General features: G+C 40.6%; 1 protein-coding gene across 1 annotated transcript; it reads right to left on the bottom strand.

Annotated features, from left to right (window-relative positions):
* Positions 1-37,439: 37,439 nt before the first annotated feature.
* Positions 37,440-106,534, bottom strand: atp7b (ATPase copper transporting beta). The gene is made up of 20 exons (XM_063052916.1): positions 106,510-106,534; positions 101,893-102,120; positions 98,556-98,716; positions 91,824-91,985; positions 87,771-87,847; positions 87,510-87,681; positions 82,663-82,896; positions 81,197-81,288; positions 70,095-70,222; positions 64,999-65,153; positions 64,045-64,179; positions 61,671-61,869; positions 60,126-60,304; positions 54,663-54,840; positions 54,329-54,475; positions 52,657-52,799; positions 48,356-48,559; positions 48,075-48,192; positions 39,269-39,371; positions 37,440-37,863 (listed from the first exon to the last, which is right to left on the bottom strand). Exons 1-20 carry the CDS (start codon positions 106,532-106,534, stop codon positions 37,821-37,823), a joined length of 2,883 nt encoding a protein of 960 aa, XP_062908986.1. The 3' UTR covers positions 37,440-37,820.
* Between the last annotated feature and the right edge of the window lie 19,108 nt (positions 106,535-125,642).

Here is a 125,642-nt window from a genome sequence, read left to right as displayed (position 1 = left end):
CTGTACTTCTTCCCCGATGATCGTAATGACCTGGAGTTGAGAGAGTGGGAAATTCAGGATGACAGGGTGGTGTGGAAGTGGAGAGGGAGAACGGCAGACGTGCTACATAACCATTTTTTGACCGAGCTCCAAGGGCGTGACTGTGAGTACTACTGGGGGTTGAACTTGTTGGATAGAGTTATGGAGTTATAGATCACTGGAACTCAGAAGCAGGCCCATTGGCCCATCTAGTCTATGCTGATCTGATGGGCTGAGTCATTGTGTACGGTTCTGGCCGCCCCATTATAGAAAGGATGTTGAGTCTTTGGTGAGGGTGCAGGAGAGGCTTACTAGAATGCTGCCTTGATTGGAGGCCATATGCTATAATGAGAGGTTGGACAAACTTGGGTTGTTTTCTCTGGAGCGCAGAGACTGAGGGGAGATCTGATAGAAATTTATAAGACTGTGAGAAGCATTGATAGAGTAGACAGACAATATCTTTTTTTCCAAGGGTTGGGGTGACTAATACCAGAAGGCATGCATTTAAGGTGAGAGGGGTAATTTCAAAGGAGATGGAGAGGCAGACAACACTGGTGCCCGGAATGCACTGCCTGGGTTGGGGGTAGAGGCAGAAACATTTTTAAAAGACGTTTAGATTGGCACATGAATGTGAGAAAAGTGGAGGGATATGGACATTGTGTAGGCAGAAGAGATTAGTTAGCCATTTTATTACAAATTTAATTGGTCTGGCATAACATTGTGTGCTGAAGGTCCTATTCCTACGCTGTACTGTTCTATATTCTATGAGCCATTATTCTGCCTAGTCCTGTTGACCTCCACTTGGACCATAGTTCTTCACACTCCTACCGTCCATGTACAATACCTATCCAAACTCCTCTTAAGTGTTGAAATCAAACCTGAATATGCCACTTCCGATGGCAACTCGTACCACATTTTCACCATCCTTTGAGTGAAGGAGCTCCTCCTCATGTTCCCCTTAAATATTTCACCTTTCACCCTTAACTCATGACCTCTAGTTCTAGTCTCACCCAACCTCAGTGAAAAAGCCTGCTTGCATTTGCCCTAACTGTGAGGAGGCCCTCTGCTGGGTAGGTGGGTCTCGAGTGACCATGGGTATTGCATCCCTGCTGTCTATGTGATATGCAAGCGATGGCAGAATGATATGGAGAGCAAGCTGTTGCCTGTGCAGTATGCTCCCCTTTTCCATGCAGCTGATGAACCCAAAGGAACAGCAAACACCGATAAAGTTCGGCACCAGCAGCATCGCAGGAGTTGCCAGTCAGAGCTGTCTGCTCAGGCACTTGAGCTCCAGATTTTTCCTCAGAACTGACTCCCGAAGCCTTCCCCATGAGTGGATATAGCCGCAAGACTGCAGAAGTTTGAGATCAGAGTTTTCCGTGGCTGACGAACCCACCTGCCCAAAGTAATTGATTTTAAGGTGCCAATAACATGCCTTTGCCCCTTCTCCTTTCAGTAGAAATGCCTCTGCTAGGCTTAGTAGCTAAGCCAACATGGCCAGGAGCTGAACTTGCTTGTCAGAGGCTATTTGAGAAGCACACCATTGGGAGCGTTTAATAGGTAGTGGGAGCTTATCCCCATTTCCTTCTGGGCTATAACAACCTTAATGAACCACCCAGTCCATACTACTCATTATTTTATACAGCTCAATCAAATCTTCCCTTATTTTCCTTTGCTGCATCATTTCCATCAACTACATCAGTGGATGTAGTTTGAAGTAGCATGATCTCTCATTACTTTCCATTGTTCATTTGATAGGGCACAAGCTACAAACACTTCCACAGTCTTGTAGAAGAAACTTTGTTCTGCAAGCTTTGTTAATACAGATGAATGTAGGGTCTCGACCCGAAACATTGACTATCCTTTTGCCTCCACAGCAGCTGCCTGACATGCTGAGTTCCTCCAGCAGTTTGCTTTCTTTCGATTTCAATAAAGTAATTAACTAACAAACATGAAGGTCTTCTATGAAATTCACAGTTTATAATTTTAGATGAATTAGCATTTGAAGTTATTGATAACATGTAGCATGTCATGGGTTAGAAACAGAAGACATTAACAGCTGATAAAAGAAGAATAGAACTAACAGTCCAGGTTGACAGCCCTTCAGGAAACCCGTGTCATCTCCAAGGGAAGTTGAGCAGTGAGGGAGTCAGCTACTGTATTAGTGGGTACTCCGGGCGAATCTGTGTGGAGGGTGCTTGAACAGGGGAGAGAGATGTTTTGGTGAGGATGGACAAGCTTTTTCAGTTTAGAAAAAAATATTTCAAGTAATCTGCCCTTATTCCCAATTCCATGGAGTTTTACAATTCCCAACTACACTATTTACTCCCACCCAGTACCTTCAGGGCCCCGTGTTAGACAATGCTCCAAGCAGTCCCACTGTGCTAACCACACTGCAATCCCAATCCGTAATACTACTATGTTGAACCCTGACTAAAGGTCATACTTCCTTTACCCTGTACTACAAAATATATGACTATATCTATAAGATGCTGCAGATGCTAAAAATCCTGAGTAACACACATAAAATGCTGGAGGAATTCAGCAAGTCAGGCAGCATCTATGGAGAAGAATAAAGTGATTTTTGTTTTGCACCAAAATCCAGTCCTAATGAAGGGTCTCGGCCCAAAACATTGACTCTTTATTCCTCTCCTTAGGTGCTGTCTGACCTGCTGAGATTCTCCAAGATATGTGACCAAGCTGTGTCCTCCAATGGTCAGAGACCTGACTGAGGAAAGGCCTTTGTGTGCCAAAGTATGCGGGCTGATACCATTGTGTATGGTAGTTTACACCCTGTGTATAACAGAATACTTCAGGGAGGACCAATGCATCCAAGGTACTTTGACTCACTGTGCCTGGAGCAATTACTAGATTTACACCACTTAGTTTTCCCCTAAAGTGTCCACATAAAACACTTTGACTGTTGTTTTAACGCAGACAAATGCAATGATGAAATGCACAAGATCTCATTAGCAGTGAGATGAATCTGTTTTGTGGTAGTTGTTGGGAGAGAAATATTACACACGACAATAGTAAACTTCCTGTTATGCTCCAAGCAACGTACACAAAATGCTGCAAGTCAGGCAGCATCCGTGGAAGTGAATAAACAGTCAACGTTTTGGGCCGAGACCCTTAGTCAGGACTGGAAAGGAAGGGAGAAGAAGCCAGAATAAGAAGGGGTGGGGGAGAAGGGAAGGAGTACGTTAGAAGCCAGGTGAGTGGGGGAGGGGGGATGAAGTGAGAAGCCGGAAGGTGATAGATGGAAAAGGTAAAGGGCTGAAGAAGGAGGGAAAAAGTTAGAGGACAGTCAGAGTGGGGAATTGAAGAAGAGAGGAAGGGGAAGATTTATCCTGGGCCAAAATATTGATGCAATTACAAAGGAGGAGGAACAACAGCGGCTATATTTCATTGGGAGTTTGAGGAGATTTGGTATGTGGAACTTAATCAAGATTCTGGATTGTTTATTGTCATTCATCAGTACCCGAGTGTAAAGGAGAACAAAATGATTGTTACTCCGGATCTGATGCAGGATAAAAAAACATAATAAAACAAACACAATAAATATAAATACGTAAATTTAGCTTATATACATAGACTGTTGGTATGTACATAAAATGACATACAATATCTGTAACACACACAAGAAATGCTGGTGAACGCAGCAGGCCAGGCAGCATCTATAGGAAGAGGTACAGTCGACGTTTCAGGCCAAGACTCAATCCTGATGAAGGGTCTTGGCCTGAAACGTCGACTGTACCTCTTCCTATAGATGCTGCCTGGACTGCTGCGTTCCACCAGCGTTTTGTGTGTGCTGCTTGAATTTCCAGCATCTGCAGATTTCCGCGTGTATACAATAAGCTGACAGGAATGATAAAGCAGTGGTGGTGGGATTGTGGTTATTAGGTGCAGTTATTGATCAGCCTGATGGCTTGGAGGAAGTAACAGTTTCTGAGTCTGACGGTCCTGGCATGGACACTGCGTAACTTCTTCCCTGGTGGGAGTATAAATAATAATCCCAAATAGAATTTTCAGAACTTAGAATTTATTTAAATCTTACATCCATCCGACGACGTGAGGGAGTAAAAACCTTTGCGTTATGATTCCGTTGCAATGTACAGGCATATGTATTTAAAAATCTAATGGCCTGCAGAAAGAAGCTGTCCCATAGTTTGTTGGTCCTGGCTTTAGTGCTGCAATACCGTTTGCCAGACGGAAGCAGCTGAAACAGTTTATGGTTGGGGTGACTGCTGTCCTTGATGATCTTCCAGGCCTTCTTTACACACCTGCTGCTGTAAGTGTCCTCAATGGAGGGCAGTCCGTACCACTCTCTGCAGTGCCCAGCGATCAAGGTTGGTGCAGTTCCCGTACCAGGCGATAATACAGCCAGTTAGTATGCTCTCACTGGTACCCCTGTAGAAGGTCTTGAGGATTTGGGGGTTCATGCTGAACCTCTTCAGTCGCCTGAGGGTGAAGAGATAGTGTTGCGCCTTTTTTGCCACAAAGCCAGTGTGTACAGTCTAGGTGGGCTCATCAGTGAGGCATATACCAAGGAACTTGAAACTACTTACCCTCTCAACTGCAGACATAATAATAAAGAACACAATAATGAAAACACAACAAATATAAACACTGTACATAAAATAGCTTATGTGCATAGATTGATATTATTTACATATCCACAAGGTGATGCTAGGTACAGGGGCATCTGACAGAGTAGAGGCGACTGGGTAGGCTCGTTGGTGGACATGTCCATCAGCCTTACTGCTTGGGAAAAGTAACTATTGTTGAGTCTGGTAGTCCTGCTGAGAATGCTGGGTAGCCTCCTCCCTGATGAGAGTGCGACAAACAGTCCATAAGCAGGGTGGGTGGGATCTTTCATGGTATTGCTGGCCTTTATCGGACACTCTTCTGTATATATGTCCAGACATCCCACCTCTCCCGGAAGTTCTGGGAGTCTCCCGCATATTAATAGTGGCTCCCTGATGCCCACAAATTATATACAATATCACGGAAATCAATTTTTTTGAGAGCGAGCGAGAGAGCGTCCACGAGAGAGAGCGCGCGCGAGAGAGGGCAAGCAAGCGAGCAAGAGAGCGAGCAAGAGAGAAAGCAAGCGACCACGAGAGAGAGAGAGAGAGCGCCCCATGGCAGAATGTTCCAAAAAGGCAGGAACCGGGTATTGATAGCCATGATCTCAGAATGGCGGTGCAGGCTCGAAGGACCGAATGGTCTACTTCTGCACCTATTGTCTATTGTCTATTGAATATACAGAAATCATAGCTGCCATGCCATTTCCTCTAGGAATGATGGGATGCATGCCAAGTTCTCTCCCTATGGTCCTTATTATTGTTTGCCCTCTACTTACTGCCCATCACCATATGATAACTCACCACACAACTGCAAAGTATGGGTTTATTACACTGGTAGAAGCCATACTATTGATTTCTGCTACAAAATCTACAAACAAGCACTCATAAGTAATAGGACATCCAGCTCTGCTTATTCAAAGTAGCTAAGCAACAGAAAATGAGGATGAGGGACGCTGTTTATGGAACAGCAAGGATCTTTTAATTAATGGCTCTTTATCAATCTGTTTCAGGGTTTGTGCCCTGTTTCTCAGTGAGTGAAAAACACACTTGGTAGGTTGCAGCTTTAGCAACTGAATTTTTTTAGTAAATTTGAAAAACATTAAAGTGAATTTCCTCCTGAAAAATCTGAACCATTTTCCTCATGACTATAAATTGAACCAGAGGCGCTCACTAGCACAATTTAACAAAGTTTTAAAGTAGATTTATTACTACAGTATATGTCACCATATACTACCTTGAAATTCATTTTCTTACAGATACTCACAGTAAAACAAAGAAATACAATGGAATCAATGAAAAACTACATGTAGAAATTGTGATAATTTCAAGGCCAAATGCCTTGTCCTTACCATGGGAATGATACATTAGAATCCCATTTCTAAAAGATGAGTGTGGCTATAAACTATTGCACACTTTATAGACGGATGTAAATCCTTTTTTTTCAATCTTTTTGTTAGGTTTCAAAATTAAACATACAATAATAGTAATGATACATAGAGGTTGGGATTACAATAATAACAGTTAACATGTATAAGCACAAATTCCAAGTAGCAAATATAGTTTAGCCTCCCAATCTCATAGTAATTGACCATGAAAAAGATATTAATAAAGAGAGAAAAAGAAAACCCCCTAAACTAAAAAGAAACTAAACTAAAAAAAACAAACAAAGCTTGGGCTGTCATATTACCTTGGCTAAAATTACTTGTCGTTAACTCCGCTCCTCTATAAATGAAAAAAAATTACTACAAAGGATTCAGAAAGGGTCAACTTACATTATATGAAAATATTGAATAAATGGCCTCCAAGTTTCTTCAAATTTAACCGAAGGATACATAGTACCACTCCTAATTTCTTCCAAGTTTAGGCATGCTATCTACGTTCATTATTCCCGATTTTGTAGAAACATGATCTAAAACATTATTACATTCTGAAATATTATAACTGAATATCAGTCAATTGCTTTGAGGTCCTAAGTTGCTTGGTTATTAATCAGATAAAAGGCCTCTGCCTGAAGCAAGTATGTAGAGGTTTGTAAACAAGTGGGCTGCTTGCAACTTTAGATCCTTGGAGATTGGTAGAAGAAGTTCTCCTTTCTAGGATCTAATAATGTCAAATGATGTTACAATGATTATGCAATACACACAAAATGCTGGAGGAACTCAGCAGGCCAGGCAATATCTATGGAAAAGAGTAAACAGCTGATGTTTTGGGCCAAGACCCTTCATCAGGACTGGAAAGAAAGAGGAGGTCAGAATAAGAAGGTGGGGGGGGGGTGTGGAGAGGAGGAAGAAGTACAATGGTTATGTTCTGTCTAAATGATTTCTGCAGTGTGAATACAATCTGAACTGTATGTGGGTGTTTAGTGAATAAAGTTGGTCAGGGCATCAGGGAGAACTTCTCTATCTTCTGAAATATTGCCTCAAGTGAGAACAGGTTGAGACTCAGTTTATTATTTCATTTGAGAGATGAAAATATATTCTTAAATATCAATAACGCTTGAATGTAGATGAATTTCGGTAAATATTTCTCTTTTCCTGCCATGTTTTTTTTAATAAGTTGTTTATGGATACTGTATTTATCTTGTCCATATTTTCAAAGGGGATTATTTTCTGAAGTGACAGGCTCAGTGTAGTTTGAAATCTATCTTACAGTAGTTTACACTGTTTGTCACGGTCCCGACCGTTAGTTACTCATATTCTCCTAATTCCCTTTTCCCCGTGTTCTCCCGGGCTCCTTGATTGCGGCACCTGATTCTCATCTAAACCTGCAGCATAAAACCCCGGCTTTGCATCCACTCATCGCCAGATCATTGTTTCAGCCAGTGTGGTCATTCACGTTCCCGGCTGCTTAGGATTGTGTATTCTAAGTTTTGTTTCAGTACTGAGGTTTGCCTGTGTAACTCTGTCTCTCCATGTCAAGACAAGTATTACCTGCCGCCTGCCTTTTCGCTCACCCTCCAATTTGCCGTTCAGCTCCAGCAATGCTCCGTGTCAAGATAAGTACTGCCTGTCGCCTGCCTTTTCTGTCATCCTCCTGTTTGCTGTTCAGCTCCAGCCTCACTCACGCCCTCGTCTGCATCCCAACTCTATCTCCATGCCAGTGTCCTGTGTTTGGGTTCATCTGTTCTCCGCAACACTGGTACTGCAGAGGGTTTCAATTTTTTTATAACATAATCAGTCAATTAGCGGTAGAGATGTTTAAAGGTAAGAACAGAGTAGATTATTGGCAATCACAGGATATGAAAATTGCTTGGACAATATTGTCAGATGAAACCTTCTAGGATTACATTATTAGAGATCTGTGTTTATCTCAGCATTTTATTGTGGTGTGAATATAGTCCTCTTATTATTACATGTGAATGTTCATCTGGAGAATCCAATATTAATTATATTCTGGCACTTTACGAAGGCCCATACCAGATTTCCATTTTGTCAGGAAGTATAATTATTCTGTAAAGAGACTGCAGCATTTCCTCCTGTACTGACTGAGCACTGGCTCTGTGAGGAATTCAGACAGCAAACTGGAAATTAGGCTTCGCTGAATATTCAAGATTCACAACAGGATATCTTTGCAATAGGTTTCCCATCCCCCAGCAGCTGGTTTGGTGCATCAGTTCCATTGTTGGTGGGAAAGTAGGCAAGAAGGAAATGGTAGGTAAGGGAGGAGAAACGGGAGCATGACATGGGAGTTGATTTAGGAAGATGGGAAAATTGATGAATCATGGGAATTGGATTGAGCTGAACATTTACAAGGCTAGTGCTTGGGATGACTTTTCCAGGCCACCCAGAGGCAAGCCTGTTCAGGCTGGAGAAACCATGTTGCTTCTTCTGTACCATAAGGTCCTGCTGTGAGGGCAACTACCTCATGGATCCTGCTCTTCTCTCCTCTGTTTATGTGTTGGCATTCTGGATCTCTGGGAAATAGGCAGCAGAAAACAAACCGGAGAACATGAAAACATACATGCTCTTTAAAAGCAAATGTCCTGCCTCCTGAGAGCAAGCTGATCCTTGCTGTCCCAACCCATGGCCGTAAGAACTGGAAATCAGTTAATTGGAGTACAGTTTGAAACTTCAACTATAATTTTTTCCACAGTGCATTGTGGGATTTAAAGTTACCCCTGTTGTTGTTTATAAATTCCAATTTAATTCCTATTGTGCTTCTTTCGCATTAGTTCAACAAAGTTTTTCATAACAAGACCCTGTTGAAAAAGAAACTTTAGGAGACTGCAATTACATAAGTTCATTTTTCCAATGAATGACTATAAAATGTTAGTTAAATCTAGTGTGTGTCAGAAGTACACTACGTGGTATACCGAGTCCTTGAAAGTACTTCCATTACTTTCTCTTAAAAAAGAAAAAAACAACACATACAATAATCTGCCTACATACATAAATTCATACTTTCAGTTAATGATTGCACATGCAAAGTTGCATAATTAGCTAATAATTGACAGAAATATGTATACATGGTTATATTGTGTTAATCACAATTTCCACTTTGATTATTCCTTAAGGTTTTATGTCATTGTGCCTCCTCTTTCACATCGTTTTATCTCCTGACTACTATTCTGCTTCCTGTGATTTCAGAGTGTTCCTCTTTCCTGCTCCCCTTAAAATCGACGCCCATGATGTACTCATTCTGAGTCACCTGAAGAACTCTCAGTCTATCTCAGACTCTTCAATCTATCTTGCCACATTTCAGTTAAGCTGCATCAGGCTGACATTAGTAAATCTCCAGACTGCAGATGCAGGAATCTAGAGCAAATGGATAAAGTTGGAGGAATTCAGTAGGTCAGGGAACATTTATGGAAAGAAATTTCTTGGGTTGCGATCCTTCATCTCTAGTCCAGATTATGGTTGTCATTCCAAAATGTCAGCTTTCCATAAGTACTGTCTGACTTGCCAAATTCCTCTATCTTTTTGTTAGTAAGTTCATACCTATTATGTTTGTCTGAAAAGATCTCTCACATTGCATTGCAGTCCTCTCTTAATAGATCCAAATGGTTCTGTACTTGATTCAGCCCATTCAGCAATAGTGTAAGAAACAGAAGTATTGCAGACAAAGAGTTCTTCCCCAGTGTTAATATTGTATGGCCCAAGCTCAATTCAAAGTAACTCACTACACCGTTCTGTACAGAACCTTTTGCCTTTCACCTTTCACCTCATTTGTAGATTCTTGTAATGGCACAATCATTGTCCAAAATTTCACTGAACAGGCTCACCCATCTGCCCAAAGTGCGATGGTGTTCTTTTAATTGCTTGCTACTAACTTTGGCAAATAGTGCAATTTACCATGATAAACAATCAAACAATTGAAAAAAGAAAATCATTATCTGCTGCCTCCTATCACCTCGCCAATTTCAAGTCCAATTTGCCAATTAGTCCTGGATCCACGTGCTCTTACCTTGTAGACCAGTCTTCCATGCATAGGCGGCCTTAGCTATGTTTCACCTGTTTCAACTGAAACAGGCCCTGCCCTCCCAGGGGCCCCCGACTGACATGTAAAAATTTAATGCACGGCTCTCAGACGCCACAATATTCTCCTGCTATTGCCAGCCGAACCACCAGTGGGTGCTCGCTGACTGACATCTGAGAAAATACATTAAAATATTTACTTCACTTGTAAACATTGATCCCAGCAAAGAAGGCTACTTTTCAATGAGAGGAAAATGAAACGCTCCTATCCTAGTGGCACTGAAAAACGGAAAATATTAGACAACAAAACAAAATGTCTAAATAGTCTCCCAAAAGATACATCTTTCTTTGGTCCAGCATCTGTAAAAGGCCCGCCGACTGCAGTTGCTGCTGCACCATCGTCACAGCACGGGGCTGCAGTGCCAAGTGACAGTGTAAGCGGTACAGGAGATGTTGATAATCAGAGCAATGAAAATGAGAAGAACAATTCTACTCAAACGGATGGTGATAATGATGACCAGACTTTGTTTGATGAACAAGCACCACAGCATGATGACAGTCCTACAACCGAGACAGGTGAGGGAGATGCCGCCACCAGCACACCAGACAGAGAGAAAGCCCCACTAACATTCACAGAGACCGATCCGGCACGTTGGCCAACGCATATTACCAGTGACCAACGGATCGACATTGTTAGGAGAGGTCCCGTTCAGTTAGAGGACATTAACTTTCCACAGAGCCAATCACGCTGTCGTTTTACCAAGGACAGATATCTTATGAAGATGAAAAATGGAGTAACCATTCGTAGGTCATGGTTAGTGTACTCAGAATCATCTGATTCAATCTTCTGTTTCTGTTGTACCCTATTTGGCAAGTGAAATCACAGCCTCACTTGTGGAGGTTTCAGAGTGTGGGAGCGACTCACTCTCACACTCCAGGATCATGAGAAGTCAAATGCGCACCATGCCAACATGGATAGCTGGCGTGGGCTGGAAACGCACTTAAGAACGCACAGTGCCATTGACAGCACGTACCAAGAAATAAAAATGCTGGAAAAAAAACACTGGAATGATGTCATGAAGAGGTTCATTGCCATAGTCTGTCACCTTGCAGAACGAAACCTCGCTTTCCGTGGCCACAATTCCACCCTACCTGAACCAAATAATGGGTAACTTTCTAGGTCTGATGGAGCTGCTTGCCAAGTTCGACCCAGTGATGAGCACACATGTCAGACGAGCAGAGAAAAAAAAGAGATTGCTGACCACTACATGGGGAAAACCATACAAAATGAGTTAATCACACTTTTTGGGGACAAGACACTAGAAGTGATAACAGACAGAGTAAAACAATCACGTTACTACTCGGTGATAATGGACTGCACCACTGACGCTGCACACACAGAGCAGCTCTCTGTGACACTGCGCATTGTCACGGGCCATGTAAATGTCGGAGCTACTGTTAGTGAGCATTTTGTCGGTTTCCTACACAACATTTTGTCGGTTTTCTGACACAACAGGTGCAGGCCTAACTGACGTTTCCTTAATGCATATGGAGAAGTTATGATTAGATATCTCAAAATGCAGGGGGCAGGCATATGATAACGGGAGCAATTTGGGGGGGGGGGAATAGCGGGCTGCAGAAGAGGGTGCTAGATATTAACAAAAAAGCACTGTTCATGCCATGCGCCAGCCACAGCCTAAACCTAGTCATTGTCGATGCTGCGAAATCAACAGTGGAGTCTGTGAGCTTCTTTGGGGTGCTGCAACGTCTATACACACCATTCAGTTCATTGACACAGAGATAGGAGCTTTTCAAGGAGAACGTGCCACAGATGACCCTCAAGGCCATATCCAACACGCAATGGGAGTGCCACGTGGAAAGTGTGAAAGTCCTGCGCTACCAGCTTCCCGATGTTGGCAATGCGCTCCTGTCACTGATTGAACATGCCCCACAGAAAGGTGACAGTGAAACCACATCTGCAGCCAGAGGTTTAGAACAGGAGATCACGTCATGGAAATTCCTGCTGACTGTTATCATCTGGTACAACGTTTTACATGAGGTGAATCGTGTCAGCAATCTGTTCCATAGCCCACAAGTGGGAATCGATGTGCTACAGCGCGAGGTGGAATATGTTCTGAAATTTCTCAAGGAATACAGAGAGAACGGCCTTTCATCCGCCCAAACAGATGCCAGAGACATAGCTGAAGAGATAGGGATGCCAATGGTCTTTCCTACTGCACGAATCAGAAAACCAAAACGCCAGTTCCAGTGCGAGTCCCAAAGTGCAGATCCTTCCCTGACAGTGGCACCCAAGGAACGGTACAATAGAGAAGTTTTCCTTCCACTAGTGGACTCTACCATCACAGGCATTAGTGAGCACTTCAAGCTGATGGAGTCATTTTACAGTCTGTTTGGCTTCATTTATGGAAGAGAGGAAATGAAAAAAGCCACCCAAAGTCGCACACTGAAAGACAGCTGCGTAAACGTGGAGAGGACACTTGGTGATGTGGATGCCGAGGACCTTTTGCGCGAGGTGTCGGCTGCTGTCAGTGCCGTGCCTGCAAAAGAAACCGCTGGCCTGCAGACTCTGAGCTACATTTACAGCAACAATCTGGTTGAACTGTATCCTAACCTCACCATTGCTCTAAGACTCATCCTGACAGTACCTGTGATGGTAGCAAGTGGAGAGAGAAGTTTTTCGAGGCTAAAGCTCATCAAAACACATCTGAGGACAACCATGCTCCAGGAGCGTCTGTCAGCTCTTGCTCAGGTATCAACTGAGCATGAAATAACAAGATCACTGGACGAAGATGAGCTTATTATAGCATTCTCAGCACGCAAGCACAGGGGGCGGTGAAGTTCTAGGGGTCAGTCTTTTAACACATTTTTAGCAGAAATAAAGTTTATAATTAAAATAATAAAATAACCCACGTCTTTCACTCAAAATGTGTATAGGCGATTAGGCGGCGTTTCCACAAATCATAATTTCTCTCTCTCACTCTCCTGTTCACTCTCCAGGCCTTACGTGAGCTGTCCATGGTGCTGAAAGAGCACGAGACACAGTTTGTTGTAAACTTCCAGTAGTTAGCTTTCAGACACTGTTCATTGAATAAATAAAGTGTGAATTTTCATTAAATATGACATTGCTTTTGTTACTAATTTAATTAGAGGGAAATTGTTTAAGCTGTTCTTATGTCAGCTGATACCTAACACATAATGCCATTCAATGCATTAGTTGCTGAAAAGGGTGAGGCTTCTCACTCTAAAGCAAAAAATGTCATTCGTTCAGTTTTTAATTAAGAGAATTGTTTGGATTATGTTGAGCTGTCTGTCCATTATGCTGAAAGTGCATATAATGCATCAACGTTTAAGTCCGAAATTATACCATTATTGATGCAAACCAACATGAATATTCGCTTTTTTTAAAACATAGAACATAAAAAATAGAATAGTACAGCACAGTACAGGCCCTTCAGCCCACAATGTTGTGACGACCCTCAAACCCTGCCTCCCATATAACCCCCCACCTTAAATTCCTCCACATACTTGTCTAGTAGTTTCTTAAATTTCACTGGTGTATCTGCCTCCACCACTGACTCAGGCAGTGCATTCCACACACCAACCACTCTCTGAGTGAAAAACCTTCCTCTAATACCCCCCTTGAACTTCCCACCCCTTACCTTAAAGCCATGTCCCCTTGTATTGAGCAGTGGTGCCCTGGGGAAGAGGCGCTAGCTATCCACTCTATCTATTCCTCTTAATATCTTGTATACCTCTATCATGTCTCCTCTCATCCTCCTTCTCTCCAAAGAGTAAAGCCCTAGCTCCCTTAATCTCTGATTATAATGCATACTCTCTAAACCAGGCAGCATCCTGGTAAATCTCCTCTGTACCCTTTCCAATGCTTCCACACCCTTCCTATAGTGAGGCGACCAGAACTGGACACAGTACTCCAAGTGTGGCCTAACCAGAGTTTTATACAGCTGCATCATTACATTGCAACTCTTAAACTCTATCCCTTGACTTACGAAAGCTAACACCCCATAAGCTTTCTTAAGTACCCTATCCAACTGTGAGGCAACTTTCAGGGATCTGTGGACATGTAACCCCAGATCCCTCTGCTCCTCCGCACTACCAAATATCCTGCCATTTACTTTGTACTCTGCCTTGGAGTTTGTCCTTCCAAAGTGTACCACCTCACACTTCTCCGGGTTGAACTTCATCTGCCACTTCTCAGCCCACTTCTGCATCCTATTAATGTCTCGCTGCAATCTTTGACAATCCTCTACACTATCTACAACACCACCAACCTTTGTGTCATCTGCAAACTTGCCAACTCACCCTTCTACCCCCACATCCAGGTCGTTAATAAAAATCATGAAAAGTAGAGGTCCCAGAACAGATCCTTGTGGGACACCACTAGTCAGAAACCTTCAATCTGAATGTACTCCCTCCACCACGACCCTCTGCCTTCTGCAGGCAAGCCAATTCTGAATCCACCTGGCTAAACTTCCCTGGCCATGCCTTCTGATTTTCTGAATAAGCCTACCGTGTGGAACCTTGTCAAATGCCTTACTAAAATCCATGTAGATCACATCCACTGCACTACCCTCATCTATATGCCTGATCACCTCCTCAAAGAACTCTATCAGGCTTGTTAGACACGATCTGCCCTTCACAAAGCCATGCTGACTGTCCCTGATCAGACCATGATTCTCTAAATGCCCATAGATCCTATCTCTAAGAATCTTTTCCAACAGCTTTCCCACCACAGACGTAAGGCTCACTGGTCTATAATTACCCGGACTATCCCTACTACCTTTTTTGAACAAGGGGACAACATTCTCCTCCCTCCAATCCTCCAGTACCATTCCCGTGGACAACGAGGGCATAAAGATCCTAGCCAGAGGCTCAGCAATCTCCTCCGTTGCCTCATGGAGCAGCCTGGGGAATGTTCCGTCAGGCCCTGGGGACTTATCCGTCCTAATGTATTTTAACAACTCCAACACCTCCTCTCCCTTAATATCAACATGCTCCAGAACATCAACATCACTCATATTGTCCTCACCATCATCAAGTTCCCTCTCATTGGTGAATACCGAAGAGAAGTATTCATTGAGGACCTCGCTGACTTCCACAGCCTCCAGGCACATCTTCCCACCTTTATCTCTAATCGGTCCTACCTTCACTCCTGTCATCCTTTCGTTCTTCACATAATTGAAGAATGCCTTGGGGTTTTCCTTTACCCTACTCGCCAAGGCCTTCTCATGCCCCCTTCTTGCTCATCTCAGCCCCTTCTTAAGCTCCTTTCTTGCTTCCCTATATTCCTCAATAGACCCATCTGATCCTTGCTTCCTAAACCTCATGTATGCTGCCTTCTTCCCCCGACTAGATTTTCCACCTCACTTGTCACCCTACCATTCTTTATCTTCCTCACCAGGACAAATTTATCCCTAATATCCTGCAAGAGATCTCTAAACATCGACCACATGTCCATAGTACATTTCCCTGCAAAAACATCATCCCAATTCACACCTGCAAGTTCTAGCCTTATAGCCTCATAATTTGCCCTTCCCCAATTAAAAATGTTCCTGTCCTCTCTGATTCTCTCCTTTTCCATGATAATGCTAAAGGCCAGGGAGCAGTGTTCACTGTCCCCCAGATTCTCACCCACTGAGAGATCTGTGACCTGACCCGGTTCATTACCTAGTACTAGATCTAGTATGGCATACCCCCTAGACGGCCTGTCCACATACTGTGACAGGAATCCGTCCTGGACACACTTAACAAACTCTTTTTTTTTGGGAAGCGGGGGTAGCGCCCCACATTAACACTTGAAACTGGCCCCCAGATGCTTAAGGCCGCCTATGCTTCCATGTGGGACAAGAAACCATCAAGTCATAGGAGGCCTTACAAATGTACGTGCAGCCAACTCTCTTCAACACACTTACCTTTTCAAAATTCATCCAATCACCTTCCTCTTTTTGTGTATGGCTATGATCATCAGTCTTGTTCTTCCCATGGATTTCAACTATATTATTTGCCCCCAGAAACATCTTCTGTCATTTCATATACAACGCGAATGTCTGTCATTACTTGTATCTCCTAAGCCTATCGACCTATCTGGCACATCCACAGATTGTCATTATCATTTCACTACCTAGAAAACCCCATTCTCTATTAACTTTGTGCTGAATTGCTGACTCCCTTGAGCAGCAATATCCCAACCTTAGCATCGGGAGTATTGCTGTAGGCTCTTTGATTCAATCCAGCTGCAAAATATCTAGCTTGAAGGCAGTTAACTAAAATCACTACCTGGTACAATGACATATCAGAGATTATGACACATGGCACATTCAGTTTTTAAAGTATACTTATAATTAGATGCACAATAAATAACTAATGTAATGTGACATAAGGAGTGCCCCTAGAGTTGGATTAGAGCCACAAGGTAAGGATACAGCTATACTAAACCCCAGGTAAGACAACACTTGGAATACTGTATTCATTTCTGGACCAAGAGCTCTCCCTCACAGAAGACGTGACGGGATATTTCTGTCAGAATAAGAACCTTGAAAACACTGCAAGGGAGATTATGGAGATGGGAGAAGAAGCATTGAGGGAGTAGAAGGATTAGAAGTAGTTTGCAACTTCCATAAGCTAGGAGGTAATTTGTTCTCAGAATGTGGGCAAAACCATCCAGGCTGCATTTATTGGTCATGTCTAGATGCCCTTAAAATGAGATCTGAAGCCTGCTGAGCTCTGTCATGGTTATTTTTTTTTATTAACGGATCATTCAAAAAGCCCTTGTAGGACAACTGAACTCTTTGGGTCTGAGGAAGCAGGAATAGTAGGTTACTTTCAGAGAAGTATAAGAGCAAACTAGTTGGCTCATCTTATAGTTTTCATAACAACTATACTGGTAGTTGTGCATAAGTTAAGCACAATTTTCAACTTTTAGCTAGATAACTGGAGGCCAATTCATAAGTTAAGCTTGGGCTCTGTACCTCCATCTGCAATTGGATCCTCAACTTCCTAACCAGAAGACCACAACCTGTGTGGATTGGTGATAACATATCCTCCTCGCTGACGATCAACAGTGAACAATATGGAAGCTTTAGAGAGGATGCCGAGGAGATTGACCAGGCTGCTGACTAGATTTGAGAGCGTGTCTTATGAGGATAGGCTGAGTGAGCTAGGGCTTTTCCCTTTGGAGCGAAGGAGGGTGAGAGGTGATTTGATAGAGGCATACAAGATGACAAGAGGCATAGATCAAGTGGACAGCCAGAGAGATTTTTCCAAGACAGAACTGGCTAATACAAGAGGGTATTTTTAAGGTGATCAGAGGAAATTATAGGGAGAATGTCAAAGGTAGATTTTTCACAAAAAGAATGGTAAGTATATGGAACACATTGCCAGGGATGTTGGTGGAGGAAGATACATTAGGGATATTTAAGAGACTATTAGATAAGGGAGATGGATGGAAGAAAAATGGAGGGCAATGTGAGAGGGAGGAATTAGGTTGATCGTGGAGTAGGTTAAAGGTTTGCACATCACTGTGGGCTGAAGGACCTGTAGTGTGCTGAAATGTTCCACATTCATTTATAAGTTCAGAATCAGAATCAGGTTTATTATCACCGGCATGTGATATGAAATTTGTTAACTTATGTTACGTACCCCGTAACTGGGTTGCCAAACCAGCAGAAATGGATCACTCAGTTGGAGTCTGGAGTACTAGAACTAAGAAAGTTTTATTAAAGAAACAAGCAACACAGTAATCGAAAGGATAATAAATGCAACAGTTCAGCGATGATAAACACACATGTGCACAGAATTAAGATAACAACATCAATCAAGCTCTATCGTTGTCTAGGGGTAAATGACCAAATTTCAAAATGACTCAAAGTTCAGTCCAGTTCAGTTCGCAGTAATCGTTGCCATGGCGATGGACAACGTGGGGGAAGAGAGAGAGATGGAACAGGAACAACTGATCATTCAGAACACTGCTTCACTCACAGACCGGCGAGATTGCTCACAAGCAACTTTTGGGCGGGTCCTTGGTGATGTCACCTGAGGTCACCGACTGTGACCCCTCCTCCAGATGCGGTCGATCCTCTGCAGTGAACCCGGCACCCAGGCAAGGGCGGACACACACCGGGTTCCCGCTGATCGTACCTTTCCACCCTGGTCGTTGTCTGGTACTTCTCACCCACTCGTGAGAGGCGCACCGCTTCCAGGGTCTCGTTACCTCGGGTGGCGTGTGTGTCGCCTTAGCGAACTGGTCCCTTTTTATCCCCCTGCTGGGGTATCGCCTGTCCATCACTTCAAACAGTTCAAGGTTCAAAGGGGAAGCCGCTCCCGACAGCTCTCTCTCTCCCACGTCCCTTCATTACACATCTCCAGACGCTGCTCCATTGTTCCTTATCTCTCCTTCCCCTGAGGGGAGGTGGCAGACCAACTGCTGATGCCACTGATGCTAGCCCGGGCCAGCAAACATCTTAATTTTATGTGTATTCTCGTCACACTTAGCAGCAGCAGTTCAATGCAATACATAATCTAGAAGAGAAAAAATAAAATAAAATTTAAAAAAATAAACAAACAAGTAAATCAATTACAGCATACATATATTGAATAGATTTAAAAAGTGCAAAATAAAGAAATACTGTATATTTAAAAAAGTGAGGCAGTGTCCAAGGATTCAATGTCCATTTAGGAATCGGATGGCAGAGGGGAAGAAGCTGTTCCTGAATCACTGAGTGTGTGCCTTCAGGCTTCTGTATCTCCTACCTGATGGTAACGTGAGAAAAGGGCATGTCTTGGGTGCTGGAGGTCCTTAATAATGGACGCTGCCTTTCTGAGACACCGCTCCCTGAAGATGTCCTGGGTACTTTGTAGGCTAGTACCCAAGATGGAGCTGACTAGATTTACAACCCTCTGCAGCTTCTTTCGATCCTGTGCAGTAGACACCCCATACCAGACAGTGATGCAGCCTGTCAGAATGCTCTCCATGGTACATCTATAGAAGTTTTTGAGTGTATTTGTTGACATGCCAAATCTCTTCAAACTCCTAATAAAGTATAGCTGCTGTCTTGCCTTCTTTATGACTACATCAATATGTTGGGACCAGGTTAGATCCTCAGAGATTTTGACACCCAGGAACTTGAAGCTGCTCACTCTCTCCACTTCTGATCCCTCTTTGAGGATTGGTATGTTTTCCTTCGTCTTACCCTTCCTGAAGTCCACAATCAGCTCTTTCGTCTTACTGACATTGAGTGCCAGGTTGTTGCTGCGGCACCACTCCACCTGTTGGCATATCTCACTCCTGTACGCCCTCTCGTCACCACCTGAGATTCTACCAACAATGGTTATATCGTCAGCAGATTTATAGGTGGTATTTGAGCTATGCCTAGCCACACAGTCGTGTGTCTAGAGAGAGCAGAGCAGTGGGCTAAGCACACACCCCTGAGGTGCGCTAGTGTTGATCGTCAGCGAGGAGGATATGTTATCACCAATCCGCACAGGTTGTGGTCTTCTGGTTAGGAAGTTGAGGATCCAATTGCAGAGGGAGGTACAAAGGCCCAGGTTACTCCAGTTATCTAGCTAAAAGTTGAAAATCTTGCTTAACTTATGCACAACCACCAGTATAGTTGTTATGAAAACTGTTTAATTATTATATGAGTCAACTAGTTTGCTATTATACTTTTCTGAAAGTAACCTACTATTCCTGCTTCCTCAGACCCAAAGTGACTCCTAGCCTAAACAATTCAGTTGTCTTACAAGGGCTTTTTGAATGATCCATTAATAAAAAAAAACCATGACAGAGTTCAGCAGGCTCCAGATCTTCTTTTAAGGGCAACTAGACATGACCAATAAATGCAGCCTGGATGGTTTTGCCCACATTCTGAGAGCAAATTACCTCCTAGCTTATAGAAGTTGCAAACTATTTCTAATCCTTCTACTTCCTCAATGCTTCTTCTCCCATCTCCATAATCTCCCTTGCAGTGTTTTCAAGATTCTTATTCTGGCAGAAATATCCCGTTGTGTTTTCTGTGAGGGAGAGCTCTTGGTAAATGCACTCCCAACACACATGCATTTACACACACACAGACATTGCCTTGCCATTCTGTTGTCATTGCACTTAACGCATGCACTTCAATGCTGCCTCGGTATATTCTTGTAATGAGTCCTAAACCGAACTGATGCATTCGGTTTGGCTTAATGGTGCCTTTCCTGTCATACACAACAGAATATTCCATTTCTTTGGTAGTGGGGATGTGTATATGTTGTTTGTATACTGTACTGAAGGTTAATACTTCTGTTTATTTTGTAGTGATTGGAACTACATTGTGGGGTATGTCCTATTCTAATTGATATGTAGTTGTAAGTTAACTTCATTGGTAATTAAAGATGGTCTGTCCTAGTGCCAAACAAGTAGGAGCTCAACATCCTCAGTGAGGGAGAGAGATTGGGGCTGGCAGGAGTTGACACTGAATAAAAACAGTATAGACCTATTGTTGTGTTTTCAGGTAGATATCTTTTTATAAATATTAGCAGTTTTCTTTTAGTCAATTTTGCCAATGTTTGTCAGTTTGATTTTTGACACACCTATTAAACACCCTGGCACTAAAGTACTAAGCGACTCCAGCCATTTTTCCATTTGGTCATATCCCATGTATTTAACATCTTCTTCAGCAATTTCATCCAGGTTTGCAAGTTCATAATGTTTGAAACTCACTTACTCCTTGTCTCTGCTGTATATATCTGCTGGTTCAGTGCAGTGCTACTCTCTCAGGATCATTTCTCTAGATCCGTCGATCTTTAAGGCCCTTCCCTCATTATCCAAATACTGTACCATTAGCCTTTCCTAATCAACCAATAATTCCACTTCAAGCTCCACTCTGTTACTGATAGCACTCTTTAGAATTCAAAGCTTTTGAACAATGCATGGCTGTATTTCACAATAGGACCGCTTAGCTTCCTTGTTCATACACCCACACACAGATACACATTTACATCGGCAGACTGTAGCCTCTCCTGATATGTTAGAAAAGAAAATTATAGCTTCCAACTGTCATTAGCTGATATTGAAGCATTTACCTCATAAAGAGAAGTAATCAAGAGGAAATCATTGTGACAATGAGTCTACTTGAACTGGAAAAGTAATTTAATCAAATGATCCTGGCTGCCTTACTTAAAGAACAGAACAATACTCATGACATTCTATGAGAACACTTCACATGTCCAGGTATTGTGACTTTAATTAGAACTGATAGTGGTGTAAATAACCAAAGTTACTTAGCTTTAGCTTTTAGTATTTTCAGAATAAGGTGCAGTAATAGTGACACCAAAAATATTCTACTAATCACATTTCATGCACATTTGAAATATTGATTAAAACACTAATTTGCAATATAATCATTGCAAAATGGTGCATTAGAAGAGTGTCTGAAATCATGGAAAAGGTACAACTTACTTATTTCTCAGAAAGTATGTAAAGTGATGGATAAATTAATGGATTTCTTCATCTCTGAGATAGTCATCCATCCTGCTTCTTCTATTGTCATTCCTGGCCATCTCTTCATAGCCCGATTGTCGTACTTTCTACCCTTCTTCAGTTCACAAGCTCTTTCCCATTTTCTTTCCAATAACAACTTTTCCATGAAATATAATTCTGGCTTCCTAATTTCCCTCGTCTTTTGAGTACACATGGCTCGCAACAGCCTTTCTTCCTATCATGCTTGATCAAGCCATTTCTCCTCCTCATCTGCTGGTCAGTATTCTTCACACCCATGGGTTGAATTTCCTCTGGGCTTCTCCTGCTTTGCTGCTGGAACTTTGATGCCAACTCTGTTTACAAGCAGAAGTATTACCCGTGTTGATGTAACAGCTGTGGAACATAAATAGGTCTGTAGAGATCCCCAGTACAAATCATCTTTCATATCTCATAGTGTCATAAAGTTATAGCACAGAAATAGGCCCCTCAGCTCAACTCATGCTGACCGAGTTAGTTACCTGTCCCAGCTTCTCCCATTTGCCTGCATTTGGTCCATATCTCTCTAAACTTTTTTTTTATGCATGCACCTGTCCAAACAAAATTGTACCCACATTGACCAGTTCCTCTTGCAGCTCATTCCACAAACCCAGCACCCTCTATGTGAAAATGTCACCCTCAAGTGGCCTTTAAATCTTTCCCCTCTCACTTTACATCCATGCCCTCACATTTTAGACTCTCCTACCCTGGGGAGAGACTGTGAATATTCACATCATCTATTCCTGTTGTGATTTTAATGACCTCTGTAAGTCACCCCTCTGCCTCCCGTTCTCTGGAGACCTGTCGCTGTCTGTAAGGAGCTTGTACGTTCTCCCCATGACTCTGTGAGCTTCCTCCCACAGTGCAAAGGTGTACCAGTTGGTAGGTTAATTGGTCATGGTTAATTGTCCTACGATTAGGCTAGGTTAAGTCAGGGGTTGCTGGGTGGCACGGCTCAGGAAGCTGGATGGGTGGATTCCGTGCTGCATCTCAATAAATAAATAAATAAAGTCCCAGCTTGTCCAGTCACTCTAACAACTGAGGCCCTCAAGCCCCAGTAACATCCTTGTTAATCTTTTCTGCACCTATATGAGATTCGACCCACTAAAGTGGTATCGTCTACAAACTTGTAGATGGAGTTGAATCAGAATGAGGCACGAGTGTTTGGGGTGTAGAAGTGGATGTAGCCTTGTGGAGCATGGTAGAGGTGTTGCTGCCTATCCTTGCTGATTGAAGTCTGTTGAAATGGAAATCAAGGATCCAAAGCAAAGGGAGGTGCCGAGTCCCAGGTCTTGCAGTTTGAAGATGAGTTTGCTTGGAATTATAGTTTTGAAGATGGAGCAGTAGACAATAAACAAAAGTCTAATATAGGTGTCTTTACTGTCCAGATGCTCCAGGGATATTTGTTGAGCTAGGGAGATGGACTTGGTCTAGTGGTAAATAATTTCCGTGGGTCACCATTGTATGGGAGGCTGGAGATGCTATGTGCCATGATAAAACAGTTCATGATAATGAACAACAGTGGACCCAGTACCGATCCCTGCATTACACTGCTAGTCACCCACTGCCTCATTAACCTAACCTTGCTCATAATCAATCCTCATGGCCGCTTCTTCAGAAAACTCAGTCAACTTTGTGAGACCTGCACACAACCATGCTGAGTATTTCTAATCAGTTTGTCTTAACAGTACCCTCAATAACAAAATGTTACCACTCACAAAATTTCATTAAAATGGATGCACATTAGTTTTTCCTGTGTGTTATAGAGTCGCTATCCTATTTGCTTTAAATGTTCTGTTATTGATTCCTTTCAACACTTCCGTGCACTGCTAGAAGAGAATGCTACTGTAACGAGAATGGCTTTATCTTGGTTCATAACAATAAAATTAAAATTGGCTTTTTATCACATTGCATTATCAATACTGTCTGTGGAATCACAAGTGAATCCCTTATGATGCAAAAAAAGAAAACATGGTGAGAAATAATGATATGACATACACAACCTCAGTGTTTAAATAATATTTTAAACCGAAAACATAGAACAGTAGAACACAAAAACAAGCCCTTCAAATCACAAAGTCTATGCTGAATATGATGCCAAATTAAACTAATTGCTTCTGCCTGTACATTATGCATATCCCTCCATTCTTTGCATATTCAAGTGTTAATCTAAAAGCCACTTAAACACCCCTATTGTATTTGTTTCCACCATCAACTCTGGTAGCGTGATCCAGACACCTATCACACCCCACACGTCTTCTTTAAACATTCCTTCTCTCACCTTAAAGATATGCCCCCTGGTACTTGAATTTCTACACTCTGAAAAAGATTCAGACTGTCTACCCTTCCTCTGTCTTTCTTCAATTTATAAAGGTTTATCGTGTCTCTCCTCAGCCTCTGACATGTCAGAGAAAACAGTCCATGTTTATCCAGTTTCTAATCAAGGCTAATATCCTCTAATATATGCAGCATTCTGGTAAATCTCTTCTCACACTATTCAAACTGACCCCATCCTTTTTGTAATGGGGTGACCAGAACTGCAGACAATACTCAAAGTGTGGCTTAGCCAAAGTTTACTCTCTTACTGAATCTTAAAGTTCAAAACAAGTATATCATCGAAGTATATATATCACCATATACTACTTGGAGATTCGTTTTAGACCATAAGGCATAGGAGCAGAAATAGGACATCTGGCCCATCAAGCCTGCTCTGCCATTTTATCTTGGCTGATTTATTATCCCTCTCAACCCCATTCTCCTTTGACGCCCTGACTTATCAAGAATTTATCAACCTCTGCTTTAAATATACTCAATGACTTGTCCTCCACAACCATCCGTGGCAGTGAATTCCACAGATTCACAACCTTAGGCTAAAGAAATTCCTCCTCATCTCTGTTCTAAATGGATGTCACTCTGAGGCTGTATTACCTAGTCTGAGACTCACACACTACAGCAAACATCCTCTCCACATCCACGCTATCTAGGCCTTCCAGTATTCGATAGGTTTCAATTAGATCTGACCCTCACCTCCATTCTCCTAAACTCTAGCAAGTACAGGCCCAGATCCATCAAACGTTCCTCATATGTTAAACCTTTCATTCCCAGAATCATTCTCATGAACCTCCTCTGGAACCTCTCCAACGCCAGCACATTTTTTCTCAGATAATGGGCTCAAAACTGCTCACAAAATTCCAAATGCAGACTGGCCAATGTCTTATATAGACTTGGCATTCCGTTGTTGCTCTTATATTCTAATCCTTTCAAAATGAATGCTAAGATTGCATTTGCCTTCTTTACCACCAACACAACCCGTAAGTTAACTTTAGGAAATCCTGCACAAGGACTCCCAAGACCCTTTGCACCAACAATTTTTGAATTTTCTCTCTGCTTATAAGAGCTTTTTATTTATTCTACCAAAGTGCATGGCCATACACTTCCCAACACTGTATTCCATCTGCCATTTCTGCCCATTCTCCTAATCTAAGTCCTTCTATAGCTTCTCTACTTCCTCAAAACTACCTGCCCTCCACCTATTGTATCATCTGCAAGATTGCAACAAAGCCATTAATTCCATCATCCAAGTCATTGACATATAACATAAAAAGAAGCGGTCCCAACACAAACCCTTGTGGAACACCATTAGTCACTGGCAGCCAACCAGAAAAGGCTCCCTTTATTCCCATTCTTTGCCTCCTGCCAATCAGCCACTGCTTTATCCATACTTCTATCTTTTCTGTAATACCATGGTCTCTTAACTTGTTAAGCAGCCTCATGTGTGGCATCTTGTCAAGGGCCTTCTGAAAATCCAAGTTTACATCAACCAATTCTCCTTTGTCTATCCTGCTTGTTATATCTTCAAAGGATTCCAACAGATTTTTCAGGCAAGGTTTCCCCTTAAGGAAACTATAGACAATAGACAATAGGTGCAGGAGTAGGCCATTCGGCCCTTCGAGCCAGCACCGCCATTCACTGTGATCATGGCTGATCGTCCACAATCAGTATCCAGTTCCTGCCTTATTCCCACAACCTTTGATTCCGCTATCTTTAAGAGCTCTATCCATCTCTTTCTTGAAAGCATCCAGAGACTTGGCCTCCACAGCCTTCTGGGGCAAAGCATTCCATAGATCCACCACTCTCTGGGTGAAAAAGTTTTTCCTCAACTCCATTCTAAATGGCCTACCCCTAATTCTTAAACTGTGGCCTCTGGCTCTGGACTCACCCATCAGCAGGAACATGCTTCCTGCCTCCAGCATGTCCAATCCCTTAATAATCTTATATGTTTCAATAAGATCCCCTCTCAGCCTTCTAAATTCCTTCTATTTTGACTTTATCACATCCCACCAAAATCTCACCCTTAATAATGGACTTCAACATCCCAACCAATGAGGTCAGGCTAACTAGTCTATAATTTCCTTTCTTCTGCCTCCCACCCTTCTTAAAGAGTGGAGTGACATTTGCAATTTTGCAGTCTTCCAGAGCCACTCCCAAATCTAGTGATTCTTGAAGTATCACTACTAATGCCCGCACAATCTCTTCAGTTGCCTCTTTCCAAACCTTGGTCCATTCCTGGTGAAAGGTCTACCTTCAGACCTTTCAGCTTCCCAAGCGCTAGTAGTAGCAATTGAACTCACTTCTGCCTCCTGACATCCTCAAATTTCTGGCATTCTGCTCATATCATCCACAGTAAAGACTGACACAAAATACTTATGAAGTTCGTCTACCATTTCTTTGTTCCCCATTACTACCTCTCCAGCATCATTTTCCAGTGGTCCAATGTCCACCCTTGCCTTTCTTTTACTTTGATATATTGGCAAAAACTTTTGGTATCCTCTTCTATGCTATTGCCTAGCTTACCTTCATATTTCATTTTTTCTCGCCTTATGTCTTTTTTAGTTGCCCGCTGTGTTCTCACATAGTTCAGTGAATGCCCAAAAGAACAATGGTAATAGGAGAATTGACCATTAGGGGACAAACAGGAATTTCTGTGGCCATGAAAGAGATGCCAGGATGGTGTGTTAGGGTCCAGGTTGTCTCAGAGCAGCTGTAGAAGATTCTCAAGAGGGAGGGTAAGCAGACAAAGGTTATGGTATATACTGGCACCAATAACATAGGTAGAAAGGGGGAAGAGGTCTTGCACAGTGAGTATAGGGAGTTAGGGAAGTGGCTGAAGAACAGGACCTCCAAAGTAATCTCTGGGTTATTCCCAGTACCACATGCTAGTCAGGACAGGAATAGAATGATAGAACAAATGAATGAGTGGCTGAGGATTGGTGCAGGTGGCAAGGTTTCAGATTTCTGGATCATTGGGATCTCTTCTGGGGAAGATATAACCTAGACGAAAAGGACGTGAGGAACATTAGGCAGCTTTGGGGCTATACTCACTGGAATTTAGAAGAATGCGTTGGGATCTCATTGAAACCTACCGAATGTTGAAAGGACTAGATAGGTTGGATGTGGAGAGGATGTTTCCTATGGTGGAGGTGTCTAAAACTGGAGGGCACAGCCTCAAAATTGAGGGGTGACCCTTTAGAACAGAGGTAAGGAGGAATTTTTTCAGTCAGAGAGTGGTGAATCTGAGGAATGCTCTGCCACCGACTGTGGTGGAGGCCAAGTCCATGCGTATATTTAAGGCAGAAATTGATCATTTCCTGATTGGTCCGGGCATCAAATGATATGGCGAGAAGGCAAGTGAAGAGGGTTGCTCAAGAATTCCAGCACCTGCAGAATCTTTTGTGAGTTGAAGTGGATCATACACACCTTGAGGTTGCTTCTCATTATTGAAGATCGTGATTGATCATACACCTTTGGTTCACTTTCCTGTTCGATCCCCTTACTTTGTGCTGTGATTCAAAATCACCAACCAGAAATGTTGAACCTGTTCCATTCCAATCCTACCCTCTGACCAAAAGATACCCCATGTCTTTATTTCTTGACTCTCTTCTCTGAGGAAACAGCTTGTTAAGATTTGTGCAATTAATCTCATATATTTTAACGAAAACATCTTAATAGAGATATAATTGGCTCTGGCAGTTCAATAAAAAACAAAGGAACCAAAATTAATTCATGCATGAAAGAAAACGTAGATTCCATTACAGTTGTCCATTCTATTCTCCTATTGTAGGTATTTGCCCTGAAACATCTAATACAGAAATGCACTGTAACTCCCATACCATTTTTCCTTTCCCTGATCTGCTTTGTATAACCCAGTAGGCCAGACTGTGCAGCATTACATGGACATCAGTAACAAATTACATGAAGAAGCGTAAATGCTTTTCACTGCCACATTATTCACTGTCTCAGAGCAATTCCGCCCTCTGCTACTGAGACTATCATGTCTCTCAGTTATGAAGGAGTGCTTTAGACCCAAGATATTAATTATTTCTCTCTCCAGTGATGCTGCCTGTGCTGCTGAGTTTTCTAGCATTTTCTGTTCTTATTTTAAAGTTTTAACACCTGTATTTTTTTTGTTTCGGAGTTTACAAATATGCTAAGTATAAATATTTATACTTTATTCTTTATTGTTGCCAAAACAATTGATACTAGAATGTACAATCATCACAGCAGTATTTGATTCTGTGCTTCCCACTCCCTGGATTACAAATATTAAATATTAAAAATAGTAAAAATTAGTAAATATTAAAAATTAAAATTATAAATCATAAATAGAAAATAGAAAAATGGAAAGTAAGGTAGTGCAAAAAAACCAAGAGGCAGGTCCGGATATTTGGAGGGTACGGCCCAGATCCCGGTCAGGATCCGTTCAGCAGTCTTATCACAGTTGGAAAGAAGCTGTTCCCAAATCTGGCCGTACGAGTCTTCAAGCTCCTGAGCCTTCTCCCGGAGGGAAGAGGGATGAAAAGTGTGTTGGCTGGAGAAAAAGAATGATTAATAATACAATTGACCAGCAAGTTTCATATTGCCTTTGGCTATTTCACAGTGGTTGTCTTTACTTGTGTTGCTTTGCTTACAATATGTTTGTGGATTTCATGGTTTTCTATATGCCAGGGATCATCACCAACTGTAATTTCAACTTTGATGTGATTTCAACTCAAGTTTTTGGGAGCTCTTCTGCTAAACTAATAAAAGATAAACAAGAAACTTGCTGCCAATGTGTATGGTACATTCTAAGCATGCTACTGTTTAGACACAGGAAATACCTTATGCAAGATGTTGTACCTATGTGTACAAGAGATTCAGCAGGTGCTGGAAATCTTGAGCAACACACACAAAGCGTCCTGCTGAAGGGCCTCAGGCAGAAACATCAACTGTTTATTCCCTTCCATAGTTGCTGCCTGACTTGCTGAGTTCCTCCAGTATGTTGTGTGTGTTGTTGTACATATGTATTCCTTGGTCAATGCCAATTATAATAATATAATAAAATATAGCTCTCCACAAGATAATCCTTTTTTTACTCCACTCTTTCACTGACTACTCTTTTACATAGAATATAGAACATTACAGCACAGTACCTTTTACCATACTCTAAGATCAATCTAACCCTTACTGCCTACATAGCTGTCCAGTTTTCTATCATGCATGTGTCTATCCAAGAGTTTCTTAAATGTCCCTAATGCATCTGCTGCTTCTATGCACCCAGTACTCTCTGCTTTTTCCACTGAGGTTGGGTGAGACTAAAACTAGAGGCCATGGGTTAAGGCTGAAAGGTGAAATGTTTAAAGAGAACATGAGGGGTTAATTCTTGACTCAGAGGGTGGTGAGAAGTGGACCAGCCTGCCAGTGGAAGTGGTGGTGAAGGTTTGATTTCAACATTTAAGAGAAATTTGGGTAAGTGCATGAATGAAAGTAGAATGGAGGGTTATGGTCTGGTGCAAGTTGATTGGACAGGGCAGATTAATGGCTTGGCATGGACTGGTTGGGCCAAAAGGCCTGTTTCTGTGCTATATTTAGAGTTCCATGACTCTACACATTGAGGGAACCAACGTAAACCACAGGAATCCTGAGAAAAGTAAGTACCTTTTTCACTAAAAATAATAATGTCACACTTAAAATGTTGCTTTGAGTTATTAAAGGAGGGATTCTCTATACCCTAGAGTCTAGGGGTACACCCCTTTGAATGATTAATTAACCATCTCGGTTGTTATAATGATCAAACATCTAACAAATCATTCACTGACTTCTTAATGACAATATGTGTGGTGTAATAAACTTGCCAGTCTCTGAGGGTTTGGCAAATAGATGACACCAGCTTTAAAGGCTTCACTCCACCACCCAACCCCACCCTACCACCTCCACTCTGACTACTGTTTTGACCCTCAGCTTTTGTATGAGAAATTGAGTAGATAATGATTTATACATTGCATGTTAATTCAGTGAACATGAACAGTCCCATTTAGAACATGAACGTAGAAATAGCCCAGGAAATTATAGACCAGTGAGACTTACTTCAGTGGTTGGTAAGTTGTTGAAGAAGATCCTGAGAGGCAGGATTTATGCATATTTGGAGAGGCATAATATGATTAGGAATAGTCAGCACGGCTTTGTCAAAGGCAGGTCGTGCCTTACGAGTCTGATTGAAATTTTTGAGGATGTGACTAAACACATTGATGAAGGTAGAGCAGTAGATGTAGTGTATATGGATTTCAGCAAGGCGTTTGATAAGGTACCCCATGCAAGGTTTATTGAGAAAATAAGGACGCATGGGATCCAAAGGGACATCACTTTGTGGATCCAGAACTGGCTTGCCCACAGAAGGCAGAGTGGTTGTAGATGGGTCATATTCTGCATGGAGGTTGGTGACCAATGGTGTGGCTCACGGATCTGTTCTGGGATCCCCACTCTTCATGATTTTTATAAATGACCTGGATGAGGAAGTGGAGGGATGAGTTAGTAAATTTGCTTATTACATAAAGGTTGGGGGTGTTGTAGATAGTGTGGAGGGCTGTCAGAGGTTACAATGGGACATTGATAGGATGCAAGACTGGGCTGAGAAGTGGCAGATTGAGTTCAACCCAGATAAGTATGAGGTAGTTCATTTTGGTAGGTCAAATATAGCATTAATGGTAGAACCTTTGGCAGTGTAGAGGATCAGATGGATCTTGGGGTCAGAGTCCATAGGACACTAAGCTGCTGCACAGGTTGACTCTGTGGCTAAGAAGGCATACAATGCATTGGACTTCATCAATCGTGGGATTGGGTTTAAGAGCCGAGAGATAATGTTGCAGCTACATAGGACCCTGGTAAGACTCCACTTGGACTTCACTATAGGAAGGACGCAGAAACCATAGAAAGGGTGCAGAGGAGATTTACAATGATGATTGGGGAGCATGCCTTATGAGAATAGGTTGAGTGAACTTGGCCTTTTCTCCTTGGAGCGACAGAGGATGAGAGGTGACCTGATAGAGGTGTACAAGATGATGAGAGACATTGATCATGTGGATAGTCAGAGGCTTTTTCCCAGGGCTGAAATGGCTAGCACGAGAGGGCACAGTTTTAAGGTGCTTGGAAGTAGGTACAGAGGAGATGTCAGGGGTAAGTTTTTTATGCAGAGAGTGATGAGAGCGTGGAATGGGCTGCTGGTGACTGGTGGAGGTGGAAACGATAGGGTCTTTTAAGAGACTCTTGGATAGGTACATGGAGCTTAAAAAAATAGAGGGCTATGGGCAACCCTAGGTAATTTCTAAGGTAAAGACATGTTTGGCACAGCTTTGTGGGCCAAAGGGCCTGTATTGTGCTGTAGGTTTTCTATGTTTCTAGAATGTCGGTTTCAGTAAATAAATATTCCCTTTCGATATCAAGCAGTAGTAAATCAAAGCAACTTGACTTGCTGCGTTGTCTAGAAGACATTTTGCCACTCATCTGAGAGGCTTCTTTAGTTCTGATCCATGGTGGGTAGTTTTCTGGCTTATAAACTCTGTGCATTGTTTAAAGGTATAGCAGTTATGTGGGTTGTTAAGATTCATGGAGGTAATAAGATGGTCATTAGTCTCTGCAACCCACCATGGATTAGAACTGGAAAAGCCTCTCAGATGAGTAGTGAAATGTCTTCTAGACAAGTCCAGTTGCCTTGATTTACTATTGCTTGATATACAATGACCTGGATGACTGAGAACCTTCGTAGACATATCTTCCCTCTGGATATTTTATAATTCAATCTTTGTTTGGATATTTGACTATCCTTCACAGTTTCATATTTCTTGCATCATCTGAATACAAGTCTGTTCATTAACATTGTTTTACAAATGTTATCTTTCCACTTTAAGTTAAAGTCAATTTCCAACTAAAGCAGTGCAGTTGTACAGATATAATCCTGAGAGGACCGGGATTGCTAATAGGTCAAGGCACCTATCTACTCAAAGTCACAAAGACTCTCTGTTCTCAGTTGTGTGAAGTTTTTGGAGGTCAATAAGAGGCTAATGACTCTGATAATCTGACCATCTAACTAGAAAAGATGATAATTGTCTGCAGCTAGTAAAAAGTAGAAGGTTAAGCTTGAAATTAATTAACAGAATAACTAATTAAACTAATTTATCTGAATATGTCTTTAAGCTTTATAAACTTCATTAATTCCTGTTAGATACTGTTTACAAAGTTCAGGTATGCTGGATGCCCATGACCATAATACTTTGCCCATCAGTGTGCTGCGAAGTATGTACAATTATGAATGCAGGACAATCGAAGATATCATTTTTATTATATAACGCAGATCAATACTCTCATCTGTAGTGAGGTTCCTGCTTTGTGGGCTTCCTGTCAGCATTAATTTGGAACTTCATCCATTGAGAAGATCATAACTGAATAGTGTTCAGGAATTTTCTATACATTAATAAAACAATAGGAATATGCTGTTTTGGTATCATCATCATGTATCAGCATTTTATTGTTTGGTTCCAGAATATCTGCAAATCTTTATCATATGAGGGATTGGAGCAGGAGGCAGGGATTCAGATTTCTGGATCACTGGGACCTCTTTTGGGGCAGGTGGAACCTGTACAAAAAGGACAGGTTGCACTTGAATCCCAGAGGGACCAATATTTGGGCAGGAGGTTTGCAAAGGCTGTTGGGGGGAGTTTAAACTAGAATTACTGTGGGGTGGGAACCGAACTGAAGTGATGGAGGAAGGGGCGGTTGGCTCACAAATAGAGAAATCTTGGGGACAGTGCGAGAGGGAGGATAGGCAGGTGATAGAGAAGGGACTCGCTCAGACTGAATGGTTTGAAATGTGTCTATTTTAATGCAAGGTGTATTATAAACAAAGCAGATGAGCTTAGAGCGTAGATCTGCCCTTGGAGCTATGATGTGGCCATTACAGAGACTTGGAGGTGCAGGGGCAGGAATGGCTACTTCAAGTGGCAGGCTTTAAATGTTTCAGAAAGGAGAGGGAGAAAGGCAAAAGAGGTGGGGGCTTGGCACTGTTGATCAGAGATAGTGTCATGGCTGCGGAAAAGGCGGAAGTCATAGAGGGGTTGTCTGCGGAGTCTCTGTGGGTGGAAGTTAGGAAAAGGAAGGGGACAATAACTCTACTGGGTGTTTTTTTATAGACCACCCAATAGTAACAGGGACATCGAGGAGCAGATAGGGAGACAGATTATGGAGAGGAATAATAATAAGAGTTGTTGTGTTGGGAGATTTTAATTTCCCAAATATTGATTGGCATCTACCTCGAGTGAGGGGTTCAGATGGGGTGGAGTTTGTTAGGTGTGTTCAGGAAGGTTTCTTGACACAATATGTAGATAAGCCTACACGAGGAGAGGCTGTACTTGATCTGGTATTGGGAAATGAACCTGGTCAGGTGTCAGGTCTCTCAGTGGGAGAGCATTTTGGAGATAGTGATCACAATTCTATCTCCTTTACCATAGCATTGGAGAGGGATAGGAACAGACAAGTTAGGGAAACATTTAATTGGAAATATGAGGCTATCTGGCAGGAACTTGGAAGCATAAATTGGAACCAGATGTTCTCAGGGAAATGTACGGAAGAAATGTGGCAAATGTTCAGGGGATACTTGCATGGGGTTCTGCTTAGGTACGTTCCAATGAGACAGGGAAAGGATGGTAGGGTACAGGAATCATGGTGTACAAAGGCTGTTGTAAATCTAGTCAAGAAGAAAAGAAGAGCTTGCGAAAGGTTCAAAAACTAGGTAGTGATGGAGATCTAGAAGATTATATCGCTAGCAGGAAGGAGCTTAAGAATAAAATTAGAAGAGCCAGAAGGGGCCATGAGAAAGCCCTGGTGGACAGGATTAAGGAAAACCCCAAGGCATTCTACAAGTACGTGAAGAGCAAGAGGATAAGATGTGAGAAAATACGACCAATCAAGTGTGACAGTGGAAAAGTGTGTATGGAACCGGAGGAGATAGCAGAGGTAATAAATGAATACTTTGCTTCAGTATTCACTCAGGAAAAGGATCTTGGCGATTGTAGGGATGACTTGCAGTGGACTGAAAAGCTTGAGCATGTAGATATTGAGGAAGAGGATGTGCTGGAGCTTTTGGAAAGCATCAAGTTGGATACATCACCGGAACCAGACGGAATGTACCCCAGGCTACTGTGGGAAGCAAGGGAGGAGATTGTTAAGCTTCTGGTGATGGTCTTTGCATCATCAAAGAGGATGAGGGAGGTTCTGGAGGATTGAAGGGTTGCGAATGTTGTTCCCTTATTCAAGAAAGGGAGTAGGGATAGCCCAGGAAATTATAGACCAGTGAATCTTACTTCAGTGGTTAGTAAGTTGATGGAGAAGATCCTGAGAGACAGGATTTATGAACATTTGGGGAGGCATAATATGATTAGGAATAGGCAGCATGGCTTTGTCGAAGGCAGGTCATGCCTTATGAGGCTGATTGAATTTTTTGAGGATGTGGCTAAACATATTGATGAAGGTAGAGCCATAGATGTAGTGTATATGGATTTCAGCAAGGCATTTGATATGGTACCCCATGCAAGGCTTATTGAGAAAGTAAGGAAGCATGGGATCCAAGGGGATATTCCTTTGTGGATTCAGAACGGGCTTGTCCACAGAAAGCAAAGGGTATGTTGTAAACGGATTATATTCTGCATGGAGGTCAGTAACCAGTGGTGTTCTGGGACCCCTACTCTTCATGATTTTTATAAATGACCTGGATGAGTAAGTGGAGGGATGGGTTAGTAAATTTGCTGATGACACAAAGGTTGGGGGTGCTGTGGATAGTGTGGAGGGCTGTCAAGAGGTTACAGCAGGATATTGATAGGATGCAAGACTGGGCTGAGAAGTGGCAGATGGAGTTCAACCCAGATAAGTGTGAGGTGGTTCATTTTGGTAGGCCAAATATGATGGCAGAATATAGCATTAATGATAAGGCCCTTGGCAGTGTGGAGGATCAGACGGATCTTGGGATCTGAGTCCATAGGACACTCAAAGCTGCTGCACAGGTTGACTCTGTGGTTAAGAAGGCATATGGTGCATTGGCCTTCATCAATTGTGGGACTGAGTTTAGGAGCTGAGAGGTAATGTTGCAGCTATTTAGGATCCTGGCCAGACACCACTTGGAGTACTGTGCTCAATTCTGGTCACCTCACTAAGGGAAGGACATGAAACCATTGAAAGGGTGCAGAGGAGATTCCAAAGAAGAATTCTAGAGTGAGGATGAGGCAACCATGGTTGCCGAGGGAAGTCAAAAACAGCATCAATGTAAAAGAATGGGAATACAATATAACAAATGGAAGTTGGCAGCTAGTTGGATTGGGAAGCTTTTAAAAACCCACAGAAGGCAACTAAAAGAGCAGTAAGGAGAGAAAAAATGACATATGAAGGTAAGCTAGCTAATAACATAAAAGAGACTTTTCAGATATATAAAAGAGGGTCAAGAGTGGACATCGGACTGCTGGAAAATGATGCTGGAGATGTAGTAACGGGGAACAAAGAAACAGCAGAGGAACTGAATAAGTATTTTGCATCATTATTCACTGTAGAAAACACCAGTTACATGCCAGAAACTTAAGAGGATCAGGGTGGCAGAATTGAGTGTAGTCACTATTACCATGGAGAAGGTGTTTTGGAAGCTGAAAGGTTTGAAGGTATATATGCAAGTCACCTGGACCAGGTGGACTACATCCCAGGGTTCTGAAGGAGGTAGCTGAGGAGACTGTGGAGGCATTATGTAATTATATTTCAAGAATCACTAGGTTCTGGAATGGGTTTCAGAGGACAATCATAAACGTCACTCCACTCTTTAGGGAGAGGCAAAACACAGTGAATTATAGGCCAGTTAGCCAGACTTCAGTGGTTGGGAAGATGTTAGAGTCTATTATTACGGATGAGGTTTTGGAGTAGGATGAAGTCTGCATGCTTTCTCTTAAGGGGAAATCTTGTCTGATAGATCTGTTGAATTCTTTGAGGAAATAATGGGCTGGATAGACAAAAGAGAGTCAAAGGAACTAGCTGAAAGGCAGAAGGCAAAGAGTGACAATAAAATGGGCCATTCCTGGTTGGCTGCCATTGGGGCAGTTTTGGGTCCACTACTTTTCATGTTGTATGTTAATGATCTGGATGATGGAAGTCATGTTTTAGTGGCAAGTTTGAGGATGATATAAAGATAGGTGGAGGAGCAGGTAGTGTTCAGAGAGCAGGGAGTCTGCAGAAGGACTCAGGCATATTAGGAGATGGGCAAAGAAGTGGCAGATGGAACATAGGGAAGGCAAGTGTATGATCCTGTACTTTGCAAGAAAGAATAAAGGTGTAGGCTATTTTCAAAATGGGAAGCAAATTCAGAAATTGGAGTTGCAAACATTAACTTCCAGGTTCAGCTGGTAGTAAGGAAGGCAAATATAATGTTAACATTAATTTAAAGGAGACTAAAACATGAAAGCAAGGATGTAACACTGAGGCTTTATAAGGTATTGGTCAGACCACATTTGGAGTTTTGTAAGCAGTTTCGTGCCACATATCTAATAAAGGATGTGCTGGCATTGGAGAGGGTTCAGCAAGGTTCATGAGAATAATCCTGGGAATGAAAGGGTTAATGCATGAGGAGCGTTTGATGACTCTGGACCTGTACTTGCTGGAGTTTAGCATTGCTAGATCATATTAAAAACTATCAAATATTGAAAGGCCTGGTCTTGGTCAAATTCAAGGTATCCAGAAACCAGGATTTGCCTGGCAGGCCTGACACAAAATGCCTGTGGACCAAATTACAGATACAGTTTGATAACACTTGCATGTATGCAAGCACACACTTCTTCCTCAGTCAGGTTTCCCCAATTTATTTCCTTGCCTGATTTGGTCTAACATACCAATTAGTTAAAGAGCAGAAACTTTTTTCTTCATTATTCAAGAGGTTGCTGCAGATCTGAACATGGTGCAGGTACTCTCCACATTATGACTGAGTTCGTTCCTGAGAACTGCTCATAACTTGAATTGTTCTTAAGTTGGAGTAAATTAAAAGTATGTGGGACAGGATGAACATTTGAACAGGACACAACAGCACAGAACCAGCGGTCTAGCAGTCTCATCAAGTGAGCAAGTGAGTCTGCTTAGTGTTCTCAGTTTGGCCAATAATTGTTGCAGTTTGGGGTAATGGCATGCAGAAATGCCCTGTTTCCACATGACACAAAATGCCAGCAACCCTGCAAATCTATCCCATCTATCCCGCTGGTCTACTAAGTCCTTGTATGTATAAAGTGAAATGTTTGCAACCTGAGAAGAACTTGTATATTTTGAGAGTTGGCTACAATAATATCTTGGTTGTATTCTTAAATATAGAAAAGACGATGGAAACACTAATAACATCTGATTAGTTAAAAAGTGAAGTAGAAAGTACCCTTATAAATATCAACGATTTCTATAGTTAACGTATACAGAAAATCACTCTATTCAGAAATGAATTGAATCAATTTGAAATCTGAGTAAAATATTAAAATAAGCTTTATTGCAGTTTCATGCAATACAGACTTCCAAGGAGTAAAGTATTTAGCATTAATTAAGACTAGAATAGCCTTCACAAACTTAAACTTCAAAAAACTACTGTTTCAGAAAGGTGTGTACATTTATGAAAAAAAAATACTTCATTTATAAAAGTTTATTCTTCATAAGTTCACACTGTACAAATATATTTTCGCAATTCAGTCTTCATCAATCCTTAGACACAAGCTCTTCATTTTATCCTCCAGCCAGCAGAGGCCATTCATCACATTCATCCTGAAGACTTATTCTCTGATTTGATAATTTTTCACTTTAGTGAATTAAGAGAATAATATATTTTAATTGGGCGCAGATATTGAACTTTGGAGGAACTTTCATTCCTTTCAACAAATTTAAATGGATGTAGTTAGTGTTGCCTTATGCTTGATTATCAAGTTTTTCTATGTTTGGCTTCCTGTAGCTGTAATTGAAAATAACAAGATTGTAATTACATTTAAGATTATGGATGGAAAAATATTCTATTTTAATCACCAAATAGGTGCAATTATTTTAAAGTAAGAAAATTAATTAAACACTGACACTAATTTTAAATAAATAATACCTAATCAATTGTCCAACTCAATATTGATGGGTACAGCACACATTATGCCTGCATTCATCATTTATCCTATTTCAAATTCCGTGGAATGAGTTTAAGAACTGGAAATGAAGAGCAGGTGCAAGAAGGAAGGATATACTTCCTTTTTTTCAACAATGCAGGAAACTAATGAGTAAAATACAAAAGTCCAATAGAATTATGGATTTTAATGCATAGTTAGAATGTGTAACTTCTGTTCTTAGAATAGAGGTGGATACAATAGGTTCTTTTAAGAGACTCTTAGATAGGTGCATGGAGCTTTGAAAAACAGAAGGATATGGGTTAGGGAAATTCTAGGCAATTTCTAGAGTAGGTTATATGGTTGGCACAACATTGTAGGCCGAAGGACCTGTAATTTGCTGTAGATTTTTATGTTCTATGCTTTATTTCCATCCCTTAACATAAAATATTTAATTACTTCCACCAAACCTAATACCTTCCGAGAGAATTTTATGTAAAGCCTTTAACTGTCCATATTCACTTCATCACACTTAAATGGCAGATTTTACTTTCTATAAACATTTCCCTTGCATGGAAAGTCAATTATTACATCCTATAAGACAATTTAGCATTTCAGTATGATCATTAATGTCGTTCTACCACTTGGTTAGACAAAGATGAGCATGACATTGCCAACACAACAGATGAATGTTCATATTAATTGGTGCTTATTGAAAACTTCAGAAATGGATCAGATCAAGGAAGGTATTAAGCGATCAGTTTCCCTGCCAGTTGATATGTAGTTCAGGGAAGGTCCATTTTGTCACTAATATTCTGGCTAGTTGTATATTCAGGGACATATCCCTCTAACTGTAACAAAAGAAATATATGTTGGGTATCTGGCATTTGTGCTCAAAATTTTTCGGACCAGCCACCAGTAGTGAATATTCAAAAGGATTCTGCTATTTGGGATATGCTACCATTGTAAAAATGTAATTCTGTGTGCTACCAGTCTACATTCAAAATCAGCAACTGACACTGTTGTTCATGGTTTATTGCGATTTTTGTGTTTAAAAACTTTAATCAGAAGAACTAGATTCTCTCCTGAAGATCTGTGGAAATGAATAATGATCTTTACAATTCCTAATTACAGCTTCCATATGGCTCAGTTTAGTCAATTACAATTGTTACCTTTCAAAGTGTTTCAAAATACTTAAGTATTTCAAAATCATAAATCAGTGAATTTAAGGAGACTCATTATGAGGAAAAGTTAAGTACAGTTACTTACAGTTTTAACAATAATGAAGAAATGACCACAGAAACAGAGGAAGCAGCCATTGCAGCAGAACCCATCCATGGCTGTAAAACTAGGCCCAAAGGCAAAAACACACCTGGAAAATACATAGAAGACAGTAATCTCTCTACCTCTCTCTCTGTATGTTACACACACACACACACACAAACCATCTGCCATCATTGCATTCAGTTAGAGAGAATGCACACAAGCAGACTGGTATGAAGAATGCTGTGAGGAAATGGAACCAGTGACTGAAGTCAAAAGAAGAGCCTTACTTGCCTACAAGGATGATCTCAACCTCAGAATCTGAGATGCTCTTAAAGCTGCAAAGAAGGTCCCAGAAAACTGCTCACCACTGCACCAACAACTGCCTGAACTTTTTGCAGCAGACACAAGAGTTGTACGAAGGCATCAACAAGGCCACAGGCCCCTTTGTCAGCACGACTGCCTGTCTGAAGTCCATGACTGGAGAATTCATATCTGATCAAGCCAAGCAGCTTCAACGTTGGGTTGAGCACTAAGTAGAGTTGTACTAGTAATGCATTCTTCTGGACTGAGATCGCAGGTGTTGTTCCCAGGATTTAACTTCAAATTTTCTGCATAATCACTCAAAGAGTTGAACTGCATGTGTATGTAACGAGAGCTGTTTAACTCATCTTCTTTTACCTTAGGTCGCAAACTTATCAATCACCCCTGCTGTGGACAACTTTCTGGAAGTCCAAGACACCGACTTCTACAAAGAAGGGATCCGTATGCTGCATGACCACTGGACTAAGTGTGGAAGTGCAGGAGGGGACTATGTTGAAAAATAAATGTGCTAGGTTTTCTAAAATTGACTCCTTCTACCTTAGGCCACAAACTTATCAATCACCCCTCATACGTATCTACACATACACACTTAGACACAGATTTATGCATATACATATGTGCACACATATATACATACATGCACAGATAAAAATACAAATGCATGCACATACATATTTACACACATGTACATACCATGCATACAAATACACATATGTACCCATGTGCATACATTAATACACATACACACATATATGTACATATACATGCACATTGACAGACTTATGCATATACATATGTACAGACATATATACAACACATTCACACAAAGGCATACATATATACACATATACATGCACATTGACAGACTTATGCATATACATATGTACAGACATATATACAACACATTGACACAAAGGCATACATATCCACTCAGACACATACTGTGTCTGAGTGGATATGTATGCCTTTGTGTCAATGTGTTGTATATATGTACATATGTATATGCATGTCTGTCAATGTGCATGTATATGTATATATATGTATGTCTTTGTGTCAATGTGTTGTATATATGTCTGTACATATGTATATGCATGTCTGTCAATGTGCATGTATATATATGTGTGTATGTGTATTAATGTATGCACATGGGTACATATGTGTATTTGTATGCATGGTATGTACGTGTGTAAAGATGTATGTGCATGCATACACATGCAAATATACATATGTGCATACATTTACTTATATATGCAGAACACATACATACACATATTCACACACATAATTTACACATACGTATACACACAAAATGCATTTACATATACACACACTCGCATATACAAATTTAAATACACATGCACACAAATATTTACATACAGAAATGGGAGGAGCTAAAAAGGGCACCAGAGTTTTTTGTGGACTTGGGCAACTTTTTCCAGTTCATCCGCAAACAGTTTAATTTCTTCTCTTTTCGTGTCTTTTTCAAGGCAGCTGGGGTCCTGTCAGAGTCCATGATCCACAGTTGGACTGGGTGCGTCCCTGTGGATAACCCGATTCCTCACTGATGTCGCCGACTAAAGCAACGTGGGAGATTAAAACATCAAGATAGCAGGCAGGCAACGTACACTGCTGTCAACAGAAGGCCCCTGCACTTGTGATTTCTCCCTCTCTCTCTTTTGACAGTGAGTGAGAGTCTGTTGGCCCTCCAGTTGGGGAAGTCGGACAAGTGATGTGGCAGATTGTAACATCAGAACAGTGTGCTAAAACGAGGAAATCTGCAGATGCTGGAATTTCAAGTAACACACATAAAGGTTGCTGGTGAATGCAGCAGGCCAGGCAGCATTTCTAGGAAGAGGTACAGTCGATGTTTCGAGCTGAGACCCTTCGTCAGGACTCGTGTTGTGACTCGAAGGGTCTCGGCCCGAAACATCGACTGTATCTCTTCCTAGAGATGCTGCCTGGCCTGCATAGAACAGTGTGCTGTTGGTCTCCCCTCTCCTCACTGCAGGAGCAATATTTCACTCTCCCTCACTACTGAAAGAGAGAACCTGTCTAAGTTGCCTACGTGTTGGGATGGACAGTATTTTTTGACTGACTCTAGATCATAACCTCTTTGCTATTGCTGCATGGTGAGTTGATGCTTTTGCTGGAGCAGGTGGGGTGAGGGTGAGGGTGAGGGTTGATGCTTTTGCTGCTGCTTGTGTGTGGGAGGGGGAGTGGGGCTTTGAGGTTCTAACGTTTTTCTGCCATTCATTGAGTATTCTTCTGTTTTCTGGATGTCTGTGAAGAGTTAGATTTTCAGGTTGTACAATGTACACATTCTCTGATATTAAATAGAACCATTAAACATACATATACATATTTACATACACACACACAATGTACCCATACACACACGTATACAAACATATACGTATGTACATATATACAGTCACATACATATACATGCACACACATATATGCATATGCAGACACATATACATATGCATATATGGACATACGCATACATATACACAGACACTCATGCAATACATAAACATATTTACACACACTTACACTCATACACAAATGCATACATATCATTATCACCATCATCAGGTGCCATGACCAGTTTGAGCTTTGACTGCCATGGCCCACACACTCCTGTTTCGGGTCAAGTGGATCAATTCATTGGTATTCATTTCAAGTTCTCTGGCTGCTGTCTTCATCATCATTTGTCTTTGTCTTTCTCTTGCTTTCTTCCCTTCAATCTTTCTCATAATTACCGTGCATGCTAACTCCTCTTTCCTAATCACATGTCCAATGAAGTTACATTGCCTTTTCATGATCTCATACATTATTTCTCTTTTTGTGTTTGCTCTGTTCATGACATCTTTGTTAGATATTTGTTTCGTCCATGATATTCTTTGCATCCTCCTCAAAAACCACATCTCTGCTGCTACAATTTGTTTCCTCATGTTACTAGATATTGTCCAACATCCTGAGCCATATAACATAACTGGATAAATGTAATATTTCAGTACTCTGAGGCGGGTTGTCATGCCTAGTTTAGTATTGGTCAGTATACTCTTCACTCTCGTAAAGGTGTCTTTTGCCATCCCTATTCTTCTTTTGATGTCCACGTCGCACCCGCCATCTGATGTCACCCAGCTTCCTAAGTAGCAGAAGTTCTGTATTTGTTTTATGTCTTCCCCGTTTATTCTCAGCCTGCAGATAGGATTCTCCTTCTTTTTGGATATCACCATACATTGTCTGTTTGCAAGTGATAGATAAACCCATTTTTGCACTTTCTTCAACAATTATATCATATATATATATACACACACACACACACAGTGGTATGCAAAAGTTTGGGCATCCTTGGTCAAAATTTCTGTTACTGTGAATAGCTAAGCGAGTAAAAGATGAACTGATTTCCAAAAGGCATAAAGTTAAGGATGACGCATTTCTTTAATATTTCAAGCAAGAAAACTTTTTTTATTTCCATCTTTTACAGTTTCAAAATAACAAAAAAGGAAAAGCACCCAAAACAAAAGTTTGGGCACCCTGCATGGCAGTACTTAGTAACCCCCCCTTTGGCAAGTATTACAGCTTGTAAACGCTTTTTGTAGCCAGCTAAAAGTCTTTCAATTCTTGTTTGGGGGATTTTTGCCCATTCTTCCTTGCAAAAGGCTTCTTGTTCTGTGAGATTCTTGGGCTGTCTTGCATGCACTGCTCTTTTGAGGTCTATCCACAGATTTTTGGTGATGTTTAGGTCAGGGGACTGTGAGGCCCATGGCAAAACCTTCAACTTGCACCTCTTGAGGTTGTCCATTGTGGATTTTGAGATGTGTTTAGGTTCATTATCCTATAGTAGAAGCCATCCTCTTTTCATCTTTGGCTTTTTTACAGATGGTGTGATGTTTGCTTCCAGAATTTGCTGGTATTTAATTGAATACATTCTTCCCTCTACCAGTAAATGTTCCCTGTGCCACTGGCTGCAACACAAGGCCAAAGCATGATCGATCCACTGCCCCCCCCCCCCGGTGCTTAACAGTTGGAGAGGGGTTCTTTTCATGAAATTCTGCACTCTTTTTTCTCCAAACATACCTTTGCTCATTGCGGCCAAAAAGTTCTATTCAGAAAGTTCAAAGGAACATCTAAACAAGCCTGATGCATTTTGGAAACAAGTCCTGTGGACTGATGAAGTTAAAATACAACTTTTTTCAACAGTGGCTTTCTGTTTGCCACTCTCCTATAAAGCTGAGACTAGTGAAACACCTGGGCAACAGTTATTGTATGTGCAGTCTCTTCCATCTCAGCCACTGAAGCTTGTAACTCCTCCAGAGTTGTCATAGGTCTCTTGGTGGCCTCCCTCACTAGTCCCCTTCTTGCACAGTCACTTAGTTTTTGAGGACGGCCTGCTCTAGGCAGATTTACAGCTGTGCCATATTTTTTCCATTTCTTGATAATTGACCTAACTGTACTCCAAGGAATATTCAGTGACGTTAAAATGTTCTTATGTCCATCTCCTGACTTGTTCTTTTCAATAACCTTTTCACAGAGTTGCTTGGAGTGTAATTTTGTCTTTGTTGTGTAGTTTTTTGCCAGGATACTGACTCAACAGCAGTTGGACCTTCCAGATACAGCTGTATTTTCACTACAATCAATGGACACACCTTGACTCCATACAGGTCTCCAAAAACAGATCTCGATTTAACTAATTATGTGACTTCTAAAACCAATTGGCTGCACCAGTTATTGTTTGGTGTGTCATATTAGAGAGGGGGAGTGTGAATACTTACGAAATCAGTTACTTTGTGTTTTATATTTGTAATTAATTTAGATCACTTTACAGAGATCTGTTTTCACTTTGACATAAAAGAGTCTTATTCTGTTGATGTTTGTCAAAAAGCCAAACTGAATCCTCTGTGATTCAATGCTGTAAAACAAAATAAATGGAAAAGTTCCAGACGGGGTGAATACTTTTTATAGGCACTGTATATGCCAAAATGGGACTGTAACTTAGAGCCTTGCACTCTGCTGCAGGTTTCTCCATGATATCATGCTGAATAAAAAGTATCACCACCTGAAGTCATCCCTAAAAACAAACACACATATACATACATATATAGGCACATACACAGATATTTATGCACATATATACATACACATATTTACACAGACATACACACACACCCATACTTACATACTCACAAAATCAAAAAAAAACAGGATAAGATATTAATATCCCTTGTGCCAATGGGTCGTGAGCACTTGCTCGAGTCTGCCTTGATATTGACAGTGGCGCAGGATTGGCATGCAAGGGTTTTCAAGTGGGCACCCTCCCTCCTTGATGTTTCATCGATTAGCCCATTACAACTCTGGAGGGCTTGACGATGACTTCTGGCATCCCAGAATCACCACCCCCATTGTGTCTTCCCACTCTCTTGATGCAATCTTGGAACCTAAGGGAGGTCTTTTTGCTTGATCAAAAGCCAGTGAGTGCTTCTTTCTGTCACCTTTGATGTGGCTCTGATAGTTTGCAGTAGAGTCTAACCATGGATCCCTAGCTTCTTCAGCATTTTGATGGTGGATGTGGCTATAACTCCACTAGAACCCACTTCCACTGGGCAAATTTAGTTTTCCAGCCCTGTCACTGAGCTTCAGAGGCTTAATCTGCATAGTGTACCGTCTTGTGCTCATATGCTTCAGCCACTAAATCTCCCCATGGGGCTGTGAGTTCCACGATGTAGATGATCTGTAATGAGTTGGACTAGAGAACCAAGTCTGGTCTAAGGTTGGTGGCAGCAATTTCCAGTGGAAAGGTGACTTGTTGATTGACATCCACCCGTATTTTCCAGTCACAGGCCATGTTCATCTGTCCTGTTTCTGCTTAGGAGAGAGACTAGTTGGTCTTTCCTCTCCCTCCCAGATGAATGCTGCTGGTGTCAGAGATTTAGTCATCCTAGGGAGCAAGGAGATGATTGCTATCCTCTTGGTCTTGATTGCCGCTGCCACACGCTTCAAGACCTCACTGTGATGCCTTGTGTGAGGCTGGTTTGTAGCTTGCCAGGATATGCTCGAAGGTTGCCGGAATCAGGCAGAGGGCACAAGTTAGGTCCACACCAAACCACTGGTGGAGGTTTTTTTTTGTGAGGGAAGCACATCACATGTAGCTCTGATGAGAAAGCTAAGTCTGTTTGCTTTCACCTCTCACGTGTCCTTCCAGCTAACTTTCCTCCTCTCAATGCTTTTCTACCACATATGTTGGCCCTGCTTAGCCAGGAAAACAGCTTTGCACTTCTGTCTGACTCTTCTCACGTCGACGCTTTGGAATTATGACCTTGTGACTGGTGGGCCCACTTGCTTCCAGACCTACCTGGGACTCCTTTACCATAGAGACTGATGTTACTGATACACCTTTGGACACTGAGCCACTTCTTATCATCAACGTGATGGTTTGCTTGAGCTTCTTCATGGTTGTCAGTGAGACCTCATAGACAGTGAGTCACGCAAGGTAGGAATCCAAACTGCAAGCACCAGAGCTTTAGTTTTCCAGGCATCAAGGTCTTGTCCATGTTATCCAAGCCAATGGTGATGTGTTGTTTCAGTTGTTGCAACTGCTCTTTGTCTGTGAGGCTGGCGTTGTACCATCTACCCAGGCTCTTGACAGGCTGTTCAGACACTGTTGGATTTGGGTCATCACCGATGAAGAACCTTGTTTGAGACTATGGAGATGCTTTGTGACTAGTCTCACACACATGCACACACACACGTATTTTTTATATATGTACATACATACACACACACGCACATATGCAAGGGTGTTTATTAGGTGCATCAAAAAGCAGTGTTACATATATTTTAAGGCATCCATTAGTCTTGCGAGACTATGGATCTGCGCCTGGAAAGTCTTCACTCTCCAGGGCACAGGCCTGGGCAAGGTTGTATGGAAGACTGGCAGTTGCCAATACTGCAAATCTCCCCTCTCCACGACACCAATGTTGTCCAAGGGAAGGGCATTAGGACCCATACAGCTTGGCACCAGTGTCGTCGCAGAGCAATGTGTGATTAAGTGCCTTACTCAAGGACGCAACACGTTACCTCAGCTGGGGCTCGAACTCACGACCTTCAGGTCGCTAGTCCAATGCCTTAACCACAAATTAACCGATGTATTTAACTTAAGTCTACACATGAATTAGAACATGATGCACTCCACAATGTAGTTACAATCATGTTACAAAATAAACAGAAGTATAAAAACAAGATATACACATCCCCATTACTAAAGAAAAGGTATATTCCACCATGTGTGATGGGAAAGGCACCATAAAGCCAACCCCACTGCATCAGCTCAATTTAGGATCCATTATGAAAATATACCGAGGAAGTGTGTGCACAATGCAGCAACAACAGAATGGTGTGGTGTGGTGCGGCAGGGGGAGGGGAGAGAGAGAGACAGAGAGAGAGACTTTTATTTTGTAAATAAGTGAAATCTTCCACTTGTGCAATACCTTCAAGATGATTTCAACAATTTCTTGCCCCAATAATTTTATAACATGCAGATGCTTGGTTACCCATTGAAACTACCTTTAGAAATTAGCCTTACTCAAAATGGAATATTAAAACAATTGCTATGCATCTTACAAATGTTGGTATTCCTGCACCTACTACCCTCAACCTAATGGGCTATCAACTACAAGGTAGGGAATGAGTATTAGTTAACAATCTGTTTTCTGCTGAAAAAGCTGTGAGTAATTGCTGAAAGTTTCACTTACAGGCTAAATTTTACAGTACTTGTACGAATCTACATGATATAAAAGTAACTTTATCATAGAAATGGACAAATAGCATTCAGTGGAAAAATACAATTAAGTACAATATGCCAATATTTGCATTTTTGCAACAATTACATTTGCTGCTGTGATCACATTAAAGAATGTGGGTGTAAATAGAAATGATTTGGCATTCCATCTATCTCTACAGCATAGACTGTGCTATAATATTGTTGTATGGCAGTTCCAGTTATAGTAGCATGCCAACATATGTCTGATAAAGATGTAAAAGATTTAAAAATAATTGTCTTTTATATGAAGATCACTAGAAACTGCCAAATAGTAGGTAAATTGTATAGTCATGTAATCTAATGCAGTACTGCATTTCACTGCTGATTGGCCATTGCAGAGACTGCACTCCCCCACTCCTCTCTACATCTCCAATTCTCTATCAAAATTTATCTGGGGACCAAGATGGCATCCAAGTTGTACAGATTTGTAACGGTTTGTGCTATTCTGGTGCAATGAAATGTTTCATTGGTATCCAAAACTTTCTAGTATTGTAGAAAATCACAACATATGTTTTTAATGTATTGCTCATTTCTCACCAGCCCCCAACATTAGTTCTTTCCCCATTAATACTTTGAAAGTGGTTTAAAATATTCCATTAATTAACTTTAAGGGGAGAATGGTTTAAATAAAACATAAAAATAGAAAAAGCATCCACTTACCAGCGGCAATAGGGATTCCAACCAGATTAAAAATTAATGCAAAAATAAAATTTATTCGAATGCGGAAAACAGTTTCTTTTGATAATTTGATGCTAGCCACAACATCTAAGAGATTGTTCTGCAATTAAAAATCAGAATGCATATCATCACAGGATTTATATTAAGCAAGCAGAAGACACATTCAAATATTGAATTTCAATTCACTATTTACCTTCGGGCCGTTATTTGATAATATAGACCATAAAGAATACACAAACATTACTTAGATAACATTTGCTCACTCTCATCAGCACAACATCCGCTGCTTCAATAGCTACATCTGTGCCAGATCCAATGGCAATTCCCACATCAGCTTTTGCCAGGACGGGAGAATCATTTATACCATCACCAACCATTGCGACCGTTTTACCCTGATCCTGGATCTCTTGAACTTTAGCTACTTTTTGTGAGGGAAGCACTTCTGCAAACACTTTCTTGATGCCAACCTTAAAAATAGAAAACACTTCTAAAAATAGAGATATTTTTCTTTTTTTTATTAATAGAAAAACTTCATTTATAACAATTAAATTATCCTTTAATTGAGTGAAGTAAATAGGACCATCATTCATCCACTTTTCATAGATATACAGTACTGTGCAAAAGTCTTAGCAACACTAAATATTTTTATAAGGCTTCAGTATAGCCTCCACAGAGCCCAGATCTCAACATCATCAAGCAAGCAAGAAAGCAAGCTAAAGTCTGTAAAAGAACTGTGCCAAATACTACAAGACGCTCAGAACAACCAACCTGTTGATTTGCTTATGAGACTGCAGGACAGTAAAAGAACTGATGCAGTTTTAAACGCAAAGGATGGTCACACAAAATATTGATTTGATCTAGCTCTTTTTACTGTTTACTGTGCTTTATAGTAATTTTTTGATACAGCTTACTGTGCTTTATAGGAGCATTTTAATTCATTATTTTTGAAAGTATTATCACTTTACAGATTTTTTACATGTGCCTAAGACTTCTACACAGTACTGTACTGTACGTCTGATTACCTAGAACAAATATTTGTTTGAAAGTAGGACTTCAAATGTGAACACTGTATATTCATCTCCTTGAAGGAGGTAATCATTTTACACAAACATTAAAAACAAGAGGATAAATAGGGGCAAGGTAGGATCACCCAAGGACAAAGAAGAGAATTTATGCCTAGCGCCAGAGGAAGTAGGATAGTTACTTTCTTTCTTTTCCAATTTTTTTTATTGATTTCTATATAAAAGAATACAGAGCCAAAAGAATACATATTATAAAACAAAAGAAAAAATATAATAATACCAAATACAGTATATTGAAGCACATTAATGAACTCCTTACTCTATATTCATATAGATTAGATTAATTCGTGTATTAGAATATAAACAATTTTATTAAAAATAAAGATCTACACCCACTACCAAAGTTGAAGCTGTTAGGGGAAAAAAACTTATCAGATAATAAAATATACTATTAACCAACTTCTGTACTTTAACAAGAAGTCAAAGATTATGAAAATAATTTAAAAACGGCCCCCACAGATTTTGAAAATCTTGGTTAGATTCAGAAATTGAACAACAAATCTTTTCTAAATTTAGGAATGCCATAACATCCCGTAACCACTGAGCATGATTAGGCAGAACAGCATACTTCCACTTAAACGAAAGCACCCTCCTAACCTTAAGAGAGATAAAAGCCAGAATGTGCAGATCAGATGTCTTTAAAATGATATCTTTCCTTCCAACAATATCAAATAGGGCAGTCAAAGGATTAGGCTTAAAATTTACTTTAAAGAGTACAGAAAAAGTTTGGAATACTTCCTTCCAATATTTTCCAAGACTTGGGCACATCCAAAACATATCAATAAATGAAGCTTCTCCATTGTTACACCTATCACAGTAGGGAGATATATCCATATAAAAATGAGATAACTTATCCTTGGTCATATAAGCCCTATGAACCACTTTAAATTGTAGGAGGCAATGACGAGCACATAACGATGAAGTATTAACCAATTTAAAAATCTCATTCCAAGTTTCTTCAGAAATTAAGGTCTGTAAATCTTGTTCCCAAAGATTTTTAATTTTGTTTAAAGAGTCATCTCTCATTCCCAACAACATATCATAAATATTGGATATTGAACCATTATAGAATGATTTCATATTAAGAATTTCATCTAATACGTTCTTATCAGGACTATTAGGAAATGTATATAATCGAGATCGCAGAAAATCTCTAATTTGTGAGTACCGAAAAAAATGGGTTTTTGGTAAACTATATTTAGTTGACAATTGTTTGAAGAAAGAAAGACTTCCTCCCACAAGCAGATCCCGGAAACATGTAATGCCCAATCTTTCCCATTGTTTAAAAACTACATCAGTCATAGAAGGCTTAAAGGATAGTTACTAAACAAGTACTTTGCGTTGGTATTCACCAAAAAGGACATGAAGAATTGTGAGATCAGGAAGGGGAATGCTGATATTCTAGGATATGTTGATATCAAGGAGAAGAACACTAAGATATGTAAGTCTTCAGGGCCTTTATAGTATCTAACCCAGGTTATTGAAAGAGGCAAGAGAAGAAATTGCTGGGACCTCAGCAGAGATCTTTGTATCCTCTTTAACCACAGGCGAGGTAAATTCTTTTATTGTCACTTGTACTGGGGTACAGTGAAAAATGTGTTATGTTCCACTCATACATATCAGTTCATTAAAACAGTGTATTGAGGTAGAACAAGGCATAATGATAATAGAGTGCAGAACAAAGTATTACAGAGATAGTAACACAGAAAATTCTAGAGGATGCAGCAGAGCTGTGTAGGTAGACAATAAGGCACAAGATAACAAGATAATTTGTGAGGTCAAGAGTCCATCTGATTGCACTAGGGAACTACTCAAGTCTTATAACAGCTAAGTAAAAGCTGTCCTTGAGCCTGGTGGGGGTACATGCTTTCAGATTCTTGAATCTTCTATCTGATGGGAAGGGGGAGGATAATGTCTGGGATGGCTGGGTCTTTGATTATGTTGGCTTTTTACTGAGCCAATGAGAAACGTGCACAGAGACAAAGGAGGAGAGCTGGTTCCCATTATGTACTGAGCTATGTCCACCACTTTTTTGCAGTTTCTTGCAGTTACAGGCAAGGCTGGATAAGATGCTTTCTATGATGCTTCGATAAAAGATGGTGAATTTCAAAGGGGACATGCCAAAGTTCTATAGTCTCCTGAAGAAAAAAAAAGAGGCACTGGTGAGCTTTCTTAGCTGTTCTGTTATCATGTGTACAAGCCAGGCTATTGCTGATGTTCACTCCTAGGAACTTGGACTCAGCACCACTGATGTGCACTGCCACTTTCTGAAGTCAATGATTAGGTCATTTATTTTGCTGACTTGAGGGAAAAGATGTTGTCATAACACCATGTCATTAGGCTTCTTGTCTTCCTCCTGTACTTTGACTTGCTATCTGAGATGCGGCCTACTCTGATGGTATCATCTGCAAAGGAGCTAGAGCAGAATCTGGCTTGAGCACATAGGGAGCAGAATAGGATACAAAAAATAAGCACAGACATCATGGGCCAAGGGGCCTGTTCCCGTGCTGCACTTTTATGTTCATAAGGAATTTTAAAGTTTATGTAGTCTTCTCAGCTGGAATTTAGTAAGAAGACAGGTAAGGAGATTAGTTTTAAAAAATATTAGGAAATGCATGGTGCAACTCGACTGGAAATCTACTTTTACTGTGGCAATAATGGCCTACATACGAGGTACACTATTGTCCAAATGGAAGAAGCCAGAATAGGAAGGTGGTGAGAAGGGAAGGAGTACAAGCTGGAAGGTGATAGGTGAAGCTAAATTGAGGGGGAAGTGGGTAATTGGAGGAGGGGTAGTGAAGTAAGAAGCTAGGAGATGATGTGGGGAAAAGGTAAAGGGCCAAAGATTGGAGAGGAGAGTGGACCATGGGAGAAAGGGGAGGAGGAGCGGGTCACATCTCTACCAGATAATATGTGAGTCTTGTCAAGACAGATACCCAGAGGAAGTATCTGCTTGTGGAGCTATTTAGAAATAAAGGATATACTATCAGAATAAGGAGTTACCCATTACAATTAAGATGAGGAATTTCTTCTCACAGATGGTTCTGAAGTTTTAGAGTTCTCCACTCAAGTCTGCTGTGAAGGCTAAATCACTAAATATATTCAAAGTTGAGACAGACAGATCATTCATCTGTAATACAGTGATGGCTTATGAGGAAAGGGCAGGAAAGTAAAGATATGATCTTATTAAATGGCAGAATAAGTTACACACTTTTATTTTTTGTTTTTTTTTGAATGGAGGTGCCATCCAGGCAGTTAGGTGTTTTGCAATATCAAGAGTAAACATTAATTGAACAATGAACAGTCCTGAGGCAGATTCCTTCACAGTTGTTGCTTGACACACAGAGTTTCTCCAGCAGATTATTTGTTGCTGCAGATTCCAATATCCACTGTGTACCATTAGTTTAAAATAGAAGGAAAAACAATTTCAAATGCAGTGATGTACATGGAGAGTAAATAGATGTTTTTAACACTGTATCTACCTGGCGAGCAACTGCAGTTGCTACTTTGAGGTTATCACCCGTTAGAAGTACCACATCCACTCCCATATTTTCTAAGATGCTCACAGCCACTGCAGCTTCAGGTTTGATTGTATCTGCAATTACTATTATCCCACATAGCATGCCTTTCCAGAGAAAAACATATTTTATAGATGATCAGAAAATGCAATAAATTTTCAGAAATAAAATGTCAGTTCTATTTGTACCTCCTCAAAGTAATTCAAACTTAGTATATTGTTCAATATTAATCATCATAGTTGCTTAAATATTTACTTGCCATTAAGTTTAAACTAGCCTTTATCTTTTTTTTATTTATCGCATACACTCAGTTGCTACTTCATTAGGTATACCTGCTATTAATGCAAATATCTAATCAGTCATTCAAGTGGCAGCAACTCAACATACAAAAGTATGCAAACATGATCAAGAGATTCAGTTGTTGTACAGACCAGACATCAGAATGGGGAAGAAATGTGATCTAAATTACTTTAACCTTGGACTGATTGTTGATGCAAGTACCGGGGTTTGAGTATCTTTGAAACTGTGCATCTCCTGGAACTTTCACACATAACAATCTCTAGAGTTTACAGAGAATGTTGTGAAAACCAAAAACATACAATGAGCAGCAGTTCTGTGGGTGAAAAGAGGGCTGATAAGAGGACTGAGAGGGAGGTCAGGGAGAACGGCCAGACTGGAAAAAACTGAAAAGAAAGCAATGTAAATCAACCATCTGTTACAACAGCAGTGTGCAGAAGAGCATCTCTGAATGCACAACATGTCGAACCTTAAATTGGATGTGCCACAGCAGCAAACGACCATGAACAGTTGCCATTTTATTAGATACCTTCAGCTAATTCACAAAATATTAACAATCAATAATATAATATCATTTTAAAACTATAACTTTATGAAGATTCATAAAGCATCCAGGAAGATTCCAAAAATCCAGTTTTAATTTGTAATTTTCCCAACTTTTTCTCTTGCTTTCACATGGCTATTCCTAGACTCATTTATTTTTCACATTCTTTTGAGATTTTCTTTGCAGAGCTTTGCCAGGTGTATTCGCTCATTAACATTTCTGTACTAAAGTACTGGACTTTTACACTGAGCTGTACGTAAAGGTACTTCCTTGTCCCCATGGTTGCCCCACTTTAGCTGTTGTGTTCTCTTAGAAATAGAATAACTGGCTGACTGAGCTTAAACCTATTACCTTTGTAGGTTCCTAGCCTCAATATCCTATTTAAAAAGTCAGACCTCGAGGAAATGATGAGGTGCCTGTGCCCTATCCCATCTCAGTTACATCATATGTGCGGATTGAAAACATTTTAGGGTTGGATTTGAGGCTATTTAATTCAACCATTGACATCCCATTCTTTTGGGGTGTACAAGTTGACTCAAAGTTTAGTTTGGCATTGGTACCTACAGTTAACAGTTACTGACAATATTAGTTACTTGTATATCTGTTGATCTGTTTATAATATGCACAATTTTTCTATTTTTCACAATTCATCAAAAATGTAAAAATGTTAAACTAAATGAAATCATGCAGGTGCCAATTGTTTTGGATAATGATCTGTATTCTCAATGTGACACAACCTAAGTGGGAAATTATATTTTAGCAGTTCCTTCTCTGGGCTAATTGTATTAGCTTTACCATTAATAGTAACCATCACTGCAGTCTCTCCTTTAACTTCATGGTCAACCATAGCCTTGTCAAAATCATTTTCAACATGTAAACCATTGCGTGTCATCCACTCTCGATTTCCAATCAACACAGAGTAGATCTGAGAAGTCTCTGCACCTGCAAATGAGATAAAGTTCTTTGAATTAACTTACTTGCCGCACTTACACTTGTTCCCCACATTTTTTACAATGCTTTTGATACACTTGGTGCATTTTTTGCCCATTTGTGGATTGTTCAAATACTTACCGTAGTCACAAATCTGCCTTCATTCAAATAAATACAAATTTAGAAGTAAAATATTTACCTTTATTTATTTGTGAGAACACTGCAGCATATGAATTATTACTCTGTTTCTGCTTTCTGTTAGAACTCGGTTCACTTTTCATTAACATGGTTTCAATGTTGGTAACTTTGCAGCTGATGCCACAGCCTGCCACAGACTGAAAATCCATACAGTACCCAAGCACATCTGTGCCAAGTTCCTGAAAAAGTAAGAAAAACTTCATGTCAATGTAATTATTAATACAGGTCGACCATCACTAATCCAGTACCGTTGGGACCTGAGGTGTGCCAGATTAGTGAAAATGTCGAATTACAGAAAGATCACATTAAGCATAATCAGTGTCGGATTATCGAAGGAACCAGATTACAGGTAGTCGGATTAGTGAAGGTCCACCTGTATAATGCCAAACTTCCTTGAAATGCAATACAAATAATATTTTTATTGCATTTTTAAGTTAACAAATATCTCAAAAATCCCAACACCTATATAAAGAACAAAGAGGCGCTAATAATTCACAACTAATTCAGAAAAGATGACTGCAAATGAAATTTTTTTTTAAAACAGTAGAAGCTAGAAATCTGGAATTAAAATACAAAACGTTGGAAACAGTCGGATTCTTACGGCTTTGATCCAAGGCTCTTTCAGAAGTCAAGAAAGGCATAAAACTTGTTGCTTCATGATCATTTTATTAAGCACCAATAGAACAGAGAACTGGAAACACAGAACTGCAAAAGTTTAGTAGCTAAGAACAGTCTAAAAAGAACAAAGAAAGATGGCGAGCCTATGTGTTCAGCTCTTTTTATACTACGGATAGAAACATTCCATTCAAATTTGTAGGTAAGAGTTAACCAATCAGATAATCCCTTTTTCCAGTTCCTCTCCATGCTTTGTTTGGCCCATCTAGTGTCACCCTTGCTATTTCTTTAGCATCTGTTTTCTCGAGGCCAAGTTGCTAGCTCGATGCTCTAGCCAGCATGGATGGAAAGCGTGTAAGGAGCCAGCCGTATTTAATCCCAAGACTCTTGGTTCTGAAGTGCAGTGCCAAAACCACTACACTACCGACATACACATAAAAAAATACAAGCAGCTAATTAATTATTAAACTGCACAGAAAATAACAATTATATAGTCTAATTCAATGAACACTTAGTACATCAGGCAGCATCTGTGAAACAAAGCACAATGTTTCAGATCTAGGACCCATCATCATCAGGGAAGTTGGAAAAACTTGTGTTGTTTTCTCCAGGGGACACTGAGGGGAGACAGTAAAACTTTACAAGATTATGAGAGGCATAGAAAGACAGCTGGTATCTTTTTTGGGGGTTTAAATAACTAATACTTGAGGGCATGCGTTCGAGGTGAGACGTGTGAAATAAGTTTTACGCATACAAGTGGATGTGTGGGACAAGTTTTTTTTACAGAGTGCTGGAGGCAAATACAAGACTCTTAAGAGACTCTTAGTTATAAGTTTGCAGATGATACCACTTCAGTGGCTGTATCTCAAAAAATGATGAATCATAGTACAGCAAGGAGCGAGAGCGCTTAGTAATTTTGTGTCATGACAACAACTTTTCCCTCAATGCCAAACAAAAATTCTGGTCATTGACTTCTAGAAATGGGCAGTGCACATGCTCCCATCTTCATCAACAGTGCTGAGATCGAGAGGGTTAAGAACTTCAACTGCCTGGGAGTGAACATCACCAATAGCCTGTTCACGTAGATGCCACAGTCAAGAAAGCTCACCAATGCTTCTTCTTCCTCACAAGGTTAAAGAAATTTGGCATGTCCCTTACAAATTTCTATCAATGCACTACAGAAAGCATCCTATCTGAATGCATGACAGTTTAATATGACAATGGTTCAACCTGTTACCTCAAGAAACTGCAGAGAGATGTGGACACAACTCAGCACATCACAGAAAACAGCCTCTCCTACTTGGTCTATATTTCTTGCCGTCTCAGTAGCACAGCCAGCATAATCAAAAGCTCCACCCATGCTGGACATTCTTTGTTCTCTCCTCTCCCATCAGGCAGAAAGCACCAAAGTCTGAAACACATACCAACAGGCTCAAGGACAGCTTCTACCCTGCTGTTACAAGTCTACTGAACAGTCCCCTAATAGGTTAAGAAGGTATCTTGACATCACAATCTACCTCATTATGATCTTGCATCTTATTGTCTATCTCCACTGCACTTTCTCTGCAGTTGTTGCACTTCATTCTGCATTCTGTTATTGTTTTAGTTCAATGCATTGTGTAATGATTTGATCTGTATGAACATTCAGGCAACAAACTTTTCATTGTACCTTGGTATATGTGACAATAATAAACCAATTCCAATCATAAATGTGCAGAGAATGGAGGGATATGGGCATCATGTAGGCAGAAGGGCTCAGTTTAGTTAGATGTTTTATTTTAGTTTAATTAGTTTTGCACAACACCATGGGCAGAAAGATATGTTCCTCTATTGTTCTGTGATCTGTCAGAGGTGATCAAAGGAATAAATGAAGAGACAAATTTTCTGAAATCACAATAAAGGAAATGAAGAATAAAAATATACTTGAATAGCTCAAATTTTAACATGGTGAAATAAAAAAAGTAAAAATGGATCTTTAGATACCAAATAAGAATGGTATTTGGAGTTTAATACATATGGGCATGTTTAAACACTTAGAAATGTTATTGAATTTGAACAACCTATTATTTCAGCTTCATCTGAAACATTCTATGCAACTCAGTGTAACCCAGTATAAAATTAGAATTGATTAAAAGGCAGAGACAATTTATTAGAATCAGATCTGGAATGTGCTAGCACAGTCCTGAAAATTGAAGACACAACAGATTTTATAAAGCCAAAATCTGGAGCAACAATTGCTGGATGAACTCATCAGATGGAGCAGGATCTGTGGAGGACAAAGAAACTGTTACTGTTTGGATCGAGACTCTACATCAGGACTGAGAGTGGAAAGGGAAGATAATGAGCACAGGGAAGAGACAGAGAGCAGTGAGGCCAAGGCCAGTGGGTGATTGGTGGATGGAGGAGGGACGAAGGATAACAGGTCTGATGCAGTGTCTCACCCAACAGAATCTTCTCAACACACTGAGCTCCACTGGCAGATTATTGCTTGAAAATATGAAGTTGCACTACATGAAAAATAAAGATGGAGAGATCAGGAACTGAGATTGGTAGGTGATGGGGTGGGAACTAAAGAAAGCAATTGCTTGTTGAAGACAATTATCCTCACCTCAACAAGAATAAAATATTCCAACATAAACAGAGCTCTCATTAATTAACCTGCACAATATTCAAAATAGCATTGGACCAATAAATAATCAGCTGCAGCAATTCAGTGACTCAAGCAGCATCTGTGGAGGAAAGGAAATGTTGCTCTGTAACAGGAGTGTTGACATTTTGGGTCAAAACCCAGCAGATTGTCTGTTGCTCCAGATTCTAGTATCTGTAGTCTCTGGTGCATTCATAACATTATTCCAACAGGCTCTCAGTGATTCCTATAGCTAAAATTAAACCCACCATATAATCGCTAAATAAAACATCTGATTTTAGTGAGAAATTTACAGTGGCTTGAAAAGTATTCACTCCCCACAACTACTTTCATATTTTACTGTCTCAGTTTCTAAATTTAAAATATATTGAAGTAGGATTTTGAGCTAATTCTACGAAACATTGTGCATCATGTCAAATCAAAAGAAAAATTCCAAAACACTATCAGCTTTTACTAAAAATTAAAAACCAAAATTGTGACGCTATAAAAATTATTCATCCATTTTGCTAACTTTCCTCAGGTGCAGAAAATTGTATTACCTTACCAACTTACTTACCCAATTTGTTGATGTAGAAAATTGGAGGATCACTTGCTTTTATTGAATTCATAAGAATAAATACCAACCACCCCCCCAAAGGTCAACAATATGGTAGATTTTCAAAAGACCAAACCAAAATGTGACAAAAGAGCATTCAAGACAAGTCATCATTATGCATCATGTCATATGAAGGGGGCAATCATGGTCTCATGAACATGATTACTTTTGGCAAATTTTTCTACATAAGTGATTTGCCTTTGACTGGGCAGTGTTTTTACAAGACGGGTGGCCCCATCGGTCATTAATACTCTTCAGAGATTGTCTGTCTAGCGTCAGTGGTCTCATAACCAGACTTGTAATATGTGATAGCTGTTCATACAACCTTCCACCACTCGCTCTCATGGATTCATGTGACCCTGATTGGTGGACTAAACAAGTGTGACACTTTGCCCAAGGATGACCTGCAGGCTAGCACCTTACACCTCTTTTGATAGAGATGTATCTCCACCTCGCCACCGCCCCTGTCAAGTCAGGGAAATTATCATTGAGAAGCACAAATCCGAAGAAAATACAAGACCATCTAAAAGGTACTGAATATACCACAGAGCTCAGTGCAGTCCAGCATGAAAAAGTGGAAAACATATGAAACCGCAGCCATGCTGCTAGGTCAGGCTACCCCTCTAAACTCAGTCGCCAGAGAAGAATGGCTCTTGTATGAGAGAGTACTGTGATGCCAACAGTCACTTTGAGTGAGCTGCAGAAGTCAATAGCTGCAAGTGGAGGTGAAGTTCATGGCTCTGCAACCTCTAAAGCCTTGCACAACAAGGGTATTTATGGAAGAGTGGCAAGGAAGAAGCCCTAGTTAAAAAAAAACCAAACATACGTATCCTTGCCCATAAGAACTTTGCAAATAGTCACTCAGAAGATACTGAACAGATGTGGAAGTAGGCCTTGTGGTCAGATGAGACAAAAGTGGAACTCCTTGGCCTCAACACTAAGCTGTATGTGTGTGATGCAAATCTAATATTGCACATCAGCTACGAAACATCAGCCCTGAAAGCTTAAACTGGGGAGCAAGTTCATCTTACAGCAGGATAATGATCCAAAGTACACTGCCAGAGCAACCATGGAGTGGCTTCAAATGAAGAAAATTAACATCTTTGATTTACCCAGTCAGAGTCCTGACATTAACCCGATCAAACATCTCTGGCAAGACCTCAAGACTGCCGTCCACATGCACTCTTCAACTAACCTGGCAAAGGTTGAGCAAATTTGCAAAGAGAAATGAGCAAATCTTGCTCCATCAATTGTACAAAGCTAATAGCCACTTATCCAAAAAGACTACTGGCTGTAATAGCTGTGAGAACTTCAATTAAGTGCTAAGCAATGGAGGATGAATATATTTGAACTGCTGACATTTCAGTCTTTAAATTTCAGTCTTTAAATTTAAGTTTTTCATCCTTTACAATTTTTCCTGTTTTTGGGCTCTACTGTGAAAAAAGGAGCATGTGATTCACAGATAAAAATTCTCTTAAATTGCTCAAAATCACTGGATGTAATACTCATTTATGTGAGCAAAAGATTGGGGGCTGAGTACTTTTACCAGACACTGTAGATTCAGCTAAGAAACTGAGAGAAGCCGTGAAAAAATATCTGAGACTTACTTCTTTACAATATTTGGTAATGGCACTTCCAAGAGGATGTTCACTACCAGATTCTGCGGAGCCAACAACTGCAAGAAGTTTCTTCAGTGGCAGTTCAGCTACATCTCTCAGTACAAGAACCCTAATTACTTTAGGAGTACCATGTGTAATTGTACCAGTCTTGTCAAACATCACCACGTCTATCTAGAGACAAAAGCTCTTTTCAGTACAGTAGAATAATCAAAGTTGTCAAATGCAAGCTATTTTTTCTAATAGAAATTAAAGACCTTTAAGGAAGAGTTATAATTATAGGATTTCACATAATGAGATACAAGGAATTGTACATGGGAATAAGGAAATAGCAGAGAAAATGAACAAGTATTTTGTTTCTTGCTTCATGTAAGATGACACAGAAGAGCTCCCAGAAAGAGTGTAGAATAGAACTAGAGTGAATGAAGAACTCAAATAAATTAATCTTAATGTGGAGAGTATGTTTCCTATGATGGGAAATCTAAGACCAGAGGACACAGCCTCAGAATAGAGGAACATCCTTTTAGGTGGGAGATGAGAAGGAATTCCTTTAGCTCGAGAGTGGTGAATCTGTGGAATTCATCGCTACAGGCAGCTCTGGAGACCAGGTCATTGGGTATATTTAAGGCAGAGGTTGATAGATTCTTGATTAGTCAGGGTATGAAAGGATATGAGGAGAAGGCAGGACATTGGGGCTGAGGGGGAAAATAGTTCAGCCATGAAGGAATGGCGGAGCAGACTCAATGGGCTTAATTTGCTCCTATATCTTATGGTCTTATTAATTAACAAAAAAGTGTACAGTATTGAAAAGTTGATAGCACTGTAAGTCAATCAGTTCCCCAAATTCTCTTGACCTACACCCCAAGGTTTTGAAAGACTGCTTAGAAAATAGCAGATGTACTTGACTTCTTCAAAATTCCATGGATTCTAGGATAATTTCACAAACATAAAGCAAGTAAATATAACTCCATTATTTAAGATAGAAGAGAGAAAGAAGGGAAATATAGACCAGTAAAAATAATTCGAGTAGTACGGAAAATGCTAGAACCTATTTTTAAGTGAGCAGCAGCAAAATATAATAAAAGGATTGAACATAATTTACGTGGATTTTCAAGGGGTAATCCCATTTGATGCACTGGTTAGAGACTTTTGATGACGTCTTGCAGAAAAAGGTACGAGGAGAAATCAGTGGGATGTGGTGTATTTACACTGTAAACTTTTGGCAGTTATAGTATCTGTTGTGGATTGAGGACTTTTTTTAAACAGTAGAAATACATGGAACAGATTAGGAGATCATAACAATGTTGAGTGATAAAGTATTAGTGAGTCCCAATTGCTCACAATCGATATCAATAATTTGGATGAGAGGATCAAGTGCAAATCATCTACATTACTGATGACACAAAACCAAGGGCAATGTTGGCCCTTTATCTTCTCCTTCTCCACAGCCCTGTAAATAATGAGTTTTATTATCTCTTGACCAAATGCCCATCAGAATGTTCCTCCAGTGTGACCAAGGTAATTATTTACAGCCACTGACCTTGTGTGCCATCTCTAGTGGTTCTCCACCTTTGATGAGAATGCCATTTTGAGCACCGATGCCTGTTCCCACCATGACAGCTGTAGGAACAGCTAGTCCCAGAGCACAGGGACATGCAATGGACAATACAGTAATGGAAGTCTTAAAAGCAAATCTAACTATCAGCTCAGCTTTAGAAATATTTTTGTTGTATCCCTAAAAACAAATCAAGAATATCATTTAACGTCATAGAATCAAAGAAGGATTATAAGACAGACACTATTCAGCCCATGTATTTGTGCTGTAAAACCAAAACACAATACCCAATCCAAGTCCACCTCCTAGCATCTGATCCACAGCTATACAGGTCACAGTTTTTCAGATGCACACCAAGCACTGCATTAATGTGGTGAAGGTTTCAGCCTCTACCATTATTTTTGGCACTATGTTTTCCATCAAACTCTGGGTGAAATAAGTGCACATTTCCCCTCAAAACCTAAAATTACATTAAATTTATGCCCATTGACTTTTGCCTCATCATCTGAATATTATATGTTCTTGATACCTGCTAGGTACAGGTATCAATTTTTAAGGACCATTTTGATAACAAACTGCCATTTTCATCAGGAATGATGCCTAGGTATGTCTAGTCCAGTGGTATATACACTCCCGTCAAATGTCCCTCCTGATTGGTTAGTCCTCAACCAATCAGGTTTCTGTTGTACCATCTCATTTACAATTGAATTCCAGTTCTTACTTAGAACTAGACCTTCATCTTTGTTAAAATTCTTTTTCTCTTGTTCTATTTCAATGGCTTCCTTCACTAGCTGATCCCAAAAGCCACTGGCGTGGCACAGTAGTTTTATGCCGAAGTTAATTCTGTGGCCATTGCAATGCAATGTTCTTCATATCTGAAAGCAATACAAGTTCTTCTAATTTATTCTGTCTTGTTACCTTATTTTATACACGTCAAAAATAGTTTTACTCAGCCCCTAAGAAAATTATGCCAGCTTTCTAATTTTTCTACATAGGTGAAGTTTTAAATCTTGACAACATCTGAGTAACACCTTCCTCAGTGCAATCATATCTTTACTGAATGTACAACCGTATACTATATGCAATCTGCAGCTAACAAAGACTGTCTAAAAGATACTGGCCTACTTTCCTTGCTATTAAATTCTGTGGCTCAATTAACAAAGGAAGGAATCTGGTATGCCTTCGTAAAACACATTACTGTATCTACTTTTTAAAGCTCTGTGGATGTATATTCCAAGTTCCTTTTGTTCCTCTATACTTTTCAATGTCTTTCCCTTTACTCTCTACCCCTTAGTTTTTGTATCATATGCAAACACATCAAATTAATACTTACGCCAATGGTTCAGTTAACATCAATTCAGTGAACACTGCATTATTACAGTGCTACAATAAGGAATGTAAGACCTCAATTTGTAATATTTGTTATTACATTATTTGGCAGCAAACCACTTCAAGTTACTTTATCTCATCTAAAGGTGGAGTAGAGGCATGCCCAAATGTCAACTGATGCAACATCCTTTTCCAGTCTTAGCCTTGCTAAGTAATGTTGATATTATGTGAAGCATTTGTATAACAGCTTTTTATTATAATTCTGTGACTTAGACACTTAAAAACACCTTTAAGTTTTACCAAGATAAGTTGCATAAGCAGTAACACTGTTAAAATATGAAAAGATTCTCAGCTGTTTGGACTGGAAACCAAAACCAATACATTATGCCTCTGAGCATGGTCAAGAGAAAGCTAGTAACTTGGTCAACAATTTAAAGAATGAACAGAGTAAGAATTAGATGTGATGCAATTTGGTATGACAAAGTGATGGGTGAATCTGGTTCTGATACTGAAACTGTTAGAAAACTTACCACCTGTTTGAAAAAACATTATTGAAACAGGTAATAACTAGCAAAAATATTTAGTTGACACCATATTATACTAATTAACTTCCTTCCTGGGATTGGCATAGGAGATTTCAAGTACAAGCTCTCAGTGATGCGCCACTCAGACACATTAAAGGCTTTGAAGAATCATGCAATTTTTTTAACATCTGTGTTTTATTTGGCAATCAAGTAAGTCTGGACGACTAGGATAATTTCTCCAAGATCTAATTCTCTACTTGCTTGTAAGGAATATTGTGATAAAAAAAAATCAATCAAGAAGCTGCTTCTCTTATGATGGCTAGAGTATTATTTTGTTGACTTTGATATACACGCAGTTCAATGGTTCAATAGTTCCATTTAATATTAGAGAATGTATACAATATACAAGTTGAAATTCTTACTCTTCACAGACATCCATGAAACAGAAGAAAAACCCCAAAACAAATGACAGAAAAAAAGTTAAAACCCCATCTTTACTTACTGCCAAGTTCTTTTTCATGATGTCAAAATTAACAAAACCAATGATAATCCAGACAGCGAGTGTAATCAAAGACATGAGAACAATAAAGGGAACAAAATATCCACTTAGTTTATCTGCAAGCTGTTGAATGGGAGCCTAAAAAGTCAAGATATATTGTATTTAAAATTTATAAACTAAGCTGAACTTTAAAAATTGTACTCGTGTATGGAAACCAGTTTAATTTACTTGTTTTATCTTTAACATACCTCCTTCATTCACTGTCAAATTATTAATGCCATTCTGGATGAGAATAGTTTTTAAATACTTTATGCATTGATTTCATTACTTCTCAGATAATCGTCAATGTTACCTAAAGTCCCCTGATTCTGTGCAATAGCTTTTAATCAAACCACTTATGAAAAAGATATTGTTCAGATATTTTTTGATTTAAGAAAGTTTTTGTTGACAGTATATAGCACATGCTAGTAAACAACAAGTCTAATAGTAAAACTACGTCAACATAATCTATAAACCTCAATAGCATATCACCACCAATCTGCAGATTCTTGTCAAAGCCCAGAAGTAAACTTAGAGATACCTATGGGGATTTGGATTGAACTTCCACACAGCTAAGAATCCTGCCATTAATCTTGTCCTTTGCCTTCAAGTTCAATCTTCCAAAGTGTATCACTTTATACGTTTCTGGTTTGAACTCCATCTGACTCTTTTCAGCCCAGCCCTGTATCCTGCCTATGTTCTATTATAACCTTCACACATATTTCTACACTATCCGTCCGCAAACCTATTAACCCAACATTCAATTTTCTGATCCAAGTTAGTTATAAAATTCACAAAGAGTACTTGCAAATATTATACAGTTAGAAGTCAGGATTGAACCTAGCTGCAGCACTGCGTTGCTCCTGACAGTGTTTCGTACAAGACTTTAATTTCATAGCACAAAGGTGTCAGATTTACCTTTGATGTCTGTGCTTCTTCTACTAGTTTAACGATCTGTGACAAGGTTGTGTCTGAACCCACATGGGTAGCTTGAATCAGCAGAGCCCCCTGTATATTAATAGAACCAGCAATCACTATACTTCCTACTCCTTTTACAACTGGCATAGGCTCTCCTGAAAAACAAAACCATGAAGTAATCATGGAGAGCATAAATTTGTAGTTTGACTTCTATACTTAGTATACTTCAGCAAAATACGAAGTCAAAACAATAATATAAACTATGCTGAACATAGGTTAGCTATGTAATAATCTGCTTTGAGAGAGAACCAATACATTTTATAAAGATTCAGACACTTGGAACTCACACCTTCAAGCTGATCTTATAGAAGAAAGTAAAATTGTTAATAATGAAATATGTTTATCTGGAGTACCACCTAAAGTAAGTTATACAGATAACACAAGGTGGAACAGATGGGTCAAATGGGGAATACAAATGTTGGTAATCAGGAATTTCTTCTTCATACAAAAGTCAATAGTCACCATACACTTACCTTATGATCTCAGCAAAGCCTTTTCCCTCCAATCTCAAAATCCCTTGCCTATCTTGCACAACAGTTATTGGATTGTATATTTAATAAATTTTTGAAAACAATTCAGTAGTTTGCATACTTTAATGGTTTTGGAACTTTTTTTTAATGTTTCTGATGTTAGAAACTTAATTTGATGCAGCTTTGACAGTAGCTAAGTCAGGGGTATGATGTGGTGGCTGTCATTTATTTTATTTTATTTAGAGATATAGTGTGGAATAGGCCCTTCCATCCCTTCGAGCCATATCGCCCAGCAACTCACCTATTTAACCCTAGCCTAATCACAGGATAATTTACAATGACCAATTAACCTACTAATTTGGACTGTGGGAGGAAACTGGAGTACCCGGAGAAAACCCACACATTCCATGGGGGGAACGTACAGACTCCTTACAGATGACATCAGAATTGAACTCCAAAATCCGACATTCTGAGCAGTAATTGCGTCATGCTAACCGCTACGCTACCGTAATTTCTTTCAACTTTGGGACTGAGAATGGAGCCAGTCTTATACACTAAATTACCTAGTGTGAACCTTCTGGGTATAAGAGTAGAGAGTACATTTGACAATAGAGGATAAAGGCAATGGTTACTGAAATTCCTGAAATTTTGAAGCGTTTATTCAAGTCTACAAAATAAATACATTCTACTTAGGGACCAATTCATTGAATAATTCTGTAGATTGATATGTATCCAAATAACTATGAGCTCTGTGTATGCTTAAAACAATTGAGTAGGATGAGCAGATAATGTACTCTGCTGTGAACATCAATTCCCACAGGTAGAATAATTGAAGAATCTAGAGTGTTAAATATGGTAAAATGCAAGGTACTATTCCATAGCCATCACTGAGATTTACAAATTTTAAAATGGTATGTACAATATTCCCATTATGTAGAATAGATATCATCTACTTTGGAAAACTTAGCGTAATCTTTTGCGTTCAGAAAATCAAATTACTAAAAAAAAACTGAACAAGCAATTGGCCCAGGATGGCACAACGGTGTAACAAAGTGCAAATACAAATCTCATTACTTGGAGGTCCAAGTTACAGTACTATGCAAAAGTCTTAGTCAGCCTAGATTTTTATATAAATTTTGTTTTAGATTTTTTTTTGTCTTCTGCATTAGGGTGTCAGTATAAAAGAGCAAATTTTAGATTTCCAAGCATTCATTCTCCAAAAAATTAAATGTTAGAGAAATTCTTGTATTTTGTTAAAGAAAGTAACATATTAAATAATAAATATTTTAAATAAAAACTTGATTATGTTGTAGGTATATAGCCCAGTGCATGATTAAAGAAAGGTTACTAACAGGATGCTAATGAAGAATGACATAATGAGTTGAATGAACTAAACTGATTAATTGAAACAGAAATGGGTGCAGAAGCAATCAAACTGGGTGATGGGACAACCAAATTAAAAGATGGGGGTGTAGCAGATATGACAGTTTAACCTTCAAATGATCAATTCTCACATCATGGCAACAAGGCACAAGATGGTCAACCTGCATCTGTAAGGTCTCTCCCTAGCAGAAATTTTGCAGCAGACAGGAGTTTCAAGATGTGCTGTCCAAGCTCTTTTGAAGAAGCACAAAGAAATGAGCAAGGTTGAAAACCAGAAATGCAGTGGTTGGCCATGGAAATTGAATGCAACAGATGAGACATTCTTTCCAATTTGATAGAAGTCCAGCACTGCTATCAGATTCGAACTCACAGAAGCCACTGGAAATCATGTACACCCCTCTGCAGTGTGGACAATGTAACGTTTAAATTTCAAAGTAAACTTATTATCAAAGCACATATATGTCACCATATACCACTCTGAGATACATTTTCTTGCGAGCGTACTCAATAAATCCATAATAGAAAAATAACCGTAATAGACTCAATGTAAGGCCACCCCAACTTGAACATTCAAACCAGCGTACAAACTTGAGAGCATTAGAGCTGTGCTTAGTCACACACTGATAAGTGTAAAGCTAGTAGAGCAGGGGGCTAAGCATACAGCCTTGTGGTGCACCTGTGCTGATAGAGATTGTGGAGGAGATATTGTTGCCAACCTGAATTAACTACGATAAGTGAGGAAATCGAGGATCCAATTCCACAAGGTCTTGAATTTTCATTAGTTTTGAAGGGATGATGGTATTGAATGCCAAGCTGCTGTTAATAAAGAGCATCCTAATGCATGCATCTTGAAACAGTTGCTGCCAAAAAGCCATTCCTCCAAAGTGGAAACAAAGCCTTCACACCTTCACACAAAAACACAAGGACTGATGTGCTGAACAATGGCAGCAAGGACTCTGGACTGACAAATGAAAATTAGAAATTTTTGACTCAAACAGGAGGCAGTTTACCTGTAGAAGTGCTGGAGAGCACTGTATGAATGGATGCCTCCAGCCAACAGTGAGGCACAGTGGGGGTTCCCTGTAGGTTTGAGGCTGCATTTCTGCAAATGGAGTTGGTGATCTGGTTAGAAATAGTAGATTCATCAGACAATACTACCATGGGGGCATTTGATCAGTACCAACTTCATTCTGCAATAGGATAATGACCAAAAGCACATGGCCACGGTCATAAAGAACTATCTTTATGAAAGTGAAAAGAACAGAAAGTTCTGCAACAGATGGTATGGCCTCCACAGAGCCCTGATCTCAACATCATCAAGGCTGTCTAAGATTACCTGGAGAGACAGAAGCAAATGAGACAGCCAAAGTCTGGAGAAAAACTAAGGCAAGTTCTCCAAGATGCTTGGAACAGCTACCAGCCAATTTTCTTATAAAACTGCATGAGTGTACCTAAGAGAATTGATGCAGTTTTAATTGATACTGTAGAAAATAAAATGTTTTGTACTCTCATTTTAAAATGTTATACAGTATTGTGCAGAAGTCTTAGGCACATGAAAAACATTCTGTAAAATATAATGAAATATAAAAATTCTAAATATCATAAAATATCATAAGGAGCAGTAAACAGTAAAAAAACTAAATCTGTTTACTGCTCTTTATGGTACAATACTGCATAACATTTTAAAATGAGAGTACAAAACATTTTATTTTCTACAGTGAAGATGATTCTTTTGACTGGTGGTTAGAGTTGTGAGAGATCAATCACCTGAGCCTCAGGATATCGTCGTAGGGATATCTCAAGTAAATGTACTAGCTTCAACAACCTTCAGCTACTTCTTCCCATAATTAAGTCATAAGTAGGTATGTACCTGATAATTGCGCAATGTTCAACTCCACTTACAACTCCTCAGTAAATGAACGATTCCATAGCTGCATGCAGCAAGGTTTAGACCTTAGGTTTTAGGTGACAGTAAGTATGATCTAGAGAAAGAATAACCAGCTGAAACACAGATACTCAGTGTATTATCTGAGTTCTAAACTATAAACATTCTGTAACAGACTCTATTGAAGAGAACCTTCACTTCTTCGGTTACAATAGCAGGTCACAAACTGATACCCTGGAGCCTGTTCATCATTTATAAAGCATGAGCTTGGTGCATGATCCACTTGTAGATCCAACAACTCTCACCATCCGGAACAAAATGGTCTGGTTGATTGATGTAGTAGTAGTTAATAGTGTTGTTCCTGCGCCACTCAGTTAGCGACTCCCACATGTGAGGAATTCATATACTGTACAAGGAAGTTATCAATAAAGTTGAGTTGAATATCCTGTGTAGCCCCCTGGTAAGCCTCGGGCACACTCAACTCGCTTTCATCTAGGGGGAGCAGCCTTCGGCCCCGCCAAAATGTGTAATCAAGTTTGTGTGGATGCTGTGTGATATACCCCACCCCGCCAAATAACAGAGAGGGGAGGGGGGGGAGAGAGAGGGGAGGGAGGGGGGAGGGAGGGGGGAGGGAGAGGGGCAGAGGGGGAGGGAGGGAGAGAGAACACCTTACAGCGCAGTTATTACAGAAAAGCCATTTTAATTATAACAAAGAAGCCATTTTGTTAGCCTTCGCAGTAACATAAAAGAAGAAAGCCCTTACACTTGCAAGGCTAGTGTCTTGGTGTGCTATGTACTCTCCCTCAATACCAAACTCAGCAATTGGTACCACTGACCCCAACTACTGGCATGTTGGCAGCAATATGAAACACCTACAAAATGTATTAGCTCTATTTGCTGGACTGCTCCATCAGTACCATGATCTCTACCACCAGCATATGCAGGGGAACTCTACTAACTCCAAATAGCACACCACTCTGACTTGGAAATATATCAACATTCCTTCTTTATTGCTTGCCCCAGATCATGAAAGTCTCTTCCCAACAATTCTATAGGAGTTTCTTCATCAGAGAGCCTACAATAAATAATAAGGCAGCTCAGTACTAATTCCTCAAAAAACTGCTAGGACTGGGCAACAAATGGTGGCCTTGCCTGCAAAACCTAGATTCTGAAAGTTTAAATCCCCACTAAATTGCTTTTAATTGTTTAGGTATTTGTTTTATGACAGTCAATATTATGATATCTTTAAATGACACAGAAAGAAACATTGTAAGCCCAGTGAATTAAAAAAAACATACCAGTAATGAGAGATTCGTCTGCCATAGAGGAACCTTCCAATACTTTTCCATCAACAGGAAATTTGCCACCAGGAACAATCTTTATAATATCACCTCTTTGGACTAAATCCACAGCTACTTGCTCCTCACTAAAAGAATCAAAATCAAGGAGAATATTTATGCTTGGAGATAGCAGTTTGCAGTATGTTCAGAAAATTGTAATTTCTGATATAAACTATGTAATTTTTCACTACCATTATCAAATACAAAAGACTTGCGGGATAAAACAAATGATTAATATAACACAAGTAAATCCTACCATAGAAATGTTTCCTGGACTTCAAAAACAGAGGTGTATACGACTATAAGACATAGGAGCAGAATTGGGTCATTTGGCCCATCGAGTCTACTCCGTCATTTAATCATGGCTGATTCTTTTTTTCCCCTCCTCAGTTCCACATCCCAGCCTTCAACCTGTAACCTTTGACAGCATGGCCAATCAAGAACCTATCAATCTCCTCCTTAAATACATTCAATGACCTGCCCTCTACAGCTGTCTGTGGTTACAAATTCCACAAATTCATCACCCTCTGGCTAAAGAAATTTCTCCACATCTTTGTTTGAAATGGACAGCCCTTATCCTGAGGCTGTGTCCTCTTGTCCTAGACTGCCCAACCATGGGAAACATCCTTTCCACATATATTCTGTCTAGGCCTTTCAACATTCAAAAGGTTTTAATGAAATCCCCCAACATTGCATTTTCCAATATTGTATTTCATTTGCCGTTTCTTGCCCATTCTCCTCATCTGTCCCTGTCCTTCTGCAGCCTTGCTGTTTCCTCAACATTACCTGCCCCTCCACCAATCTTCATATTATCTGCAAACCTGGCAACAAAGCCATCTATTTCATCATCTAAATCATTGATATATGGCATAAGAAGAAGCGATCCCAGCACCGACGCCTGTGGAACACAACTACCCACTGGCAGCCAATTAGAAAAGGATCTTTTTATTCCCACTGGCTGCCTGCTACCAATTAGCCAATGCTCCAACCATGGCAATAACTTTCCTGTAATATCATGGGCTCTTAACTTGGTAAGCAGCTTCACGTGTGGTACCTTGTCAAAGGCCTTCTGAAAATCCAAATTTACAACATCCACTGCATCCCTTTTATCTATCCTACATGTAATCTTGTCAAAAAATTCTAACAGGTTCGCCAGGCAAGATTTTCCCTTAAGGATACCATGCTGACTTTGTCCTACCTTGTCCTGTGACAACAAATACTTCATAACCTCAACCTTAACAATTGACTCCAACATCTTCCCAACCACTGAGGTCAGGCTAACCAGTCTACAATTTCCTTTCTGCTGCTTTCCTCCTTCTTAAAGAATGGAGTGATGTCAATTCTGCACTTTCCTCATTTCCCCCAGAAATCACGCCATTGCTGCTCTGCTGTCATCCCTGCCAGCATCTCCTTCCAGTTTACTTTGGCCAATTCCTCTCTCATACCACTGTAACTTCCTTTACTCCACTGAAATACTGCTAGGTCAGACTATATTTTCTCCCTATCAAATTTCGAATTGAACTCAATCATATTGTGATCACTGCCTCCTAAGGGGTTCTTGAACTTAAACTCCCTAATTGCTTCCGGTTCATTACATAACACTCAATTCAGTATAGCTGATCCCCTAGTAGGCTCAATGACAAACTGCTCTAAAATGCCACCTTGTAGGCATTAACCATATTCACTCTCTTGAGATCAATTACCAAGCTGATTTTCCCAACCTATCTGCACGTTAAATTCTCCCATGACTATCATAACATTGCCCTTTTGACAGGCCTTTTCTATTTGTCCATTGTATTCTGTAGTCCACAACCCAGCTACTGTTTGGAGGCCTATATATAACTGCTGTCAGGGTCTTTTTACCCTTGCAGTTTCTTAACTCAACCTACATGGATTCAACATCTTCTCATCCTATATCACATCTTTCTAATGATTTGATGCCATTCTTTATCAGAAGAACCATGCCATGCCTTCTGCCTACCTTCCTATTCCTCTGATACAATGTGTAACCATGGACATTCAGCTCCCAACTACACCATCCTTCAGCCATGGTTCAGTGATGGACACGACATCATACCCGACAGTCTGCAATAGTGCGACAAGATCACCCACCTTATTTTTTATACTCCGTGCATTGAGATATAACACTTTGAGTACTGTATTTGCTATCCATTTTGATTCTGCATCCTTAATGACTCATACTCACCCTACTGGCTGCAATTTTGTCTTATCATCTGCCTGCCCTTCCCAACTGTCTGACTGCATGCTACCTTTGCTTTGTTTTATAAATCATCTGTCCTATCCTGAGTCCCTGCATTCTGGTTCCCATCTCCCTACCAAATAAGTTTAAAAACATAAATTAGTTTTATGTGATTGACTGATTCTACATCAGATGAAGAAACACTTTAGGCTTTTGGGGGATATTCAAGCGCTGGCTAAGTAAAGGAGGTGTATGACAGATACAGGAAGCAAGGAGCAAATGGGTGCTTGAGGAGTACAAGAAATGCAAAAAACCCACTTAACTGGGAAATCATGAAGGCTCAAAGAAGGCATAAGTTTGCACTGGCAGTCAAGATGAAGAGTTTCTATAGGTGTACTAAGAGCAAAAGGATAGCAAGGTACAACATGCTCCAGTTGAAGATCAATGTGGCCAGCTATGCATGGAGCCAAAAGAGATGGTGGGGGGGGGGGGGAGGAATCTTAAATGGATTTTTCGTATCTGTATTTACTGAGGAAATGGTCCAGAGGCTGTAGAACTGAGCCAAAACAGCAGTGAGGTCATGGACTGTATACAGATTACTAAGGAGGAGGTGCTTGCTGTCTTCAGGCAAATTAGGGTGAGTAAATCCCCAGGGCCTAACAAGGTGTTCCCTCAGAACCTGTTGGAGGCTAGTGCAGGGACCCAAGCAGAGATACTTAAGATATTCTTAGACACAGGTGAGGAGCAGGTGGACTAGAGGATAGCTAATGTTGTTCCATTGTTCAAGAAAGGCTCTAAGAATATGCAAGAAACTTACAGGCTGGTGATCCTGACATCAGTAATGGGTAAAGTATTGGAAGGTATTCTAAGGAACTGGATATATAAGTATTTGGATAGCCAAGAACTGCTTCTGGATAGTCAACATGACTTTGTGTGTGGTAGGTCATGTCTAGGTCTGAAAGTAGATAAATCATCTGGATCCTATGGTCTACACCCCAAGGTTCTGAAAGAGGAGCTGGAGAAATTGTGGAGACATTACTATTGATCTTTCAAGGATCTCTAGATTCTGGCATGGTTCCTGAGGAAAAGAAATTTGAACATGTCACTCCACTCAAAAAGAGAGACAGGCAGAAGAACGGGAATTATAGGCCAGTTAGTGTAACCTCAGTGGTTGGCAAGATGTTGGAGTTGATTGTTAAGGATATGGTTTTGGGGTACTTGGAGGCACATGATAAAATAGGCCGAAGTCAACATGGTATCCTTCAGGGAAAATTTTGTGTGATAAATCTGTTGGAATTCTTTGAAGAAGTAACAACATGGTAGACAAAGGAGAATCAGTAGGTGTTGTGTACTTGGATTTTCAGAAGGCTTTGACAAGGTGCCACACATGAAACTCCTTAACAAATTACGAGCCCATATGTTACAGGAAAGATTCTAGCAAGGATAAAACAGTGGCTGAGTGGCAGGAGGCAAAGATTGGAAATAAAGGGAGCCTTTTCTGATTGGCTGCTAATGACAAGTGGTGTTCCACAGGGGTCTATGTTGGGATCGATTCTTTTTATGTTCTATGTCAATGATTTGGATGATGGAATTGGTGGCTTGATGCAAAGTTTGGAGACGATATGAAGATAGCAGGAGGGGCAGGTTGTGTTGAGAAGTAGAGAGGCTGTAGAAGGACTCAGACCAATTAGGAGAACAGGCAAAGAAATGGCAGAAGGAATACAGTGTCAGAAAGTGCATAGTCGTGCACTTTTGTAGAAAAAATAATAACGTGAACTATTTTCTAAATGGAGAGAAAATTCAAAAATCCAGAGTAAAGGGATTTTGGAGTTCTCGTGCAGGATTCCCTAAAGGTTGATTTTTAGGTTGAGTTGGTGGTGAGGAAGGCAAATGCAATGTTAGCATTCATTTTGAGAGGACTGGGGCTTTATAAGGCACTGCTAAGGTCTCACTTCGAGTATTGTGAGCAGTTTTAGGTCCCTTATTTAAGAAACATGTTCTGACAGTAGATGAGGTTTCAAAGGAGGTTCACGAGAATGATTCTGGGTATGAAAGAGTTGACATATGATCACTGATTGATGGCTCTGAGCCTGTACCCACTGGAATTCAGAATGATGAAAGACCTCGATACAGTGGATGTGGAGAGGATGTTTCCTATAGTGGGAAAGTCTAGAACATGAGGGCACAACCTCAGACCAAAGGAACATCCATTTAGAATGGAGGATGAGGAGGAATTTCTTTAGCCAGAGAGTGGAGAATCTGTGGAATTCATTGCAACAGACAGCTGTGGAGCCCAAATCATTGGGTATATTTAAGGAAGAGGTTGATAGGTTCTTAATTAATAAGGGCATGAAGGGTTATGGGAAAAAGACAGGAGATTGGGGGCTGAGTCAGAAATAGATCAGCACTGATGAAATGGCAGACCAGACTCGATGGACCAAATAGCCTAATGCTGCTCCTATATCTATGGTCTTATGATCTAACCAACCTTATAGAATTTTTCAAGGATGCTACTGGAAAAGTTGATGAAGGAAATGCAGCGGACGTTGTCTACATGGACTTAAGTAAGGCTTATGCAAAGTCCTGCATGGGAAGACGATCAAGAGGTTCTACTTTGAGAGGACAAATCAGGGTATGACTTACACAGTCAATGGTAGGACAGAGAAGAATTTGGTAGAATAAAGGCATCACAGGTAGATAAAGAGAGCCTTTGACACATGACCTTCATAAAGCAGAGTATTGAGCACAGGAGTTGGAATGTTATGTTGAAGTTGTATAAGATGTTGATGAGGCCAAATTTGGAGTATTTCAGTATTAATCTACAGGAAAGATAATACTAAGATTGAAATGGTACACAGCAGATGTTGCCAGGACTTGAAGACCTGAGTTATTGGGCAAGGTTGAATAGGTTAAGACTTCTTTCCCTTGGCATAGGAGAATAGGGGATATTTGACAGAGGAATACAAAGTGGAGAGAAAGGTGGGGTGCGACAAGAACTAGAGGTCATATGTATAGAGGCTTTGTTTGAAAAGTCATCATTAAGCAAAGCAGTTTATTTATTGTTTTCAGTTTATTGAATGTTTTGCATTTTATATGCCCCCAGGCAATAAGGATAGCGATTTTCACATTTCAAAAAAAAATCATCCAAAGTTACTAGTGGAAATTGCAACCAAGAATTGTAATCCCATTGAATATCTAGTTCAAAGTTCAAATTGAAGAATATATCTGTTTTTCCTATATACCCTGTTGGATTCAACTGTTTAATTGTCATTTTCCTTGCAGTTTAACAATTAATTATCTGGTTGTATTTTAGGTCATCTTTATATGCATAAAAATTCAATATGCCTCTAGTGTAAAGTATAACCACTGGAAAGCCCAGAAAGCTCTGCATTAAAGTGTCTTTCTCATTGGTTAACTTTTTACTGCAGTATTGACTAAATACATCCTAATTAGATTATTATCTATAGATTAGAGTGGAATCTCTCTTATCTCCATGGATATAAATGTAGCTGTTTTATGCTAGGCACAATCTTCAGATCCTCTCTTTTTCAAGTAGTAAGCCTCCCTGTCTCTGTTCTATTCCTGTCCTCTTTGTTCTATCAACTTTTAGTAAAATGATTATGAAACAACAGGTTTTACACCTCATTATTGATTTCTAAAGAAGTTTGGATTAGAACTCCAGAATCCAACAATTTTGGCATAGTCAGCAGGATATTCTGGAGTTTTAAAATTGTTACATTTAAAGACAAAGAAATGGGAATTTTTAGCGCTCAATAAATGGGGTGAGAACTTCCTTTTTTCTGAAAGAAAAGTTTTGGCTTCGAATATCAGATGGAAATCAGGATTGGGAATTGCTGTGTTGCTCTTGAAAAAGCAGAAACAGCTGTAGTAATATTGGTTGCAATCTATTTTGTCCTAATCTATTCAATTACAATCTATTTTGGTTGCACAGCCATCTATTTTGATACCTGCTGAAAATAGCGGTTGTATAAATCTATTTGGTCGCAATCTATTTGTTTGTTGAACTAACATGTTTGCTATCTATTTGGGTGATGGAGCAATCTATTTGCTAAATGGTTACAATGTATTAATTTTCTGAGATCTCAAAGTGATCAAGATCGAATAAAAACAATGGCCAAAGTCGTGAAACTTACTAAGAACTTTTACTCAAGTAAGATATCTCAGTTTGATAGAATGAATGAAACATTCCAGACAAAAAATACCAGCAATGTGAAATTTATTAAGAACAAGAAGGTATATATTAAGTTCCAGAAAATGGTGCTACTGATTTTGTTAATCAGTGTATTGACAGGCTAGTGGCAGATCCATCAACTATTGCTCAATCACTCAACAATCTGCTGAAGGACAGTAAGTGCTCAAAAGACCCTGTGATTCTTAATGAAGAGCAACTGAAAGTGTTTAAAATTTTAAAGGTGATGCTGCATTAAGAACCCCTGATACAGGCAGACAATTCACCCTGCAAGTCAATGAGAAACACATGATCATAGTTTTAATTCAAGAACATGGAGACTGACAGCGTCCTGTTGGTTATTACTCTGTCGATGATTTGATTCTACACACTGATGGCTCCTCAATGATTGAGGAATTCAAATGGTGATTTCCGGAACTGAAGTGCTGGCATCAGGAAGCATGGCTCTTGGTGCCTCTATGCAACAACCAGAACTAAAAGCTATGATTGAAGCCTGAAAGTTGGCAGAAGAAAGATCAGCTAATATCTACACTGATTCTCAAAATACTTTTGGAGTTGTTCATGACTTTGGAAACCTATGGAGACAAAGAGGATTTCTTACAGCTGTTGGAACCTGAATTAAAATGTCCAACTTATTCAAGAACTTATGGATTGCCATGAGAATTTGCTGTACTAAAATGTAAGTTACTCCAAAATGGCTACAAAGGAAAACCATAGAAATGCACCTGTGGAAGAAATTGCAAAAAAAACGCATGGGAGGGAATAAAAAAAAATTAAAATAAGTATCAAGAACACATGCAGTGAACCCTACAAGTGGAATTATGGAAACAAAGTTGAACTCTGTATCACAGATAAACATACATGAAATATGGCACTAGTCCTGGACCAGTAGCCCCAACTATATGTTGTTTCCTTATCTGGCACAGCAAGTACATTCCCTAGGACACATTGGACTGCAAAAGATTCTCCTAATGGCAATTGGATCTAAAGTTCAGTGCACTAGCCTGAAAAATGTTTAAGCAAGAAAACAAATCCTGAAGCACTGGAAAAATTACAATTAAATGTTCCTGCCCCACTTGCAAATGGACTACATATCTTTATCAACGTGTCAAGGATACTCAGAAATACTGGTAACAGTAAACAAGTTTTCAAGATGGGTGGAAGCTATTGCAGCACAGAAAGCCACTGCCACACCCACAACAAAAACTCTGACCGAGAACAATATTCCTAGATAGGGATTGCCATGTCACATTGACTCTGACCAAGGAACACATTTCATGTGGAGCATTTGTCAGGAATAATATCGACCAATGAACACTGAATGGTCTTTTCACTGTCACATTGCAGAGTTATCAGGCCAAGTTGAATAAATGAATGGAACCATCAAACAATGACTGATTAAGTATCGAGAGGAAGGTGTGCTGTGGGTTACAGCTCTTCCTATGGTCTGTGTAGTATCAGAGCAACCCCAAACAAGTCAACTAAGCTAAATCCATTTGAGGTGGTAACAGAGCATTTTATGTTACTGCCAGGAGGTCTCAATCTCAGAGAGGCTGATACATACATTATGGCAAACAGATTAGTTAACTATAATGTGAAATTAATTCAAGCTGTACAGTCTGCCTCTCAATACATTTCTGCAGCTTGAGAAGATCCAACAGGAAGAGGACACAGCCTGATTCCTGGTGAGTGGATCCTAATTTTAAAAAAATGCATAAGGAGCTGGTGGGAAGGTCCTTATCAAGTGCTGTTAATTGCCAACTCAATGGAAGTTGGAAGGTAAAAAGTAAAAGTAAGTGGATACATGCCTGCCACTGCAAGCGAGCTAAAGTGGTATCTGACAAGGACAATAAGCACCATAGTTAATGTGCTGGTAACCTCTTGCTCAAAGTGCCTATGCTGCTGGGCTACAGTGAGCAAATCACTAACCAGCCAGAAGACTTCATGCAAGTTGACAACTACTGAACATTCTTAAGTTTATTATAATATTATTTGTTGTTATATTTTTGCCAATTTCCCCCACTCATAATGTACCAGTTTACATGACTCATAATGTATACTTGTATTATTAATGATCAGAAATATTATAATTCAACAAAACTCCTGTCAAACAATAAGAAACTAAATGTTCAAAGAACAATATCTACTTTATGTGGGGAAATGGAGCCAACATCTCTCTTCCACGTAATTGGTTAGGATCTTTTTATTAAGGGTATGTTTTTTCTGCCATGATACATACACATACCTTACATTTACCTCCTGATTTAGAAGTAAACTACTCATTTCAGAAGGAGATTGTTTTACATCAATTTTATTCCCATTTTATAGAACACAGAAAATCTACAGCACATTACAGGCTCTTCGGCCCACAATGTTGTGTCAACCATGTAACCTATTCTAGAAGCTACCTAGAATTTCTCTACCACATAGCCTTCTATTTTTCTAAGCTCAATGTACATATCTAAGGATCTCTTAAAAGATCCTTTGTATCCACCTCTACCACCTATGCTGGCAGTGCATTCCATGCACCCACCACTCTCTGTGTGAAAAACTTACCTCTGACATCCCCCTTGTACCTACAAAGTACTTCCAAGCACCTTAAAACTATGCCTCTTCGTGTTAGCCATTTCACCCCTGGGAAAAAGCCTCTGGCTATCCACACTATCAATGCCTCTCATCATCTTATACACCTCTATCAGGTCTCCTCTCATCCTCTGTCGCTCCAAGGAGAAAAGGCCAAGTTCACTCAACCTATTCTCATAAGGCAACATCCTTGTAAATCTCCACTGCACTCTCTCTATAGCGTCCACATCCTTCCTGTAATGAGGTGACCACAACTGAATACAGTACTCTAAGTGGGGTCTGAGCAAGGTCTTATATAGCTGTAACATTACCTCATGGCTCTTGAACTCAGTCCCACAGTAGATGAGGACCAACACACCATATGCCTTCTTAGCAACACTGTCAACCTGTCAAGCTTTGAGCGTCCTATGGATCTCGCCGATCCTCCACACTGCTAAGAATCTTACCATTAATATTATATTCTGTCTTCAAATTTGACCCACTGAAATGAGCCACTTCATACTTATCCGGGTTGAACTCCTGCCACTTATCAGACCAGTTCTGCATCCTATCAATGTCCCGCTGTAACCTGTGACAACCCTCCAGACTATCCACAGCACTCCAACTTTTGTGTCTCAGCAAACTTACTAACCCACCCTTATACTTCCTTATCCAGGCCATTATAAAAATCACAAAGTGGAGGGGTCCCAGAACAGATCCCTGCGGAACACCACTGGTCACTATTCTCCATGCAGAATACGTACATGAATACGGTGTTGCAAGGAGAGATTAAAAACATTGCTGTAGCATTAGAAACAATAAGCAATGACCCTTCTGAAACTTTTGGAAAAGAAACAAAAGAAATGGTTGCCATGCATAAGATGGTCCTTCAAAATCCTATGACATTAGAACTTCTCTTAGCAGTTAACAGGACATGTCCAGTTATAGACAAGGAGTGCTATATACCTGGTGAGTCTGAAGGCATAACTAATTTAGCCAACCATATTCATAAAGAAGCAGCTAAAATACATCAAGATGATGGATGGGATTTCTTTGATTGGATTCATTCAAGTCTCAGAAGCTGGAGTTACTCAATATTACAAGTCATAATAGTCATTCTAAAATGTCTTATCATAATTTAATATTTTTTACTTGTTTAATGGCAATCATTAACAGAATAGTTCATACTCGCAAAAGTGTGCCTACTAATTTGCCTAACTATGACATAATCATATAAATACTTTGAAGAATATATACCCTATGATATTTCATAACCTATGTAGTCTTTTGATTATTTCAAATGTAATGTAGCTACCACATTTTTCTGCCTCTGAATTTTCAGATGTAATGGTTCTAAACAGATTGTCATTTTTTTTGCAGCTTAATAATTATCTGCTTGTATTTAAGTAGTCTTTATCTGCATAACAGTTTAATATACCTCTAGCACTTATACAAAGTGTAACAACTGGAAAGTTCTGGAAGCTCTGCATTAAGTGAATAAGTGATTTTCTCATTGGTTAACATTTTAATTGCAGTATTTGACTAAGTAACTGGATTATTATTATCTCCAGATTAGAATGGAATTTTTCTGATCTCTATGGGCATAAAAGTAGTTGCTTAGGCTAGGCACCTTCTTTAAGTAGTACACCCCCTGTCACTCTTCTTTCCCTTTTCCCTTTGTTCAATCAACTCTTAATCGTGAACCACCAATTTTGATGCCTTTTTCTTAATTTCTACAAGAACCTTGGATACAAGCACCAGAATCCAACAGCCCTAAACAAATTATCTTGGTTATTACTGGGGGGAACCATTGAAACTAGCCACTTTCCTATCATATACATGAGAGTATGGGAAATTGTATCATGACTCAACAGCTATCATTCGTTTACAGTTTCCAGTTAGCCTACATAACGAAGTTGAAATAGCCTAAGTGCAAATTGACTAATTAGTGTACAAACACATTGAATGTTATGCATTGGGTGGTGTAGCCAGAGAGGAATAAAAGTGTTAAAACAATGAAAGTTAGACTGTAACATTCTAGATTATAAAAAGCCATTGCAACAGTTTGGAATCAAATTGATAATTTACCCCATTATTGAGTTGTCTGGTCCCAGTGCTATCACTGTAGCCTCTGTAGCTTGAAGGGAAAGCAGTTTAGCCAATGCTTCAGAAGTCTTACTCTACAATACAGGAAACTGTGAAGTTATCATAAGATAATTGTATTTGTTTATATCATCCACTTGCACACCCCCCCACCTCATTCCCAAATCTCTCCTTATTTCCTATTAAAATCTCTCCAAGACATGCCTTTCTTGCCTTTGGTACCTATTTTGATCAATTACCAGGCATATCCAAGTTTGGCAATAAAATTGCTCTAACAAAGACTGCAGAAACTGCAAAGAATTGTGGACATAGCTCAGCACATCACAGAAACCAGCCCTTTCTCCATGGTTTCTGTCTATTCTTCTCTCTGTCTAAGTAAAGCAGCCACATAATCAAAGACTTTACTCATTCTGGGCATTCTCTCTTATCCCCCATTCAATCAGGCAGACAACCCAAAAGACTGAAAGCACAAAGTACCAGACTCAAGGACTGCTTCTATAGGACTGTTGAATGATTAGCAGTATAATAAGATGGACTTGACCTCAATTGATTTTATTGTGGTCTTGCATGTTATTGTCTGCCTGCACTGCATTTTCTCTGTAATTCTAACATTTCATTTCGCATTTGTTTTCTCTTTATACCACCTCAGTGCACTGATGCACTGAAATGATCTGTATGGATGGCATTCAAAGCAATGCTTTTCATTGTAACTCAGAATATGTCAAAATAATAAACAAATTTATCTATTTACCAATTTCTTCTCTCTAAATTACTTCTTTTTTACTTTCCTGCCTCAAGAGAATTGCCAATTCGAGAGTACGACGGGCATAATATAGCTACATGGCATTGGTACTGAATGTATGGTGTGCTGGTTGGCTGGCAGGAGGCTGCATTTCAATAATTTATACCAGCATACATTGAAAGTGAGTAGTTTTCCAAAGTGATGACCATCAGAATAAAATAACAGGAATAACAGGTTCATCTAATGCACCACAAAGACCAGACCACCTTATGTTTTCTGTTAGTCAGGAAAAATAAAATAAACTGATAAGAAATTAGAAGTTAGAATTCTCCCACTGGATTTGTGTCTTTGAATTAAGTAGAGAGAAAAAAAAATCAGGGAACCCTCGCACGATTTAATTACCCATATTAGGACATAAATAATTCCAAGAATAAGAACTTTATGGTCTTGCTAGCTTCTGCAAACCAAAACGTTAATAATATTTACTGTCAAGAATATCACTAGTAATAGTCATTTTGGCATCTTAAAAGCCAAGATCAGCAACAATAAAATCATATAATCCATTAATGGCTTCAGAAGAGCAAGAAGTAAAATTTAAGGTAACCAAATGGGGTAAAGGTTCATTGTGGTTTACACACTGAATAACAACTAAGCAATATTTTCAACTGGAAACAATTTTACCCAGTAAATTATTTGAATGAAGAATTACCTTTGCTATATGCTCCAGCCATCTCCCCAAGGCAATGAAGACAAACAGCATTGGTGGAGTATCAAAGAAAGTCACTGGACTTTGTTCTGCCCTTTCAGCGATGGCCACAATCAGTATTACACAAGAGTACAGATATGCAGTGGTAGTAGCCAGAATGATGAGCACTTCCATATTGGCAGTTTTATGCTTAAGAGCCTTATACGTTTGAATGTAGAAGTACCATCCTCCAATAAACTTAAAAAATATATATTAATTGAAATATTTTAACAATTAAATGCATGGAATACAGAACAGGCAACTTTCATCAGGCAACTATACCCTTCCTATATTCCTATATTTTATTCCCAGGCTATGTATTAGAACTTCTAGTAGCAGTGAAAGATACGTAATTTTCTACAATTTATTTGTGAGTGTAAAATGTAAAAATATTCTCTTGAAAATTCAAGAAAAAAGCTACAGCTGATCCAATATCTGAAATGTTTAATCAAAGTGAATACTTACATTTTCCAAATACCTTTTTAAGATACAATTTAATAAAGATATTAGTACATTAATTTAAATTTAACTAATTTAAATTATTATAAAATGCCATATATTACAAAGTTAAGTTACTGATTTTCACATTTGAATACGTGTACACAAATTAATTAAGAAAGACCGAGATGCCGAGCAAAATTTATTTACAGATTATTTCTGGACACTAGATAAATCATACCTATTATAATACATGATGATTTATAAGATTTGTTTGTTAACTAGAGGTAATGAGAGTATCCTGGTACTACATTGTTGAATAAATAAGTTTCAGACCATCTTGTAATTTTCAGGAAATAGTTCACTTCTTAAGGCACAACTTTGGCAAGTAGAAATAAGACCATAAGACATAAGAGCAGAATCAGGCCACTTGGCTCGTTGAATCTGCTCTGCCATTCACTCATGGCTGATCCTTTTTTCCTGTCCTCAGTCCCACTCCACAGCTTTCTCCCCATCACCTTTGATACCATGGCCAATCAAGGCTCATCAAGCACTGACTGCAATAGACCCAACGAGCTGACCTCCCCACTGCCTGTGGTAATAAATTCCACAAATTCACCACCCTCTGCCTAAAGAAATTTCTCCGCATCTCTGTTTTAAATGGACGCCCCTCTATCCAGAGGCTGCACCTTCTTGTCCCTGACTCCTCCACCATGGGAAACATCCTTTCCACATTTACTCTGCCTAGGGCTTTCAACATTCGAAAGGTTTCAATGAGATCTCCCCTCATCCCTCTAAATTCTAGCAAGTACAGACTCAAAGCTATCAAATGTTCCTTGTACGATAACCCTTTCATTCCCGCAATCATCCTTGTGAACCTCCTCTGAACCCTTCCCAATGCCAGCACAACTTTTCTTAGATGAGGAGCCCAAAATTATTCACAATAGTCAAGGGCAGGCCTCATCAGTGCCCTACAAAACCTCAGCATTAAATCCCTGCTCTTATATTCGAGACCTCTCGAAATGAATGCTAACATTGCATTTGTGTTCCTCACCACTGACCCTACCTGCATGTTAACCTTGAGGTTGTTCTGTACAAGGACTCCCAAATCCCTTTGCTTCTCAGATTTTTCAATTTTCTCCCCACTTAGAAAATAGTCTGCATATTTATTTCTACTACCAAAGTGCATAACCATGCATTTTCCAACATTGTATTTCATTTGTCACCATCTTGCCCATTCTCCTAATTTAAGTCCTTCTGTAGCCTACCTGTTCCATAACACCACCAGCCCCTCCAACAATCTTTGTATTATCTGCAAACTTGGCAACAAAGCCATCTATTCCATCATCTAAATCTAAATTGATATACAGCATAAAAAGCAGTCCCAGCACCGACTCCTGGAGTATGCAACTACTCACTAGCAGCCAACCAGAAAAGGATCCTTTTATTCCCACTCGCTGCCTCCTATCAATCAGCCAAAGCTGTAATCATGCAGCAACTTCCTGTAATACCATGGACTCAACTTGGTAAGAGGCCTTGTGCATGGCACCTTGTCAAAGCCTTTTGAAAATCCAAATGTACAACACCCACTGCATCCCCATTATCAATCCTACTTGTAATCTCCTCAAAGAATGGAAAAAGCAGTTGTTCACGACTGTCTTCTGCATGTGCTCGATCAACATTAGGAGAATGAACAGAGGGAACACAGAGTTGAATAAGTAGCTGGATGAAGAAAGGAAGCAGATCACTAAGCATGAGGTCATGTACTACTTACAGAGTCATGGAATATTTGAGGAGGAATGTTCCCACCTTGACTTCGGTGAGGCATTTGAATTTCCAGAAGAGCCTACTCACTGAAATTTAGCAGCTGGTTCAGAACAACCTCAGAACAGTCCAGGGACCTCACTGCCAGAGGATGTAGGGGTGGCCCATGGTAATGTATCCTTATCCTTGGGACTTGTGCTCAACTGAAGATAGGGAAATTTTCAGTATATTGTCACCTGCCGTCCACTGTGATGTAAATGGAGTGACTGAATTCCCTCTTCAAAGAGAGCTAACTATGTTTCCAACTCCCTTGCCAGAGATCTTCAGAGGAAGAAAGTACACAGCTTTGCTGGGGTTACAAACTGCATGAAAGTTGCTTAGTGGGCATGATTTATCTATCTACAAATGTACTTCACTCCGTATCAGAATGAAAGGGACCTTATCTCCTCAGTGTCCAGCTGGTGCATGACCTTAGGCATCTTAGAGGGCTATGGGTAACCAGTGTTCAGCACAGCATTGTGGACCAAAGCTTTGACTTCCCTTGTCAGCCATGGTTGTACAATTTTGCCATTTGAGTATTTCATTGTTTTTGGAATACATCTATCCTGCACTTTCCTCACTTCTCCCAGTAACTCTCACCATTGCTGCTCTGCTATCATCCCTGCTTACAGCACCTTCCAATTTACTTTCTTAAAGAGTGGAGTAATGTTTGCAATTTTCCAGTCCTCTGGCATCATGCCAGAGTCCAATAATTTTTGAAAGATCCTTACTAATACCTCAACAATTTCTACCACTACCTCTTTCAGAACCCAAGGGTACAGTTCATCTTGTCCGGGTGTTTTATGTACCCTTAGGTCTTTCAGCTTTTTGAGCACCTTCTCCTTTTAACAGTAACTGCACTCATTTCTCCTCCTTCACACCCTTCAATATCGAGTACCCTGCTAATGTCTTCCACAGTGAAGTCTGATGCAAAATACTCACTTAGTTCATCCGCCATCTCCTTGGCCCCCAACATTATTTCACCAGCCTCATTTTCTAGCAGTCCTATATCCACTGTCATCTCTCTTTTATTTTTTACATACTTTAAAAACTATCCACTTTGATAGTTTGTTAGCTTGCTTTCATATTTCATCTTTTCCCTCCTAATGATTCTTTTAGTTGCTCTTTGTCAGGTTTTAAAAGCTTCCCAATCCTCCGTCTTCCCACTAATTTTTGTTCTGTTGTATGCACTCTCTTTTGCTTTAACAATAGCTTTGACTTCCCTTGTCAGCCATGGTTGTTCTACTTTGCCATTCGAGTATTTCATTGATTTTCCTCATTTTTCCCAGTAACTCTCGCCATTGCTGCTCTGCTATCATCCCTGCCAGCACCACCTTCCAATTTACTTTAGCCAACTACTCTCTTATACCACTGTAATTTCCTTTACTCCACTGAACTACTGCTATGTCAGACTTTACTTTCCTCCTATCAAATTATAAATTGAACTCTTATCATATTGTGATCACTGCCTCCTATGGGTTCTTTTACCTTAAGCTTCCTAGTCACCTCTGGTTCATTACTTAACACCCAATCCAGTATAGCTGATCCCCTAGTAGGCTCAACGAAAACTGTTCATAGTTCAAAAACAATTCGAGATGCATTTCATTTCTCTATTGTGTCTGCACTTAAATTTCATAGCCATTGTCAAACTGTCTATGGCCCTTGGGGCAATTCTTATCATGATTTGCCATATTCTGTAACTACAGAAAATACTATTCTCTGAATTTTAAGAATAGCAATAAGATTGACTGTTCATCACATTTTCCTACTTAAGGCACTTCCATTTATTTATACTTCTTTTTCTGACTTTTACGATATCTTAAGCAATCTGCTGCACCATAATGTGGCTTCATTTGAATTCCATGGGCCAATAACTTCATAGTAAATTCTTACTTAGTAGTTTATCAAGCACAAATTGCATTATGTTGGTAACAGTTTTACAAAAAACACATGATTTAACACAAATAAAACTCAAGGATTCTAGATGTAATGAAAAGAAAAGTGCAGAAAAAATCCAAATAACCTCTAATTGATTACAATATCTGGAAACTGATTCACCATTTGGCTCACCGATAGACATTTCCTGACATCCCTTCCAGCCCACATGGCTCCCTTTCAACTGAGCAGAACCCTTGTTCCCCTCCTCCCTTTCAACTCACTGAAACCCCATGGTAATCATACGTAAACATGATTTCATGCATACTATTACAGCTGATACTAGTTTGTCCTTGCAAAGTCACCCAATGTATATGTAATTTTAGCAACGGTATCTGAAGAAAAATAGATTGGGAATGTTCTACCAGAAAAGCAAAACTCAAGTCAATCAATCAATCATCATTACTCCCTTCATTTTTATTGAAAGAGCCAGGGGGCAGTGAAGCAAAGATTCAAAGGGAGGTACATAAGTGGAGGTTGCCAATGGAAAAGCTCGTATTACTAATTTGGTTAAAAGGCTTATTTTAAATAACAGTATTCCAGCCCTACATTAAAGCATGGGAATACAGGTTCAATTTGACTGTGCTATGTTCAATATTTAAGCCGTTATATATAAACTTTCAGTTTCAACTCACCTGGACAGGAGTACAGAGAACAAAGAAAACCAAATTGAGAATTGATAACCCAGGAAGAATATTTTGTTCAAGAGCTCTGGACCCACCATAGTTGTCCATTATCATTACGTATATCATTAGACCAAGAACAGGAATGCCAAAAACAAGGCTAAGCAAGAAAGACTTCCTCCACCTAAAATTTACATGAAAATAAAAGTATAATTATGATTCAGGGTAAATTAATGATTTCTATTGTTTAAAGAAATTCATAAACACGCTTACTGTTTTATCTCCTCCTTATGGTCCAGATTATGTACTGCTGATTGGCTTTTGACTACAGATGCACTGTAGCCAAGTCCCTGTAATGGAAATGAAGTTCAGTAAATAAGATAAAATGACGTGTAATCAAGCACAGTGAACTAAACTGATTAACATACATCTTCAATGAGAGACTAAATGAATCAGACCTGTGATAAGAGTAACATATATGATCAGTTTTCTCCATTTGTTGTCATTTTAAAAAGACATGCTTAAACAAGGTGCTGAGAAACCTAATAAAAGTGAAAATGGAAAATTAAAATAGTAATAATGATAAAATAATTAAATGCAAATAAGAGCAAATGAGAGACTGGATAGGACATCAAAAGTAGGGGAAATATTTAGGAAATGAAATATCAAAAGCTGATAAAAAGAGAATTGCTAAAAGATCTGATGAGAGGGTTGCTAATTTGATGATCAAAAATAAAATCTGCAGATTTAGTCTCCTCTTTAAAGGAAGAATGTTGTTATCTTTGCTGCAGTGCAGTGCAGCGATGGATCATGAATTAATTCTAAGATGAGGTAAGTGTCCATTGAGGAAAGATGGTGCAGATTTTTCCTACACACTCTGCAGTTTAGAAGAACGAATGGTTGCCCCAAGGGACTTGATAGGGATGTTTTCCCGAGTGGGAGGCTCCAGAAATAAAGGACATTATTTCAGAATAAAGAGACTACCAAAATAGTAAGAGGCGGAAGGGCTTTTTGTTCTAATTACAAGTATTTGGAATTCTCTAGTGAATAGTGAATATTAGGTATATTCAGTACAAAAGCAGATGGATTTTTATACTTCAATGTGGCCAAGAATTATAGGGATCAGTAAGGTAAGTATAGTTGAGGCATAAAAAAAACATACTAGCTATAATTTTACTGAATAACAAAGCAGGCTCAAGGAATCAATAGGTCTACTCCTATTTTCTTTGTTCCTCAGTGGAAAAGATAATCAATAGGAGTCAAAGGATTTATTTTTATTAATGAGAAGAAAATCAGTGACGATTGAGTTGGGAGACTAAAATAAGTACAACTATGAAGAAAGAAAGAAACATTTTAAAAGGAAGATAAAATATTGAATATTGGATATATGAAAGAAAGAACACAAAGGAAAAAAATGCAAATGGATGCATGTGAAGAGCTAAAGCACCAAGCTTACAAGGGCACCCTTGTAGTCAGAAGAGATGGATTTGCAAAGCAATCACACGAGATACTATTATTCTCCTCTGTAAAGGAACCACAAACTGAGCAATAAAATGTGGTTGACTAAGGAAAGTACACAGAAATTAGTCATAAAGAAGGAATGTTTAGGATCAGGACATTAATGTGGGAGAAAATAAATGTACAGATATTGGATCTGTTTTAATCAAAGGAAAGAAAGATTTACATCTGTGTTGCCTCTTTAACTACAGAAGGGGAGAGTCCCAGGAGTACCTAGAAGCCTGGAGCACACAGGAGTGGTGACCCAGCTGATCCGGGAGGCAAGGGAGAATAGAGGAGACCTTGGAGCACTCTGGCTAGACCTAACCAACGCCTATGGATCCATCCCACACAAGCTCGTTGAAACAGCACTGACAAGACACCATGTTCCAGAGATGATTCGAAACCTCATTCTGGACTATTACAGCAACTTTAGGTTGAGAGTCTTCTCGGGGTCACTAACATCTGCCTGGCATTGGCTGCAGAAGGGCATAATCATTGGCTGCACAATCTTGGTGTCACTCTTCTCATTGGCCATGAACATGATTGTCAAGTCAGTGGAGATGGAACATAGAGACCCCATGTCTAGATCTGGTACTTGGCAGCACCCCCATAACAGCATTCATGGACGACCTGACGGTGATGGCAACACCCATCCCTGGGTGCAGATGGCTCCTTCAAGGGCTGGAACGGCTCATCTCATGGGCAAGGATGAGCTTTAAACCAGCCAAGTCCAGGTCTCTGGTCCTGAAGAAGGGAAGAGTGGCCGACCTGTTCCACTTTACCCTGGGAGGGATCCAGATTCCAACGGTCAAGAGCCTGGGAAAGATCTTTGACAGTTTCCTGAAGGACACAGCTGCACTTCAGCAAACCAGGAGCGACTTGATAACCTGGCTCACCGCGATTGACAAGTCAGGACTTCCAGGAAAATTCAAAGCCTGTACGTACCAACACGGAGTCCTGCCAATGCTACTCTGGCCCCTTCTAGTCTACGAGGTGCCAATGTCAACAGTGGAGGCTCGAGAGAAGACCATCAGTCAGTTTCTCCGGAGGTGGTTGGGACTCCCCTGGACTTAAGCAACATTGCCCTGTATGGGCATTCCACCAAACTGCAGCTCCCCATCAGCGGTTTATCAGAGGAATTCAAAGTCACTCGAGCCAGGGAGGTTATGATGTACCGAGACTCCTCTGATGTTAAAGTTGCTTCAGCAGGAACGTGTAAAGACCGGAAGGAAGTGGCAGGCACAGGAAGCTGTCGACAGAGCGGAGACACGGCTACGGCACAACATTTTGGTGGGCAACGTGGTGGTGGGGTGGGCAGGACTGGGCTATTTTCCCAAATCACGCTACGACAAAACCCGTGGAAAGGAGAAGCATCAACGGGTTCAGAACGAGATACGAGCAGAAGTGGAGGAAGAATGATACAGCAAGATGGTCAGCATGTACAAACAAGGCGCCTGGACTAGATGGGAGCATGCAGAACCTTGCAAGTTCACCTGGACAGAGCTCTGGAGAGCCGAACGATTGTGCATCAAGTTTCTCATCTAATCAGTTTATGACGTTCTCCCAAGCCCTGCACAGATGGGGTATGGCAAACACCCCAGCATGCCAACTGTGCCAGAAGAGGGACACCTTGGAGCATATCCTAAGTTGCTGCCCGAAGGCATTGGGGGAAGGGTGATACCGCTGGTGCCATGACCAAGCCCTAAGGTCTACGGCAGACACAATCAGCAAAGCGATTCAAGACAGCAAAAAGCAGCACCCTCCCAAACAGTCCATCACCTTTATTAGAGTGGGGGAGAAGGCTCAACATCAGCCTAGCTCCTCAGGAGGACTTCTTGTCACTGCACAAGACTGGCAGCTCCAACTCGACCTAGGGAGGCAGCTCAAGTTCCCAGAGAACATCGCAGCCACTCTGCTCTGCCCAGACATGGTGTTAATATCGGAGTCTACAAAGCAAGTGGTCCTGCTGGAACTTACCCTGGGAAGACCGGACTGAAGAGGCCAATGAGCACAAGACGGCTAGATACACAGATCTTGTTGCAGAATGCTGGAGCATTGGCTGGAGAGCTCGCTGTGAGCCAGTTGAAGTTGGGTGCCGGGGCTTTGCTGGCCATTCATTACAGCAGACTCTAAAACTCCTTGGAGTTAAAGGACTGCAGTGCAGAAGAGCCACCAAGAACATTCTGGAGGCTGCTGAAAAGGCCTCGCAGTGGCTGTGGATCCAGAGGGGGGGATCCGTGGATTAGTGTGCCACTTGGACACAAATTGGGGGCTGATCACCCCTGGCTGGGTTGCCTGGTTGAGGTTGTCTGATGATTAAAGACCCAAAACAACCTATGACCCTGGGTTCATCACTGAAGACGCGTCCAAGTAGCACCAGAAGGTGCATTCTACAAACACCAGGACCTTTGATACTGTAAACCCAAAAAAATGCAGCAGACAATCTATGCCAAGCATAGTCTGAAAATCAGGTATTTAATATCAATCACAGAATTTGATTTTGTGAATGGTTGAAGGATTATCATTTATCAGGACACCATAAAATATCCATTGTATTCTGGAACCTTTTCTATCCACTTGAAGACAATAATGGCCTCAATTTAATGTTTCTAGAGAGGAGGAAGCAAATATTGAGGCTAAGAGAGGAAAGTGAGACCGAGTGGTGCTTTATCATTGTAAAGAGATGAGAGCTGAACTGTACTAAATGTGGCTTTATTGCAGCCAAATGCATTGGCACATTACCATAGGAGCCAAATAAAGCTGTATAAATTCAAAAGAGCAATAGATATTAATAGTAACAAACATAAATTTCAGAACTGGATTTACCTCAATTATTCTGATGACATCACGTGGTCCCAGTAGTTCTGGATCTAGCTTAATGTGGGCTTTTTTGGTGGCAAAATTCACGGACACATGCAAAATCCCATCAACTCTATTTAATTTGGATTCAATATTGTGAACACAAGAAGCACAATTCATTCCTGTCATCTAAAAGATACAAGTAATGTTGCAAAAGAAAAGAGAACTTATGATTGAGAAAGAATTGCTGATATTATTTATTAATTATTCATGACTTAATCCAATTGTAAAATCAAAGAGAACATCATAAAATAATCTGTCAAATTATGCAATTTATGCTGAAAAATGAATTTACAACTACCTGTAGATAAAAAAAAGATTCTGCAGATGCTGGAAATCTTGATCAACACACACAAAATGCTGGTGGAATACAGCAAGTCAGTCATCATCTATGGAAAGGAATAAACAGTTGACATTTTGAGCAGAGACCCTTCATCCAGTCCTGATGAAATGTCGACTGTTGATTCCCTTCCAGAAATGCTGCCTGAATTGCTGAGCTCCTCCTGCATTTTGTGTCTTAGAACTACCTGTCAAATTTAAGAAAATCTATAACAAAAAAAGCACTAATGTTGAGAGCTCATTTAGACAGCACAAGTATTTGTTTATTTACTCTGTAATTTTCTTCAGAGGCTAACCAAGGCCAGTTTATTCTAAGGTCTGTCAATGGTGCTTCCTTGCATCTCACCCAGAGGGCTCATAATACCATGCTGAGCCACACAGTCAACCACTAAAGGCAATAATGAAAAAGCAGCTTATAATGAATTATGTCTTAAAACATTTTCTTGCATGATAGGGTTATTATATCAAGCCATCATCCATTATGTTTCATGAGAACATAGGAAAATAAAGGTAGGTGTGGACCACTTAGCTCATAAACCTGGCTATAATCTAATATGACAAAAGACTATCTGTCCCTAGTGTCATCTCTCACAATAAGCACCAGTCCTCAATGAAGGGTCTGCTGTAGGAACGCTGACCAGCTTCAAGATACTGGATGTCAAAATCTCAGAGGATTAATCCTGGGCCTGGTACAGGGATGCAATCATGAATAAGACAAACCAGCATTTCTAATTTCATTAGAAGTTTAATGAGATTTGGCATGACATTGCAATTTCTGACACCCTTCTACAGAAAGAAGGCATTTTGACTGGTTGCATCGCAGCCTAGGAATACATGTGCCTACAGGGTGTGGTGGTGGACTCATCCAGTCTCATCATGTGTACATCCATCATTATGGACCCCTAACACCCGGGCAACACACATCTCAATGTTCAATAATAGTCTCTTCCCCACTGCCATCAGGCTCTTGAACTGACCTGAAAAATTCTGATACTACTCGAAGTATATTTCCTGCACTAATGTTGTTTCTAATGTCAATATAATTTTGTCAATTTTGTCATGTAAGTTTATGTATAATTTATGTTAATTTACGTCGGCACCATTGGTAAATAATACACTGCGCGACTGCTGCAAAAAAGCTCAAGACATTTATACACTGAGTACGCATGGCCATGACAATAAACTTGAATGTGTGGTAGAAAACTCCATGGATATATCCTCTAGGAGATGACTATCCCCATCACATAACTATGGCCTCATGTTTGAGATTCTACTACAAGCAGAAATAACTTATTATCTATCCTGTCATGCCTCCTATGAATCATATACAGGGGTACTATACATCTCACTGAGCATCCCTCCTAAATCCCAATGAATATAGATCTAATTTCTTTAGACACTTATGATAGTCATTTCAGGGACTAGCCTAATTAATCAATTTTGGACTGTCTCCAATGCTAGCATATCCCTTCTTAAATAAGGAGACCAAGACTTACGATTTGGGGTCTTAGCAATTTGTTGTATTTGCTTGCTAACTCATTGTGATTCCTGCAGAAGAACACCTAGGTACCTTTGTACCTCATTCATCTGCGACCTTTCTCCATTTAGTTAATAGTAATGGAGTCATTAAGCTGGTGCAGCACAAAAACAGGCCACTTAGCCCTCCATGCCTATGTTGACCTTTTCTCGCCATCTACACTAATCCCATTTGCCTGCATTTGATCTGTATGCTTCTATGCCTTGTCAATTAAGTACATGGTTAAATGTCTTTTAAGACAATGATTGTATCTGACTCCAGAATCAGAATCAGTTCCTTTGGCAATAAGTTCCAGATATCAGTACTCTCTGGATTAAAAAAAACCTTCCCCTCAAATCCCTTTAAAACTACCACTTCTCATCTTAAAACCGTGCCTTCTTGTTCTTGATGGACGGCCATTGGCTGCATTCAGATTCCTCTAAATGAAGTTCATAACACCACACTTGCCTACATTACACTCCATCGGCCAAGATTTTAATCATTCATTAGCCTATTTATATCCAGTCCCAACATAACCTCCCACTTAAGGTAGATGAACTTGTAACACCATTGTAGATTGGCATGTATGATGTTGTAGGCATCAGTGAATCATGGTGGGAGAGAAAAGATTATAGCTGCAAGCTTAATGTTAAAAGACACACCTTGTATCTAAAGGGCAGGCAGGAAGGCAGAGGAGGTGGTGTTGCTCTTTTGGTAAAAATGAAATCAAATCATTAAAAAGAGGTGACATAGGGTCAGAAGGTGTTGAATCATTGTGGATAGAGCTAAGGAATGCAAGAGTAAAAAGACCCTGATAAGAGTTGTATACAGACCCCCACACAGTAGTAAGGATGTGGTTTACAAATAACAATGGAAGATGGAAAATGCATGCTAAAAGGACAATGTTACAACAGTCATGGGGGGTTTCAACATGTAGGTAGATTGGGAAAATCTGGTTGATGCTGGATTCCAGGAGGGGAAATTTCTAGACTGCCTGCAAGATAGCTTCTTAGAGCAGCTAGTGTTTCAGCCCACTATGGGATCAGCTATGCTGGACTGAGTGTTGTGCAAGGAACCAGAATTGATTAGAGAGCTTAAGGTAAAAGAACCCTTAGGAGAAAGTGATCACAATACCAAATTCACCCTGAAATTTGAGAAGGAGAAGCTAAAGTCAGACATATCAGTATTACAGTGGAGTAAAGGGAAATACAGAAGCATGAGAGAGCAGTTGACTAGAATTGATTGGAAAAGAACATTGGCAGGGATGACAGCAGAGCAGCAATGGCTGAAAATTCTGAAAGCAATTTGGAAGGCACAGCCTATATATATCCCAAAGAGGAAGAAGTATTCTAAAGGCAAGATGACACAACTGTGGCTATCAAATGAAGTCAAAGCCAATGAGAGGGCATATAATAGAGCAATGTAAGAGGATAGGGATGCTTTTAAAAACCAACAGAAGGCAACTAAAAAAGTTATTAAGGAGATAAAGGTGGAATACAAAGTAAGCTAGTCAATAAAATCAAATGGGATACCAAAAGTTTCTTCAGATACGTAAAGTGTAAAAGAGAGGTGAGAGTGGATATCAGACCACTGGAAAACGATGCTAGAGATGAAGTAATGGGGGACAAGGGAATAACAGATGAACTGAATATGTATTTTGCATCAGTCTTCACTGTGGAAGACACTAGCAATATGGTGGCAGTTCCAAGTGTCAATGGTCATGAGGTGTGTGAAGTTACCGTTACTTGAAAGGAGGTTCTTGGGAAACTGAAAGGTCTCAAGGTAGATAAGACACCTGGACCAGATGGCATACACCCCAGGGTTCTGAAGGAGGAGGCTAAAGAGATTGTGGAGGCATTAGTCATGATTTTTCAAGAATCACCAGATCCTTGAATGGTTCTGGAAGACTGGAAAATTACAAATGTCACTCCGTTCTTCAAGAAAGGAGAGAGGCAGAAGAAAGGAAACTAAAGGCCAGTTAGTCTATCTTCAGTGGTTAGGAAGATGTTGGAGTCAATTATTAGGGATAGGCTCTCAGAGCACTTGGAGGCACAGGATAAAATAGGCCGTAGTCAGCATCGTTTCCTCAAGAAAAATCTTGTCTGACAAATCTGTTGGAATTCTTTGAAGAATTAGTAAATTTGCTGCTGACACAAAGGTTGGAGGTGTTGTGGATAGTGTGGAGGGCTGTCAGAGGTTACAGAGGGACATTGATAAGATGCAAAACTGGGCTGAGAAATGGCAGATGGAGTTCAACCCAGATAAGTGTGAGGTGGTTCATTTTGGTAGGTCAAATATGATGGAAGAATATAGTATTAATGGTAAGACTCTTGGCAGCGTGGAGGATCAGAGGGATCTTGGGGTCCGAGTCCATAGGACACTCAAAGCTGCTGCGCAGATTGGATCTGTAATTAAGAAGGCATATGGTGCATTGGCCTTCATCAATAGAGGGATTGAGTTTAGGAGCCGAAAGGTAATGTGGCAGCTATATAGGACCCTGGTCAGACCACACTTGGAGAACTGTGCTCAGTTCAGGTCACCTCACTACAGGAAGGATGTGGAAACCACAGAAACAGTGCAGAAGAGATTTACAAGGATGTTGCCTGGATTTGGGGGCATGCCTTATGAGAATAGGTTGAGTGAACTTGGCCTTTTCTCCTTGGAGAGTCAGAGGATAAGAGGTGACCTGATAGAGGTGTATAAGATGATGAGAGGCATTGATCGTGTGGATAGTCAGAGGCTTTTTCCCAGGGCTGAAATGGCTAGCATGGGAGGGCACAGTTTTAAACTGCTTGGAAATGGGTTCAGAGGAGATGTCAGGGTTAAGTTTTTTATGCAGAGAGTAGTGAGTGTATGGAATGGTCCACCGGCGATGATGGTGGAGGCGGATACGATCAGGTCTTTTAAGAGACTCCTGGATAGGTACATGGAGCTCAGAAAAATAGGGGGCTATGGGTAACCCTAGGTAATTTCTAAGGGCATGTTTGGCACAGCTTTGTGGGCCAAAGGGCCTGTATTGTGCTGTAGGATTTTTACGTTTCTAAATAACAAGCAGAATAGACAAAGGAGAATCAGTTGATATTGTATACTTGGATTTTCAAAAGGCCTTTAACAAGGTGCCACACGTGAGGTTGCTTAACAAGCTCATGATATTACAGGAAAGATTCTCGCATGGATAAAGCAGTGGCTGATTGGCAGGAGGCAAAGATTGGGAATAAAGGGAGCCTTTTCTGGGTAGCTGCCAGGGTCTGTGTTGGGACCGATTCTTTTTACATTATATGTCAACGATTTGGATGATGGAATTGATGGCTTTGTTGCAAAATTTGCAGACAATATGAAGATAGGTGGAGGGGAAGATAGCTTTGAGAAAGTAGAGGGGCTACAGAAGGACTTAGATTAGGAGAATGGGCAAAGAAATGACAAATGGAATACAGTGTTGGGAAGTGTGTGGTCATGCACTTTGGTAAAAGAAATGAAAGGGTTGATTATTTTCTAAATGGACAACAAAATACAAAAAGCTGAGGTGTAAAGTGACTTGGGAGTCCTTATGCTGGGTTCCGTAAAGGTTAGTTTGCAGGTTGAGTCTGGGGTGAGGAAGGCAAATGTGATGTTAGAATTCATTTCAAGAGGACTAGAATATAAAAACAAGTCTGTAATGTTGAGACTTTATAAAGCACTGGTGAGGCCTCTCTTTGGAATACTGGGAACAGTTTTGGGCCCTTTATCTTAGAAAGGATATGCTAAAACTGGAGAAGGTTCAAAGGAGGTTCACATAAATGATTCCAGGATTGAATGGCTTGTCATAGGAAGAGTATTTGAAGGCTCTGGGTCTGTACTCAAAATGGTGGAGCAGACTCGATGGGCCGAATGGCCAACTTCTGCTCCTTTGTCTTATGGTACTCACTAGAATCCAGAAGAATGAGGGGTGACCTCATTGAAACCTATCAAATGGTGGAAGTCCTTGATAGAGTGGATGTGGAGAGGATGTTTCCCATGGTGGGAGAGTCTAAAACCAGAGGACACCACTTCAGAATAGAGGGGCATCCTTTTAGAATGGAGATAAGGAAGAATTTCATTAGCCAGAGAGTGATGAATCTGTCGAGTTCTTTGCTGCGACCAGCTGTGGAGGCCAAGTCTTTATGTATATTTAAGACAGATAAATTCTTGAATGGTCAGGGCATGAAGGGATACGGGAGGAAGGCAGAAGATTGGGGCTGAGAGGAAAATTGGATTAGCCATGATGAAATGGTGGAGCAGACTCGATTGATCAAATGTCCTTACTCTGCTCCAATATATGTTATGGTCTTAAGCCAATTTCACCAGCAAACGAAGTTTCAGTAAAAAAATCTGATTGGCTTCTGTCACAAGACACACATAATCTTGGACCTTTAAACTAACCACACCACTAGTTTATTATCAAAGAGGAAAAGTGGAATTCTATTTCTGACTTTTTAAAAGTATATACTTGTCATGGGATGTGACAAGGCCAGTATGTCACCTGATCAGCCTGGCACCCTGGGCCAATTCAGAGGGGAGATCAGGTAAGGATTCCCTAAAGGACGTCAATAACCTGCAAGGTTTTTACAGTGGCCCGTTCACTTTCACGAAAGTATCATTCTTTCTGCCCTGGATTTATTTATTTATTTATCTTTGTTTCTGTTGCAGAATTAGAACACATGTCTCTTGACAAAAGCTCAAGCCTTGGGATTTTAGTTCAGTCAATTAACCATGGTACTACCAGACTCCCTGGAAATGCATTCCATAATAAGTTGAAATAGTACTTTTTAATAATGTTATTGAATCCAATACCATTAGTTACTTCATTGAATATAAAACATACTTACACTGAGTTCCAAGTTTCCAGCTGAAGACATATCTTCTATTACAGTCGCACCAAAACCTAAATCTTTGATTAATTCTGCAATGGCAGTAGGTTGGATGATATCTGGGTTATATTTTACTTCTGCTTTTCCTGCCATTAGTGCTACCAGAATGGAATGTATACCTAAAAGATACCCACTATGTTTAAAATGTTATTTCACATTGAGGATAAATCATAAACATGTATGGGAAGTGAAAAAGGTCACAAAATGTACAAAATAAGACAAGTAGCTGTCCCTCACATTGACAGTGTGGTATAGAGAAAGTTTAAGGTGGATTTAGGACAATACTCTGAGGAATCCCGCAGAAATCCCTTGACTGCCATCCAATACACCTTCCTTTAACCAGTAGTTGTGTTGGGCACGTGGCCAAGTGGTTAAGGTGTTTGTCTAGTGATCTGAAGGTCGCTAGTTCAAGCCTCAGCTGTGGCAGCGTGTTTGTGTCCTTGAGCAAGGCACTTAACCACACATTGCTCTAGTGTCTGTGCGAGGAGTGGTGCCCCACACAGACTTCCAATCTGCGCCTTGAAAGGCATGAAAATGCCCGACGCAGGCCTCTCATGGTCCAAGTCGACGTTCCCACCCCTTAACCAGTAGACCGATTACTGCATAATTTGCATTGAGTTTTTACCATAACTCAGTAAAATTGTGCTCTCTAGTCCAAATCTAGTGCTCTCACTTTAACCTTAGAAATTCAGCTCCTTGCCCATGTTTGGGCCAAGGCAATGATGCAGTCTTATTAATCTGTTGAACACAAATTGAACACCAATGAACAGATTATCAGTAATTCACTTACTGCACATGTAGCTTCACTTTAAAGATTACAATAAACTAAAACAATGACATTTGGCCAGATTAAATTTGTCCTATTTCTTGTGAAAGGACACAATTATTTTTCTAGTTCGTAAATTAATTTACAACACAGATTAGCTACTTCTGTAGTACTAAACTTTAGTTCAACAAACAAGATGGAAGTGTTCATTGTTTTTACTGAAACCAAAATGCACAACCATTTCTTGATACCATATGACTTGAAGGGTCATCAGAAGGCCAAGGCTGATTATCCTACAGGCAATTCAGGTTGACAGTGGCTGCAAACATTCTGACAATATGTTGTAGTAACATTTTGAGTTCTGCTATGATTGAAGATGGGAAGGTTCATGGATACTTCTCCTCCTGTTAGCTGTTTAATTGTCTTCCACCAGACACATTGTAAAAATACTAAACAGATTCTGAGGTTGCATGTAATCTTGAGTTATTTTTTCAGGATTATTTGTAAGCACACCTGGTTCTACTTGCACTATATTCCTCAATGAATTGAGTTGGTGTAATGGTTTGATGGAATTCAAGAATCTATAACCTACTGGAAAGACAGACATTTAGGCAGAAGGGGCTGGTTCTGTTGGTAAAAAGATGAAATCAAATTCTTAGCAAGAAGTGAAATTCTGGACTTCATCCTACAAGTCGTTAATGTGATTTTAATTTTCCAAAATGCCTCCATTAAATTGGAAAGTAGAAGATTGTTTCTTTGTTCTCAAATGTTGTGAACTGCTAAAAACTTGAAGTCAGTTAGCTTAATATCTTAATAATAGCCTTTCCTTAGTTATAAAAAACAGAAGAAGCTACTACATGGCAGAATTAAAATTCTATATCATTGTCTTATGATGTGAAATTTGTTGTTTTGTGGCATCAGTACAGTGCAAAGAAAAAACTACTATTACAAATATGCAAAAAAGAGGAATGATCAGGTAGTGTTCATGGACTATTGAGAAATGTGCGATGACAAAGGGGAAGAAGCTGTTTCTGAATCGAGTTTTGGTCTTCAGGCTTCTGTACCTCCCCCTTGACAGTAGTAACAAGAACAGGATATGCCTCCGATATTAAGGATTCTTAATGAAGGATGCTGCCTTCTTGAGGCACCACCTCTTAAAAATGTCCTCCATGGTGGGGCGGATTGTGCCCATGATGGAAATGGCTAAGTCCTGTTAGCCCCATCACATTTGCAGTTAGAAAAGTTCAAAGTAATGAGGCAAGTCATCGCATTTCACCAAACTATTGTTGCTCTTCAGGGAACATTTGCTGTGGATAATGGGGAACTGGTAGACGTACCAAACTTGGATTTCCAAAAAGCATCTGTTAAGATGCCCCTTTAAAGTGAAAGAAAAACTCGTGGCATGTTATGTAACATACTGGCATGGACATAAGATTCACTGGGTTACAGGAAACAGAGTAAGCATAAATGAACCTTCTTTTGGTTGGAAAATTGTAACAAATGGTATGCCACTGGGATCAGTGCTGGGTCTCAGCTTTCTATATGACGTAAGCGGCTTCTATGAAGCTATTTCAATGAAAATATGTTAACTAACTTTGCTGATGATACACAGACAGGTAGTAAAATAAATTGGGAAACTTTCATAAGGAGGCTACAAAAGGAAATAGATTGGGTAAGTGGGTGGCCAAAGATCCGGCAAGTGTGAGAAAATGTATATTTTTGCAATAAAAATTGCACGTTATTGGTAAGAGATTGTAGAGGTATGAGCAGAGCTACCTTGGTGTCCCATTGTATGAACTGCAAAAGGCTAGGGCACAGGTACACAAAGTAGTTGGAAAACCTTACAGAATACCATCAGTTATTGTTAAGGAAATTGAATATAAAAGTATAAGGCCTCAGTTACATAGGACACTGTTGAAACACCTGGAATATTTTGTACAGTATTGGTCTCCTTAACTTAAGTGCATTAGTGCTTTGGAAGTTCAAAGAAAGTTTATTAGACTTGTACCTACAATAGGTGGGTTGTCTTGTGAGAAAAGGTTTCAATCATAGTCAATGAAATACTCTGCTGACCATCAACCACTCATTTACACAAATATTAAACTATTCCCATTTTTTTCATTCTCCTTATATTCTCATAAATTCCCCCCAGATCCTACCATTCACCTGCACAAGGGACAACTTGCATTGACTGACTAACCTACCAAGCCATTGGGATAAGTCATTGGGATATGGCATGGAGAATCCCAAGACAGGAAGAGTAAAAGTTGTTATTGCCAGACTTCCAGCATCATCATGCTGTCAGCCCTCTACATATAATGCAATAACCAGTTAGCACTGATTCAATTAGCACCTTTGTTTCTGGGAACGTATACCGAGTTCCAAGCAGGATACATATGGATCTGTGACCTTCTGATCCAGAAGTGAGAGCGACATCAATTGCACTTTATTGGAATCTAGACTATTATTCTTTTCAACTACAACTGATAAATATCACTAAATTATTGGCCAGTTAAAATCATTTCTTACCTTCTTCTTTTTGAAGATTTCCTTCAATATTGGCAATACAGGAAGCACAAGTCATACCAGTAATCTGCAGGAAACATTTTTCTGTTGCCACAGGGACTTCATTATTTTGCTTATTAGATCTGGTTTTGGATGGTCGAAACTCAAGGACATGATCACTGGATGGCAAAATTTGATTCTTCCTATCAGCAGACTGTTCATTGTTTGTTGGTGTGGAATGACTCGGAGACTCTGTTAAAATAATGACAATTATCATGTCATCAGTATCCATGATTTGGGACGCATAAAAGTCCATGATCAGAATAACATTACTTTCTCCAAAAGCTGTTTTATGGAATGAAATAATTTACATGCATTTGCAGGAACAAGTGAAGCAAACACAACAATAAAGGAGTTCATCTCTGTTTTCTGGCAGAAGCAGACTAAATGCGTAGTTGAAAGGGCAAGTTTCAAATATAGCTCAGGTTCAAATATTCTATACAGCTCCTAACATATACCACTGGTTTTGGCAATGGGATGGGCATTCAACATAGTTTCATGAAAGCTACATCCCTGAATACAAATGAGGATCTTACACATCAAAATAAATTTTCAATAAAATAGATCAGCTCAGTTGGGAGGATGAAATGGACCTCTAGTTGTTCATGCTGCATGGGAAAATCATGCCAATAGTCTCCTGAATGTTTTTCCTTTCCGTCCTCACAAGTCCCTTTTAAAACAACATTTTTGGCATTGGCATGAAAATAAAAGGTCAGGGAAATATAGTGGAAGATACTAAAGCTGTGGCCTCAGTTCCACTGACCCAGATTCAATCCAAATTTGTGTGGAGTTTGCACATGTTCTCTGTGACTGTGCAGGTTTCCTCCAGTGCTCAAGACAATAAGACCATAAGATAGATCAGTTTGGATACTGTTGTGAGGGATGACCTCCCAGGGGAATGTCACAGAGATCGGGTTAATGGCACTGAGCATGGCTCAATGGTGCAGAAGGGAAAGAGGGAGAAGAGGGGAGAGGTAGTGATAGGGAGCTCAATAGTCAAGGGAACAGACAGGAGGTTCTGTGGACGTAAACGGGACACCCAAATGGTATGTTGTCTCCCAGGTGCCAGGGTTAGGGCCATCTTGGATCATGTCCACAGCATTTTGGAGAGGGAGAATAGCCAGATATCTTGGTACATATTGGTACCATTGACATAGGAAGGAAAAGCAAAGAGGTCCTGAAAAGAGAATTTAGAGAGCTAGGTAGAATGCTGAGAAGCAGGACCTCCAGGGTAGTAATTTCTGGATTGCTGCCTGTGCCATGTGCCAGTGAGGTTAGAAACAGGATGATGTGGCAGATTAATGCGTGGCTGAGAAGCTGCTGCAGGGGGAGGTGTGACCTGTTCAAAAGTGACAGGTAGCACCTGAACCTGAGGTGAAACCAATATTCATGTGGGCAGGTTTGTTAGAGCTTTTGGGGAGGGTTTAAACTAATTTGGCATGGGCTGGGATCAGGATTGAATGGACTCAGGATAGGACGGATGGTAAAAAAGCAAAGGTAATGTGCAGTCAGACTGTCAGGACGGGTAGACAGATGATAGGACAAAATTACAGCCCACAGGGTATCAGTGAAATAGGGATGCAGAATCAAAGAGGGTAGCAAATACAGGACTTAAAGTGTTATATCTCAATGCATGGAGTATAAGAAATAAGGTGGATGATCTTGTTGCACAATTACAGATTGTCAGATATGATGTTGTGGCCATCACTGAATTGTGGCTGAAGGAAGGTTGTAGTTAGGAGCTGAATGTCCAAGGCTGCACAATGTATCAGAGGGATAGGAAGGTAGGCAGAGGGCTATGGCTCTGCTGCTAAAAAATGGCATCAAATCAACAGAAAGATGTGACATAGGATCAGAAGATGTTGAATCCTTGTGGATTGCGTTAAGAAACTGCAAGGTTAAAGAGACCCTGACGGCAGTTATATACAGGCCTCCCAGTAGTACCTGGGATGTGGACCACAAGAAATAGAAAATTTTAACATGCAGATCGGTTGGGAAAATCAGGTTGGTAATGGTTCTCAAGAGCGTGAGTTTGTTGAATGCCTACGAGATAGCTTTTTAGAGCAGTTTGTCATTGAGCCAAATAGGGCATCAACTATACTGGATTGGATGTCACATAATGAACCAGAGGTGATTAGGGAGTGCAAGGTAAAAGAATCCCTAGGAGGCAGGATCACAATATGCTTGAGTTCAACTTGAAATTTGATAGAAAGAAAGTCTGGCGTAGCAGTATTACAGTGGAATCAGAATCAGAATCAGGTTTATTATCACTGGTATGTGACATGAAATTTGTTAACAGCAGCAGCAGTTCAATGTAATACATAATACAGCAGAGAGAGAAAAATAATAATAAACAAATAAAATATAATTAATAAACAAGTAAATCAATTACGCATATTGAATAGATTATTAAAAATGTGCAAATACAGAAATACTGTATATTAAAAAAGTGAGGCAGTGTCCAAAGCTTCAATGTCCATTTAGGAATCGGATGGTAGAGGGGAAGACGATGTTCCTGAATCGATGAGTGTGTGCCTTCAGGCTTCTGTATCTCCTACCTGATAGTAACAGTGAGAAAAGGGCATGCCCTGGCGGCTGGAGGTCCTTAATAATGGACGCTGCCTTTCTGAGACACTGCTCCCAAAAGGTGTCCTGGGTACTTTGTAGGCTAGTGCCCACGATGGAGCTGACTAGATATACAACCTTCTGCAGCTTCTTTCGGTCCTGTGCAGTAGCCCCTCCATACCAGACAGTGATGCACCCTGTCAGAATGCTCTCCACAGTACAACTATAGAAGTTTTTGAGTGTATTTGTTACAGTGGTATGAGACAGGAGTGGGCCAAAGTAAATTGGAAGGAGCTGCTGGTAGGGAGGACAGAAGAGAAGCAATGGTGTGAGTTTCTGGGAAAAACGAAGAAGGTGTAGGATAGGAGTATTCCAAAAACAAAGAAATACTCAGATGGCAAAATAGTAGAACCATGGCTTACAAGGGAAGTCAAAGCTAATGTAAAAACAAAAGAGAGGGCATACAACAAAGCAAACATTAGTCGGCAGACAGAGGATTGGGAAGCTTTTAAAAACCTACAGAGAGCAACTAAAGGAATCATTAAGAGGGAAAAAGTGAAATATGAAAGCTACTAAAAAGTATCAAGGTGAAAATAAAAGGCTTTTATGTAAAAATAAAAGAGAGATGAGCATGGATATAGGACCGCTAGAAAATGAGGCCAGAGAAATAATAATGGGGGTCAAGGAGATGGCAGATGAACTAAATGTGTATTTTTGCATCAGTCTTCACTGTGGAAGATACTAGCAGTGTGCCAGATGTTGAAGGGTGGAGAACTGAGTGCAATTACTATTACAAAGGAGGTGCTCAAAAAGGTGAAAGACCTAAGGGTACATAAGTCACCTGGACCTGATGAACTGCACCCTTGGGTTCTGAAAGCAGTAGCGGAAGAGATTGTGGAAGCATTAGTAATGATCTTTCAAAAATCATTGGACTCAGGCATGGTGCCAGAGGACTGGAAAATTGCAAACATCTTTGTTACATCTGAAAATTTGGCCACAAAACCATTGATTTTGTCATCCAAATTATTGACATATAATGTGAAAAGAAGTGCTCTCAACACTGACCCCTGTGGAACACCACTAGTCACTGGCAGCCAACCAGAAAAGGCCCCTTTCATTCCCGTTCTGCATCCTGCCAGTCGGCCAATCTTCTCTTCGTGCCTGCACCTTTTCTGCAATACCATGGGCTCTTATCTTGTTCAGTACCTTGTCAAAGGCCTTCTGAAAATCCAAACTGACAACATCCACCAACTCTCCTTTGTCTATCCTGCCTATTATTTCCTCAAAGAACTTGTCAAGCAATGTTCCCCCTAAAGGAAATCCGGCTTACTTTGGCCTATTTTATCATGTGCCTCTAAGTACCCCAAAACCTCATCTTTAATAATAGACTCCAACAACCACTGAAGTCAGGCTAACTGGCCTATAATTTCCTCATCTGCTTCCTGCCCTTCTTAAAAAGTGCAGAGAAATTTGCAATTTTCTAGTCCTCTGGAACCATTCCACAATTTGATGATTCTTGAAAGATCATTACTAATGTCCCCACAAGAATCTAATGGTAGAATGTGGGGAGTAGATAGGAATGTGATAAGATTAAATGGGATTAGTGTCGGATCAGTGTACATTAGAGGAAATGGGTACTTGATGGTTGGCACTGACTCACTGGTCCAAAGAGCCTGTTTTTGTGTTTTATGAAGAAGGCTGCCTACTCCTCAAATACCTGTAAGTGCTCAGTGCCCTTTCCCACTTCCAAGTGTGGTTTGGGAGTTGAGATACCTCAGATTCAAACATTATGCTGCATTTCACATATTGTCCTGCTGTACACTTGTATTAAGCCCTATTGAGTCCTGTCTCACTTTAAGATAGGCTCTTTTATGTATATTCATCCCATTTATTTACAGAGATGCATCATAAATATCACTTGAAACTTTACTTTTAAAAATGATTTCATTACCATCGTCCAATGTGAAAATACTTAAAATGTGATTAAGCCGAAAGTCAAAAGTTCAGTTATCCTACCATATAGAGAGGTACTATTCCCCATTGTATCTATGGCACTTCCCAATTTCTGAGTTTATAAACGATGTATTGAAGTTATTTGTTCCCTGTTTTTTGAATGGTGATATTTTGTTCAACTGTGCTTCTTTTCTTTGAGAGGTCCTGCTCTGAGGTGGTGCACAATCAAGTTTAATTCCTCCAATGCCAATGATCACATCATTGGTTGTATTACACAGATGTTTTTAAGTACTCCAACTTGCAGATATAGACATGGTTTTGATGGTAATTGAAGCTGTCTCATTTTATCTCACTTGGAAAGAAGCCATTAAATTTCTTCAGTGTTTTTAATGATGCACCAGTCAAGGAAGGTTCACTTTCCACAATATTTTTTTGTTCCTGAAATACACTTCTGCTGATTTTTGACAACTTCTTTAATATTAGCAATGCAAGCCAAGCCAAGCCTTCAATGCATTGCCTCCGTACAGTCAACAAGTAGCTGTTAGTATCTGAATAGAACAGGCACCTGAATGTATATAAAAAAAAGTTTTATGTTATTTCAAAGAATCATTTAAAAATGTTCAGATGCCTTAGTTTTGCTTCCAGGAACACAGTGGACACCTTTCAGACCATTCTCCAAATGACTTTACTCCAAATGCTCATTAGTAATTGGAAGATGCCACTGATGAGGGGATTTGGGTTTGATCCCTGAGAACAGTATTATTTAAGAGTGGTGATGATGAGGGTGATGGTAAAAGTTGAAATCTAGGATCTAGATCAGAGGGAGGAAAGGACAAAAAGAAGTTTCAGACACATGGGCCCCAGGTGCCACCAACTATGAATGTAGATATTTTTAAAGAAAAGAGAATTAAGATTGCTTTTTTAAAAAAAAACTATAGATTTAGTATTTCATAGTTAATCTGATAAAACAACTGGAAGCAATGCAATATATTCCCATGGATCTGCCAGGACTACTTAATGGCAAAAATGTCTATATCTACAAATTTTGACTCATTTGATACGGTATTTGTCCAGCTCGTTTTAGAAGTATTGATAGAACTAACATTGTTTACCAAGGACAAAATTCTATATTTACATGCATCCGTGAGCAAAATTGTAGAGATTGGCCATTATGGTCTACTTATGAAGTTTCATGCCAAATGAACAGAACCAAATTTGAGAAGGGGTTACAATTTAATGTGGATAAATGTGAAGTTATCCACTTTGGTGGCAAAAATAGGAAAACAGATTATTATCTGAATGGTGGCCGATTAGGAAAAGGGGAGGTGCAACGAGACCTGGGTGTCATTATACACCAGTCATTGAAAGTGGGCATGCAGGTACAGCAGGCGGTGAAAAAGGCGAACGGTATGCTGGCATTTATAGCGAGAGGATTCGAGTACAGGAGCAGGGAGGTACTACTGCAGTTGTACAAGGCCTTGGTGAGACCACACCTGGAGTATTGTGTGCAGTTTTGGTCCCCTAATCTGAGGAAAGACATCTTTGCCATAGAGGGAGTACAAAGAAGGTTCACCAGATTGATTCCTGGGATGGCAGGTCCTTCATATGAAGAAAGACTGGATGAACTGGGCTTGTACTCGTTGGAATTTAGAAGATTGAGGGGGGATCTGATTGAAACGTATAAGATCCTAAAGGGATTGGACAGGCTAGATGCGGGAAGATTGTTCCCGATGTTGGGGAGGTCTAGAACGAGGGGTCACAGTTTGAGGATAGAGGGGAAGCCTTTTAGGACCGAGGTTAGGAAAAACTTCTTCACACAGAGAGTGGTGAATCTGTGGAATTCTCTGCCACAGCAAACTGTTGAGGCCAGTTCATTAGCTATGTTTAAAAGGAAGTTAGATATGGCCCTTGTGGCTACAGGGGTCAGGGGGTATGGAGGGAAGGCTGGGTTCTGAGTTGGATGATCAGCCATGATCATAATAAATGGCGGTGCAGGCTCGAAGGGCCGAATGGCCTACTCCTGCACCTATTTTCTATGTTTCTATGTTTCTATGTACAAATCTAGCTATATCAAGTGTGAGACACAAGTGGTTTTGAAGATGCTGGAAATCTTCAGCATCACACACAAAATGCTGGAGGAACTTGGCATCTACGATAAAGGGTCTCAACCTGAAACATCAGCTATTAATTTCCCTCCATAGAAGTTGCCCGACTGCTAGTTCCTCCAGGAGTGAGTGAGTGTGTGAGTGAGAGAGTAAGCGATATATATATATATATATATCGCTTACTCTTATATATATATATATCTCACATGTGAGGACCTGATAATAAATTTCCAGTCATTTGCTCTTAAAACTTTACAAGGCCACCCGATCTGAGGCCATGCTATTTGTTTCCAGTTTAGCTCATGCACAGCCGTCCATTAGGCACCTATTTCCCAAATCATCAACATGCCATGTGCATGTGCAACGCAAAGGCAGTCTCTGGTAACCATAGACAACCATTGAAGTCTGATCAATCCTGACAAATGCAGGTTAATTCTGTTCCTCAGAATATCTTCTAATAATTTCCCCACAACTAATGTTAGGATCATCAGAGAGCAATTATTTCACTTATCTGTCATAATCAGAGAACAGCCAATGAAACAAGTGGCTCTAACATCTACCATAATGAAGTACTTCAAGAGGCAGGTCATGGGACGTACGAACTCCAGCTTTCCCAACATTAACCCATTGCACTTTGCCTACCATCGAAACAGGTCTATGATGGATGCCTTCTCCTCGGTCCTACTCTCATCCCTGGAGCAACTGGACAGTAAAGACATCTACAATAGACTATTGTGTATTGACTACAGTTCTGCTTTCAATACTATTATTCCAATCAAACTCATCACCATATTCTGGCCCCTGGGAGTTAATGCCTCCCGCTGCAGCCGGATCCTTGAAAAAGAAAATCAGACCACAATCAGTAAGGATAGGCAGCAACACCTCCACCACAATTATTCCAAACACTGGTGCTCCACAAGGTTACATCCTCTGTACCCTATTCTACTTCCTTTACACTCAACTAGATTCTGCTCTAACTTCATCTACAAGCTTGCAGATACCACAGTAGTGGGCCACATCTCAAGTAATAAGTTGGAGAACAGGAAGGAGATAAAGAATTCAGTGACATCATTACCCAGAGAAATTGGCAGTAGCAGAACATTGCATTCTCAACAGCCATAGGAGGGACTTCAATGGCACAAAACTACTGTGTCGTGCCAATGGCTTTTTCATCGCCAGGTGAAGGAAGCTATAGAGATCAAACTAGAAAAAAGGAATTTTAACAAAGGCAAAGGTCTCACTCTAAGTAAGAACTGGAATTCAATTGTAAACAAGGTGGGACAACGGAAACTTGATTTGATGAGGACTAACTGATCAGGCGGGACAGAGGATGGGGGTATATATACCACCGGACTAGACGTGCCCAGGCATCATCCCTGCTGAAGATGGCAGAGTTTGTCATCAAAATGTCAGTTAAAATTGATACCTGTACCCGGCTGGAAGTCCAAGAACAGTTTATTCATGAGTGACATCCTGTCATGACAACATCCTTTCTCTCAATGTCAACAAAAGAGCTGGACATTGACTTCAGAAAGGGGAGCAGTGCACATGCTTCTGTCTATATTAACAATGTTCAGGATGAGAAGCTTGAGAGCTTCAAGTTCCCAGATGTGAACATAACCAATAGCTTGGTCCTTACTGAACCATGTTCATGTCACAGCCAAAAAATCTCACCAATACCTCAACTTCCTCAGGAGGATTGAGAAATTTGGCAAGTTCAGTTCGACTCTTAACATTTTTTATTGATGCACCAGAGAAAGCGTTCTGTTTGGATGCATAATGGCTTATTATGCCAGCTTCTCCGCACGTGACCATAAGAAGCTCAGAGAGTTGTGGACACAGCTTAGCATATCATAGGAACTAGCCTCCACTCTTTGAATTCTGCCTTTCATTATGCTGGCTGCCTCAGAAAAGCAACCAGCATAATAAAAGACCCCACCTACCCCAAACATTCTCTCTTCTCCCCTCTCCCAGTGGGCAGAAGATACAAAAGCCTGAAAGCATATATCACCAGGCTGAATGAAAGCTTCTTTCCAACGATAAGATGAACTCTTGGCCTCACAATCTACTTTGTTGTGATCTTGCAGATTGCCCGGTATGATGTTGTAGCCATCACTGAATCTTGGCTTAAGGATGGAGTTGAATGTCCAAGGTTACACATTATATTGGAGGCATAGGAAGGTAAGTAGAGGGAGTGGAGTGGCTCTACTGGTAAAGAATGGCATTAAATCAGAAGATGTTGAATCCTCGTGGGTTGAGTTAAGAAACTACAAGGGTAAATGGACCCTGATGGCAGTTATACACAGGCCTCCCAACAGTGGCTGGGAGGTGGACCACAGATTACAACAGGAAATAGAAAAGGGCAATATTATGGTAGTCTGGGAGATATTAACATGAAGATTGGTTGGAAAAATCAGGTTGGTAATGGATCTCAAAAGAGTGAGTTTGTTGAATGACTAAGAGATGGCTTTTTAGAGCATTGAGCCTAGTAGGGGTTCAGCTATACTGGATTGGGTGTTATGTAATGAACCAGGGGCGATTTGGGAGCTTAAAGTAGTAGAATCCTTAGGAACCAGTGATCACAATATGATTGAGTTCAACTTGAAATGTGATAGGAAGAAAGTAAAGTCTGATGCAGTAGTATTTCAGTGGAGTAAGGGAAATTACAGTGGTATGAGAGAGGAGTTGGCCAAAGTAAATTGGAAGGAGCTGCTGGCAGGGATGTCAGGAGCAGCAATGGCGTGCGTTTCTGGGAAAAATGAGGAAGGTGCAGGACATATGTATTCCAAAAATGAAGAAATACTCAAATGGTAACATAGAACAACCATGGCTGACAAAGGAAGTCAAAGCCATTGTAAAAACACAAGATAGGGCATACAACAAAGCAAAAATTAGTGGGAAGATAGGGGATTAGGAAGTTTTTAAAAACCTACAGTGAGCAACTGAAAAAATCATTAGAAGGTAAAAGATGAAATATGAAAGCAAGCTAGCAAATGATATCAGTGAATAGTAAAAGTTTTTTTCAAGTATGTTAAAAATAAGAGAGAAATGAGAGTGGACATAGGACCGCTAGAAAATGAGGCAGGAGAAATAATAATGGGGGACAAGGAGATGGCTGATGAACTAAATGAGTACTTTGCATTAGTCTTCACTGTGGAAGACAATAGCAATATGCCTGATATTGTAGTATGTGAAGGAAAAGAAGTGGGTGCTCAAAAAGCTGGAAGACCAAAAGACACACAAGTCACCCGGACCAGATGAACTGCACCCTAAGTTTCTGAAAGAGGTAGTGTTAGAGATTGTGGTGGCATCAGAAATGATCTTTCAAAAATCATTAGACTCTGGCATGGTATCAGAGGCTAGAAATTTGTAAATGTCATTCCATTCTTTAAGAATGGAGAAAGGCAGCAGACAGGAAATTATAGACCAGTTAGCCTGACCTCAGTGGTTGGGAATTTGTTAGAGTCAATTGTTAAGGATGAGGTGATGGAGTACTTGGTGACACAGGACAAGATAGTACAAAGTCAGCATGGTTTCATTCAGGGAAAATCCTGCCTGACAAACCTGTTGGAATTCTTTGAGGAGATTACAAGTTGGATAGATATAGGGGATGCAGTAGATGTTGCATATTTGGACTTTCAGAAGGCCTTTGACATGGTACCACACATGAGGCTGCTTACCAAGTTAGGAGCCCATGGAATTACAGGAAAGTTACTAACATGGTTAGAACAATGGCTGATCGGTAGGAGGCAGCAAATGGGAATAAAAGGATCCTTTTCTGGCTGGCTGCCAGTGACCAGTGGTGTTCTGCAGGGGTCGGTGTTGAGGCCACTTCTTTTTATGCTGTATATAAATGATTTAGATGATGTAATAGATGGCTCTGTTGCCAAGTTTGCAAATGATATGAAGACTGGTGGAGGGACAGGTAGTGTTGAGGAAACAGGTAGGCTGAAGAAGATTAGGAGAATGGGCAAGAAAGTGGTAAATGAAATATAATGCTGGAAAATATATGGTTATGCACTTTGGTGGTAGAAACAAATGTGCAGACTATTTTCTAAACGGGGAAAGAAATCCAATAATCTGAGATGCAAAGGGACTTGGGAGTTCTTGTGCAGCACACCCTAAAGGTTAATTTACAGGTTGAGCTGGTGGTGAGGAAGGCAAATGCAATGTTAGCATTCATTTCAAGAGGTCTAGGATACAAGTGCAAGGATGTGATGCTGAGGCTTTATAAGGCACTGGTGAGGCCTCACCTTGACTATTGTGAACAGTTTTGGACCCCTCATCTTAGAAAGGATGTTCTGGCATTGGAGAGGGTCCAGAGGAGGTTCACAAAGATGATTCCAGGAATGAAAGGGGTATCATACAAGGAACGCTTGATGGCCCTGGGTCTGTACTCTAGAATTCAGAAGGAGAGGGGGGATCTCATTGAAACCTTTCCAATGTTGAAAGGCCTAGACAGACTAGATGTAGAAAAGATGTTTCCCATGTGGGAGTGTCTAGGAAAAGAGGGCACAGCCTCAGTATAGAGGAGTTTTCAAAACAGAGATGCACAGAAATTTATTGCCACATGCAGCTGTGGAGGCCAGGTCGTTGAGTGTATTTAAGTCAGAGATTGATAGGTTCTTTATTGGGCATGGCACCAAAGGTACGGGGAAAAGGCCAGGAACTGGGGTTGAGGAGAGGAAAAAAAGATCAGCCATGATTGAATGGTGGAGCAGGCTCAATGGGCCAGATAGCCTAATTCTGCTCCTATGTCTTATGGTCTTAAGGTCTTGCACTTTATCGTTTATCTGCATTGCACTTTTACAGTAGTCTTTACACTTAATTCTGAGTGTTATTTTACCATATTCTAGCAGTGTAATGTTTTGATCTCCAAAAATAGTATGCAAGACAAGCTTTCCACTGTATCTTGGTACACACAGCAATAATAAACCAATCCCAATAAAACAGGATAAATTAATCAACCATGGCTTCATGAAAGGGACACAATTTCTCTTCAACCCAAAATGTCGACTGTACTTCCTATAGATGCTGCCTGGCCTGCTGCATTCCACCAGCATTTTGTGTGTCGTTTGAATTTCCAGCATCGGCAGACTTTCTCATGTTTACAATTTCTCTTCAGTTTATTAGGTTAGTGTGGATAGAGGGGAATGAGTATATGTAGTACATATGAATTTTCAGAAGGCAATTGACAAGAAGCCATATTAAAAATTAATTTAGATTTGGTATTAGAGCAAAAAGTTAAAAGTTAACGCAGCTAGGAAATTCACTAATTATTTAAAAGGGGGGAAGCACTTCAGTACACTAGAGCACATAGAAATTTGAGCATCCTTGTAAATGAAGCACAAAAAGGGGCCATACAGCTGAAGCAATCAAGAAAGTTAATGGATTACTGTGTGTAAATTAGGGAAATACTAATATTGTCCAAGACACAATTGCGGCTACATCTTGAGAATTATTTTCATTTCTGGGCACTGTTCTGAAGAAAAGTACATTACCATTTGAACTGTCTCCCCAACAACATTGTGGGGACATCATCACCTGACGGACTGCACAGTTGAAGGTGCTTTGCCACCTCCTCGATGCCACTCAGGTAACACTGCCCTTTCCCTCCCGCAGGGGAAGTGCTGGTGCCCAGCTGACAGTCGGGGTGTGTCAGCGGTCCCTGGCGATCGTAGGCATCAGCTTGATAAGTGGCGACGGCAACTGACCGCGACTAACCTGTTAACTAAACCTCCGCAGAGCAGCAGCTCCACCCGCCCAGCAACGGTCGCTCCCCGGGCAAAGCGATTTACTTTTGCGCGCGGCGTTCCAAAGCTCCGCGCGGCCCGGCGCCGTCGAGGCTCGCGAATTGCACATCGGGCTCAAAGGCACCGCCGAATATCTGTCTGAACTTACGGTAAGTGTGGCGGAGTGCCAAAAATACTACTACTTTTTTGTTTTATGGTGGTTGGCAACCAGTTTTCAGTGCATTACTGCCATCTGCTAGACTTCTTGTATTCCCACCAAATATCTGTCTGTCTGTATCTTGTTTTACGGCGGTTGGCATCCAGCTTAATGGTGCATTACCGCCACCCTCTGCTCCAGGAGGTGCACTAGATTTACATTCTGAATCCCTTCACCCAATCTCTCTCTCACACACACACACACACACACTTCACCCTCCCATCTTTGACCATCCTAGTATCCTATTCCTGTTTATTCGTCATATTCTATAAAAAAAAACCCTGTACTCCTTAAAAACACTAAAAATACCCGGACTTGTGCTCTCTCACCCATGCCCAGCAACCCTTTTAATGTGAATTCCTGCATCCCTAACTCCCTTAATTTATTTCTCATCATCTCTCTCTGTATCCCATACTTCCTGCAACACAAAACTACATGTTCTACTGACTCCTCTTCCTGACATTCCTCACACAATCCTGTCTGGTGTTTCCCTATCATTTTCAATGTTTTGTTTAATGCACAATGCCCCAGCCTTAACCTAGTCCGCACAATTTCCTCTCAACACTCTTTTGTATTTGATATAAATGCCTCCCTTTCCCCTCTCTGTCCCATCTTTCTTGCCACATTCGGTTGACTTTTTCCCAGATTACACACTTAACCTCTGCTTTACTGATACTAATGTGCATTTCCACATTTTCTTTCTTTAACACCCTCTTTGCCAACTCATCCACCCTCTCATTCCCCTTCACCCCTACATGTGCTGGAACCCATAGAAATTTTACCTGACCTCCCTGATTTGCAATTCCTGTAACTAACTGAAGGACTTCATAAAGTACATCTTGCTGACTGTTTGTGTGAAAAGACCTTAAACTTGCTAGAACTGAGGATGAATCTGAACATATCAATGCTTTGGCTTGTCTGGCTTTCTGCACCCATTGCAACGCAACCAACACTGCCAGCATCTCCACTGTAAACACCCCTAACTTATTAGATGTTCTTCTGCTGATTCCAATTTCTTTTGCTGGTATTACCACCCCAAACCCTGTCACTCCTGTTTCAGGTTCCTTCGCACCATCCATATAAATGTGAGTATAATCACTATACTTTTCCATCACATGACAGTTAAATGCATTTACCAAATCTGTTTTATATCTTTCTTTCCTTTTTACCTCTAACAAATGCCAGTCTATGTCAGGCCATACAAGCTTCCATGGAGCTACAACCGGATAAACTACTGAAGGACTTATCCTCAGATCAAACACTCCACATTCTTTCGCGATATCATTCCCTACCCGACTAAAGGTATCCCTCTGAAACCTCCCATTTTCCCAGCACTCCTGCAACACTCCTTTAGCAGGGTGAGAATCATTGTGCCCCTGCAAGTTAGCCCGGTAGTTTGCCATCAGTTGCATCCTTCTTAATTCCAAAGGCATTATTCCCATTTCTACCTGTAGGGCTGACACTGGTGATGTTTTAAAAGCCCCACTGCACACTCTGAAGGCCTGAGCCTGAATCACATCCAGTTTCCTTATAAGAGACCTCGATGCTGATCCATATACTATATTTCCATAATCCAATACAGATCTTACTAAAGCCACATACATTCTCTTCAAAGCTGAACAACTTGCTCCCCATTCCCTACCAGTCAAACATCTCATCACATTTATTACTTTTTTATATTTCTCCTCAACTTTCCTGATATGGTCTGCCCATGTTAATCGTGAATCAAATACAACTCCCAGAAATTTAAATGATGCAACCCTTTCTAATTCAACCCCATACATCCTTAACTTCTTCCCTACCTCAACCCTTTTCCTGGTAAAAAATACAGTTTGAGTTTTATCTACTGAAAATCTACATCCCCAATCATAACCCCACTCCACCACTTCATCAATTGCTTCTTGTAGTTTCCTGATTATATGGTCCATGTTCCTGCCTCTTTTCCACAAGGCCCCATCATCCGCAAACAGTGACCTACCTATATCCACTGGTACCTTTGTGAAGACATCATTGATCATAATGATGAAAAGTAACGGGCTAATCACACTACCTTGAGTTGTGTCATTTTCCACTAAGTACTGTTTTGATAATTCTGATCCAATCCGAACTTGAATTTTTCTACCAAACGAAAAATCTTTAATCCAATTAAAAACTCTCCCACCAACCCCCATCTTGTGCAGTTTAATTAATAATCCTTCCTTCCACATCATATCATAGGCTTTTTCAATGTCAAAGAACACTGCCACTACTGACTCTTTATTTGCCTGGGCCTTCCTTATTTCAGTCTCTAACATAATCGCTGAGTCCATGGAATTCCTTCCCTTTCTAAAACCACTCTGATAACTTGCCAGCATTCCCCTTTTCTCAAGCTCATATGATAACCTTTCTGTTATCATCCTTTCCATTATCTTACATATACTTGATGTTAATGCAATTGGTCTGTAGCTAGTGGGTTTTGACAGATCCTTGCCAGGCTTCCTTATTGGAATTACTACTGCTTCTTTCCATGCACTTGGTAATCTTCCCTCCTCCCACACTCTGTTATAAAAATGCAGCAACTTCAAGAGCGCTCCTTCTCCTAGATTTTTTAGCATCACAGAGCATATCAGATCTTTCCCTGGGGAGGTTGGTCTCGATCTCTTTATTGCTCTCACCATTTCTGCTAATGTAAATGGATCATCAATTATATCATCTGTTCCTTCCCTCCTGCTTAACACACCTGGGTGTTGGCTCATTATTCTTTCCCTTCTTCTTCTCCCTTCTTCAGACAAATTTTCTGAACTGTGTATCAGTACAAATGACTTGGCCATGACCTTAGCCTTATCCCTACTGGAGACTGCAGTTTCCTCCTCAGATATCATTACTGGATATTCCCATTCCCTTCTATCTCCTCCCATCCTCTTAATCATTCCCCATATCTCTCCCACAGGTGTTGTTCTTCCTACCTTGTCGCAAAAACTCCTCCAACTTGCCCTTTTAGCTTGACGTATAGTTCTTCTCACCACTGCCTGTGCTTTCTTATATTGAACCAAATGCTGCATATTATGGGTTCTTTTAACTAGCCTGAATGCTCTATTTCTGTCTTTTACAGCCTGACAACATTCCTCTGTCCACCATGGTACCAGTTTTCTATTCATCCTATTTTTACTCCTAGGTATAGATCCTTCTGCTGCCATGATTGTTTAATTCATGACCTGACTGTTTAATTCATCTACATTTCCAGAAATATCAATCTTTGTCAACCCTTCTTCACTCAACTTCTGGAACTTACCCCAATCAGCTTTTTCAAACACCCACTTTGGGGTTCCGCCACCTGGTCTTACTTCAACTCTTTCACCCACTGAACACAAAACTGGGTAGTGATCACTGCCTACTGTTGAAGCAGTCCAAACTCCCCAGTTACTAATGCCAGCCAAGGTATTAGACACTAACATAATATCTAACACTGACTCAGTTCCTGTTGTTATATCTATCCTTGTGCCACTACCATTATTCATACACACCAAATCCCTTTCTTCTATCAAATCTTCAATTACCTTTCCATTTGGATCTGTAATCTGATCCCCCCATATTGTGCTATGGGCATTGAAGTCTGCACACCACACTACTTTATGTCTGTTTTGTCCTTGTATCTTTAATAGGCTGTCCAAATCTAATCTTTTACATGGATTGTAGTAGTTAATTATAACCACTCCCTCCCCTCTCTCCCACACTTCCACCACTATATATTCCTGATCATCTCCTTTTTCCAGTACCCTATATGGTATACCTTGCTTGATTAACATAGCACAACCCCCTCCTCCCCCTAGATTTCTATCTTTCCTTATCATTGTATACCCATATACCACAAAGTCTAAAGTTGGTTTCAACCAAGTTTCCTGAATACACACTACATCCGGTTTTACAACCATTTCTTTAATAAAGTGCTTGAATTCCTGGCTATTGGCCAGTAAGCTCCTTGCATTCTATTGTAAAAGAATCATCATAATTAGTATTAACCAACACATGACACTTCCTGGCTTGACTGATTACTGAGGTTCTCCCTCACTTCCTCCCATGTCAGTCCTACTAACCCTAAATGGTTTACTACTGCTTTTACCACCAGCTGAATTTTGTCACTTTTTGACTTTACCTCAGCCGTACTATTAATCACTCCTGCAATGAATGTCACTAGACCCTTTTTTTCTACATAAATCCTGTCATTTGTTCTTTGTTGCATCTCTCGTATCCCTATTGCTCCCTGTTCATTAGGAGCATTATTCTGTTCTCTTGACATTCTTACAGCTTCTGCATAAGTGATCTTTCTTTTCACTCTTATTTCTTGAATTTTAGTCTCCCGTCTGACAACCTCACACCCACTATATGCAACATTATGAGCTCCTCCACAATTGCAGCATTTTGGTTGAACTCCTGTTCTGCACTTTCCATATTCATGATCACCCCCACATCTAGCACATCTCCTCTGCCTTTTACAGTTTTTAGCCACGTGTCCAAACCTTTGACAATTATAGCACCTCAGTGGCTTTGTCACATACACTCTTACTGGGTAACTCATGAAACCCAGGAACACCTTCCTTGGCATTCTTTCTTCCTCAAATTCAATCAATACAGATTCACTTTCCTTTTTCACTTCTTCCTTTGTTGTTTTCAGTCTTTGAACATTAATTACTTTCCCTCCTTTGATATTCCTCTTTATCTCCTCCATATTTATACTCATTGGTATCCCCGTGATCACTCCTTTACAACCACTATTTTGTGCTCCCATCCTCCCAGTGTATTCCACCTTGCATTTTCCTATCTCTTTTAGCTTGAGTGCTTTCTCAAGTTGTTCCTCATTCGCACATCTTACCAATAAGTTGTCATCATTAAGGACTTTTGCAAATACTATTTCTCCTATCTTATTTGTCAGAGTTGTTGTTAGCACAAACTGGTTAATTTTCTTCATATGTCCCTGAGCCTTCTCATTAAACCTAATTATGACAACACCTCCTCTCTGAGCTTGTTCATCTTCCTCACTTTCAGAGCTTTCTCCACTATCATTTCTTATTCTTTTATTCCCTTTGTCTTGGTTTTTATTCATCCGACCCCTCACTACCTCCTCATTCCCTTTATTTCTCCCTTCACAATAATCCACCTCTCCCCAGCTGCCTACCTCTGGTCCCAAGTCTCTATCCCTCTCCTTCTCCACTTTCTTTTCCTCAACCCCGCCTCTTATCTCGTCCACCATTACCGGACCCACACGACCCCCTCCCAGCAATTTCCGTTCCTTCCCCACTCTCTTTCCCTCAACAGGTTCCAAACCACATTCACGCATCAAGCAAAACACAGCCAGCTTCCAGTCAAGCCAACTCCCAGCCGAAATCCCGCTGTCTTTCGTTACTGTCGAACAGCTCCAACCGAGTTATAGCCGCCTCCTCTGAGCCCGGGCATCCAACCAAATATGTCCTGGAGTTCTCTATTTTATACCATCAAGTTCAGCCTGCAGTTTTCCATGAGCATCACTCAATTCCTCATGAATGCTTAATGCTCTCATTTGATAATGGCGCAAACTGCTATTCTTCCCCAATTTTGTCACGTTTTCGTGTAGTTGCATTACCTCAATTACATTGATTTCATCTACATCACTTGTAAGACTAAAATCATCTTGTCAAAGAATAGTAATTATCGCACGTTATACTTTTAAAATTGATGTTGTTCCAAGTCTATCTGCTTTTTCAGGTTTTCCTTTTCTTGGATCGTAGCCTGCAGTTGTTTACTGATATCTCGGAGTTCTTCTTCATTTGCTTCCATGTTTTCATTTTTTAATCTGAATGTAGATAATTCACTTTGCAACAAATTCCTTTTCCTTTCGTATCCTTGTAATAATTTCCTCCATTTTCCTATCTCTTTCCAACTCACTGTTGTTCTTGTCGGGTACTTCTATTTGTTGGGAGTTCTGCACATTTTCCCTGGGCTTCAACCATAAAACCTGAGGATGGTTTCAACCATAAAACCTGAGGATTTTCCTTAAGTGTTGAAACATTTCTTAAATTGTTGACCATTTGCGATAAATATGCTGCAATTAAGATTCCATCTCCCCTGCCTGTGAACTGTTGGATCCTCCATTCAGCCTTTCTTTGACTTCTTCCCACCGAATCCCTTTAATACCAAGGTACTTTTCTGCAGACTTGACGATAATTTTAATTTTCTCAGTTCTTTTGCTTGTTTGTGCTGAACAATTAATTGCATCCACCATAAAAAGCACGAAATCCTTTCTACTCATTAATAGTGTATCCTTATTTTTCAAGCAACACACATCAAAGTTGCTGGTGAACGCAGCAGGCCAGGCAGCATCTCTAGGAAGAGGTGCAATTGACGTTTCAGGCCGAGACCCTTTGTCAGGACTAACTGAAGGAAGAGTTAGTAAGAGATTTGAAAGTGGGAGGGGGAGGGGGAGGGGGAGATCCAAAATGATAGGAGAAGACAGGAGGGGGAGGGATGGAGCCAAGAGCTGGACGGGTGATTGGCAAAGGGGATATGAGAGGATCATGGGACAGGAGGTCTGGGAAGAATGACAAAGGGAGGGGGGAGCCCAGAGGATGGGCAAGGGGTATAGTGAGAGGGACAGAGGGAGAAAAAGAGAGAGAGAGAGAAAGAATGTGTGTATAAAAATAAATAACAGATGGGGTACAAGGGGGATGTGGGGCATTAGCGGAAGTTAGAGAAGTCGATGTTCACGCCATCAGGTTGGAGGCTACCCAGACGGAATACAAGGTATTGTTCCTCCAACCTGAGTGCGGCTTCATCTTTACATTAGAGGAGGCCGTGGATAGACATGTCAGAATGGGAATGAGATGTGGAATTAAAATGTGTGGCCACTGGGAGATCCTGCTTTCTCTGGCGGACAGAGGGTAGGTGTTCAGCAAAGCGGTCTCCCAGTCTGCGTCGGGTCTCGCCAATATATAGAAGGCCACATCGGGAGCACCGGACGCAGTATATCACCCCAGCCGACTCACAGGTGAAGTGTTGTCTCACCTGGAAGGACTGTCTGGGGCCCTGAATGGTGGTAAGGGAGGAAGTGTAAGGGCATGTGTAGCACTTGTTCCGCTTACAAAGATAAGTGCCAGGAGTGAGATCAGTGGGAAGGGATGGGGGGGACGAATGGACAAGGGAGTCGCGTAAGGAGCGATCCCTGCGGAAAGCAGAGAGGGGGGGAGGGAAAGATGTGCTTAGTGGTGGGATCCCGTTGGAGGTGGTGGAAGTTACAGAGAATAATACATTGGACCCGGAGGCTAGTGGGGTGGTAGGTGAGGACCAGGGGAACCCTATTTCTCGTGGGGTGGCAGGAGGATGGAGAGAGAGCAGATGTACGTGAAATGGGGGAGATGCGTTTGAGAGCGGAGTTGATAGTGGAGGAAGGGAAGCCCCTTTCTTTAAAAAAGGAGGACATCTCCCTCGTCCTGGAATGAAAAGCCTCATCCTGAGAGCAGATGCGGCGGAGACGGAGGAATAGCGAGAAGGGGATGGCGTTTTTGCAAGAGACAGGGTGAGAAGAGGAATAGTCCAGATAGCTGTGAGAGTCAGTAGGCTTATAGTAGACATCAGTGGATAAGCTGTCTCCAGAGACGGAGACAGAAAGATCTAGAAAGGGGAGGGAGGTGTCGGAAATGGACCAGGTAAACTTGAGGGCAGGGTGAAAGTTGGAGGCAAAGTTAATAAAGTCAACGAGCTCAGCATGCGTGCAGGAAGCAGCGCCAATGCAGTCGTCGATGTAGCGAAGGAAAAGTGGGAGACAGATACCAGAACAGGCACGGAACATAGATTGTTCCACAAAGCCAACAAAAAGGCAGGCATAGCTAGGACCCAAATGGGTGCCCATAGCTACACCTTTAGTTTGGAGGAAGTGGGAGGAGCCAAAGGAGAAATTATTAAGAGTAAGGACTAATTCCACTAGACGGAGCAGAGTGGTGGTAGAGGGGAACTGATTAGGTCCGGAATCCAAAAAGAAGCAGAGAGCTTTGAGACCTTCCTGATGGGGGATGGAAGTATATAGGGACTGGACACCCATGGTGAAAATAAAGCGGTGGGGGCCAGGGAACTTAAAATCATCGAAAAGTTTAAGAGCGTGAGAAGTGTCACGAACATAGGTAGGAAGGGATTGAACAAGGGGGGATAAAACCGTGTCGAGGTATGCAGAAACGAGTTCGGTGGGGCAGGAGCAAGCTGAGACAATGAGTCTACCTGGACAGGCAGGTTTGTGGATCTTGGGTAGGAGATAGAAACGGAAAGTGCGAGGTGTGGGAACTGTAAGGTTGGTAGCAGTGGATGGGAGATCCCCTGAGCGGATAAAGTTGGTGATGGTGTGGGAGACAATGGCCTGGTGCTCCTTAGTGGGGTCACGATCGAGGGGTAAATAAGAGGAGGTATCCGCACGATCGAGGGGTAAATAAGAGGAGGTAACCGCACGATTGAGGGGTAAATAAGAGGAGGTATCTGACACAATCGAGGGGTAAATAAGAGGAGGTATACCACCCCACCAGCCTCCGGGTCCAACATATTATTCTCCGTAACTTCCGCCACCTCCAACGGGATCCCACCACTAAGCACATCCTTCCATCCCCCCCCCCCCCCGCTTTCTGCAGGGATCGCTCCCTACGCGACTCCCTTGTCCATTCGGTCCATTCGTCCCCCCATCCCTCCCCACTGATCTCCCTCCTGGCACTTATCCTTGTAAGCGGAACAAGTACTACACATGCCCTTATACTTCCTCCCTTACCACCATTAAGGGCCCCAGACAGTCCTTCCAGGTGAGGCGACACTTCACCTGTGAGTTGGCTGGGCTGATATACTGCGTCCGGTGCTCCCAATGTGGCCTTCTATATATTGGCGAGACCCGACGCAGACTGGGAGACTGCTTTGCTGAACACCTACGCTCTGTCCGCCAGAGAAAGCAGGATCTCCCAGTGGCCACACATTTTAATTCCACATCCCATTCCCATTCTGACATGTCTATCCACGGCCTCCTCTACTGTAAAGATGAAGCCATACTCAGGTTGGAGGAACAACACCTTGTATTCCGTCTGGGTAGCCTCCAACCTGATGGCATGAACATCGACTTCTCTAACTTCCGCTAATGCCCCACCTCCCCCTCGTACCCAATCTGTTACTCATTTTTATGCACACATTTTTTCTCTCACTCTCCTTTTTCTTCCTCTGTCCCTCTGAATATACTTCTTACCCATCCTCTGGGTCCCCCCCCTTGTCTTTCTTCCCGGACCTCCTGTCCCATGATCCTCTCGTATCCCCTTTTACCAATCACCTGTCCAGCTCTTGGCTCTATCCCTCCCCCTCCTGTCTTCTCCTATCATTTTGGATCTCCCCCTCCCCCTCCCACTTTCAAATCTCTTACTAACTCTTCTTTCAGTTAGTCCTGACGAAGGGTCTCGGCCTGAAACGTCGACTGTACCTCTTCCTGGAGATGCTGCTTGGCCTGCTGCGTTCACCAGCAACTCTGATGTGTGTTGCTTGAATTTCCAGCATCTGCAGAATTCCTGTTGTTTGCGTTTTTCCTTATTTTTCATATTACAGCTCTCACAATTCACCAGTTTATTATTCCCTGTATTTGTTTGCTTGACGGTCTTTTTTTCATCAAATTCTTTCACTGCCTCTGCATAACTGACTCTTTGAGTTACTTTTACATATTGTATCTCAGCCGCCTTCTTGCTATAAATGCACCCTCGATAAGCTGCGCTGTGTTCCTCACCACAATTACAGCATTTCAGCCTAGCTCCCGCTTCACATTTCCCACATTCATATTCTCCAGCGCATCTCCCACATCTTTGTTTCCCTCTGCAGACCACCGCAATGTGCCCGAATTTCTGACATTTAGAGCATCTTAAAGGCGGTGGTATATATATTCCAACCGCATAACACATATACCCTAAGTAAACAACACACATAAAAGCTGCTGGTGAATGCAGCAGGCCAGGCAGCATCTCTAGGAAGAGGTACAGTTGACGTTTCAGGCCGAGACCCTTCGTCAGGACTAACTGAAGGAAGAGTGAGTAAGGGATTTGAAAGTTGGAGGGGGAGGGGGAGATCCAAAATGATAGGAGAAGACAGGAGGGGGAGGGATGGAGCCAAGAGCTGGACAGGTGATAGGCAAAAGGGATACGAGAGGATCATGGGACAGGAGGTCCGGGAAGAAAGACAAGGGGTGGGGGGGAAACCCAGAGGATGGGCAAGGGGTATATTCAGAGGGACAGAGGGAGAAAAAGGAGAGTGAGAGAAAGAATGTGTGTATAAAAATAAGTAACAGATGGGGTACGAGGGGGAGGTGGGGCATTAGCGGAAGTTAGAGAAGTCGATGTTCATGCCATCAGGTTGGAGGCTACCCAGACGGAATACAAGGTATTGTTCCTCCAACCTGAGTGTGTCTTCATCTTTACAGTAGAGGAGGCCATGGATAGACATGTCAGAATGGGAATGGGATGTGGAATTAAAATGTGTGGCCACTGGGAGATCCTGCTTTCTCTGGCGGACAGAGTGTAGGTGTTCAGCAAAGCGGTCTCCCAGTCTGCCTCAGGTCTCGCCAATATATAAAACGCCACATCGGGAGCACCGGACGCAGTATATCACCCCAGCCGACTCAGAGGTGAAGTGTTGCCAAACCCGGAAGGACTGTTTGGGGCCCTGAATGGTGGTAAGGGAGGAAGTGTAAGGGCATGTGTAGCACTTGTTCTGCTGAAAAGGATAAGTGCCAGGAGGGAGATCAATGGGGAGGGATGGGGGGGACGAATAGACAAGGGAGTCGCGTAGGGAGCGATCCCTGCGGAATGCAGAGAGAGGTGGGGAGGGAAAGATGTGCTTAGTGATGGGGTCCCATTGGAGGTGGCGGAAGTTACGGAGAATAATATGTTGGACCCGGAGGCTGGTGGGGTGGTAGGTGAGGACCAGGGGAACCCTATTCCTAGTGGGGTGGCAGGAGGATGGAGTGAGAGCAGATGTACGTGAAATGGGGTAGATGCGTTTAAGAGCAGAGTTGATAGTGGAGGAAGGGAAGCCCCTTTCTTTAACAAAGGAAGACATCTCCCTCATCCTAGAATGAAAAGCCTCATCCTGAAAGCAGATGCGGCAGAGACGGAGGAATTGTGAGAAGGGGCT

The sequence above is a fragment of the Mobula hypostoma genome, chromosome 7 (genome assembly GCF_963921235.1).
Source record: "Mobula hypostoma chromosome 7, sMobHyp1.1, whole genome shotgun sequence".
Lineage (NCBI taxonomy): Eukaryota > Metazoa > Chordata > Chondrichthyes > Myliobatiformes > Myliobatidae > Mobula > Mobula hypostoma.
The sequence above is the reverse complement of the archived record's forward strand: the minus strand, read 5'-3'. Positions and strand labels throughout refer to the sequence as shown.

Bases quoted from the DNA above. Each gene is read 5' to 3' on its own strand.
- atp7b (XM_063052916.1), bottom strand. From the start codon at position 106,534: ATGGGGAATAGTACCTCTCTATATG. The intron at 98,717-101,892 runs GTAAGAAATGAT...GGTATCTTTTAG, and splicing joins AAATCTTCAAAAAGAAGAAG to GTATACATTCCATTCTGGTA. The intron at 54,841-60,125 runs GTAAGTCTCAGA...TTACTTTTTCAG, and splicing joins TTACCAAATATTGTAAAGAA to GAACTTGGCACAGATGTGCT.